The 129,677-nt window shown below is 37.6% G+C and overlaps 3 protein-coding genes and 1 long non-coding RNA gene across 4 annotated transcripts; 1 reads left to right on the forward strand and 3 right to left on the reverse strand.

Annotated features, from left to right (window-relative positions):
* Nucleotides 1-3,054: 3,054 nt before the first annotated feature.
* Nucleotides 3,055-7,266, reverse strand: LOC125235836. Its single transcript, XM_048142442.1, has 4 exons — nucleotides 7,129-7,266; nucleotides 5,373-5,474; nucleotides 4,990-5,115; nucleotides 3,055-3,356 (listed from the first exon to the last, which is right to left on the reverse strand). The coding sequence occupies exons 1-4, from the start codon at nucleotides 7,181-7,183 to the stop codon at nucleotides 3,277-3,279; spliced, it is 363 nt and encodes a 120-aa protein (XP_047998399.1). The 5' UTR covers nucleotides 7,184-7,266; the 3' UTR covers nucleotides 3,055-3,276.
* A 10,447-nt stretch (nucleotides 7,267-17,713) lies between these two features.
* Nucleotides 17,714-19,994, reverse strand: LOC125235837. The gene is made up of 4 exons (XR_007178138.1): nucleotides 19,366-19,994; nucleotides 19,205-19,288; nucleotides 18,223-18,417; nucleotides 17,714-17,753 (listed from the first exon to the last, which is right to left on the reverse strand). It is a non-coding gene; the product is annotated as an uncharacterized LOC125235837 (long non-coding RNA).
* Nucleotides 19,995-42,239: 22,245 nt separating this feature from the next.
* Nucleotides 42,240-45,029, reverse strand: LOC125235750. The gene is made up of 3 exons (XM_048142333.1): nucleotides 44,872-45,029; nucleotides 43,077-44,044; nucleotides 42,240-42,368 (listed from the first exon to the last, which is right to left on the reverse strand). The coding sequence occupies exons 1-3, from the start codon at nucleotides 45,008-45,010 to the stop codon at nucleotides 42,315-42,317; spliced, it is 1,161 nt and encodes a 386-aa protein (XP_047998290.1). The 5' UTR covers nucleotides 45,011-45,029; the 3' UTR covers nucleotides 42,240-42,314.
* A 2,379-nt stretch (nucleotides 45,030-47,408) lies between these two features.
* On the forward strand, nucleotides 47,409-115,497 carry LOC125236099 (paired box protein Pax-6-like). The gene is made up of 10 exons (XM_048142795.1): nucleotides 47,409-47,516; nucleotides 47,947-48,064; nucleotides 51,387-51,552; nucleotides 54,527-54,707; nucleotides 85,174-85,414; nucleotides 111,036-111,212; nucleotides 112,082-112,164; nucleotides 113,201-113,325; nucleotides 114,010-114,194; nucleotides 115,156-115,497. Exons 1-10 carry the CDS (start codon nucleotides 47,409-47,411, stop codon nucleotides 115,242-115,244), a joined length of 1,473 nt encoding a protein of 490 aa, XP_047998752.1. The 3' UTR covers nucleotides 115,245-115,497.
* Nucleotides 115,498-129,677: the final 14,180 nt, after the last annotated feature.

Genomic DNA, 129,677 nt, shown 5'->3' on the forward strand with positions numbered 1-129,677 from the left:
TTATAAAATAAAGGATCTTAACAGAATGTATGTTGACCAGTTTAAAAAAAATGCAGGAGTAAATACTCCTGCATTTTTTGGTATGGTCGTAGTCATAGAAAATATCATAATGTGACATTATTTCATATCGTCTAACTGATCGAATTTTTTTGACAATTTTTCAAACCAAATCGTACCCGATTCCTGGATAGAAAGTGTTGTTTAAATAATTTAAGGCACGAGCCACACAAATTGAGACTGAGTGCGGATTCTATACGTGATAATATTAACTGGGCGGTGAAGTCGGACTGAAGGGTCTTGACACTTTTAAATGAGAGACCTTGAAAATTATGGAGTTATTCCTAAATGCTTTATGTTTCAAGAATAGAAGAGCTAATTTTTATTTTTTTATCTGTTGTCTGATTCATCTACCTCAACATGACAATATTTTTCCTTTTTAACCCCCGACGCAAAAACGAAGGGGTGTTATAAGTTTGACGTGTCTGTCTGTCTGTCCGTCTGTCTGTCTGTCTGTCTGTCTGTCTGTCTGTCTGTGTGTGTGTCTGTCTGTGGCATCGTAGCTCCCGAACGGATGAACCGATTTTGTTTTAGTTTTTTTTGTCTGAAAGCTGAGTTAGTCGGGAGTGTTCTTAGCCATGTTTCATGAAAATCGGTCCACTATGTCGCGGTCGGGGGTTTTTTCAAAATTTTTTCATTCCTTATGGCTCCGAGATACGGCATTGCAATAAAATTGTGTTAAATGGCAACCATGATTGCCGATAAATGATAAAGAGGTAATATCAGGCCGACCCTTTCGCACTATTTGTAAGTGCGATAGGGCGGGCCAGCCTGATGTTTTATCGTTTATCGCGCGACCATGCTATCGGTACTTATTAGATAATGATCGTTTGTGAGAAATAGATATAAAACACATTTTAACTAATCAGAACCGTGACAAATTTTAGGGCGTTATCCAGGTATAGCTATTAGCTTTGGGTAAACCCCTAAACTCGAGTTATGTTGTACTGTTAACCCGGGGTTAACAGTTTAACCCCTATCTCTAGTGGCTAACCCTGGTTTGTGCAAGTGGCTCTTATGAATAAGGGGGCAAAACTTGGACTAAAATCTGAAAAAACTAAGACTGGTCTAATGATTAATTAATGTGACCATTATTCGACCAAAAAAACCTTTACTTTAAAGACAAAACTTTTGTTTCACACTGACATTAAATAAAATATCACTCAGATAGGTATACAAAAGTAGGTACTTATATAAAGGGTCAAACTAAGTCCGTTTTCACATTATCCGATCCGATATCGGATGTCAGAAGGATTTCAATGGCAACAATCCAAGATGGCGCCTATAATGTATGGGATATCGGTCCGACATCCGATATTGGATCGGATAATGTGAAAACGCACTAACGTATAAAGTAAAAAAACTGCTCGACTTGTTTGTAACATGATAAAATGCGCTGGGCCACCAACGCGGATTCTGAACACCTCTTTCTTTTCATCAAAGTGTAAATTAAGGAGCTTGTACGTGTTGCCTTTGACTCCACACACGCGACCCAAGGTCCAAAACAACAGTGTTTCCATGTCACAAATATAGAAAACCGTTGGTACAAAGACAAGACGTCGCTAAGGATCGAATAATAGGCTACTTGCCTCCTAGTCAAATCAGCTTCTTTTTAAGAACTGTCAAAACGAATTTGAACGACTCGCTAATATGGAATTAATAGATAGATAGATAGATAGAATACTCTTTATTGGCACACCTCAGCAAGAGATACAGAAAAAAGATACAGCGGAGACAAAACAAATGATTATAAATAGAGGCAGACAACAGGCGGTCTTATCGCTAAAGAGCGATCTCTACCAGACAACCTTAATATGAAATCGAATTGAGTGACGTCACGGTCAATTCAGTTACCTACTTTATATATTTATACCTGACTTATTAAATAGAAATTCAATTCAAAAATAACACCTGCCCGCAACACAAGCCTTCTTGAGCTTACCGTGGGACTCGGTCAATCTGTGTAAGAACGTCCTATAATATTTATTTATTTATTTTATTTATTTATCTGTTCACGTTTTTATTATAATTATCTGATGCTATATTTCGTGCAAGGTATAAAATATTTTAGTTTAAGAACAGTAAAGTTCCCTATTGGCATACACTCGTGTCGGAGGCCAAGACTGATTTTGGATCGCTTCACCAATAAGTAGTAGTAGTAGGTACAAAGACAAGAATATAAAATCTCATTAACTTCTCATGTATCAAGAATCGTACATCCAACTATGACGCACTACAGACTATGTTTATCGCACTTTTGAATAAAGAATGAAGATCCATAAGATGTCCACCTACGCGTATGAGCTGCGACCTTGGGATTGTGTATGTGTATGGTGGCAACATTCAACCGCCTTAGAGGGTTTTCACAATATCCGATCCGATATCGAATGTACAAAGGATGTCAAAGACCAATTTCAATGACGGGGCCTTTAAAATATGTGATATATCGGTCCTACATCTGATATCGGATCGGATAATGTGAAAAACAAGAATTTAAAGTTTAAAGAAGTTAAAATTAAGATGGCGATTTGGGAAGACATAAAACGAACTAATAAATGCAATAGTTTATTATTATTCAAACATATGATGGAAGTTTCAGTTTTATGTATTATTTATACATAACAACATCCTATATTATTTATCAGATAAACGTTTCACGTTCATAACCCACTTACATAATTTATATAAATATTTTATCGTCTGTAACGGTGGCTGTAACTCCCTGGAGCCGTCAGACTTCCGTCATTTTGATAAATCTAAGTGACAACGTGTTAAATAAAGTTGCGGACAAAGTACCAAGAATATGTATCCACAACCTTAACGTATAAGCAATAAAGTTGTGTATACATAATTTTGGCACGTTGTTGCGTCTAGATTTAAAACCTAAAGTGTACATAAAGAAGAATTATATTTAATCATAATTATATCTTTCTCACAAAATTTTAAGAAAATATGATGAGACAATTATCCAAGAACATTTCGAGAATATCGGAGAACCTTTTTTTGAAGTCGGTTAAAAACGGGTATCTAAATTCTAAACTTTACCCTAAATATTTTTATAAAATAAAAAGAAGATATTTTAAGCTAAAACATCAATAGTTTCTTTCTTTATCCATAAGTCAAGCCGGGGTCAATAAATGTGTGTTCAAAAATGTTTCATCCACATACTTTTGCTATAAAACTTTTTAATGAGAATCTTTATTCTGTCATACTTATTGGTCAACCTTGAATATCGTAATCTCCGTAAACGTATTGCGGTTCTTCTTTGATATATTCTGGCAAAATATGGAGAACTTGAGCTGAAAAAAATTGAATGTCTGATTATAAATACTCTAAAATAGCAATGTTGTAGGTATAGCAGGACATTTTCAAAATTTTCGTAACTTAATGGAAATTAAAACTATGGCAACGGAAATTACAATGCAACATTAATTACATTGTAATTTTTCCTCAGACACCCGTTGACCACGAACGCTGTAAAGTATTCGAAACGTCGGGATGAATTGTAAATTCATTATATGCGATATAATCCGTTTCCATAGTTTTACTTCATGAGTAACTATCGCGGTACCCGAAGACAATATTACTGGAAATTTTCATGAGAAAATTCTCATGAGAGTTACCATTGAAAACATTATCTTTAAGATTGAAATGTTGGTATTACGCAATGTTGTAACACACTGGCGTTTATTATCAACTCATTATGCCCGTTTCACCACGCAAAAATGACAGAAGTATGTACTTGTTATCTATGGTAATTGGCTTGAAGACTGAAACCCACTTTTTAACCGCCTTCCAAATCTCAAGGGAAGGGGTTCTCAATTCGTCTGTATTTTTTTTTATTTTTTTTAATGTTTGTTCCTCGATATCTCCGTCGTTACTGGACCGATTTTGAATTTTTTTTTGATTGAATGTATATGCATACAGATTGGTCCCATTTTTCTCAGAACCCAGTTCTGATGATGGGATCCTGGAGAAATCGAGAGAACTCCTCAAATCTGAAAGGCATACATATGGTGATTTTTGTGTTTTTAAAAGAACAGCATGCATTTACGTACGGAACAGTGACATTTCGTGCAGTGGAACTCCTGATGATGGTCAGAATGGAACTCCTCAAATCTGAACGGCACACTTATAATAGTGACTTTGGTATTTTTATAAGAACAGCATGCACTTACGTCCAGAACAGTGACATTTGGTGCAGTGGAACTGCTGATGATGGTCAGAACGGAACTCCTCAAATCTGAACGGCACACTTATAGTGACTTTGGTATTTTTATAAGAACAGCATGCACTTACGTCCAGAACAGTGACATTTGGTGCAGTGGAACTGCTGATGAAGAGTGAGCCGCCCCTGGTTAGAGTTCCGTTCTGATAATCATTCTCATCTGTAAGTAATTCAGAATCATCCAAATTTCAAAATTTGTTCATAAATGACGGAGATATCGTATAACAAACATTAAAAAATATACAGACGAATTGATAACATAATCCAACATTTGAAAGTATTTATCACCAGAACCCCAAAGGAAGGCGGTTTTTTTTTTCTTAAAAATTATTGAATGTAAAAGGCTCGAAGTTCAAATTGTCTACGGGCAGGCCTACGTCACTCGCTCGCGGTCGCGCGTTAAGTACCTACCCGCTAGCAGTTGCCTCGAGGTAACAAGTGGCCGAGAGGCGCCACGAGCCCGCCTGTGTGCCCGCGTTAGTAACTTATTAGTATTAGTTAAATAAATCGTAGGTATTTGTCGTTTTGCGGGCAAGTGAAAGATCTACTGATTTATAATAAATACGATTTGCACTCTTAATTTTAGAACTAAACGTGACAGTTGAAGAATTTTACTGACAACCCGTTTAGTCAGTAAAATTATAAGTGAAAGATCTGTTACTTATTGCTACGGGTTACGGGAATGAAAGTTGTGCTGTACTTACATTTAGGTACGCGTCGTGATCTAATAGGAGGGGGTGAACCAAACCCCACTCTCAATTTTGAATATTTGCCCGAATTTTCCTTTTTCTTGCTCTCTGCTATTTCAGGGTCTTCAGAAAACTGGATCCCTGAAAAAATATGTATAGGTATTATTATTGCAGGAACTAGTTCTAATACTTACACACTTTTAAATGAGTACTTAAATACTTTCTGTAAAAGCAAAGTATACTATTCATCATCCTCCTTGCATTTGCCACGGCTCATGGGAGTCTGGGGTCCGCTTTGACAACTAATCCCACGATTTGGGATGGTAAAGTACCTATACTAGTTAGTTAATTATAAATAATAGGCACCCGTAGAAATGAAAAGGTTAAATAATACTTGCCTGCCTCGTCTCTTCGTGGTCTCGGTTGAAAAGGGTTTATGTGGCCCTCAATTTGAGGGTCCATATCTCCTGGTTGTAAACAGATGCAGCGATTCACGTCAGCTAAAAATTTACATCATTAATTCATAATTATGTCATGTGTGGTAATGCAGCCAGTATTTTTGGAACTTTTGCACCGAGCACATGTCTTGGGAATTAATAGGAGCGTGTAGGTACCGTTAAAGTTTTTGGGCAAAGAATTTCATTTGGTCAGAAGACTGCCATAAATTGAATTAAGAATCTTGAGTTCTTTCTCCGAGGGACCGTCGTTTCTAATCTTGAATCTATGAATTTTGCATAAAATTAAAAAGAACTCACTTGGATACCTACAAAACGTAAATCTCTGATGGCTATTAAACAAATGAAAATTGCTGATATAGGGATTATTCAATAAATTATTTACAAATAAATGAAAATTGCTTCTTATAATATAAAACATCTTTTGTTTTGTTTTAAGAGATATCAATTACTTTTTTACTAAAGCGTACCAGCGTACTCCGCTTACCGGGCGAATGCGGTAAGCGGAGTACGCTGATTCGATTCCAGCTCGGAACACTGGAGGCCTTGGTCACTTTTTCTTTGTATATGACATTTATTTAATGTTTATAACATAATAGTAGTGTTACTACTTAAAAATACAAGTTAAAATATTGTAGTGAGGTCACAGTCATAGCAGCATCATACACTCACACATCTTAAACAGATAACCTTTACAGAACATTAGATTAACAATAAGATAATAAAGTATCAAGTATCAAGTACCAATTAACCTTTGAAATATGAGAACATAGTATCATGGAATAGATACCATGATAACTCCCACATAAATAGATAATTAGATAATATCCTACTATATAAACACGATGTATCTTCAGTCAAATATACAGAGTTCACCACAGTCTTGTCGTGTTACTTACCTCCGGTACTACCTACATTTCAATATTTTCTATGAAAATAATTTAATTTGTTCTTAGAGTACTTTTTTACGAATTTAAATAAATGAAAAATATAACTACGCGCTCCCGGGCATGCTCTACCTTCTTGCTCACGCTTATTCCATTATGCCTTCATTGGTATCAGTATATAAGAGGAAGTCTGAGAGTTGCACCGATAGTAGAAAAAGTAAGAGCGAATCGACTAGCATGGTATGGGCATGTGATGCGAAGGGATGAAAGTCGTGTGACGAGAAAGGTATTACGAATGAATGTTCGCTCTTACTTTGGAAACCCGAGAGGGAAACCGAGGGATGGGAGAGGAAAACCGAGGAAAAGGTGGATGGGCTGTGTGAAAGATGATACGAAACGGAAACAAGTGAATAATGAGATGACGGGTGATAGAGAGGTATGGAAGAGAAGGACATGCTTTTTTTTTTTGGGGGGGGAAATGCGTTCCGCATACCATTAGGGTGCGAGGGAGGACCCTAGTGGTTATGTGGGACTCCCGTATTGGCTAATGAGGCCACGGTATACCCACTAAAAACCCCCACATGCCACCTCGCCGCTTTGTTGGCGGGGTTACCGGAACACTTGCGCTCACAACGGCGACCCCGCCGGCGGCCCACGTGCAGCTTCTCCGCGGATGCCCAAAGGCCCTCCACAGTGAGTGCGCCGGATGTCAGGGCGCACCTTCCTCCTCGGAAGAGAAGGACATGCTGCGCCGACCCCAAATGATTGGGATAAGGGCAGGCGAATGATGATTGTGCCGTCATTAAACTTACCATATGAACCACAGTAACAAAACGCCAATATTACAAGAACGATAGCCAATCTCATTTTGACGATGGACTTTAATTATTGCACTGTCCTCAGCACTAAATTATATAATCTAAAGATGTTATTCAAACGATAGTGAAACTGTCAAACATAAAATTATGTTCAGTCGGGTCACTCACGCTAATAGTAAAAGCTAGGACGGAGCGTTAGCAGCGGAGCGCAATGATAGCGGTGCGCCGGACGAACGCTGGCGTTGCGCCCAGCGGACGCCGGCGGGAACTAACGAGCGCGGATTGCGAGCGGAACGCCAGCGTTCGTCCGGCGCACCGCTATCATTGCGCTCCGCTAACGCTACGCTATCAAAACGCTTTATGTATGGCGGAGGCTTAAATGCTCCAAATGCATAGGGGTTTACGTCTGTTAAAGCTTTCTCATGAATCGAAAATGTCGAGTAATTTTGTTTATTAGGGTGCTTTTTTTAACCAGAGACTTGCTTATGTGGATGTGTTTGATATCCACCAACCATGGCTATTGTTCCAAATAGCATAGCACCGGTGGCAACGAATCCTACACCGGGCAAACGACGCAACGGAGCCACGCTGTTACGTCATCGCCCAAATCAATTGTTAATTGTAAACTTTTATTGTTTTTTTTCATGTTCTTATTTACTATTTACTGTTCTTATTTAATTTAAGTTTCATGACGCATTGGATTTATATATAATGTAATTGAAATATGTTTTCAAATAGAATAGAATATTTAGAACGAGTAGGTACGTCCCAGGTAGCATTTATACGTCTTTATGACGTCCGTTTACGGTACTGCTCGACGTAAGAGACGTCATTTCTTGACGTCGGGGGGTCCCAGCAGATGACGTCAATTTGTCACAGCCTCAAGACGTCAGTTTACAGACCTAAGAGAGACGTCATATACCGACTTCATGGGGACGTCACTGGGACGTACATTAGGGCAGCCACTGACGTTGGAGTGACGTCATATACTAAGTTCATGAGGACGTTACACGGACGTACATATTAAGGCAGCCATGACGTTGGAGTGACGTCATATACTGACTTCATAGGGACGTTACTGACGTTGGAGAGACGTCATATACTAAGTTCATGAGGACGTTACACGGACGTACATATTAAGGCAGCCAAGACGTTGGAGTGACGTCATATACTGACTTCATAGGGACGTTACTAGGCCGTACATATTAGGGCAGCCACTGACGTTGGAGAGACGTCATATACTAAGTTCATGAGGACGTTACACGGACGTACATATTAAGGCAGCCAAGACGTTGGAGTGACGTCATATACTGACTTCATAGGGACGTTACTAGGCCGTACATATTAGGGCAGCCACTGACGTTGGAGAGACGTCATATACTAAGTTCATGAGGACGTTACACGGACGTACATATTAAGGCAGCCAAGACGTTGGAGTGACGTCATATACTGACTTCATAGGGACGTTACTAGGCCGTACATATTAGGGCAGCCACTGACGTTGGAGAGACGTCATATACTAAGTTCATGAGGACGTTACACGGACGTACATATTAGGGCAGCCACTGACGTCGGAGTGACGTCATATACTGAATTCATAGGGACGTTACTGGGCCGAAAATATTAGGGCGGCCGCTTTTTAACCTTTTGAACACCAGACGACGAAGAAATATGCCGTTGCCCTGATGTCACGCTATCGCATTTTTTGTTGAGCGCAATTGAACTTTGCGGAATCCCCGTAGGTGTCTATTACATTAACAAAGCTGACGTCCTTAGCCGTCGTTGGCGTCCACAGCACGATTTTCCGACGTAAGTCATAACCGTCTTTGGCGGTCAAAAGGTTAAGTAAGTTATGTTAAGAGCAAAAATGTGATTTGTTTTGGATACTAAATAAAACCAATGACTTTTTAAATTTGTTTTTATTACACTGTAAAAACCGAATTTACTCATACAAAGTACACAACATATGTTTAAACATAAACTAATTACTAACTACGAAAAAATCTGCCTAAATTACTGACTTTTGTGTGTATTAAGAACCTAGCTCTTGTCGGTAGCTTTTAAAAGTACATTGGGCCTGGATGTCTGTAGGATGTCTATTAATTATATTTGTCCTCTTAAGAGAACATTTAAGTACTTACTCGTAATCATATTTTTAATTTTTATTCAGTGTTAACAGACATGTATTAACCTCGAAAGTCCTGCGCTTTTGTAACACCTGTACTGTAGTCATATTTACCGGTTGTACTATACCAAGTACGAACCACGAATAGTGCATCAGACCGAGACAAATAGATGTCGTTATTACAGATTTATTTAATGTGAAGTCTTGTTGTCTTTGGGTGAATCAACTTTTTCTTGCTTTTTGCAAGAATTGCCCATACTTATTATTAGCTCTACTTTTGTGAGTTTTAACCTGGCCATCGTGAATAAAGATCCTTATTTTTATTTTACATTAAGGGAATAATAAAAAAAAAACATTTACAATTAAATCTATATGTGACTCAGTGGAAGAGACACTTTTTTCATACAAAAGTGAGGGACAGCAATGTCCACTGGGTCACTGCTATATAATATATAGCAGTATAAACTAATTACACTAAATACAAATTAAATTTTCTGACCACATGTAGTCGAAGTATGCGTAATTTTGCTGGCAAAGAAAAGTTGATTCACCCCTTTATATTTTTAGTAGACCGGCCAGCGAAAGAAATCTTCTAAGAATCGATTTTCGCTCATGTTGTTTCGGATATGGTGAATATGATATCGATGTATTCAGTGTAATGCCCTGAACACAAATATATAAGATGACAAGCGCGAAAGTGGTGGGAGTAGTTGCTGTGACGTCATAAATTCGGCAGTAACTGTGGATTGTACAATTTTTAAACGTATTCTAATAATTTGTTAGACCAAGTATTGAAAATGTTACAGTATGTCATATATTTGTGATCTACTCAAAGACCTTTCATTGGGGGCCCCACATGTTATGTTTAAAAGAAAAAAGTTTGTACTGTCGACTTTAGTCACAGCAACTACCCCAACCACTTTCGCGCTTGTCATCTCATATATTTGTGTTCAGGGCATTATACTGAATACCTCGATACTATATTCATCCATATCCGAGACGACATGAGCGAAAATCAATTGTTAGTGAGCGTCAGGACCCCTGGACCACTACAGATATTTGATGTTTAGTACATACTAAAATTTAGTACCTATTTGATACTATTTGGTACCTGAGTAGGTACATATATTTGGTACCTCCAGTGATATCGAAAAATCGAGCGAATAAAGTGGCCAGACATTCTGACGTCAGGATGTCTGGACCATTTTTGGTTTTACATAGTTCTAGACAACACTACTAATTGATATCTTAGTCAATATTTACTACCTATTTGGTACCTGTCAATATATTTTTTTCAAATTTTTTTGGCGTACCAGAAAAAAGTTATGATGGAATTTAAAGTTGAAAACTAGTGTAATTACACTAATTACTTTTATATTTCGTTCGACTATATTAATGCCACTAGTCAGTAGAGATGATGTGCGAGTGCCTAAAAATAAATTCCTATTTAAGTTGACGCGCAGGAGGGCAGGCGGATTTGCCTCTATTCTTTTGACTGGCGTTACATACTTCAACGGCACGGCCGGGCTCACAACTTTAAATTCCGTCATAACTTTTTTCTGATACGCCAAAAAAATTTGAAAAAAATATATTGACAGGTACCAAATAGGTAGTAAATATTGACTAAGATATCAATTAGTAGTGTTGTCTAGAACTATGTAAACCAAAAATGGTCCAGACATCCTGACGTCAGAATGTCTAAATAGTATCAAATAGGTCCAAGGTACCAAATAGTATCAAATAGGTACTAAATTTTAGTATGTACTAAACATCAAATATCTGTAGTGGTCCAGGGGTCCTAACGCTCACGATTTTTAGAAGACTTTTCTTTCGCTGACTGGTCTCCTAAAAATATAAAGACAACAAGACTTCACATCAAAAAAATCTGTAATAACGACATCTATTTGTCTCGGTCTGATGCACTATTCGTGGTTCGTACTTGGTATAGTACAACCGGCAGATATGACTTCAGTACAGGTGTTGCAAAAGCACAGGACTTTCGAGGTTAATACATGTCTGTTAAAACTGAATAAAGATAAAAATATGATTACGAGTAAGTACTTAAATGTTCTCCTAAGAGGACAAATATAATTAATAGACATCATCTAATTTAAAAAGAAGCTTAGGAAATATATTGGAACGGAACGCATTTTGTCAGTTTGATTTGATTGAAGTAACGAAGTCAAGTCATTCAAGTGACGCTGTTTACCCTCCTTTTTCGTTTGGCGCCTGTTGTGTCGTACGCGTCCTCCGTGATTGTGCTCTATGTGATTAATAATAACACCTATTCGTTTCATCGAAAACATGTACTCACATCATGTACATTATGTGGTATTTGATATTGAGTGGCCCAATGTTTTAACTCTGTTTTGAAATCATCTTCTTTTATAGACTTAACAGAATCTGAATCAGATAGTAAATGCTCATTATCACTAGTAATGATATGATTATCGTGAGAAATGTCATGTTCTATCAATAAACCGGAATTATTTCTAGATAGTCCGAGTTCTTAACCAGATGTACACTCCGGTCTGGCAGAAAGCATGAAACTTGGCATGTATATAGCTTATAGGTTTATAAGAAAATATGGAAGTAGAAACACGCTGAGGTGTCAATGTTTCCCCTCTTTCCCCCAACTTTTGTATCCCTGATTTCAGTTTTTTAATATTTCCATGAAAACCGTGAAAGCTATCATCACGATGTCTAGGAGAAGTATATTCTTCATAAAATTCTCTACAATATTGTCTATGGAAGTATAAAGCTAGAACTTATAATTTTCAAACTATGCTCATTTTCCCCTAACGATATTTCTCTTTGGTGACCTGAACGATAAGTAAGACTAGCGACTTTGCTCTTTTACCTGTGGCGATGTTGCTTCACAAAATTGTTCTTTGGGTCAAACTGATCCGGTTTTGCTCAATAGTTAAGAAATCGCACGTCACTACCCCCACAAAGACAAGGGGAAAGGGCCGGTTTCCTCGGTGAAAACTATGCATTACATCTTTTTGCTCTTAGCGACTAGGGCAAATCGTATATCATTTTCGTGTAATATAGGGACAAGTTAATCATTTCTGAAAAAATCGTTGCACCTTTTCATACAAAAATAACGATTTTATAGCAAAATAATGAATTTCGATGTATTTCAATAAGTATGGAAGTTATGGCATTTACAGTTACAATGCGGTAATTATCAACAAATAAAACATAGGACAGATTAGCCAATAACCCAGTTCTGATGATGGAATCGTGGAGAGGTCGAGGGAACTCCTCAAATATTAAAGGCATAAGATATAGTGATTTTTGTGTTTCTATAAGAACAGCATGCATTTACGTTGAGAACATTGACAAATCGTTATTTTTGTATGATAAGGTGCAACGATTTTTTTCAGAAATGATTAACTCGTCCTTATATTACACGAAAATGATATACGATTTGCCCTAGTCACTAAGAGCAAAAAGATGTAATGCATAGTTTTCACCGAGGATTACGGCCCTTTCCCCTTGTCTTTGTGGGGGTAGTGACGTGCGATTTCATGACTATTGAGCAAAATCGGATCAGTTTGACCCAAGGAACAATTTTGTGAAGCAACATCGCCACAGGTAAAAGAGCAAAGTCGCTAGTCTTGCTTATCGTTCAGGGCACCAAAGAGAAATATCGTTAGGGGAAAATGAGCATAGTTTGAATATTATAAGTTCTAGCTTTATACTTCCAAAGACAATATTGTGGAGAATTTTATGAAGAATATACTTCTCCTAGACATCGTGATGATAGCTTTCACGGTTTTCATGGAAATATTAAAAAACTGAAATCAGGGATACAAAAGTTGGGGGAAAGAGGGGAAACATTGACACCTCGGCGTGTTTCTACTTCCATATTTTCTTATAAACCTATAAGCTATATACATGCCAAGTTTCATGCTTTCTGCCAGCAGGGACTGTACTCTCATACTTATTAGCCGTTAAGAACTCGGACTAAGAACCTTGGAATACAATTTCAGATTGAGAATTATTATATGAAGTACATGGCAAATTAACTAAGGAAGAGGATGCACTTACAGTTGTAGTACTCTTTTTTAAATTTGAAATTACGTTTAACTGTGCTTCTTTGGCTCTTCTCAATAATTGACGTTGGCCAACTATGGCTTTTCTCGAATATTTTATTTTCTCTGCCATGTTTATTGTTGTTTATTAATCTTCTTCAATCTTTCGGGGGCATGTTTTAGCCAAATTTTAATGGAATCTTCTACGTCTTTAGCTGTAGACCCAGATGTAGTGGTGACAACTCCTTCTATAAAGATAAAGATATAATACATTTGTTAATGTTATAACATTACTACTGAATGGCAACCTAATAATTCAAATCAAGGATCCGGCAGACCCCGCCGACAGTGGCGAGGCGAGTTTGACTCCTTTCTAAAAGTACGGCCAGAGACTGCTCAAGATAGGGAACAATGGAAAAAGTGGGACGGGTCCTTTGCCCAGCAGTGGGACACTATAGGCTCGCAATAAAAAAAAATATAACTATTTATGCAAACTAATAAGTTTTTACTTCATCTCCAGATTCTCCAGCATACAGATTGCTTTTTTTACAACTAACCATATTGTACGAGGTAATTAGGTAGGTCATATTGAACAACTTTTTCTATGGGACGTGGACCAACCCCAAAATCCTAAAAAATTTACCACAAGTTATGAAACAGCCAACTTACCCACGATACAATCTCGCAGGCGCAGTTGGCAGAAAGGCTTTTTGTTCGATCTCTTTCCATAAAAGTTGTACTGTTGAGCCAGCTGGTCAGTGAAACAAAATTTCATTAGCCGAGACACTGCTCGCAATATCCCTGCCTCCAATAGTTCTCATGTATGAATCCTGTAACAAACAAAATAATGTATAATTGAAAAATAGCAAATAAAAATTATTGTTGGTCAGACTAATTTAGTACATACATACATATAATCACGCCTGTTTCCCAGAGGGGTAGGCAGATATCACGGATTTCCATTTACTACGATCCTGACAAACCACTAATTGAGTGAAGATTATAGCAATATGTGAAATACATTTTTTAGCCGAGTTTAGACGTGCAAGTTATAAGAGATGCAGATATTTGCCAGTTTTGCCACCCACTCTTACCTATAGTTGCATCTCAAAACTTGCAGCAATAACTTGCTGGTCTAAACTCAGCTTTACAAATGTTGTATTACTACTAAATAAATAAATAAATTGCACCCTCTTTTTCAAGATGTTCCTTCCTTCTTCCTATGAATGTAATAAGCTGTCTGAATGAGATAGCTTTGAAGCTACAAGGCCGCCTATTGGTGCAAATATTCTCCATTTATCTTTTTTCTGTAAATCTTATTATATGGTGTTCAATAAAGAGTTATTGTAGGTATTGTAACTTACCAAATTGTCATAATTTTCTTTTTTCTCTATTAATAATTCAGTTGTAGTTAATTCATCGGCATTTTGAATTGGGAATTTGAATTCCGGTTTTAGGCTACCTTTCGATGTGCCTGCATGTTTTAACAGACTTATTATTTGATCATTTTGAGTTTTGATACATGTCAACATTACAGCACTTTTGTTTGGTATCCTAAAAAATAAATATAAAATAAAAACAGTGTAAGTGCAAAGTGGTCAAATATATCGGAACAAGACTTGAGAGCGTGTACATTGGCCGCTGCGATATAGATACATGTTATGCCGACTGTACACACTCGCCGAGACAATAGTAGGGGGAAATTAGCTAAAATTACGGCATAATTAATGGAAGGTTTTTTTTTAATTGAAATATGTACGTTATAGACCGAAATTATTTTTCATCAACCCTCCCCACTCCTCCCTCCTCTGCGTCACCCCTCTACCCTTCCTTAAAGTGCCGAAAATGCGGTTTTTCTCGATTTCTGACAAAACTGTTGAAGATACAGAAAAAGCGCGTAGGAACGAAGTAATCCTTAATAAATTTACTACAAATCATTCATTAACACTTTGGTTCTAGCATTTATAGTTTACGCGTGATCCGTCACGAAAGTTGGTCCTTTGCTGCAATTTTCTTTAGTAAATGTTAAGTTTTCGCCCAAAATGCATACGAAATCGTCGAAATTTGTTTGATATAACTAAAATATTGTAACTCATGACTAAAATAAAATTAAGGGGAAAAAATCACTACCATGGGTGGAATTTCCAATATTTCTTGGAATTCCAGTAACTATTTAAGACGTAATATTTTCACGGTAGTAGTCGCTAGGAGTACCATTGATCTATATAGTATATCTATGACTGGGGATGAGCTTTTGGTAGCTGTTGGTAGAGCCCTGGAGTATCAATCCAGTAGCCGTGAGTTCAAGTCCCACCCATGGTAGTGATTTTTCCCCCTGAAATTCATTTTCAGTTTATAATATTTTAGTAATATTAAACAGATTTCGTAAGCAATTTGGAAGAAAACTTAACATTCACTGAAGAAAATTGCAGCAAAGGACCAACTTTCGTGATGGATCACGCGAAACCTATAAGTGCTAGAACCAAAGTGTCAATAAACGATTTGTAGTAAATTTATCAAGGATTACTTTCTTCCTACACGCTTTTTCTGTATCTACAACGGTTTTGTCAGAAATCGTGAAAAACCGCATTTTCGGCTATTTAAGGGGGTGAAGAGGGGTGACGCGGATGGGGAGGGTTGATGAAAAATAACTTCGGCCTGTAATGTACATATCCCAATCAAAAAAAATCTTCCATTAATTATGCCAACATTTTCATACATAACTTTCCAGAAGCAACGGACTACAACGCGAGATGGGCACGCCATTTCAGTCATCAATTCTAATATTATAAATGCGAAAGGAACTCAGTCTATCTGTTAGCATTTGACGGCCTCCTAGCCTACGCCTAGTTGGTAGTGCAACTGCTTACATAGCAGGAGATTCTGGGGTCGAACCCCGGTAAGGGCATATATTTGTGCGTTTATCACAGATATTTGTTCTTGAGTAATAGATGTTTCTATGTATACAGTATACCATTGGACAAAGCCTTAAATCCACATAGGGTTATTTCTCAGAAGTGCTCTAACGCCATTATTTTTTAATTCATAAAAAGATTTTTCCAATAACTGACACAACAACAATAATCATACTGTATTAGTAGTTATTTGTTATACAAGGGGGCAAAGTTGTATTTTAATGCCGAGTGTGGAATTGGAAAACGAGCAAGTGAAAGGATTCTATAGTTGAACCACGAGCGAAGCGAGTGGTTCGAGAATTGAACTTGCGAGTTTTTTAAAACACGAGTCAACCTATAAAGGTTCCTAGTTGACTACGGAACCCTAAAAAGTACTACATCATAGTCATCCTGTCACTGCAATGTCACAGTTTCGTTTTCTTTCAACCCCTTATTTGCCAAGAGTGGCACTGCAGCTTTAGTAGTTTCATGTGTTCTGCCTACCCCTTTATGGGATACAGGCGTGATTGTATGTATGTATGTATGTATGTATCATAGTCATATATAGTATATTACCTACCTGTTAATCCCTGAACTCTCGATGGCGTTGCTGCTGGCTCGTCGCTGCCGATATTCGACGGTTGTTCATATCGGCACCGGGGACTAACTTGGCGTGCAAAGGGAGTTAACCGTCCGTCGCCGTCTTCTGCCAAATCTGACAACATACAAATATAATAAGTTTTTGGCAAAAAAATATATTTTTGGTACAAGCTCTTATCGCTGCATGACTGCACTTTTCTTACGACAGACAACTAATACTCATCGAGACAATTCTAAGAAAAACCATTTTATGACGCTATGATCCTTGGAATTTACATACAGGTCGACCTAATATAAAAGCTTGTTACTATAAAAATAAAAGCGGAAATTTTTTAGTACCTACCTATTAATAAATAAAGATGAATCCAACAAAAAGTCATCCTTGCTGTTTACAGCAGCCTAGCAGGGAACACAGTAATGAACACCACACACACACATACATGATGATGAAAGTTAAAGCGCCGCATGGGTTAAAATATATAAACATGGATATCTTACCTTGCAGTCTGTTGTCACTGTTTGTCAAGATGGGAAGCTCATCTGCTACAGTCAGTAATGAGAGGGTTCCTGTTGGCAAAAAACATTTAATTTAATATGAATTATATTTACACCCCCAGGTTAGCAATTTATTTAAACTCTAAAGTTGGCCTTAGTATGTAATACATTATAATTTATAATTAGTATAATTACAGGGTTTGACAAAAATGACTATTCACTTGTAAGCCGTTAATCAGGTATTTTGCGTGCCTGAAGAATCTATTTTATTATAGGTCAAAGGTTACCTTGCCCAATTACCTTTTTAAATGTTATGCATTTTTATGAAGCCCTACCCAAATCTAAACTTTACCAGGTAAGAGTATAATATGTGTTTATCTATTATTTATTAATTATAATTTACTTACTTTCTGCTATTGCTTTCTGCGGTTTCTTGGGCAATGTTTGGCTGAGCTTGACGACTATCTGCACAAAACATAACCAGGGGCGGCTCACTCCGCGATCCTTTCGCCGCGCTACAAGTACATGCCGGCGGCCGCGAGTTCGCGGCCCATTCAGTGGCGACGACCTTCGCGCGGCGCAATAGAATTCAATGTCGTCTGCACGCGTGCGGTCCGTTTGTTACTGTAGGTAAGAATTTAGTATGGCGGCGTTTTGTGAACATCAAAGGAGTGAGCCTTCTGTACTTGTACTGTTATATATTCTGTGACATAACATATAATTTTTGAAATTAGGTACTTCGGAATTACATCATTAATATCAACTAAATTACTACATATTCATAACAGCACGGGAAGCATGGTCGCGCGATAGACGATAAAATAGCAGGCCGTCCCTATCACACTATTTGTAAGTGCGATAGGGACGGCCTGATATTTTATCGTCTATCGCGCGACCATGCTTCCCGTGCAGGTGTTTTGAATATAAAACCCACCTCCATAATCTCCTTCATTGTCAGCAGCTTGAAGTGGTTGTTTATTTCTTTTTCACTGTTCATCTTCGTCACTGCTGCTAGAAACATATCTTTTTTGCATTTTACGTTTAAGACTTGGTTCTGTTTCGGCTTCAGTCTGTAAGTCTGATGTATCCTCAACCAGTTTCAGTATTTTTTTTGCTTTCTCTAGGTCATCTTTAGGTACATGCAAATAAAAAAATACACACAATATGCAAAAATAATAAATTAACACAAAATAATGCATCCCCTAGTAAACAAGGTTATTAAGTAAACATATAGGATGGACTTGCATTAGTAGGAATAATCTGAAATTGTACGGTCAACCAATTTAATTAGTAGGTCACTTTGAATCTTTGCAGGATTCTTTAAAATGGAAACAGCTTTTACAACTTTTATGGAAGAAGCTTTTACACAGAAGGGGTCTACAGAAGAAAATCAATAATGATTAAAAAACAAATAATCGAAAAGGAAAATCTTTTATGTAGAATAATAAAACTTAAATAAATAAATATTATACGTTAGAATAGCTAGCTCAGTCTATTACTAAAAACAAACACAAATACCTAACTTTAGAGCATATGGGTGAGTCAGTGATTCTGGTACTAGAAGACCGGGTAAAGGGTAAATTTATTAATTAAAAAATGATAATTTATGTTGGGCTCCTTTTAAAAATACTAAAACGAGGCACGCCTTGGCCGAGGCAGACCTTGACCTTGGTGACATGTAACAGAATTTAGGGAGGTGGAAGCTGCAGCTACAGGAATGGAAGCTCTTCCATCCCAGTCGCCACAGCCTCCTGTCCACCGGTTCAGGCTCGGGAAGCATCAGCTCCGCGCTACCTTTGAACGTAACCTCCAAATCGAAGAACCCTGAAATAGGTTTTAAAAGAAACAATGACCCTGAGGCTTTTACCAACCCTTGGCGAGGGTTAAAATCATGGGCGTACAAATGTGAAACATACCCAACGCAGAAAAGAAGCCGGCTTGTAGTTCCGTGCATTCATGTCAATGGAAGGGGTCCTCAAGTCATTTTATGAAAATAATGTCTGAAAATAATGGACACAAGAATTAGCACTGAACGTATTACAACAAATTTTATTCGAAGATGGGAGAAAATACTTACGATTATACGAAATAGGTACTCGCGATTTCAAATTAGCATGGCTCGATCACTGGCCCTTAAAGAATTTCTCTCTATTCAATATGGCAGCCTCGTGGACCTTCGCCAATGACAAGTGTATTACATAGATATAAAAAAACACCGATGTGTGCATGGATTAGGCCTTCAAGTTGCACTGGAGGATAGCTGGAGCAGCAGTACAAAGCATGATGGCGGCCGGGACCACGAACTGCCGAGTGATGTCCGTAGAATTTGATATTCGCATCTCCTTGGCGTAAACCACTGGTTGTTCACTAATGATACGGTTCCGCCGTCTTTTTCAGTAAATTTTATCACCGAGTACATGTTTTCGCTTTTCCATGAAACGAATAGGTGTTATTATTAATCACATAGAGCACAATCACGGAGGACGCGTACGACACAACAGGCGCCAAACGAAAAAGGAGGGAAAAACAGTGTCACTTGAAGTGACATTTCGTTACTTCCAGGGAGAGTAGAGATAAGGAGGAAAGTCTGTCGAAGTAGAACAGTCGCAAAAATGACCGGCTGAGGCATTGTAATTGCAGTTATAAATCTCTCCGCTTGGAGCGCATGTCTCGCTCAATGATCAGCGATGTGAGATGACATTAGACGTTCTTTTCTATAGGCTGATTTCGTCAGACTGAGCAAGTCAAGGTAATAGTGCGCTGGCTTCGTACGCAGATGTTCTCGGGTTCGATTCTGACAGCGATCTTTTTAGGGTTCCGTAGTCAACTAGGAACCCTTATAGTTTCGCCATGTGTGTCTGTCTGTCGTCCGTCCGTCCGTCCGTCCGTCCGTCCGTCCGTCCGTCCGTCCGTCCGTCCGTCCGTCCGTCCGCGTATAATCTCAGTAACCGTTAGCACTAGAAAGCTGAAATTTGGTACCAATATGTATATCAATCACGCCAACAAAGTGCAAAAATAAAAAAATGGAAAAAAAATGTTTTATTAGGGTAACCCCCCTACATGTAAAGAGGGGGCTGATATTTTTTTCATTCCAACCCCAACGTGTGATATATTGTTGGATAGGTATTTAAAAATGAATAAGGGTTTACTACGATCGTTTTTAAATAATATTAATATTTTCGGAAATAATCGCTCTTAAAGGAAAAAAAAGTGCGTCCCCCCCCTCTAACTTTTGAACCATATGTTTAAAAAATATGAAAAAAATCACAAAAATAGAACTTTATAAAGACTTTCTAGGAAAATTGTTTTGAACTTGATAGGTTCAGTAGTTTTTGAGAAAAATACGGAAAACTACGGAACCCTACACTGAGCGTGGCCCGACACGGCCTCGGCCGGTTTTTACTTTTTGTTTTTTTTTATGCATTAATTTTCTTTTTTGTATTTTATTTGTGTTTATTTATTGTTTTATTCATAGAAATGTTAACTTAAGCCCTTTAAGATTCTTCGGTAATGTTGTAAGCCTTGCGAATGAAATTTCGAAAAGTTATAACAAAACAAAATATTTTTGGACATTAAAAAAATAAAATAATTCAAGAAAAAAAATAGTAGAAAAAAATAAAAAACCGGCCAAGAGCGTGTCGGGCCACGCTCAGTGTAGGGTTCCGTAGTTTTCCGTATTTTTCTCAAAAACTACTAAACCGATCAAGTGCAAAACTATTTTCCTAGAAAGTCTTTATAAAGTTCTACTTTTGTGATTTTTTTCATATTTTTTAAACATATGGTTCAAAAGTTAGAGGGGGGGGGACGCACTTTTTTTCCTTTAAGAGCGATTATTTCCGAAAATATTAATATTATCAAAAAACGATCGTAGTAAACCCTTATTCATTTTTAAATACCTATCCAACAATATATCACACGTTGGGGTTGGCATGAAAAAAATATCATCCCCCACTTTACATGTAGGGGGGTACCCTAAGAAAACATTTTTTTCCATTTTTTATTTTTGCATTTTGTTGGCGTGATTGATATACATATTGGTACCAAATTTCAGATTTCTAGTACTAACGGTTACTGAGATTATCCGCGGACGGACGGACGGACGGACGGACAGACAGACAGACATGGCGAAACTATAAGGGTTCCTAGTTGACTACGGAACCCTAAAAGGTCTCATCAGGATTTGAACCCGGGACCTCTTGTTCTGTAGGCGGGGTCACTACCGAGAAGGCAAAGAGATTGTCAAACTATCTTTTCTTTTATATGTGCACTTCTGATACTTAAGGCTGGGCGCACACGGAGGCGACAGTTGCACGGCGACATTTTTTGTCTCTGTCGTTACTACTTGCGTCCAAGACAGAGACAAAAAATGTCGCCGTGCAACTGTCGCCTCCGTGTGCGCCCAGCCTAAAGCTTTCGCTCCTTATATTTCTAATCTCCATAGTTACTTCAATCAAATCAAACTGACAAAATGCGTTTCGTTCCAATATATTTTCTAAGCTTCTTTTTAAAAAATGGCGTTTTTAAGTTTATTTTGATGTTATTGATTAAAAAACCTTTAATAATTTACCTTATAGATATTACTTCAAAGACTTATATTGACCGGGATATAGACCGTGATTACCTTTTTGATTTTTGTCGAGCTCCCGATATTTCGACGCAGTTGCATGCATCATGATCACGGAAAACATTGCATGCATCATGATCGGGGTTTTCCGTGATCATGATGCATGCAACTGCGTCGAAATATCGGGAGCTCGACAAAAATCAAAAAGGTAATCACGGTCTATATCCCGGTCAATATAAGTCTAATGAAAATAACCGTGAATCATTCAAAACTCTTATTACTTCAAAGTTACCTAAAAAGACTAAAATTTTTTTTTTACTTTATTAATGATTTACAACAAATGATTGACAAATTGATATCAAGAAACGAAACGCGTTATTTTTTTTAAGTCGCATCATGTCGCATCCATTGATAGAATAAGGTCGCATCAGTAGAAAAAGGCAAAAAAATTGAAAAATGTAGGCGCAAAGGGATAATAATTATCCCTTCGCGACAAGATTTGCTTGACCATCTATTTATCCGGAGTCCGAAAATCCGGATAATTCGCTGATTTTGCGATCCGTTTCTAAATCCGGATTTTAAAACCGAAATCCGGATTTTCGAATTTTTACTTTTACGTCGCAATTTCAACCGAAATAAAGGACACAAGTTATGTTTACTAGCAGAAACGTCTGCAATCGATGCCACTAAGCTTAGAATAAATTTAAAAGTGGAAAATGTGAGTTCAAGTCTCACCCAAGGCAGACATTTTCGACTTTTAAATTTATTCTAAGACAAGTGTTTATGTACGTGGAATCCAATGTATAAGCAACTGTAAATAAAAAAAAACATCCGTTTACACGTCATCAGATGTCTTGAGAATGCAGGCAAATTTAAGTTTAAATAGTATACGAAAAATGTCCATAAATACAGGGTGTAATGTGATTCCTGGTATCTATAATACTTATGTAAACCACTTTGTATACCATGGTTTGCAATAAATGCTTATATTATTAGTAGACGAACCAAACATCCTATTGTTAATGAATTATATTAAGTAGAATTACAATCATAACCACATAACAACACTGTCATCAAAGTTGGTTATATGTTAGAACTGATGCACTTCAATACATACTATAATTATGCTGTCAAAGTCGATTAGGCTAAGTTTGAACTGCGACCTCAACAAAACTTGTTCAATGTTAATGTAGAAATTTGACTAAATTGGCATGTTTATAAGATAAATGAATAATACTAAATGGCTTGCTGCCTTCATATTCGGAAACACTATTACTGTCGTAAAACATATTTTATAATATGCTTTTCATCACACTCTCTCGAAAACGGTGTTATTACATTATGATACTTAATGAACTATTTTACCGCCCTGGGGCGGTAAAGTGAATACCAGGGTGGGACCTTCCACGACCTGTCAAAAATTACAAGATGGCGGACGAATGTTCAAAATGTCAGCGTAGATATTTCAATACAATAGTTTAAAATTTGGTTATTACTTCGCGAGTGTGATGAAAAACGTTGTGTATATCACGGGCGGCTGAAGGCTTCACTTTCCGCCCTCAATCTTAATACACAATGTACGATTATTCAATGCGTATTGTTAATTACGGCAATATAGATAGATTGTGCAAAAATGACGTCTCAATAGTAAAATAACGGCAAAATACGAGAAATTGTCACGTTGGAAACGACAGGCTAAATATACACGATGTGTTAGTGTTACTCGTTTAAGTCCTGATTTAGTTTAAAACTGAGTGAAAGTCGTAATTCAATTCCTCACGTTGGAAACGACAGGCTAAATATACACGATGTGTTAGTGTTACTCGTTTAAGTCCTGATTTAGTTTAAAACTGAGTGAAAGTCGTAATTCAATTCCGCGCTCTTAACCACTTAAATCAATATTTTCCTGGTTCTGTTGTAATGCTGTGCCTAAGAACGTAGAATTGACTCTACACTTGACGCGCTAATATTTTTATGATTTCGTTGTTTACTGGATGTATATAATCCTGAATGTAAAAAAAAACTTTACCTCGTTAATAGAATGATTAACTGCCCACGTACGTAGCTTATATAATCAGTAAAAACCGGCCAAGAGCGTGTCGGGCCACGCTCAGTGTAGGGTTTCGTAGTTTTCCGTATTTTTCTCAAAAACTACTGAACCTATCAAGTTCAAAATAATTTTCCTAGAAAGTCTTTATAAAGTTCTACTTTTGTGATTTTTGTCATATTTTTTAAACATATGGTTCAAAAGTTAGAGGGGGGGGGGGGACGCACTTTTTTTTTCATTTAAGAGCGATTATTTCCGAAAATATTAATATTATCAAAAAACGATCTAAGTAAACCGTTATTCATTTTTGAATACCTATCCAACAATATATCACATGTTGGGGTTGGAATGAAAAAAATATCAGCCCCACTTTACATGTAGGTTCCCTAATAAAACATTTTTTTCATTTTTTATTTACTGTTTACTTCTTAAACTCTTGAATTTTGCTTTATTTACGGTGGTAACTAAAAAACCCTAAAAATCCGGATTTAATCCGGAATCCGGATTTTTCCTACAAATAATCCGAAAATCCGGATTTCCCAACATATAAGCGGATTTGCAATCGCTATTCACTATGATATGAATTAGTCTGAGTAAAGGAAAAGTATAAGATAACTAACTATAGTTTTGTGAAAGGTCTGTCTCATTTCAAATTTAGACAGAGAGAATATAGTCATACTAGTTATGAAAAAAAGCTGCACTTTGAAATGGAAGCAAGCCGCTTTGCATGGTGATAGTAGACATCAAAGTAAACGATTTTTTCCGAGGATATCGAAATTTCATCCTTTAGGAAGCCGAGCGTAGCGAGGTGTTTTATGAAAATGAAAAAAATATATTTTTTTATTGTATCGTCCGATTTTGACAAAACGTATCTCAAATTCGAACAATGCAAGCAGAGACAAGTTACCAAGTTTGACAAGTTAAAATCGAGAACGAAACGCAGCGATGACGGATTGTCTCAGAGCGTAAACGGAATGTCGCTGTCAGTGTCAAATCGATCAGTTGTCAATTTATCAGATAAACTTACTTCCGTGAGATAAACAACTCACTGCGTGTGAGTTTTCGGTTCTGGAAAAAGGTCTCTTATGAGGACATTATCGTCAGTGTGGAAGATTGTCTGGTGAAGAACAATGTAGGCAAGGAAGAGTTAGAGGCTATACGCCAGGATGTCTCGTCTTTGTTACGGAGAGCGAATTCCCCAAGAACAAATTTACCTAGGGATGAATTTGTCGCTTTAAAAAAATTGGATGAGGATCCGGACATAACTGTTCTTCGAGCTGACAAGGGTAATGCGGCCGTTGTACTTAATATTTCAGATTACAACGAGAAGATAAGGAATCTTTTGGCGGATACATCAACATACAAACATCTAAAGAGGGACCCAACTACGAAGATCCTGAAAACCACGACACGACACGACAAAGACTGCATTGAAATTGTCAAAAAGAGGTTGAGAGAGCAGAACATGTCTGAGAACTACGCCAAGTTGGTGGAACATTGCCTCACATCGGGCTACTTGCTATGGAACGGTGAATTCTCGTCGCCGACATCTTCATGGAGGATTTCAAGGAGAGAGCGCTCTCATTGGCTGCCGTCCAGCTGAAGATATATAAAAGATACGTAGATGACACTTTTACTATACTTCCTAAAAGTAATGTTTCAACTTTCTTAGACCATTTAAATTCTATCCATAGTAAAATACAATTTACTATGGAGTTGGAAAAAGAGTGTTCTCTTCCCTTCTTGGATGTTCTCATTTTGAGGAATCCTGATAATAGCTTAGGTCGCACTGTGTATAGAAAACCTACTCATACTGATAGGTACTTAAATGGCAAATCCTACCACCATCCCAGTCAACTAGCTACTGTAGGCAAATCTTTGTTTCAGAGAGCCCAAAGGATATGTGACGACCAGCATTTGGCAGCGGAGCTTCGACATGCCAGGCAGGCGCTGTTGGCGAACGAGCTCAAGATACCGCGTGTCAAGCAGAAGGCCCGCTTGAAGATCCCTACAGTCAAGCGCCGGCCTGCTATTCTGCCTTTTGTTAGAGGGGTCATGGATAGGATCAGCCACATCTTGAAACGGGCTTCTATTAAAACTTATTTCAAGCCTATGAAGAAGATGTCCCAATTCCTGAGGCCTGTGAAATGTCAAACTCCTCTATAAAATGCGGGAGTGTAAAGACTAGACTGTGAGTGCGGCCTGTCATATGTGGGACAGACGAAATGAAGTATTTCCACACGGGTGAAGGAATACATAGCGGATGTCAAGCACCATCGACAAAGGTCTGCAGTCTCTGAACATGTCATGGATAAAGTCAATCATGCTATAAAGTTTGACAAGCCTCTGGTTCTTGCTAAGGAGAAGCGATATATACCCAGAAATATCCTAACTTTAATAGAGAAGATGGCTTTACTTTACCACCGGCTTGGGATCCAGTAGTACATCTGATAATGGAACTAGCATGACGAAGGCTGTGAGGCATTTGTGTTGTATGGTGTTGGACATTTGCAGTTTGTTCTTTGTCAATTTTGTGTAGATTAATTGGTTAATTATTTTTTAACATAGTAATGGTAATTTTCTGAATATTGTATAACTAGCTTTATTAATAGTCTTTGAACCTGCCTTAGAAATCTATATTATTTATGGTCATGGTTCGTTAATATTTCTTGTATGTGGGTAGCTTTTGCACATTGTAATTTTTCTTCAGTCACCCGTTGACCACGAACGCTGTAAAGAGTTCGAAACGTCGGGATGTATTCTAAATTCATTATACGCGATTTAATACGTTTCCATAGTTTTATTTTATATTTTCGTATCACACTGAATAACTGCAAATAACGGTAGAAATAATGTACAATAATGTCGAGAAGTAAGTTTTTAATATTAAAGACAAATAAATTCATGATTATAAACTAAAAACCGAATCGAAATCGGATCAGTAGTTTTTAAGATACAAGTTGCCAAATTTGGCTTATTTTGTTTATATACATTTTTTAATTTTTTTCTTTTTTTTGTGAGATTTTTTCTTCTATTTTTTTTAAGTTACATCATCGATTTAAACTTCCGGTAGTTTAGATCGATGCGTTACATCAATAAATCTCTTTCAACTGACATACTTTTTGTCAAAATCAGATGATCCAATTAAAAAAAAATATTTTGTTTTTTGTAACAGACCTCGCTACGCTCGGCTTTCTAAGGGATGAAATTTTTATATCCTTGGACTAATAATACTATGTTTGACTTACACTAGTACTAGCACCCTAAAATAAAGGATGCCTATCCACTCAATTGCTGGTTTGCAACCGTTAATAGTGTCGATTTGCAACCCCAAATAGACGTCAGTGAAACGTCCATTTTTAACCGCCGCCCAAATCGCTCTTCTCTTTTCTCTCGGTTCCGTGACTAAAACGGTACATCCTGATAGTGACCCCAAAAAGACGACAGTAAAACGTCGTATTTGTGACCAAAAAGGTACGTCCTGGTAGTGACCCAAAATAGACGTTAGCGAAACGCCATGTTTCTAACCAAACAGGTACGTCCTGATAGTGACCCCAATTAGACGTTAGTGAAACGTCAACTTTGTGACTAAAATGGTACGTCCTGATAGTGACCGCAAATAGACGTCAGTAAAACGTCGTATTTATGACCAAAAAGGTACGTCCTGATAGTGACCCAAAGAGACGTCAGTAAAACGGCGTATTTGTGACCAAAAAGGTACGTCCTGAGAGTGATCCCAAAGATACGTCAGTGAAACGTCGTATTTGTGACCAAAAAGGTACGTCCTGATAGTGACCCCAATTACACGTCAGTAGAACGTCGTATTTGTGACCAAAAAGTCACGTCCTGATAGTGACCCCAAAGAGACGTCAGTAAAACGTCATATTTGTGACCAAAAAGGTACGTCCTGATAGTGACCCCAATTAGACGTCAGTAGAACGTCGTATTAGTGACCAAAAAGGTACATCCTGATAGTGACCCCAATGAGACGTCAGTAAAACGGCGTATTTGTGACCAAAAAGGTACGTCCTGATAGTGACCCCAATCACACGTCAGTAGAACGTCGTCTTTGTGACCAAAAAGGCACGTCCTGATAGTGACCCCAAAGAGACGTCAGTAAAACGTCATATTTGTGACCAAAAAGGTACGTCCTGATAGTGACCCCAATTAGACGTCAGTAGAACGTCGTATTAGTGACCAAAAAGGTACATCCTGATAGTGACCCCAATGAGACGTCAGTAAAACGGCGTATTTGTGACCAAAAAGGTACGTCCTGATAGTGACCCCAATTAGACGTCAGTAGAACGTCGTATTTGTGACCAAAAAGGTACGTCCTGATAGTTACCCCAAATAGACGTCAGTAGAACGTCGTATTAGTGACCAAAAAGGTACGTCCTGATAGTGACCCTAATGAGACGTCAGTAAAACGTCATATTTGTGACCAAAAAGGTACGTCCTGATAGTGACCCCAATTAGACGTCAGTAGAACGTTGTATTTGTGACCAAAAAGGTACGTCCTGATAGTGACCCCAATTACACGTCAGTAGAACGTCGTATTTGTGACCAAAAAGGTACGTCCTGATAGTGACCCCAATAAGACGTCAGTAAAACGTCGTATTTGTGACCAAAAAGGTACGTCCTGATAGTGACCCCAATGAGACGTCAGTAAAACGTCGTATTTGTGACCAAAAAGGCACGTCCTGATAGTGACCCCAAAGAGACGTCAGTAAAACGTCATATTTGTGACCAAAAAGGTACGTCCTGATAGTGACCCCAATTAGACGTCAGTAGAACGTCGTATTAGTGACCAAAAAGGTACGTCCTGATAGTGACCCCAAGGTACGTATAACTAAACTGATTGGTGGATATCAAAATTAATACATCTCTGGCAGACAAGCGCCCTTAAGCATGAATGACGCGACTGGACTTTACAAAAGATTTGTTGTTTTTTTCTGGCAGACAAGCGCCCTTAAGCATGAATGACGCGACTGGACTTTACAAAAGATTTGTTGTTTTTTTAACTTATATTTTAAATTATTCGTAGGAAATAACCTTTACGTTGGAACACCTCAACGAAACTCAACGAAAGGTGACAGCTTCCCAGACTTTTATACCCTAAGACTAGAAATTAGGCAAGGTTAATTACTTATTTACTAGGTAGACATAAAATCAAGGGAAGCTACCTTATTCCTCTCGATTTTAGAATTTTTGGTGATTTTCGACTTGAGAGCAAATAAAATGGGACACCAAAACCTTTAGAGCTTTGTCAACTCAAGTATACCTACTCGTATTTTTCTGGAAACTTTCGTATTTGTCATGCTAGTTCAAACAGTGTCAGTACGTCTCATGCTGAGACTGACTGAAACAGCATGACACGTTCGTACGTTTCCGTAAAAATACGAAGGAAAAGCTTTTCGCACTACATCTGTATAGGAACCCTAGGCCACTGTAGAACTATGTCATAGTGACGTTATAAATCAGATTGTAAGAAATCTCTTACTGTTTGTTATTTTGACATGGTTGTAGAGTGGCCCAGGGTTCCAATTGGTTGACTGTACATAATAATTATTAAATACGACTTCATCTATCCCATATTTAGCCAAGTATTTAATTTTCGCCTTATTATTAGAATACATTTGCTAAAAAGCGCTGGTAGCCTAGCGGTAGGAGCGTGAGACTTCTAATCCGGAGGTCGCGGGTTCGAACCCCGGCTCGTACCCTTGAGTTTTTCGGAACTGGTGTGCGAAATGTCATTTGATATTTGCCAGTCGCTTTTCGGTGAAGGAAAACATCGTGAGGAAACCGGGCTAATCCCAATAAGGCCTAGTTACCCTTCGGGTTGAAAGGTCAGATGGCAGTCGCTTTCGTAAAAAGAAAACTAGTGCCTACGCCAAATCTTGGGATTAGTTGTCGAAGCGGACCCCAGGCTCCCATGAGCCATGGCAATATGCCGAGATAACGCAAGGAGGGTGATGATGATGATAAGAATCCATTCTCTCTTTACCCTTTTCATTTCAGAAATTGTCAAAAGAGTCTCTACGTGTAGTCTTCGGTTCCGCGCACGTCTTGAAAGAACCGGAATACCCAATGGTTTCAGCGAGTAAAAATTGTTCTATGAAACTTATCTCATGGCTGAGGGTTGATTTACTATTTATTTGCACTAAAGTGTAATAGAAAGGATACAAGATGTCCCACTGAGTCACGTATTAACATGCACGACAGTTTACATACACAGTGGCTAATTTTGTTTTTTATTACTAAATATACGGACGTGTAGGGTACCTAATGTAGTTAATGAAATTACTATGCTAGCATGTAATAAATAAAATAAATAAATAAATAAATTCCTTTATTTCGAGTATACAAATTTTTATTTAAGTGTTATTATTAATAAAAGTTTAGTAAATAAATAAATAAATAAATTCCTTTATTTCGAGTAACAGTATGACTCATAGTATAATATTATGGTTAGTCTGCACTTAAGAACTATGTTAGTACTTATTTTATTTACATTAATACTAGATATACTAGGGCAATGTTTCTAGGAGCACGTAATTAGTGGGTAATACTGCGATATGTCGATATAATGCGTACGTACATACTTACCTAATGATGATACAGGCACTAAAATAGGTATGACTTAAATAATGTATCGGCCTTAAAAGTATTACGTAAGTAGATAATATTTGAACAGTCGTATATTTACGAATGTATAATTAAATAATTGACATCTTAAAATTATGAAATTATAATTAGGATAATAATAACAAAACAGAAACGTGCTATCGTGTATCGACATGTATGTAATCATTCAAACTATCTCTGTTTTGCCCAATGGTTGACTGATAGAGAATGCCTTAAGGGACTTAAGGCGTTAAGTCCGCCATTTGTACTGTTATCAGGTAATTTGTGCAACACACATTAAAATAATTAAGTAAGCGTGCGAAATAACCATACTACCAATGTGTTTTTATGCCCATTTTGCCAATTCCCAATTCCCAATGTAAGCAATATTCTCTTCAAAGGGAAATATCGATACTGAGGAAATGGCACATCACTAAATATGTATTATATAAATAACAGCGCCACCTGTATAAATATTAAGTGAACTAACTACAACTTCACATCCTTGATTGTTGCAAGACTTGCAAGTTTATAATCTCAGAATAGCGCCCTCTATGTTCTCACGTACAAAATAGTTGGCGTCCATGACGCCTCAGAGCGCCATCTGTTGTGGGGTAGTGAAAACGCGCTACAAACGGGAAGGATTAGGAAGTTTGTAAAAATATCAAAGATGTCGCTGTACACCAGTTCTCAAATAGTTGATAATGATAATTTACGCTATTTGGCGCGTGCTACAAATAACTCGAAGCAAAGACCTATATAACTTCGTAAAGACCGATAAAGTCTAAAAAAAAACGTACCCCAAAACCATACAGAAAAATTGGTTGTCTGTAAAGTCGGTTTACGGACGGTAGTTTGACGTGATAACGTCAAACATTAAAGTAGTACCTATAGACAGGGGCGGCTCACTCCGCGATTCTATCGCCGCGTTACAAAGTACATGCTGGCGGCCGCGAGTTCGCGGCCTAATCAGGGGTGGCGCGCGGCGCGTTTTCACGGAACTCACGTTCCCACTTTCTATTGTTACTTTACGTCGCGAGTTTTTTTAAGCTTCTTTTAAAGTGAATGGCTTTATAATGCTTAGTTAAATAAACATCATGAATAAAATATGACAATATTACACAGATCTACTATTGCTTAAGTCCCACGGAAAAGTTCAATAAGGCTTGTGATGTTGGGATTTCAACAATAATATATAAATACTGTACTGTACTATACCTAGAGGTGGCCTAGCGGTAAGAGCGTGCGACTTTTGATCCGGAGGTCGCGGGTTCGAACCCCGGCTCGTACCAATGAGTTTTCGGAACTTATGTGCGAAATGTCATTTGATATTTGCCAGTCGCTTTTCGGTGAAGGAAAACATCGTGAGGAAACCGGACTAATTCCAATAAGGCCTAGTTACCCTTCGGGTTGAAAGGTCAGATGGCAGTCGCTTTCGTAAAACTAGTGCCTACGCCAAAACTTGGGATTAGTTGTCAAAGCGGACCCCGGGCTCCCATGAACCGTGGCAAATGCCGGGATAACGCAAGGAAGATGATGATGACATGTAGGTACCCAAGTTTAATAATTCTAAATCTATAGTGACTTGGTGAGTTCAGACGGTATATGTTCTGTCAAAAAGTCGTGGTATAAATTGAAATAATTAATTTTCTTTTTATTTAACTTATTAAATGAGAACACGTTGATATTGAAAGCCATCTTTTTATTTCAAAATGGTCCATACACAAACCACTTTCACATGACTTACAACACTATTCACTTCACTTTATAAACATTAAATTTGACGAAAACAGTTCACGTGTATCTTTTGCGCTAGGCTAATCGAGTGGAAGGGAGATAGATGCAGCACGAACCGAACTGAGCCGATCGCTCGAGCCGATCATGCTTCTCTCTCGTTCGTGCCGCGCTCTCGCTTGCGGAACGGGACAATGACGTCATCTTTTTCGTGCATGCAGCCCGTAGTAATGAGTTATTAGACGTTATCACGTCAAAAGGTACGGTGAGCTAGATGGCGATACACCTTTGGGGTACGCTCGGCTAGATGGCGCTAATATTAATATTTGACATTTTAAAACATATCAAACTAAGAATATGGGCCAAATTGTCAAAACTGAGGTTCAAAAGTTTTAAGCTTGTGTCGAGAGATGGCAGTCTATGCACTGTGATTACACATTTTACTTTGACAGTCATTTTCTATAATACTCGATCCTCTTTGCTCGAAGTAACAACTCTTTGCTTATTCATTTATGCTTATACCAAGGATGATATAATCCTTGCTTATATCTATAGTGCTTATATCTAGGCTGAAAGGCCTAGCACATGATGGCCGCGGGAGTATGTCGCCGCGAGATAGATGACACGTCTTTGTCTAATTGTATTAATGACATAAGGACAGGTAGTCTATCTCGCGGCGACATACTCTCGCGGCCATCATGTGCTAGGCCTGCAAGGATGATATAATCCTTGCTTATATCTATAGTGCTTATATCTAGGCTGTAGGCCTAGCACATGATGGCCGCGGGAGTATGTCGCCGCGAGATAGATGACACGTCTTTGTCTAATTGTATTAATGACATAAGGACAGGTAGTCTATCTCGCGGCGACATACTCTCGCGGCCATCATGTGCTAGGCCTGCTGCTCAGTATCGTACCAAACTCGGTAAAAGTACAAAAAAGAGCCATTTCGTAAATTATTCGCTCTGAAGTCTGAACAAATTAAACTTTTCTGCTGTATAAATACCAGACAGAATAGTTAAGAGGTACCTACTTATGTAAAAAATAAAGCACTGAACTTTGCATAGTGACTTTTGAGGTCATAATAAACAACTTTTACTATGGGACCAATGCTGAAATCACAAAAAAAATTTAGCTCTTCCATAGAAATAAGCAGCATCATGACATTCGAAATGTATCAAACAGTAAAAAAGTTTTTTGCTACCTTTTTTATACCACTTCGGTGGCAAACAAGCATACAGTCCGCCTGATGGAAAGCGGTCACCGTAACCTATGGACGCCTTCAAATCACGAAGTGTCACATGCGCGTTGCCGACCCATTAGAAACCTACCTATTTCAGCATTGGCCCCATAATAAATCTTGTTCATTATGACCTCAAAATTCACTATGCAAAGTTTGCACGGTCCTATATTTCACCGTGTATAAATAATGGGTTGTAACATATTTATTGAAACATTTTAAATCATTTATTCACGTCACTCAACTTCATAACAAATAAATTAAATCTAACATTAATTAATATTAAGGAACTAACGATTGAACCCCGCTCCTTATCGTTTCCGGTGCAAAAGTACCTACCCATAAGACTAATTTTATTAATCTAAGGGTTATGGAAAATTTTTGCGCCAAAAATAATTCCTTTGTAGCAATTTTTGATTTTATATTTTTTTTATTATTTACTTCTTTTGGTAGTGTTTTAGATTATCACCACTGGTATCGCATTTCCTCTTTTCCGCACTTGTATCGTAATGTACTAAATTATTGCAAAGATAATTAGCCTCCAAAGATCAATACAAAGTGGTCTCGCCAGAAGATCAGCGCTGACCCCTGGGTCAGCATCTATGCTGAGGCGAGACCATTTCGTGGTAAACCCGTCATACATTTTTTAAATATTAATTGTAAAATTGATGTAATACTTATGTAGATAATTATGTGTTTACCATGAATAAACTATTGAATATTGAATCTCAATACGGTTTTTACACATATTTAATGGAACCCTAGAATTACGAAACAAAATACCCATGCCTACACAATTACCGCAGACAATAGCGAAACTATTTGCATATTAATTGCATCCAAGGAAGTGCACTCACTGCGTTTTTGTGCAACGCATGTTATACTAGTTATCACAAACTCTTATAAAATGTAACTGTTTTATTTTTATTTTTGTTCGAAATACAATACATGTAAGTAAGTTAGGTATTACAATTTCGCGTTGAACAATAATGTGAGGTTATAAGTACCTAATTCTATGTGCATCTGCAGGCCTAGCACATGATGGCCGCGAGAGTATGTCGCCGCGAGATAGACTACCTGTCCTTGCCCCGTAGCCGAATGGCATTTCTCCGACATGGTTGCAAAAGTTAGTTGCATGACTTTGGTACGTACACTTACATACATTATGTTAGATATTATCTGTTTGATAAGGAAATAAATACTATGAAATAATAATACGCTAAATGCACTGTTTTGAAATTACATAAGCATTCATCCTTACGTAAACTTATTTTCAAATAAAGAACGTTTTAATTATAAGTTATGATACTGAACAACTGATTGTAAGGCGCGTACTCACGGTGTATATTTTTTTTTTTTTTTTTTTTTTTTTATTATAAACTGGCCAGTGATTGACCTTAGTCGCACCTGATGGAAAGTGACGACAAGGCCGAGGTTGTAGCTCACTGGTTCAGTAACAGCCTATTCACTCTTGACTTGAATTCACCCAGATTGTATTCGCCCGGGAATACAGATGAGGGGAGCATGTTCCATTCCTTAGCAGTTCGCATTAGGAAAGAAGAGGCAAACCTCTTCGTGCGAATGAAAGGTAGGTCGACAACGTAAGGGTGAAACCGCTCCCCGCGCCTGGTTGTCCGGTGATGGAACGGGGAAGGAGGAACCAGGTCATGCAGTTCCTGTGCACACTCTCCAGAATGTATCCGGTAGAAGACGGACAAGGACGCAACTCGACGGCGATGCTCGAGGCTTTGTAATCCTGCCTTGCCTGCCGGAACGTCGCCAATGAGTCTTCGAGCTCGACGTTCTATTGAGTCCAAGGCTGCCAACTGGTATTTGGCAGAGCCGTCCCACAAGTGGCAGCAGTATTCCATACACGAGCGAACTTGCGCCTTGTATAAGGAGAGAAGTTGCTCCGACGAGAAATACCGCCTCACTTTAAAAAGGATGCCAAGTTTTTTTGCTGCAGTTTTAGCCTTGGACTCAATAGCAGAACCGAAGTTCAGGTTTGAGTTGAGCGTTAGCCCGAGTAACTCTAGGCGGTCCGTTACTGCCACGGATACATTCCGGAAAGTAGGAGCCAGGGTGAACTGACTCCGTTTGGCGGAGAAGAGACACGCCTGCGTTTTTGAGGCATTGAATTCGACTAAGTTGGCCTGGCCCCAATCGGATACAGCTTTCAGAGTCGAGTTCGTTTCCTCCAACATACCTTCTCTAAGGGATTGGGTTACACTGGCACTGGCCCGTGCATCGGACAAATATCTCACCGTGACTGTGCTGTCGTCTGCATACCCCAAGATACCGGGCTTGAGCAGATCATTGATATGCAGCAAGAAGAGAGTCGCGGAGAGAACTGACCCCTGAGGAACCCCGGCAGTAATCTCCATAAGATCGGACGAGCAGCCGTCAACGACTACTCGAATGGATCGGTTCCTCAGAAAATCAGTGATCCAAGCGCGCAGGCCAGGAGGGAGTCCGTATGCGGAAAGCTTGGCAATAAGGCTGTCATGCCAAACCCTATCGAAGGCCTTGGAAATGTCGAGGGACACAGCCAAAGCCTCACCATGCCTTTCGATGGCTTCACCCCAAAGGTGGGTGGCGTAAATCAGAAGGTCCCCGGTGGAGCGGTTACGACGAAACCCGTACTGCTGGTCACTGAGGAGATCGTTACCTTCGAGATACGCCAGAAGCTTGGTGTTCAATACACGCTCCATAATCTTACAGAGTATGGAGGTGATTGCGATGGGCCTATAATTCGATGGGTCGGCACGACTCCCTTTCTTAGGGACTGGTTGCACATTGGCAAGCTTCCACGTCTCGGGAACAAAACCCGTATTGAGAGAAAGCCTAAACAGGCGCGTCAAAACAGGTGACAACTCTGGGGCACATGTTTTGAGCACGATAGCTGGAATACCATCTGGGCCACTAGCTTTACTAGCACTAGCTTTTATATTTTCGGGTCACTCACGATTTTTTAAAGATTCATTTACGTGAGTGATTTTTATTATTTTTTTAAGGTTACCTTTGTTATTATATGTAAAATACATATCGACGTTAATGTTTAAAGTAAAAAAAATGGGAGTAATCATATTATTACATTTGTATTCCAAAATCCGAAATGATTAGAGTTATGCAAAACTAAGTTGGCAGAGATTTCGACAGCCCCGCCGGTGCAAATGTTTATTTAAACATCGAACTTGTATGAAATTATGACGTTTATTTAACCCTTCAGCAATTCCCGTCAACTTTGTACAATGCCACGTCAGCAAATTTTAATTGATCCTATTTTGTTACCAACATTTAGTAATATAATTCGACTTTCGTAAGATATATACAGGATAATTGTTATAATTAAGAAAATATAGATATTAGAGAACCTTAATGACGAAATAAAACTTAATAAAATCTCAATTCATCAACAAAATCTTGGTAACAAAATAGGAATTAATAAAAACAAATTTAACTTTTCCCTTAATTTTTGTACAAACTTTTCGCGAACTGCTGCCTTGTACAGGTGAGGATATTGAAATCGCTGGTAACTTAGTTTGATATGATATATGCGGTGCATAATAGTTATATAGTAATGATTTTTATTATTGATTTTTTTACATTTGGATAAAAATTGTCTAAATTTTAGAGCTCCTCGTTTCGAATTCTGAATTCTGAAAAAAATAACGTAATTAAGAGTTTTGAATGATTCACGGTTATTTTCATTAGACTTATATTGACCGGGGGTTATGGACCGTGATTACCTTTTTGATCTTTGTCGAGCTCCCGACTGCAAACTGCAACTGCTTCGAAATATCGGGAGCTCGCCAAAAATCAAAAAGGTCTAATCGGGTAATTTTCCATCGAATCCAAAGATTTCCTTTTCCTACCTCAGTCTTAATTCAACCTTGTCCTAAGCCTTAAGACGATACAGGAACGAAAATGATAAAATGGAAAGGAGCACCCCTTTTAATTTGGGAATTTTAGTTAAATATATTAATGTTATTAATTACATTTATCGAAAAAAAAAGTTGTCCATTAAGAACATCTCAGTTAAAAGATATTGCGAAAAAATCTATACAATCGAGGTTCCGCTCTCGACTGTTTCCTCCTTCAAAACTTAATCAATCGGAACGAAATTTGAGAATCTGAATAACAATTAAATAATCTGTGTCAGACCGTTTAGTTTTTTTGGCTAATTGTTACCAATCTTGAGTATCACACCTTTTTTTGCACCATAATGAAAAAGGCCGTTTTTTTGAAATTTTTGATTGGCTCTAGCGTATTTAAAAATAAAAATATCAAAAAAATTTAAACGGTCCAACACAGATAAAAATAATAATAATCTGTGTTGAAAAAATCATTGCTCTATCTTCAAAAACCAGAGAGGAAACAGTCAAGAGCGTTTGTATGGAGAATTGACCCCTCCTGTATCGTCTTAAGCTAAGTAAGAACCTGTAACAACGTTTCAATTTTGATATAAAGCTCCTGGATCTGGGTTGGATATTGGATAGCAAAACAAACGTGTTCTGTAAAAAATGCTATTTACCCTGCAATCTAAATATTAGTTTTCGTAACTTGGTCAAAGATTCGGCCTGTCAAAAATTTGGCCATTTATAAAGCTTCTCATTCTGCGGGGGCGTAGCACACTAGTGTGATAAACTTTGTCTCGTCGGTGCGTCCCTATCGTACTTACAAATAGAGCGAGAAGGACGGCCTGACGTGATAGGTTTTACCAAGCGACCGTGCTTGCCCGTCTGGTTGCTGTAAATTTCAACTCGAAACTTGTTCCGAAAAATACTTATCACGAAACATTACCATGGAATCTTAAAATGTTTTTTTAGTATCACAGTAGTTACTTAAATTACTTAAGCATTATTAACTAGTTTTAAACAAGTGCATTTCAACTGTGTCCTAAGCCTTGGCTAAGTAGAACCTGCAACAATACTTGTAAGCCTAACAAATCTGTCCCCTCCACTTGAGCGGCTAACAGGCTTACCCTTTGTTTCACTTGCCACTTAGCTACGCGCGTCGCTTCCTCTGAGCATTGCCGGTTGGGTTTTTTAAGGACACTGTAATATTGATATGTTTTGACAGGTCTTGTTTTTTGTTTCAAGTAAATAAATAAATAAATATTATAGGACATTCTTACACAGATTGACTGAGTCTCACGGTAAGCTCAAGAAGGCTTGTGTTATGGGTACTCAGACAACGATATCTATAATATACAAATACTTAAATACACAGAAAACATCCATGACTCGGGAACAAATATCTGTGCTCATCACACGAATAAATGCCCTTACCGGGATTCGAACCCGGACCGCGGCGTAGCAGGCAGGGTCACTATCGTTTATCACTACCGACTAGGCCAAACCAGTCGTCAAAAATAGTAACCTAATGAAAATATCAAACCATCAGGCCTTTGCCCAGTAGTGGGACACAGCACACAGCAGGCTCTGAATAAATAATATTCGTATGTAGGTGTAAGTAGGTATGAGTGGGTCGGTATCTTTATTCTCATTGTGTAAGTAATTAATGCATTTTCTTCGCCATTAATATTGTTAAAAATTAGAAATGATGAATTTCATTTAATAACGTTCTTGGCCACTTGTTTTTTTTTATTATTAAAGCTTGACTTAAAACTTGAATGACAGTCTGCCTATCAGCATGTCAGAAACATAAGCTTTAAATTCAAAAAGTTGTTACCTACATAAAACATTAAAACGGGTCACTCACGCATTTTAAAAGATTGTTCTTTATGGTGTTAAACATGGTGAACAATCTTTGACGCAAAACATGTTAGTGACCTGTTTTAACATAGGTACTTTTGGTTTATAAGAATATTAGTTAACTTTGTTACAACATTGTTATCTGTCAGCATATACGCAAATCATACGAATGAAACAACGAACAAAATAATTAACCGCATAACACAAAACTACTTATATACACATCCCGTTCCATTTCAAAAATGGAACAACAGAATTTGAATCCAAAAGCGCGCGAAAACAAATATATTCAACGCCTGGATTGGTTGAAAAAGAGCGGCGCTCACATGCCATTGGTCAAAGACAATGTTTGTGCGAATAGCGGTTTGTGCGGGGGAGTCTGGCCGAAATCCGACCGCAAATGTTGACAGATCCCTTACGAACTGGCCAGTGTAAACCCGACTTTATTTCTTTAACATAGGGTCTTTTGAATGTATAGCAGCTTGTGTGGATATGATGAAAAGTGTAAAGAGGACGGAAAGCGGGCAGTGGTGTAGTTAGTGTGAAATGAAAGACTAGAAACACTAATTAAATTGAGAGCCTATTAGGAATTAAAAGGCGTCGATGCTCGGGTTGTTTATTAAATTTTTTCAAGTGTCAATTTTTTTCAAATTATATTTTACCTACAATTAAGAGTCACTAATTTACATAACAGCGATTTAGACATCCCCGCCGAGGCAAGTATTTTTTTTTTTAATTCATGCTTCCAAAAAATGAAGACATAATATTTACTTAACCATTGTATGGACGGAGCTATCAAAGTCGCTGTCAACTTAGCATAGAATCGAAGTTCGAACAGACAAACATTTACTTACCTAAAATTTGATAAAGGTATGTATAGACATTTATCAGAATTTAATATTTAGTTTTTGCCAGTCAAGCGTTATTCCTACAGCTGATTAAAAAAAACTTAATTTACCTCCGACTTGCCTACAAATAGCCTGCAATAGGTATCAAGATATGTAGATACATACCTATATAATACGTACCTAAGTTTAAGTTTCATAGCACATGTTTAAAGTCACTGAAACTATTTGAAACATATTTTCATATAAATAAAACAATAATATTATGTACTTACTAAGTAGACGTGTATTTAATAAAATTAATATTTATTTTGAATGAGCTACAAATATGTTCCTAATGCAGTTAAAGATAAAAACGAAATGGTTGTTCTACTTTTAATACGAATTAATTTTCCCGTAATAAACCGAATAGGCTCTAACTAAATCCAAACGCACCGCCGATAAGAAACTTAAAGCGATAAATTAAATACCACCATCGTTACCAACCCCTTATTTTGCGAAATAATTTTATTATAATAGATAATTTAAAACTGGCCAAGTCGCCCCACCACTGGGGGGATAATATGAGGAATGGGCGGGGCATAAATTAAAACAGAAACACACATAAAAAGCCGTCTCTCTCGCACAAATGAGCAATCCTAAATGCAGTAAGCGGCTTACAATAGGAGTTGACACTCGGCGGTGTTGCGTGCTCTTTCATTCTCGCAGCATTGATGTATTTCTATTTCAGTCTGTCGCTGGGCCCTTTATATTTATAAAGGTATAGACCCAAAGCCCCACGTGAGATTGTGTTTTGTAATCAGTGAAGTGGTATCTTTGTACGGGAGCGCGCGATGCGGCCCGTTTGACAGTTGACGTTTTTTTGGCGCGAAGACGAAGGCACTAGACCTGTGAACTTTTAAAAAGTTGAAGTGATGGTGGAAGCCAGTTGAAGTCTGTTTCAGTTATTGCTTGTGCAATAACTTGGATTTTTATTTTAAGGAGTCAGTTTAGGTAAGCAATTTTGGTTCGAAAAGTGGCTAATTGATTAAAAATTTAATTAAAATTCATAGTCACAACTTAACTGTTTGTGACATTTGTGAGGTGATGGCCAACAAAAGTTTTTCTTTCAAATTGTCTAAAGGAAAATGGGAGAGTTCTGTCAATTTAGTAAAACTACTTTATTATTGCTATATGAAGCGTCATATAGATCTGTCATATAGGTAGACATATCTGTCATACCTATGTAAACATTTACATATTTCCAATTCAATAGTAGGTAAATTGACAAATAAGGCTACTACTAGTTTATGTAATAATAACTAAATACCTACCTAATTATAAACTTCTTGTTAGACCCCAAACATCTCAAGTTATTTAATTCGGGTCACTCACGAGAGAGAATCAAGTACTTAAATTAGTGTGCGTGACCCAATATTTTTATCTTAACTGTAATTAACAGAACAACATTTTCTCACCAACGAAAATTATTAATTTTAAATTAGTAAACTCTCATTATGTTAAAACTAACTGAATACTTACCGTTGTACCAATATCCAACATCGTCAAGTTGTTAACTAAACTAGTTTTGTAAGTATCTACGGCTCTAAAATTATAATGTAATCCATAGACACTATATAGAGGTATATGTACAAAGTTGGCAACTACCCTTAATGCGTTTTCACATTATCCGATCCGATATCGGATGTCGGACAGATATCCCATACATTACAGGCGCGATCTTGGATTTTTTCCATTGAAATCCTTCCGACATCCGACATATGATCGGATAATATGAAAACGGCGTTACTTGCAAGCTTTTTATATCGTTATAATAGTTATGTTGTGTTTCACATCGGTCTAATCGTAGAAACTTTAAATTCTGCCGGCGTATCATGCTTCAAATTTTATCACTTTTCTACGTGCATAAGACATTGTCACTCTCACACTGACATACTTGCCAAAGCGTGACGGATACTTTATCCACGTGGATAAATGATAAAATTGGAAGCATAATACGCCGGCTGGTAGTTTTTTGAAATTAAACAGTGTTTATAAAGTTTATATACGCACTTTTGAAGTAATAGTATAGAATCTATTCTTTTAGTTTTCGAGTGTTTGAAAAGCTTTACTTTAAATTTAGAAATAATATTACATTGGGAACTCTATTTATCAGAAATTATAGAAATTTGAAAAAATAATTCCTTGGGATTTGACTTTATTAAAAGAAAAACGGTTAAATTACAGTTTCAATTACTATTAAACAAATCAAGTTGTTAACTAGTAGTTGTAGTGCTTTCCGGCTGGGTCCCCATAAGCACGCGAGGTCTCTGTAAAATATAAAATTACATTCATATTTTATTTATCCTTATTTAAAATAAATAAATCATTTGCGACACGCAGGCATAAAATATACAATAATTACAGTACATTACGATACAATCGCGGAAAAGAGGAAGATAGGAATTACGAATTTACCAGACCTCTCTTTAAAAAAAACAGACTTCCTCTAGTATCCCAAATACTAGTACTTAAAGGTATGTATGAAAAATCCCTATTTAATAGTGATTTAATCAACAACTTACCTAATAAAAACATACCTCTAAAAACTAATAGTTGCACATATATCATGAATTACAAACCCTTCTCCCATTTAATTTCCACTAGCTTTCATATGACTAATATTTTAGGAAATATAAAACATTTTTTATTTACCTACACACTAAATGTGCTATTGCACGCAGATGGAGCGGGAGTATAGACAAAGCGTTCTCTCAAGAGATTTATGAAATGTCTAGTACCGTACATACCTTTTTTATGTCTATTTAGACATTTTTTTACATTGCGAATGTGATGAAAAACATTGTGCGTAAGAATATTTTAAACTCGTGTCTTTAAAACGCTCCGGAAAGTTATCGTGATACATATAACATACGCTCGTTTGCAAATATTTGACTTTCACCCCACGCTGCACAATGTACTGTTATATTTCTCCTAAAAATCGACTTGCCTACCTAATTTATTGTAAAATTACTTACACTCCATCTCTCTCTAGTAGTAGAAGGCGTAGCTTTCGTAGTTGTAGTAGTCTCAGTTGTTAATTCTTCAGTCATAGCGTCTTTACTTTCATCTTCATTTATATTTCTTAGTTCCATTTCAGCAACGCCCTTCTTCGCGTCTTCATCAATAACAGTCATTTCTCCTGCTAGATTTGTTGCATTTTCATCGTTGGTACTTAATTCACGATTATCAGGATTATCAGTACTATCAGCTAGTTCTTCTTTTATAGTTTCTCCATCATTTGCGCTTGATACATGTTCCGCATTATCCTTTGTTTCTTCGACAGTTGCCAACTGTTTTTCTTCGTCTTCACTGGATTGCAGGGCAGTTTGTTTTGTTACATTTTTATTTTTTGGACTTGTGCTGTTTTCGTCAGCTTCATTTATGTGGGAGCTTTGCTCTGTTGGATTTTCTATATATAGGAGCTTCGCACGGAAATGCACAGTAGTGGACGTATTTACTATATTAGCTTTTGTTATATGATTATTAACATGAGACGTATTTAACTTAGGCGTGTTTAAAATTTTATGCTGTTGAACCTTCATTGGTTTGCTTTTATTGTTAGTATTTTTATCAATTTTCATTGCTAATTTTACTCTTTGGCGAGTTTTTTGTGTTCGTGTTGTTTTAAGTTTAGCCGTGGCTTTTATGTCTGCCCACATTTTATCGTGTAACGCTTTGTTTTTCGATCTTATAAACGCCTCCCTGTCTTTGAGTTGATGTTCCACTAACGTATTTTTGAATTCTTCCAAAGACATGAAAGGGTGCGGAAATTTAGCTTCTAAAGGATTGTTTATATATATTGTTGAATTAATGTCTGGACCGCTGCGTGTAATAGCAATATTGTGAATTTTAATTCCATTTACGTTTTTCAGTTTTTTTAGATGTATCTCATATACCGAGTCATTTACAAAAAATCTTCTAGTTAAGTGTGGAGCTTTGAGATCTGTAGAATTAATGGTTAAATTATAAATATAAAAACAAGCGTTTTTTGTGTAAATAACTATGGATCATAGGTAATTTATGTAGTTAGCACTGGAACGAAAATGACTAGGCAGACACAACCTCAACAAAAAATTAAATGTAACACACATATAACAATTCACACATTCCATAGTGCAGATATAGTATTTTATGCAACTGGTGGTTAAAAGAGGTCAAAAAAGGTGAGTGGCGTGGGTAACAATTTGAGGCGAAGCCGAAAATTGTTAATAAAGACGCCACGAGAATTTTTTGACTCAGTTAAACACCGTTGCATACAATACTTTTTCTACGACCAAGCACTTATTTTGAAAGAAAATTATAAATCAACAAATACCTACTTTCAGTCATCTTAGTTATCTAGTGGACCGCCTACCATTTTGAATATGCAGTTTGAGTGCAAACATGAAAATAAAACTGTCTATGGTATGGTTCTTTGAAGCCTGGCCACTAAGACGAATCGAGCCGAGTTGAATCGAGTTCTCATACATTTGAATGCGATTCGACGCGTCGCCAATGAACGCAGCAGAAAACGAAGGAGTCTCGACTCTGCGAATTGGTTTGTTAAGTTGGTAGCAATGTATTTACTGAACTGTAACAGCTATATCGTGCTACTGCTACTAAATGTTTTCAGGGTATAGACTAGATAGACTTGTCCTGACATCTTTTATGTAGGGTTTTAAAGTTCTATGCACGACCTTGTAACTCACGAATAACAGTACGGGAGTAGAAAAAAAATATTACAGAATTTGACTGTATATTATTCTATTACACAGTGACTAGGAAACATACCAGTCCCATTTTTGATAGCACCTGAAACTATCTCATATAACTTCGTAATATTATCTCCCCACGCCAAATTTTCATCAGCTCGGCAACACTTCAACATTACAATTATTAAACAGAATTTATATACTAACGTTGATACCATTTTGATAAACAATTACAAATACCGGTCGCGAAGCAAAAGCGTTGATCACGGTCGAATGCATCGTTGCAATTTAATTTCTGATTAAATTTTACGTGGGTTAGAGTTCTAAGAAATACAGAGATTAGGGCCTTGTGCCTCATAGTTGCTAGATTTCCGTAACCTAACCACAAAATTAAATTTTTGAAAAAGATCCCGACAGCGACATAGTGGACCGATTTTCATGGAACATGAACATTCCCGACTAATTCAGCTTTCAATTAAAAAAACTGAATCTAAATCGGTTCGTCCGTTCGGGATCTACGATACCACAGACAGACACACACACAAACAGACAGACAGACAAATCGTCAAGCTTATAACACCCCGTCGTTTTTGCGTCGGGGGGGGGTTAATAAAAAAAAAATGCAGGCAAAAAGTTTATTATTGTAAACTTATTTATTTTATTTATTATAAACTGAAATAAATGTCATATACAAAGAAAATATCGTGGCATTGGACACTTGGAGATTGATGTCTTGGCCATATATTCTTTGTTCACATATAACATATATTTCAGTATAGTTAAAATAGTAGCGTGCCTACTAAAAAACACTAATTAAAATATTTTCTATGAAAATAATTTAATTTGTTCTTAGACTATACCTATTATTCCGTCAAACGGAATGATAGAAATTAGATTTGGCATCCATCATACTCATTGTCTATTTATTTAAGTAGCTTCAGATTTGGTAATTTTTATTGAACATTGATATCGACGAAGAACAGAGTATTTTATATTTATTACAATTCATCGTAGGCATACAGCTTGGCCAAAAATTAAAAAACCGGCCAAGAGCGTGTCGGGCCACGCTCAGTGTAGGGTTCCGTAGTTTTCAGTATTTTTCTCAAAAACTACTGAACCTATCAAGTTCAAAACAATTTTCCTAGAAAGTCTTTATAAAGTTCTACTTTTGTGATTTTTTTCATATTTTTTAAACATATGGTTCAAAAGTTAGAGGGGGGGACGCACTTTTTTTTTTCTTTAGGAGCGATTATTTCCGAAAATATTAATATTATCAAAAAACGATCTTAGTAAACCCTTATTCATTTTTAAATACCTATCCAACAATATATCACATGTTGGGGTTAGAATGAAAAAAAATATCAGCCCCCACTTTACATGTAGAGGGGGTACCCTAATAAAACATTTTTTTCCATTTTTTATTTTTGCACTTTGTTGGCGTGATTGATATACATATTGGTACCAAATTTCAGCTTTCTAGTGCTAACGGTTACTGAGATTATCCGCGGACGGACGGACGGACGGACGGACGGACGGACGGACGGACGGACGGACGGACGGACGGACGGACAGACAGACATGGCGAAACTATAAGGGTTCCTAGTTGACTACGGAACCCTAAAAATGCAACATCATAATGCCTAACCTAATACGAAATCGTTATGTACTAATACGAAAAAGACACTTATACTACCATGTATAATGTTTTATAGTGTAAATAATAGTACATTACGATACAACTGCGAAAAAAAGGAAGTTCGAAACGAGTGGCGATAAATTAAATTACGACCGAAGGGAGTGTTTTAAATCGACACGAGTTACGAATTTCCGCACGTGTGTCGTACGACGGTTTTCAGTACAGGGTGTAGCCGAATGGCACAAACGCTCACGACGGTTTTCTATCCCTATCGTCTTGCGTATTGGCAGATGAGCTACTGAGCCTCCGAAGTTTCGACCTGGCATATAATGAACCACTTCTCGCACTAGTGCTTAAAAAAACACCATCTGTACTGAAAACATCATTTAATATTTACTAGTCGTTTTTCGGTTAAGGACACCATCGGATTAATAAGAATCCAATCAGAACGCCTAGTTTCCTGTCTAAGTTTGAAGGTCAGTCAAAACGTATGCCTCCAATTCTGGATTAATTATCAACTCCCAAGAGTCATAACGGAAAACCGAGAAAAAGGAGCTTCGACAAGTTCGAGAAAGATGATTCACGTCTAGGGTTGCAAATAGAAAAAAAAAACAATTTTTTTTTCAGAATTATGAAAAAAACATGAAAAAAACCAAGCACCATATTTTTTTTTTCTGAATATGGTGTTTTTCAGATGAACAAATAATACGTCAATAACGGTTTTTCGTGATTTGTAACGTTTCAATAACAATAGCGTACATTTTAATTCGATAAACATTCCGTATGCAAAAGTTTATTGGGGAATCTCCGATGCGGCGTGGAGCTTGGAGAGGCGGTGGTGTTGTCAACAGTAAATAGCGACAACTATACGTATACTAACTACAGATTCTGTAAATGTTAGTTTTATAAAACCAGAAATTAAAGTTATTAAATTAAATTCCTTTAATAGTTAACATGTTCGTCATTCGTTCATGTTCGAGATGTGGTGCCGGCGAAGAATGCTCCGGATCTCATGGACTGAACGCCGTACAAACGTCTCTATTCTTGAGGAACTCGGCTCTCCACTATTTGCACCCAACGTGTGCTGGGTTTCTTCGGCCATCTGAGCAGGACCGCACCAGATAGTCTAGAGAAGCTCACAATCACGGGACGCATGGCAAGGAAGCGAAGAAGTGGAAGCACGCCCACACGTTGGGCAGACATACTAACGTCTGTGACAAATACCACTTTGCAGGCTAGCATGCACCAGGCCCAGGATCGAGTGGCGTGGAGTGTGGAGACAACTGGTGAAGAGTGTCCACATTCGTCACGTCCCTCAGCCATGAGGATACAACAAAGAAGAAGGAGGAACAGTTAACATAAAGTCTAAAAAATCGTATAAAAGTATTAACTATTTTCCAAATTTTGAGATTTCGTCCTTCAGAAAAAAAAACATACTCCAGAAACTGTTTTTTTTTTCACGGTTTTTTTTTCACCGTTTTTTTTTTGCAACCCCATTCATGTCTGTTGTTTGTGCAGGGCGGCACCATAGAAGAATACGGGGTATACACGATGCTGCCGGCGCAGCAGCTGCCCCCCATCAGCCCGTGGCCCCCCGACGGCGTGCTGGACCGCATGGACGACCTGGCGCACAAAGGTAAAGGTAATGGTGAATACACCCCTACTTTGCATTCGCTGCTAGGGTGTATACAGCGTGTATGTTCGATCTTACCTCAAACTTTAACCAGACCAAGGTCTTAGTGCTAAGAACTCATACAAGTAATTATAAGTTTGGTGTTAACTGCAATGTTTGCGTGCACCTGTTTGACATCTGGAAGACGCGGTACTAACTGACAGTTCTTACGTCAAGTCACGACGTTGAACAAAACTAAAGTACCAAATGTACATTATACATTGCGTGCTGAATTATCTTGTATGAAAAAATAAAAGTAGTATTTTTGAATTAAGTCAATTTGAAAATATGTCACGTAGAGCTTTTACTAATGACCCTTTAAGTATGTGGTATTATCAGAAATACACGCTGCAGATATGTCTGTCAGATCTTTTGAGGTATCTTTGTATAAAATTCCGGGACAGAGACGCGACTGTAGACACATTGGTATATAAAGAAAGCATAACGTGTTCACTGGTTACTCATTATACAGGTTGAAATAAAAAGGACTTACCACAGTATAATAAAGAGTACTATCGTACAGTATGGCCACTCCCGCTCCCCGCTGAAAGTGCCGCCCACCCCCTCTCGGTTACCTCACAGTTACTGCCTGTCAAAAACACGAAAAGTCGACCTGTCATATGTCACTCATACAAGCATAGTACGCGTTCACCTAGACGAGCTTAGAATGTGTGCTAGAAACGCGCCTCTTTCATATATTTGATCGCTTGTGTCCGAGGTGTGTTTTTACTATGGAACCTATGCCAAAATCGCGAAAAAAAATTTGGAAGTTCCATAGATAGAAATGAGTGGCATCATGACAGTCGGAATGTATGGAAATTACATTTTTTTTTGCGATTTCAGCTTTAGTTCCATAATATAGAAAAGTTGAGTCACTGCAAAGTTTGAACGGTCCTTTTTATTTCACCGTGTATAAAACAAAGCGTATAAGTAATATCACCTCGGCCCGGATTTGGAAGCTCAATTTTAAATTTGAAGCACACTAATTTGTCACTCGCAAAATTGTGGAAAACTGTAAAATTGTATTTTTTTATATTCGAGAGCGAGAACTCGAGAATCCCGTGGCATTGACTCCTCGATTTCAAAAACAATTAATTGCTCGTAGAGTATATACGAAATCGAGTGATCAAAGTTCAAAAAATCGGCCCCCGGGATCATAATAATCTACACAAGAGACATAAACCAAGATAGATCTGACAGAAACATCTATGCATATTATAATCCCTAGGAAAACTGTTGTAGAAGGAAGCACGCAAAAATATGAGAATTATTTACAACCTACATCTTTTTGCGGGATTCGCCGTGCAAATTATTATGATAAAGTACTTTTTCTGGTACGACACGTAAAGCTGAACATCCGAGCAAGACGGGGTTATAATAAATTCTTTTAATTTTATGAAATTTAGTATGTGATGACGAATCCCCTTCGTTCGAAATGTCAGCTTTTTTTTTGCGTTAGCCAGGGTAGACACACATTTGTTCCAAATTACAAAGTTTACTTTCCGATTCTAAAGAATAAATCAACCATGAAATCTATAATTATACAGTCTATTTACTACAAATTTGTATGTATACCTAAACATCTAGGCATATTGTATTATACTATTATATACAGTGTAAATGACAAAAACTGCAAGCTATATTCTAACTTTCAAATTGAAATTAATTAGAATTTAAATTGGACTTCGGTAGTTGAAATCATTTCGTGATAGGTACCTACCTACCCACATGAATACGAGTATACATAAATCCTCACAAAAAGTGCCATGAAGTTGCAGATCTATGGGACGCAAGACGCAACCCTGGCTAACGCAACATGGTGAAACACAAAGTCTCAAATCTTGCTTGTTTCCACAGGTTAAAGATATTGAGCCTAATCTTTTTTATATACCTATACGTAATTTAAAAGAATAAGGTATCCTCAAAACGGTTTCTACCTGTTGCAATTATACGAGTCACTCACAAATTTAATGACACGGGTCACTAACATTTTTTTAAATTAGAGACTTCTTTTAATTTCAACAATTTTCGATACATAACAAGGGGCATTTGACGCCCAGAGTCGCGACTTGGTTGAAATATAAGGTTAGCAATTTGTTAGTTAATTAACGTGAGTGACCATAGAGTTCTTATTAAAGTCAATCAGATTTTTTTTACATATTCCAAGATTTCAGACTTTGTTTAGGGTTGTGTATTCTAAACTTTAGGAACAGAAACTGCGACTTAGAATCATTTACTTTGTGTTTATCTAATCAAAATGATGATTTGAGATATGCAAAGCTCCGATTGTCGATAAAAGGGCTCCGCAAGCGAGTTTAATTACACTAAGATAAGGTATTTACAACAAAGACAACCTATTGTACAACAACGTAACGCACCTCGCATGCGAGTTCTCGCCTCGTCTACATGTATCTGTGACTACGACGCTTTAAGGGGCCCACAGGTTACTAGTCTACCGGACGATTCAGCCTGTCACTTTATCTTCACTGTTATTTTTTGCGATCTACTGACAGACTACTGAGACTACGCTACTGGTACTTTCTCCCATCCATTGATAGTCTGATATCGATCGAAGAACTAGTAATATGTGGGCCCATACTGCCCCTAGTTTTCTATCTGTTGGAGACAGCTAGAAAAACGTCGTGTGTCTTTGTAGTCCTTTGAGATATCAAGTATCAAGTCTCAGGTAGACTTTAGAACGCAAAAAGTAAAAGTAGCTTTTTTATAATTTTTTATGCATTTATATTGTTTATAAGTAGGTATGCAAGGTACAGCGGGGCAAATCCCGACTAGGGGGCAAATGTAACTGATCCATTTTTTCCATGTTTTACCACAGAATATATAATAGTACAAGTTTTACAGTGGTAGCATTATTAGAGTGTCCATCGGTTATATATGGTAGGCGTGTTCAGTGGATACATATAGAACTCAACATCATAGTGCAATAATGGAAAAAATTGATCAGATACATTTGCCCCCCAGTCGAGATTTGCCCCGCTGTACCTTAGTTCAAAAGAAACAATAATACATGCAAGTAATACAAACTAATGGTATCGGATCAAACGAAGTGAATAGTTTTGTATATTATGTACGGTACGCCCCATAGACAAAATTTAGTACGTTAAGGGATCTAATAAAACAGCCGTGCTAATCCAAATCTTGACAATACTACTTTCAAGTTTTGGGTTAGAACGGCAAATGTTCCTAATCGCATCTCACCTGCCTCTAGTGTAAGCAAAATTGGAACAGCTGATTAATTGGAGTAAGCAAGCTTATGGTGCGGCAGGTCACAGCGGTGTTAACCAGCTCGGCGGGGTGTTTGTAGGAGGCAGGCCGCTGCCGGACTCCACGAGGCAGAAGATCGTGGAACTAGCGCACTCGGGAGCCCGGCCCTGCGACATCAGCCGCATCCTGCAGGTCTCCAACGGCTGCGTGTCCAAGATACTCGGCAGGTCAGTTGCCCCCGGTGTTTGTAGGAGGCAGGACGCTGCCCTCCACGAGGCAGAAGGTCGTGGAACTAGCGCACTCAGGAGCCCGGCCCTGCGACATCAGACGCATCCTGCAGGTCTCCAACGGCTGCGTGTCCAAGATACTCGGCAGGTCAGTTGCCCCCGGTGTTTGTAGGAGGCAGGACGCTGCCCTCCACGAGGCAGAAGGTCGTGGAACTAGCGCACTCAGGAGCCCGGCCCTGCGACATCAGCCGCATCCTGCAGGTCTCCAACGGCAGCGTGTCCAAGATACTCGGCAGGTCAGTTGCCCCCGGTGTTTGTAGGAGGCAGGGCGTTGCCCTCCTCGAGGCAAATTATGGTGCTGGCCTATATTATATCTCAATACGTGCAACATCTGCATTGGTCATTAGGTACAAGGTAAAACTAAAAGTATTGGAGCAATTCAACACCAAACACCAAGCAGTGTCTTAATTTTTCAACATCAAAAATCTGCTCCTATTCATATCAGTCACTTCAAAACCGACAGACCAGGTAAGCTATTATGAAATATGATCTTTGTCTACTTTTTGTAAAACAGACATGTTTTCATTTTTTTTTTCATAACATTTTTTTCAACGACCTGTTGTCGATCATGAGAGTTTACAATTCTTGACGGCACACTTTAAAGCCTAATACTTGACGCATTGTAACACGCAAAATATATTATATTGGACTAAATACCGAAACGACAGTTATTTAGAAACTCAATTTCTGCAACTATCTATCCGCAACACAACACCCAACTATTCCAAAAATGCAGTTGAAACAAATACCTCCGTCTAACCGGTCGTGACCACACTCATAGCGCAGGCCGCACGCTGAAACCGCAGGCTTACCTATTACACGAGCCATTTACAGCCCCCGACAACGAAAACCCAGCCTAACTACCTCTTATCTAACAACTGACTACACTACCAACTCGATCTTAGAATACTAGAGCTAAAGCTCAATTTACACGGAGAAGGTACAAGCTTATTAAGAGTTTATGATAGTTAATATCGATTCGTCTCGAGTTGGTCGGACCGGACAACGTCAAGGTAACGTCGAAGGTTGGTTTTGGGTGACAGTAACTTGAAACGTTCTATTTTTGAAATGATTGGATGTCGATTAATTTTGTTGCGGTTACCGTTTCTGTTTTTTTGCCTCGTAGATGTTGTCTAGTTTCTCTCTATCATAAGTGTTTAAAAGTTGATTGAAACTTGATCGAAATGGACTATAGTTTTCAGTCAAGTGCCTAAGTTAATTCTATGAATGAAGAGAAGAATCAATATTTGGCTCAAAAGGATAATGATATTGAGACTGACTACACGCTGAAATCCGGCCATACATAATATGGTAAATCTTTTAATGGAAAGATAACTTTCAAGCAGGACCGTTTCCAAATAATTTGTGAATATCAATCTACAAATTAAAGGTATAAACATATCGTAACGTCAGTGGGTATAACAATGACACTTCATAATAACATTAAGGACACTTCCATTCGAGACAAAATTAGCTTAGTCAGACTTAGGGTCGGTTGCACCAAACCGTCGGTCACTGTTAAAGCGTTCTTTAAATTTTATTGTAAGGTACAGCGGGGCAAATCTCGACTGGGGGGGGGCAATTATAACTAATCCATTTTTTCCATTACAACACTATTATGTTGAGTTCTACATCTATCCACTGAACACGCCTACCATATATAACCGGTGTTAAACATGGAAAAAATGGACCGATGTACCTTATGTGAAGTTCCATAGACGTCTGCTGCGTGACGATGACGAGTCTGTCAAATGTGGTTGTTGCAACTGGCCCTAAGTAACTGAACAAAGTAGCCATATTCCCATTTTGAAGTTTAGGTGAAGACTTAACAGTAAAGTATTCGATTACCCCTTCCTCGAATATTCGCGAGCAGCATGGCGCGTGTCGGGTTACCGGTGACACCGGCGTTTGGTGTCAGCTGTCGACGAGTTGGGAAAGAAAACGGTTAAGAAAGTGGCCTGTAGGTGTGTTGAAATGGGACTGGCTGTTTGATACCGGAAACCATTCAACAACAACATACATCAACATACAATCACGCCTGTATCCCATAAAGGGGTAGGCAGAGCACATGAAACTACTAAAGCTTCAGGGCCACTCTTGGCAAATAAGGGGTTAAAAGAAAACAAAACTATGGCATTGCAGTGACAGATTGCCAGCCTCTCGCCTACACCACAATTTAACCCATATCCCATAGTCGCCTTCTACGACACCCACGGGAAGAAAGGGGGTGGTGAAATTCGTAACCCGTCACCACACAGGCCATTCAAATAACCAAAAAATTCTCAACTATGATCCAAAATTAGGGCGAATACTAAGATAAACCTTTTTTTATGCATATTTTATCTTTTATCTTCTGGACTATAACTGTACGTACATTACAGTTATGCAAGAGGTTTTATCGTATTGATGTCCTTTGTATAATCAAAATAAAGCTAATAACGTCAGGCCATTAATGTCGTAAAGTGTGCCAAGAAATTTACTCTAACATACATAGGTAATTTAAAACCCCACCCCACCTTTTTATATCATGTAAGGGTCAATTTTTCTTGCCTGCCCTCTAAAACCTCTGAAATTACAAATATCAACATACTCGATTAGTTTAATGATATTTCGACTAACAGTCATGTTAATAATCTCGGCAACTCTCAATCAGAGACATGCAGAATAAAAGCTCAGATTGGGTACTGAGAGTGAGAAACCAATGGTACTGAGTTCGAATCCCGGTAATTTATCGTACGATGAACACAGACATTTGTTCCTAAATGAGTCATGGTTGTTTTCCATGTATAAGTTTAGTATGTGTTTACCACTCATGTCTAGGTAGTACCTAGAATTCATGCTCAGTTTAAGGCTAGCTTGATATGAAGTTGTCTCCTAATATTTATTTACATATTAACCACATTTTAAACACCAGGTACTACGAGACCGGCTCCATCCGCCCCCGCGCCATCGGCGGCTCGAAGCCCCGCGTGGCCACCGCTGAAGTGGTCTCCAAGATCGCTCAATACAAGCGCGAGTGCCCCTCGATCTTCGCGTGGGAAATCAGGGACCGCCTTCTGAGTGAGGGGGTCTGCACGTCGGATAATATTCCTAGTGTGAGTACCTTGCTTTATCACTAGGCCAAAAGATCTGACAAACCTTGCCGTTTAGCATGACTTGCATTTTTCGCTGCTCCATATGTCAAGTGTGACTTAATATGGAGATGGTTCGAACCCAGAAAAGCAACCGATGAGGTGGTCTCCAATATCGCTCTGTACAAGCGCGAGTGCCCCTCGATCTTCGTGTGGGAAATCCGAGACCGCCTGCTGAGTGAGGGAGTCTGCACGTCGGATAATTTTCCTAGTGTGAGTACCTTGCATTATCTTTCACTAGACCTACAGGTTTATCAAACTATGTCGCTTAGCACGACTTGCATTTTTTGGCGGCTCCATATGTCAAGTGTGACTTAATATGGAGATGGCTCGAAATCCTGCGAAGCTACATACTGCTGAGATGGTCTCCAAGATCGCTCAGTACAAGCGCGAATTCCCCTCGATCTTCGCGTGGGAAATCCGGGACCGCCTGCTGAGTGAGGGAGTCTGCACGTCAGATAATATTCCTAGTATGAGTATGAGTACCTTGCCTTATGTTTCACTAGACCTAGGTTTATCAAACTATTTATGCCGCTTAGCATGACTCACATTTTTTCGCGGCTCCATATGTCAAGTGTGACAAGTATGGAAATGGTTCGAAACCCCGCGAAACTACAGCTGAGGTGGTCTCCAAGATCGCTCAGTACAAGCGCGATTGCCCCTCGATCTTCGCCTGGAAAATCAGGGACCACCTCTTCGGCGAGGGCGTCAGCACGTCGAACAATATTCTTAATGTGAGTACCTTGCTTAATCGTTCTCTAGGTAGACAGGTCTACTGAACCTTGTCGTTTAGCATGACTTGCATTTTTATGCACAAATTCTTTTCATGTGTCGTACGCTAATGTATTAGGTAATCGCAAGTCATGCTAAGCTGTTCTATTTATTGCTTATGTTTAATAGTTAAATACTGATGCATGCAGCATATTATAGATTAGGTTAGTTACTAAATACGTGTTTAACGCTCAAATATTCAATTATAGCTTTTACACAGCCAGTTTTACAATGTATTTTTAAACAAAACAACATACAGATTAAGCTTTTGTACTTTGTCACGCTAGTTCAAATTCAAACAGTGTCAGTACGTCTTATACTGAGACTGACTGAAATAGACACGTCGTACGTTTCCGTAAAAATTATAAAAAGTAAATTCTTTTCACACTACATCTGTAATACATTTTATCCTAAGACCTTCGAGGTAAAATCGTCAACCACTAAGATTTGAAACATCTTTCTACTTTCCAAATTTCTGATCCATAAACATTTTAAGTCATCCATACCTACTAATATTATAAATGGGAAAGTGTGTGTTTCTGTTTGTTTGTCCGTCTTTCACGGCAAAACGGAGACGGAGACGATTTTTTTAAATGGAGATAGTTGAAAGGCTGAAGTGACATAGGCTACTTTTTGTCTCTTTCTAACGCGAGCGAAGCCGCAGGCAAAAGCTAGTATCTTATATTTGCGTTTAAATCAAGCGTCCTGCGTGAAAATAAAGCTTACTCTGTGGTAAAAGACTAGACAGATAGTGGCCTCTGTAGCGACAACTGCTGTTAAATATTCAAAATTCAAAGATCTATAAAAAGTCTACGTACCTAGTTCCTTATTCCTCTTCTGAATGGTTCAAACTTCGCTAAGTATTCTGCGAGAAGCATAATTGAGCTTGAAATCTTAAGCAGTTTGTACTGCTCCGGAAAACTTGGAATTTTCCTTTCATATATATTATAATATATTGTATAGGTATATTTATAATCGCAAAAATTTCACCATACTGCAAGATAATAATTATTGTAAACCATAATAGCATACGTATTAATTCCATATTAAAGGCCATTAAAGACAGATTTATAATTTAACTTTTTTTTATAAATGGGCTTACTCTTGGCCACAGACTAGCCAAAGGCAAAGACGTAACCTACGATGGAGTGAGCTCGCCCAGAAGATGCCTGTTCACTCTTGGTTTGAAATTTTAACATTACGCAGTATGTTTTGAGTGGTTAGAAGATTTATTAACCTTTTTCTAACCTTTGATATACATTTTAACCAGATATGTTCTCAACACAGTGTCATAAAGCTAAAAATGTATTTTTATCCAACTCGAATCAACGTTAAAATCAAAAACACATTTCCCAGCGAAAATATTTTCGCAAAATCATCTTTAGCTCTCCCCTGTGTCTAAATCGCAAAACAGCGCTTCTACGGGGCGCCTTTGAAAAGTATGAAAATACTAAAGGGCGAGACGGGACAATAGCATACCTACCTATACTATTACATCGGGGCTATAACGCCTTATCTTTCCCTGGCACTATACGGTCCCCCTTTGTCCCCCTCGCCCCACCACTTCGTGGCAAAACAATATGACGTTATAACTTTTTTCTTCATTTTTCCCTTTTTTGAATACGGGGTCTCTCCCTTCTGGGACATCCTTTAGACATATCGTCTTCGAATGTAGAGGATGATGCTTTTATAATAATGCCGATGGATTTCTGTGATTTGTAACCGGCGTCATAAATATGATGCGGAAAATATACATGGGTTTATGTATATTTTTGCGAAGTGGAATTATACACCATACATACATAGGTACATTGCAAATAATTATACTTTTTGAGGTCCAATCGACCACAACCCGCAGTGAATGTGTTAACAATTTACCCTTAATTTAACTTCTCAAAAAAAGTCACATAATCGCACTATTTTTTTTTATGAAGCTACGATAAAATTGTCGTGATTTTCGTGAGCTGTCTTCTCCTATAATTAAAAACCCCTAAAACTCAACGCGGCATAAAAATACATCTCTGCACCATTAACGAAGCGTCACGGTCATTTCGGCGCAGCCCTTTCACAAACATCCCTGCAAATACTTAACATAAATTAATTAAGAAATCCGCGCCATCTCCCCCGCTTTCTCCAAGAAAAAACCAACGCATTAAGTAGGTAGGTACTCGCGAAAAACATAAAACCGAAACAGAGGGGCGAAACGGGACGGGCATATACCTTTTTTAATGAAAACGAAAGAGTTGGGAGGCTATCTCTTTTTTCGTCGCCGAAGGGGGAAGCAGGGCGATTTTGACACGGTATGAATAAAGAAAATATGAAGGCCTTTGTTACCGTAAAAATTCCTGTACAGGGGATAAAGTCTTTAAGTCATAAGCGGGGGAGATATGCCTTCTATATACCTGTCTATATAGGATCGTTTGATGTCTTCGTATTTATCGAGGTCTGGTTGATATTGTGTTTACGTAGGTACGCCATAAGAGGGTGCTTAAGGCTGAATATATTAACGTCAAGATATCGATTGGGAAGGTTAACCCGTCTCATTTTGTTAGCGTGAGGTGAGGCTCTGGTATCGGTTAATGTATGCGCGAGACGCGACTGATCATTGGATGTTACAGAATAGATGTGGTGACGTACTTAATGTGTAGGTCAGACGCATATTTAGGGCCCATTTAGACGGGACGAGAACTCGCATACGAGTTTTATTACATTGCGGTATTATAGGCTGTGCAAAATTGTATGGAACCACAATAGCACGCAATGTAACTAAAATCGCGTGCGAGTTTGCACGCCGTCTAAATAAAGCCTTAGTGTTCAACATAATTGTCTTTTTTGTAGGTATCTGAAACGTGATAGTATTTACGATAACTTAAGAATACGAATCAGGAAACTTAAGACCTTTACGATGAGATTTCTTTATGATATTTTCTTCAAAAGCAACACAGAAGACGCTAAATCACATCTTGCAATTGATTGTAGGACCAAGAAATATTTTTAAGTTTAAATATGTACTAGTAAATATTTTTTTTTTAGGAGGTACCGTATAGGTAAAAAAAATGAGTGCTACTAGTACAACCCTAAATAAAAACTTAATGTTTTAAAAATTGGACAACCGTTTGATAGCAATATTTCCTAAACATTATATTGGACCTAATAACACAGCGTCAAATCTATCGTTAAGCTTTTACAGTAACGACCCTTAACTAAAAAGCAGTAACGACATTCAACCCTGTTAAGCATTTAAACAATAAAACTCTAAATACCGTATTCGACAACCGAAACTGAATGTTAGCGCGATTGTAAAAAGTTTATTTTTTGCTGGGGCGAAATTTAGGGTAAGAGGGTCAATAGTGGAACAGTAGGGTCATATCGCATAGTGACATGCGTTCCCGTAGCAAATCACTTCCGGGCCACTAAATCCAGGCCAAATTAATGCATTTAGCACGCCGTCCCCCGGCTGGGGATGACAACTTTATTTCATTGTGTCGCGATATTTTCTTGTCACTTTTGTCGGTAACGAGCGGCGATGATTTTTTCCGATGTTATTTGCATTTATTGTGTGTGCATTTGTTTCAAATATATTTTTTCTTGGTATTAAATATTCATGTTCGCTTTTAAAGGGTAAAATAATACTTAAAGCGAATTCTGAAATCGATTTATAATAAAAGTTCGTAGAGCGTCCGAATTGATAATAATGAAGTATGCAATAAAGCTTGAACAATTGAGAATCGATTGATTTTATTTTTTGTTTTTTATGTTACCTACTTAATGTCTCTGTACAAAATAAATCGTGATTTAACAACTTTTTATTTAGTTGAAAATTCTCTGTTTGGCCCAAAGCTTAGCTGGTAGATAATGCCTTCTGGCGTTAAGTTCGCCTTTTGTACAGTTTTTACTGTGTAATAAAGTTTGAATAAATAAATAAAATTTACTTCTATTTCCAGAAAAATGAACTTGATTCTATATTTGTATAAAGAGTTCGTTTGTTTTGATAGTTTGACTTTGTACTAACTAAATATTGACCCTAGTCAGAAAATACCAAGCTTTTAAAGTTGGCCGTACATCAACATTGCAATAACCAAGCCAATAACCCTGCAACACTGCTTTAAAATATCATTATGGCTCATATCAGAGATTTAGATCTCGCAGGGGTAGCCGGCACTATATCGGCAGAAACAAATTGTAACAAAGGAGTCCGGTAAAGAAGATTATCGGAGATGACGCGTGGCAGACACGTGACGTGAGTGTGGCTCGTGATCGGCGCATCTACCCTATTCTTAGACCACCTATTTCGATGTAAACTCTTTTGAAATAATTTAGAGTTGGATTTCGTTTGTTAACGCACAGTTTCATAAAGTCAGGACGCTTACAAGCGAAATACCGTTGTTTCTTATTGGGCTAAAGTCAGTTTTCGTTTTTCAATACATGTTTGAAACGTTACTTAAAAATAAGAAGTGTTGGAGGGAAATTAATACCACAATTTGAAGGATTTAAGGCTTACATTGATGTTGAGTGTAATCGTAAGAGTAAATAAATACATAATTGCAAGTTCTGCAGACATGTGGTTTTAATGTTGGCCGTCACCAGCAAGAGTGCCTTTAGGGTATTTAAAGAGGTTTTTGTTTATTCCAAAGTGCATCTGCGTGTAGACTTGTAGAGTAACTAGTCTACATAAGAGCTGATATTTTTTAAAAGTGCTAGCTTTCGTTTTCATCTTGGCGACATGTTACATGAATAGTTATTTGTTATACAAGGGGGCAAAGTTGTATTTTAACGCCGAGTGTGGAATTGAAAAACGAGCAAGTGAAAGGATTCTATAGTTGAACCACGAGCGAAGCGAGTGGTTCGAGAATAGAATCCTGACTAGAGTTTTTTAACACACGAGAAGTAAAATACATTTGCGCCCGAGTGTAACACAAAACTTTTCCCCTCACTAGGTATATCGAGGAAACTACAACGCAAAAACTGCGTTTATCACTGCTTCCAGTAGTTTCACAGGTGGTAAATCATCTTTATTACTAGTACTAGATTCAACTACTTTTATCAATTTTGACTTTATTCAAAGTCAAATTACTTTACTCACTAGTGGATAAAATGCGTTTTTACTCACTGGTATTAAAGGACAAAACACGTGTTTCCGAGCTAGTGAGGGGAAAAATATTTTGTTGAAATGTGTTATTCCATGATAGAATTTTTTTTTGTGTAATAAAGTGTAAAGTAGGCTTATATACCTACTGAAGTTATGAAGTAGGTACAAATTAATGATTAACTGGCAACTGTTATCAGTAAAGTTTATTCATTGTTAAAATACCTATTTCAGTTGGAATTTCTAATAAGTTTTTATTAGAAATTCCAACTGAAATAGGTATTTTTGTCGGAAGTAAGAAATGTTAATAAGCAGATTTGATCACTGTCAAAATTCTAAACACTGAACCGTAGCCGTTAAAAAAGCAGCAAAATATTATTATAACAAACACTTCTTCTTCTTCATCGAACGAGTATCAGGGATGGAGAGTAACATAGGCTACCCAGGCTAACTAGGAAAGCCGCGGGAAAAAGCTAGTATTACATTTTTATGATTCTAAATGTAATATATCGAATCCAAATTTTAAAAGCACTAACAATCGTATCTACAAATCCCGAGCGTACATACAACGATTTTATCAGCGTAACATTTATCCCCGTCTCAGCTTCCCCAATATGTGATCATGTAATCTCACCCTCTCATAATCCACAACGAGTTAATTACAAGGTTTAGATCCAATAAACTGTGTCTCATATTCCCATTCCTATCAAAAACGACCAGTTTAATAAGACCTCGATTCTCGTAAAAACTGCGTTATACGCCGCCATTTCGCCATACGGCTGGTGCCCGCCATTTTGTAAGCATGATGAGTGCGTACCGTCCCCCTGTCTCCTCACGTGGGACGATGACGATACAATACCTCTTTACGTTTTATTAGCTGCCAGTTTGTTAATAAAGTCTGGATTGTCTATGGTTTATAAAATTAGAATTTGTTCGGAATTCAATTATTGTTGTGTGCTCTTGATATTTTATTTGAAACGAAGATTTATTTTTAGTAAATTGATTTCATTGTAATTTTATTAGCTCTTGAATATTATAAAGACATTCAGTCTTGTATTGATTATACTCGGAATTGTCTTTCTTTGAATTTTGTTTGTATAAGTCTATGTAGTGTTTCTCTCTAGCTAGGTACTAATTACCAAATACTTTTTAAAACATATTGTAAGACTGTATTCATGAAAATCATTGTAGAATAAGGTGCATCAGGGTAATTCCGAAAGTCGCATAAAAATCACCATTATTTCCATCATATCAAGATTCCCCTTTCGGAATTACCAGAGCATTTCTGTCATTCGGAATTACCATAATGCGCCTTATATACTTATTCCTCAGAGTATTGAATGTAAATTTGGTCACCTAGATTAAAAATCAATAAAATTATTGATTTGACCAACTTGGATCATACTGTATTACTTTAAATAATTTACTAAGTGTAGGTCATACAATATAGGATAAGGTATAATATGTGTTTTGTACAATAAAGAGTAGGTAACTAACTACAATAATATAATCACACTGAGCAACTGTTAATAAATACTCTTCCATAAAAAAAATATTTGTGGCCGTTAATGAGCTTTGAAATCTTCCTTAAGTACTCGTACAGTCATATTTTACTAACTTAAGTACATCAAGTACATGTAACATAAATCTATTGTACTTACACAATAAAGTGATTACTATTACTACATTTGTTAGCCGAGTTACTTTGGTCAGAATTGACACGTTATCTTTCGTCAATAACTTCTCCCTCACACATCCTCCGCCTTTCCATTCATACGTACACTTGTTAAACTCCAAAATCACGCTACAGTAACCTAAACCTGTCCATCATATCCCGTTCTCACAGAACCAAATAAAAAACAGCGCGATCGGCGTCTGCGCAGACCAAGCGCGATAAATCGCACTTCCAATAATATTTCTGCCCTCTTTTCACTTTCAACTATATCATTTGATCCTTATGGGTTAGTTTTGGTTGTATCTTTGAGAATAGTTTATGAAAGTGGCCACGTGCGCGCTAAGCTGGGTATTAAGCTGTAATAATGACCGTTAGTGAGATACGGGGGTATAGGCGGATGGACGATACCTTCAACAGGTTTATTGTTAGTTTTGTGCACCTGTGTGCTCTAAAAATGTATACAAAATGTCTGTAGTTCTAAAAATCTGTCTGGTACATACAGACTCGTCAGTCCCTTACTTGTACAAGTACTTCGCGTTTTTAACTCTCATAGAAATGCAAGAAAATTACAAATACAAAATCGGAAAAATTGGTCGGAGTCTTATGAGGATAGGAAGAGTAATATGAAAGAATCAGGATTTGAAAAAGCCATCCACTTCTTCGGAAATTTCTTCAATGAAGTATTACCTATTGGTTTTTCTTTGTACGTATCTAATATATACGGTAATAATACCTAAACATTGTCACTGACATTCTTAACAAAAATAAGTAATAAAATTTTGATCGGTTCTTATCATTATCAAGAATCCCGCTCTTCAAGTTCGGCTTACCATGTATTATAAACACAGCGCTTTCTGATTTTCAGGACAATTATAGTCTATTCTCCAAAAACGCATTCGTATCAGGGTGTTACCGACAGCACCCAGAAAAACATGTAAACCATAATACATATTTTATCCGCAACTGTTGGGTTTTGATAACGGAGCAGCCATTCCCAACTTCAACTAATGAATGCGAAGATGTGAGATATTTGTTTTGTTTTTATAATCTGTTTACTCTGTTATCATTAGTTTTTATAAATATACGTAAATGTAAGATATTTTATCCGCAAGAGTGCAAAGTAATTTCATACAAATTTTAACTTGATGTCATAAACTGGCTGTGGGTATTCACGTATAAATGATGATTTTAAATCAAAAATATTGTAAAATCACTTCTCGAACCACTCGCTACGCTCGTGGTTCAGTATTGGAATCTTTCGCTTGCTCGGGTGTCAATATTGACACGTGCGGTTAAACAACAACTTTGCCCCCTTGTAAAACAAATAACTATTTTCAAGCTGTCAAACTTTGTGTCAAAATCCAGAAAATACCTAGTAGTGTGTATTCCACGAAAGTTATTATGAAACGAGTCTAAAAGTGAGTCTCATAAAGCAACACTTGTGTTTTAATGCCTCTCATACCTACCTGTCGCATAAATAATCATTACTAAACCATATTCAAATTATTTCAAAACCTAACTGATCCCCACAGATGTCATATATACCATAGATCAAGCAAACGTATCTACTAGAGCCTGAGACATATTTAAAATTACAGGCAAGAATCAACTTCAGTACAAAATTTGACACGCTCGGCCCCTATACAAATATATGAATTTGTTTCTTCTATCTAAATTAAGTTCTGTGCTGATCCCAATAATCCGAACTTTCGTAGATTTGTGGCGCTCACGGGTACTAGGATCGTACACCCTACAGACCCTAACTTTATATCTAAATATTATACGAGTATTATGGTGCCTGTGCCTACACTTTGTATCTGAATATAATACCAAAGATATCAAACTACTCAATCTACATAACACTGCATAAACCACTGCTGAACTAACTAAATACATAATCTCAACATCTGACTACGGTCCTCGCGCTCCGTTGCACTTCAAACGCTAGGCCTTCTTTGATAATGGCGTCTCGAGAATTTCATTTTGTCTTGAGTTACCTAATTGTTAGTTTAGGTTGTGAGTGACATGCTGAAGGCTTTGAGGCTTGGGCTGAGATAACTGGCTAAATAGTATCAGAAGTTCTCGCTTGAAGATATGATACTCCTTAGACACTGGTCCCATCGCGAGCTAGTAAGCTATGAGCTATTGGTATTGGCTAAAAAAACGAACAAAAGATAATCACTCCCGTGCGAATAAAAGAGACACGGCGATTTTGATAGCTCACCGCTGGGCGAGTAACTATAAACATCGCCGTGTCTCTTTTATTTGCACGGTAGCGACTATCTTTTGTTCGTTTTTATAGCTGATAGCTCATAGCTTACTAGCTCGCGGTGGGAGCAGTGTCTTAGGCACTGGTGTCTTAGACCAGAGATGGGCATCAATCGATTGATTTTTTAGTTAACTAATCAATCGACTAAAAATATCAATCGTCATTATTCAATCGCGATTGATTTAGTTGCGATTAAATTAGTTGTGGGAATGTTCGACTAACAACTAAATTAGTTTTAGTTTCAATCGACTAAATTCCACGAATAAATCATTAAAACTACACAGTCGGCCGTTTTTGCATTTATATCTTATTTGTAACTACAAGTAGGTATGTATATAACATTGGAGGTACTCGTATGTTGTAACTATGTTGGTTTGGGTGGAATTTTGTGGATTATTTTGAAGTAGATATATTGGACCGATTGAGCTAAAATTACGTATACACGTTTAATTTGTAATGCTTGAATGACAATGCAATATTATAACGATATATCGGTAACGAAAAATAGCGAAAAACTGCAGTGTTCACAAGTAGCAAACAAAACAATTAAGTATGTTATTGCAATACTTTAAATTATACGATACTGAGTAAATCTTAGACATAGAAATTACCAGTATTTTGCTGTCTCTGTCGATAGTAAAACTCTTTTTAGTGGCACGTGGTGACAAAACATTGGGCTAAATGACTAATCCTACTTACCTGGAAATAATTTCATTTTGGTGCAAGGGCCGACGCATCTTCTAAAAATAAGACGTTCTATTGAATCAAACATCTGCATATTGTTTATCTATTATCTACGCGCACTATTTTGTTGTCATTAAAATATTTAAACCTCTTTGTAATGTAAAGAACTCTCAGCGTTAATTATTGTTCATCTTCCTTGCGGCATTCTACATTCAAATTTATATAATGGCAACAACGAATTTCACGATATTTGGTATATACTATACACCATGTTTTTATTGAATTCCGTTAATTTTAAGGGAAGGTTCCGTAGGTCAAATACAATGAATTGCTCTAAAAAACTAGCGACTTAACTCTTACGGTTGTAGAATTATTCAAAAAATAAATCAAACATTATTTTTTTTTGGAAATGTATTTAAACCAGTCAACCGGGTACTTTTATTGTGTTTTTTTAATGTTATTTTACTAATGCACAAACAAAGTACCCATTTTTTATTTACCCTTAGATAAGAGAAATATAATCCAATTTCAAAGTGACTGTAGTAGCAAAATAATAGTTAGAACACGGATCTAACTCCTTAGAAATGGTTAAAATATCTTAAGTAGGTAATACATGATGATATGTTTAAACATTCGTTAAGATGTCCTAATCAGTCTGTCAACATTAGTTGCGAGAAATAAGTCTAACTAATTAGTCGATTACAAAATTTAGTTGTCCGAAATCAATCGGCAACTAATTTAGTTGCAACTAAATTAGTCGCGCTCTATACAACTAAGATTGATCATTCGTGGTTTTCAATCGTCAGTCGCAATTAAATCTTGTAATTTTAATCGTTAATCGTTAGTCGATTACATTTTGCCCATCTCTGTCTTAGACACTACCGGCTATAAAAACGAACAAAAGATAATCACTTCCGTGTAAATATAAGAGGCACGGCGATGTTTATAGTTACTCGCCCAGCGTTGAGCTATCAAAATCGCCTTGTCTCTTTTATTCGCACGGGAGTGCTTATCTTTTGTTCGTTATAGCCTATAGATCATAGCTTACTAGCTCGCGATGGGACCAGTGCGAAAAACTAAGTCATGTGTATTAGGTAGGTATTCATATAAAAGAAGTATTAAAATAAATTATTACTAGTATTTAATTTCAACACTTTTAAAGCACATATCCCGTTAACTATAAAACTCCCGTGAGACTCATACATATTTAAAAATATTTTAAGCGGGTTACTCACGTATTAAGTCGATATAGCATTCGACATGTTTCGGTCCAATTTCGAGGACCTTTCTCAAGAGTAGCGACCGACCGAAATTGGACCGAAACATGTCGAATGCTATATCGACTTAATACGTGAGTAGCCCGCTTAAAATATTTTTAAATACATATCACCGTATGTACATTTTAGGACTTTTTAATTTATTGTACGGTCAGCCAAGAAAGTGGTTTACTTACCACTTTTCTAAGGTTGAAAAGTGGAAAGCCGCTTTTGTGGCTGCATGGCTGCTGCTGACATACATGTGCGAACAAGTTTTTTTTAGTAGTATGAATAGGTAGACGTTTGACCACGATCACACCTGATGGTAAGTGATGATGAATTCTCAATTCGCGTCGATTCAAAACACGCTAAACGTACGGGTTTTAATTTATATGGACCTGTATCGTAAATGTACTTACATACACCTCCGAAAATCACTTTAAATGCCCGAAACAGCATTAATCACCATCTAATCCATTTTGCGAGTTTCATTTGTTTTCCCCATTAGGACGCAAATAAGTGAAGTCTGCCGAGAATCCCGTTTAGCAAAGGGCCTGGTTAGAAAAAGTAGTAAGTCTCAAACCGGTGAGCGTAGGCAACGTGCAGACGATGCAACAAAACACAATTTTTTCACTATGACAATAATACAGAGGATAATAGTGAGAGTGAAAGACAAAAAGTGTAATGTAATCGTACCACAAATGTTTGTTAGCTTGGATAAGCAACTATGTAACCCCAACCAAACGTATGCCTCTTTGACGTAGGTAGGTACATACCATATATTTCAGTGAGGCACAGGATAAAATAACGTATACTTACCGAAAAAAACACTCTATACTTCATACGACTTATTCTGTACAACTGAATGTCTGTAAAACCTTTCAATCGAACAAAATGTCTGTAAAACTTTTCAACCTAAAAGGATAGTGAAATTCTTTCACTAATTTTCGAGAAAAATCACTTTTTTGGAAACTTTAAGTAACACAGAACTACATCTTTGATGTTTGCCTTTGAAATCCTTCCGACATCCGATATCGGATAATGTGAAAACGCACTAAAGCAAGTTTGAGGTATGTTTATCAATTTAATTTTGCTGTATTTTGTTATTTAATATCCTCAATCTTCAGTCCTACCTTTTCATGTACACTTGACAAAAATTCGGATTTTTTTTCTGAGAAGCAGAAACGTCTGCAATGAACTCAACGCCTCTGGATCCGGATGCTCTGACTTCAAGTCTCAGCCAAGGCAGTACTTTTCCACTTTTAAATACCAAAATTGGAATATAGCAGATCAGAGCAAAAAGCTTAGGCTGTTTTGGACTCCGCAACACCCCCTAGGGTGGCTCCCCTGGCATATGCTGTGCGTTTTACGGAGTTTTAATTTTAATCCACTCTGCATGCATATGCTATGCATGCAGCTATACAACGAGGGCTCTGTGCTGTCGAGCTACGCTAAAAAGGATTTTATATTGGTAGTATAAGGGGTTTTGAAGTGAATTTGTTTTGTGGTCTCGATCGTTTATCGGAAATTTGCGATGTTTGTACGATTTATTTGTCTTTTTTTAATGTTTATTATTTCATTCGTTTATTTGAAGTTTTTATAATAGTTATTTGTTATACAAGGGGGCAAAGTTGTATTTTAACGCCGAGTGTGGAATTGAAAAACGAGCATGTGAAAGGATTCTATAGTTGAACCACGAGCGAAGCGAGTGGTTCGAGAATAGAATCCTGAACTTGCGAGTTTTTCAACACACGAGAAGTAAAATACATTTGCACCCGAGTGTAACACAAAACTTTTCGCCTCACTATAGCGAGGAAACTACAACGCAAAAAAATGCGTTTATCACTGCTTCCAGTAGTTCCACAGGTGGTAAATCATCTTTTTTAGTAGATTCACCTACTTTTATCAATTTTAAAGCAGTTAATTTGATTATATTCAAGGTCAAATTACTTTACCCACTAGTGGATAAAATGCGTTTTTACCCGCTGGTATTAAAGGACAAAACACGTGTTTCCGAGCTAGTGAGGGGAAAATTCATTTAAAGGGTGTATCATTGCATACAGTCATTATCCTACTTTACTAGAATTTAGTTGCGAATTTTACAAATTCCATATGTATTTGGAGGATGTTTAATGCTATCGATTTCAATTTTTTTTTAATCATATGTGTAAAAATATCAAAAAAATATGTAGTTCTGTGCATTCAAAAAATACTTAAGTATAAAAAAATTAATACTAAAATGACAAAATGTTATTTATTAAGTTATTACTTCATTTTATTACCATTTTCTTTGTTATAGAAAAAATCTATTTAGGAGCGGAAAAAATCATAATAAAATATGCCTATATAAGTTAGTGAAGGGATAGGTATTTTTCCATTTTGTGTGTATTTGTGAATACATTAATTCTATTCTATTCTATTTTAGTTCCAAATTATTCAGCTGATCAGAGATAAACCTAGCTGTTGGTAATTTGATTGCAAACACCGTTACCAGCTACTAATGTCAGCACAAGAGATTTATTAGGCACGTCTGTAACAGGCAGCGAGTCTCAAATCGCCAATATGCAACGCACCGCGCCAGATGGTTCGTACCGAAAAGCAGTAGATACGATCTGCGCAAACGTCGTAAGCGCCATGGAAGTATAAGGCGCTTGTGACCTTTTATTTCAGATGGCCTTTTGGCCAGTCATTCGAGCCATTCATTACGCTATTTGCATTCCTAATTCCTGAACTATTCTGGTAACCGCAGGAATCTATTGATCTGTTTGATATTAGCCTTTGTCTTTATTTGTTGAGGTTATTTAGCTGACAACGTATAAACTTTAGTGGTTTTGTGTACACGTTAGATGGATTTTTTTCACAACGACTAACAAATAAATGCGCCAACTTTTAGCTTATGCAAAGCATGCAAACGTTTATAATCCTTGAAATCTTTAAGGTTACTTTGACACGGTATTGACGGTATGTACTCTTAAAGAGTACCAGTGTACTTGAGGTTTATGGCACAAGAACACAGGATATATTTTATTCACAAAGAAAATATTTTTTTTTATTTTCAAATACATGACCAATAAATAAATAAATATTAGTAGTTTCCATAGTTTTATTTCATTCACATGAGATAACAAAACAAAAAAACTACTTAAGTAATTACATGTTGTATCATATTGGGTACCTAGATCAGATGTTTTCTAAAACTCTGTAATGGTATGGTGTAAGCCTAGAGTAAAACTGATCCTCACTCTAATATACCCAGCTTACACATACACCCTATAGCCAAACGGGCGCGTACCGCCACGTATTTCCAAACATACTGCACAACGTATACGTCGATATTGCACGTAAATGTATACGTTCATATATGCTCGCTATGTACGCCGACCGGCGGCCGGCCGTGCCATATTAGTTACATGTACATAAATATGCCTACCGGGGTACTGTCGGGCCTTTCCGCAGGTTATATTGAAGCTGCCAACATAAGCACAGTGATCTAACTGTAACTAGGGTATTTGAATACTTGTCTACAACGATTTGTGTGAAAATATTTATTTTAAGTAAATACAGTCGAATATATTCGATTTCAAGTACCTGGGTTCCCTCATTCAGGGAGATGGCGAGATCGACAGAGCAGTTCAGCACAGGATTAATGCAGGATGGATGAAATGGCGACAGGTTACAGGCACAACCTGTGATCCCCGAATGCCTCTCAGGCTGAAGGGGAAAATTTATAAATCAGTTATCCGACCTGTCGTCCTGTATGGAAGTGAGTGCTGGGCCACCAAGACGAATGATGAGAGAAGACTGCATGTGAATGAAATGAGAATGTTGCGATGGATGTGTGGTGTGACAAGACTGGATAGGATTCGGAATGAGTATATAAGAGGAAGCCTGAAAGTAGCGCCAGTGACAGAGAAATTGAGAGGAAGTAGATTAGCATGGTATGGGCATGTAATGCGGAGGGATGAAAGCAATGTTATAAAACGAGTGGTAAATATGAAAGTGGATGGATACAATGGTAGTGGAAGGCCTAAGAAAAGATGGATGGAATGTGTGAACAACGATATGAGAGTGAAAGGTATTAGTATGGAAATGACGGCTGATAGAGAGAAATGGAGGAAGATGATCTGCTGCGCCGACCCCAAATAATGGGAAAAGGGCAAGGGAATGATGATGATGACAGTCGAATATATGTCCAAGGCATTTTTTGATGATTTTACTATACCTTCGAGTTCTTGTAATTTTTTACTCGTCTCTAATGAAGCCGAAACTCTCGAGTTATCTCGAGTTCCAGAAATCTCAAGCAGAAACCGTAGATTTCAGTAACAAGTTATGTTTCTTGTTGAAATAATTTAATTTCACGGTGACAGATCATATCCTCAACAATGTAAATTCATAGTTAGAATACATATCCCAATCTTTAAATCTATTTTAAATTGTAAATGCATTTAATGTATGAAATAAGCAATCTCAATCCTCGACATATTACTTGATATTATGAAATATTTTAGTTAAGCTCCCGTGGAATATCTACTTATTGTATAATGTATATTATTTAGTAAGAATCAAAAAATGGTTTGTATTTTGTCTTACTTACTATTGTTTGTTTTCTGGTTGATAAATTTATAGTACGATTAGGAAGTGTTTTTACCATTTAGTAAAAGAAATAAGAAGTAAACTTTCGGTAAACAAATTACCATAAAGATTAATCAAATTCGCCTTTCTTTTAATCAAATTAAAGGGCAACAAACTCGACTTTGAAAAAATACGACTTTCATATTTTGCAAGTATAAATATTATGTAAAAATATGGCATTAAGAATGAAACAACATGAATAATGGAAGAGTGGCGTTGCTACGCCGTAGACGCGTAGCAAAGGGTTACGATTTGGTGACAAAAAGCTTAAAAATCTATCTTTTGTCTGTTTCTTTGTATGTTTTTTCTTCTGTGACATAGACTTAGATTTTTAATTTCGTATTCTACACGTTAAAGAGTTACCCCCTTATTCATAAACGTTCACTAAAGTTATCAAGCCGATAAAGTTCGTTTGTCTCTTTCCGATGTATTGGTGTGATAGAAAGGGACAAACGAACTTTATCGGCTTGATAATTTTAGAGAACTTTTATGAAGAAGGATATAAGTTTGTATTGATTGTATTCAACACGTCATTCACTTGCCTTTATCCCATTAATATGAAGTCAACGGATCATGTCATACCTTTCCCTAGGTATATCTCTATCGCCCGTCATCTCATCTCATCACTCACCTGCGTTCGGTTCTTATCATCTCTTACACATCCCATCCACCTGTTTCTCAGCTTTCCCCCCTATTACTTCCCTCCACATTCATTCTAATAACAGTCACCTAATAACTCGTCTTAGTATAAGTTTAGTTTTCATTGTATTAGGTTTCAAGACAATAAATTATTATTATATTATTTCTATTTATCGCTTATGCTTTTTTTACTTGAGTATAAAAGTAAAATAAAAAAAAAACTTCAAAACAATATAATACATATTAATTAATTATTTCAGGATTCCTCTTGTATTACTCATTAATTATCCTACTCATCTTGTCACGCCACACATTCATCTTAATATTATCATCTCATCTACATTCAATCGCTTTTGATCCATCACCTTCAAGCCCAACACTCTGATCCGTAACATGGCGACAGGCCTTATGATGGTAAAAATTGTACACAATGAAATTTTATTAAGTATCAAAATATCAGATTTAGCTTTTTTTATACGACGTCGGTGGCAAAGAGGTATACGGCCCGCCTGATGGAAAACGGTCACCGCAACCTGCAACTCAAGGGGTGTCACATGCTCGTTGCCGACCCATTAAAAACTATTTTCAACTAACACTAGAAATAAGAACGACAAGTCATACTGATTCACCATGAACCGTGCCCTTACAATTCAATAAAAAATCAGTTAAAACCCCGATTTCACACATTACGGCGTCTATTTATCACATTTAAACACATCACACATCCGTATCTTCTCCACTCGGCATGAGTTATGACGTACTTACCCCACGACACGAGAAGCCCCCCAAATGACATGTCAATGCATTGTCACCTTTACGATTTACTGTGCCAATGTTTGACCAATGTCCTTATCTAACGCATTGAGGTTTAGTTTCGTCTCGCTCTATTGATATTTATTATAATTTTATGCGGCGTCCACACTCCACTGTTGCTTTTGTGTATTAAACGGTGTTCTTGTCCGTCCCGTTGTTCGAGGGACTGAATCTCTCTTAATTCCAAAACATCCTATGTCCCTATGCTGCTTATACAGAGTTAAGAGCGCTTTCAAAAAATCTGCTTGCTCGCATTTCGACGCCGGCGGCGCTGGCGTGCGCCTGTGTGCAGACGCACACTATAACCAGAAGCATAACGATTGTAGCCTGCGGTACAGACATAGCGTGCGATCCTCTTCGAACCAACCTTACGTGCGGCTAGAGCGAAAGGGATAGCATTCATGGTCGGTACCGCCACGCCGTCAGTAGCGTTGCGGACTAACCATTATTGATACTTGCGTAAAAACACCACCATATATATTACATATTTGCATACATGATTTCGTGTATAAATACTTGACCTTTTAGTTTAATTATTAAACTTATCACAGTTTTTTTTATTAAAACGTGTGTAGCCTTGGAAGAAATAAATTAAAAAACTTTTATAATATAATAAATTGTGTATATAATATTGTCTTCTGTCACCGCGATAGTTACTCATGAAATAAATTTATGGAATCAGATTATATCGCGTATAATGAATATAATCCGTTTTCTTAGTTTTATTTCATTTTGTATATGATATGTTTTCTAGGTTCTTTTCGGTGAAGGAAAACATCGTGAGGAAACCGGACTTATTCCAATAAGGTCTAGTTTACCCTTTGGGTTGAAAGGTCAGATGGCAGTCGCTATCGTAAAAACTAGTGCCTACGCCAAATCTTGGGATTAGTTGTCAAAGTGGACCGCAGGCTCCCATGAGCCGTGGCAAATGCCGGGATAACGCAAGGAAGATGATGATGTTTTCTAGGTACATATATATAATGGAACTAAGATCGGTTTTCTTTAATTTTAAGTAGTTTTTTTTTATTTAAAATGTGTTTTTAGGGTTTCGTAGTCAACTAGGAACCCTTATAGTTTCGCCATGTCTGTCTGTCTGTCCCTCCGTCCGTCCGTCCGTCCGCGGATAATCTCAGTGACCGTTAGAACTAGAGAGCTGAAATTTGGTACCAATATGTATATCAGTCACGCCGACAAAGTGCAAAAATAAAAAGTGGAAAAAATGTTTTATTAGGGTACCCTCCCTACACGTAAAGTAGGGAGTGATTTTTTTTTTCGTTTCAACCCTAACGTATGATTTATTGTTGGATAGGTATTTAAAAATGAATTACTGAAATCGTTTTTTGATAATACATGGGACCGAGAATTTGGGTCCACTTAAAGAGGTTTTCCACTTACCCAGGTTCCACTTATCCAGTTTCCACTGTATTAATATTTTCGGGAATAATCGCTCCTAAAGGAAAAAAAAAGTGTGTCTCCCCCCCCCTCTAACTTTTTAACCATATATTTAAAAAATATTTAAAAATCACAAAAGTAGAACTTTATAAACTTTCTAGGAAAACTGTTTTGAACTTGATAGGTTCTGTAGTTTTTGAAAAATATGGAAAACTACGGAAGAGCCGAGCGGCTATTTACCAACGCGGCTTTAAAAACCGGCCGAGAGCGTGTCGGGCCACGCTCAGTGTAGGCACTGAGCGTGACCCGACTCGCTCTCGGCCGGTTTTTAAATATTATGTTGTTTTAATTGCATGGAGCACAGGAAGGTCCACATCTATGTATTAGTTGTTTGTAAGGAAATACAACTCTACGCTACGCCTACCTGCTTTAGTTGACTGTTGACACACTGAGACAGTGGATGCGCCAGAGTATAAAAGAGTGATTACCATCTCTTGTCAAAGACCTTGTTGAGACGAATCAAACGAACCCAAAAACGAAGTGGTTTCAAGACCTGGTCGTGGAATACTCTTGACTACCTTCCAGCTTCATCATCAGATCCTGGGTACCATCTCTTGTCAAAGATCTTGTTGAGACGAATCAAACGAGCCCAAACACAGAAGAGTTTCAAGACCTGGTTGTTGAATACTCTTGACTACCTTCCGGCTTCACCATCAGATCCTGGGTACCATCTCTTGTCAAAGATCTTGTTGAGACGAACCAAACGAGCCCAAACACGGAGTGGTTTCAAGACCTGGTTGATGAATTCTCTTGACTACCTTCCAGCTTCATCATCAGATCCTGGGTACCATCTTTTGTCAAAGATCTTGTTGAGACGAACCAAACGAGCCCAAACACGAAATGGTTTCAAGACCTGGTTGATGAGAACTCATGACTACCTTCCGGCTTCATCATCAGATCCTGGGTACCATCACCTCTTGTCAAAGATCTTGTTGAGGCCAATCAAACGAGCCCAATCACGAAATGGTTTCAAGACCTGGTTGATGAGAACTCATGACTACCTTCCGGCTTCATCATCAGATCCTGGGTACCATCACCTCTTGTCAAAGATCTTGTTGAGGCGAATCAAACGAGCCCAAACACGAAATGGTTTCAAGACCTGGTTGATGAGAACTCATGACTACCATCTGACTTCATCATCAGATCCTGAGTACCATCTATTGTCAAAGATTTTGTTGAGACGAGTCAGTAACCTAAAATGATATTCAATAATAAATAATACTTACTAAAAATATTAGTCAAGTTAATTAGTTAGTTACCAAAGTCGTCAACCCAAGGATCAAAGTTTTCGGTCGCAGTATACATGCAACAGTACAGCCAAACACGCACACAAGTGCGGTTTTGGACACGGCGGGTGCCGCACACAATGACAAAATAACTTCGCGATCGTCGAGCCGCGTGCGGAGCGGACTAACATACGTCCTGCCTCTACAAGCTCTGCCGCGGTACTGACATCGCAAGCGCGCGTAACCGGTAATAAGGAGGCATTTTTAAAAAATCGTCAAAAATATTAAATTGCAATTAATAGAAAACTTTTGCATAAAATCTGTTTGAGTAAGCGTTGCAGATTATTTTTATATTAAAACTACTTCAAAAACACGTAAGTTTTCGAAGAAATTGACACTTATTCTGAGGTGATTTCTGAAACAAATTGGATTCATCATATCCTCATTTACTCTATTCTAAAGCCTTATAACAAAGAAGTAGTCTCAGAAGATTGTAGTACAGGATATACATAATACAAATTTACCACTTGAAGCATTCAAAACTATCCAAATTTTACAAATTAGACGGACTAAGTCAGCACTTTTCGCGGGTTTTCCTAAACATGCATCAGAAAAAAAATCATAATTAATTAAGTGAGTTAGTTTTTAAAAATCCAGTCTCACAACATGTAAGTTAAGAAGATGTCCTAATCGAATCCTGAACTTAATAAGTCTTTTAGATGACGGAAAGTGTAGCATTTTGCCGACTAAAACTATCAATTTTACATTATTACGACGTTTTCGTTGAATGCCCTCTTAATAACCGTCGCCAAAATCTGTTCCTGTCGGTGAGTAAGGTAGCCAGAACTCAATAAGGGTATGGGGTGTTAACTCGTGCATGTAACACATCTGGAATTGCAGGTGTCCTTAAGCTACGATTAGGAATAAGCAGTTGCGTTCAGGTGGGCTTTATTGCATGCTTGTTTACCACCGACTTAGTTTAAAATATTCTGTCTTGTTTCTCTGCTATTAGCAAAGTAAATTAAACTTTGATACGCATATAAACCATGGATGTTTTCTATGTAGGTATATAAGTATTTGTATATTATGTATATCGTTGGCTGAGTACCCACAACACAAGCCTTCTTGAGCTTACCGTGGGACTGACTCAATCTGTGTAAGAATGTCCTATAATATTTATGTTATTTTTATATTTATTTTATTTTTATTAAATATAAATAATATAATGTAAGAGCAACAACAGGTAGAAAAATATATTTTTTCTCATCAAACTTAATCACTTCACTTGAATATATAAATTATCAGTTGTTAACGATTACAATTGAAAATTAAATTTTCCCCTCACTAGCTCGGAAACACGTGTTTTGTCCTTTGCGGGTAAAAACGCGGGTATCCACTAGTGGGTAAAGTAATTTGACCTTGAATAAAGTCAAATTAACTGTTTTAAAATTGATTTGAAAATGAAAGTAGGTGAATCTAGTAATAAAGATGATTTACCACCGCATTTTTTGCGTTATAGTTTCCTCGCTATAGTGAGAGGAAAAGTTTTGTGTTACACTCGGGTGCAAATGTATTTTACTTCTCGTGTGTTAAAAAACTCGCAAGTTCAGGATTCTATTCTCGAACCACTCGCTTCGCTCGTGGTTCAACTATAGAATCCTTTCACTTGTTCGTTTTTCAATTCCACACTCGGCGTTAAAATACAACTTTGCCCCCTTGTATAACAAATAACTATTAATGATGTGGAATTTACAAATGGAATTCATCGTCACAGAGATATTATGTATAGCCCAGTTTTCTTTTAAAAATGTTAAATATCTGTTTAATTAAGAAATAAAGGACTAAAATAGCCAAACAAGGTTCATCATTAGTTTTTACATAGGTTCAATATGAACTTACAGTTTTTTCTGTGTTACAGAAACTATGAACACTAAATTCGCACAAAAAAGTCCAATAAGTGCGCTAGTTTTAAAATCGTATTTACTTTTTCATAAGTACCATAGATGTAGACTAGACACAACCTCAGTATACACTAAAATATAATTCCATTTAAATATATTATTTTTCCCTCTCAGCACGCGTCAAACCAGAATCAGCACAATACAAAAGTAGCAAAAGAAAAAATGTACTTAAAATAAAAACGGTTGAATGTCATTCACGACCACTCAAGCGTCGTCCCCGTGCCGTAATAACACTATTATTCTATTTTAATAATAATAATACACTATTATCGTCATTAAAGTAGAATTATTATTGACTGTGACCGCTTCGCGAAGTAAACACAATTGACTCTTGCCATTTGGGTGAGCTTCAAAGATGTAGGTATTTAATAGTGACCCTTCTTTATTGTACCAATATGGTGACTTTTGGTAAACAATGATGTATTGTTATTTAAATTAATATAAAGGTGAGTTCGATATTTTGCTTAGAAAGTAGAGGTTTAGCCATGCCATACCATAACATAGCCAACCTATCCCACAGATACAAAGTCCCTTCATCAAGTGCATTGTAGAATGTGAATGTGAAAAAAATGCAATGTGTTGTGCAATGTGAAAAAAAAATATTTAATTAGGTAAGTCATGTAAAATTTTGTGAATTTGTCATTCCACAATTTTTAGGAATATCATGGAAGTATTTATTGTATCTCAAGAACTGAATTTTCACTATTTTTATTTCCAATTTAATTACATTGGCCTATTTTAGACATTAGCTAGCTTTTAAGTTTAGTCTTAGTTTCTTATATAATTATGTAAATATGTTCATGTAAATAAAAAGTTAGAAGATCATGAGTAAAAAAAAAAAAAAAAAAATTACAGTTTCCGTGCAATCAAAATTTAAATATAGTTACTGAACTTACAATTTAAATTCGGACAATATAAAGTCACTACTAAAGTACATTCAAATAAACTAACTAGATACCCAAAGACCCTCAAAATCGTACAAATATAAAATAAATCAATAATCAATTTGACGCCAGCCGTTTGGTCCGAATTTTTCCCCGGATTTTATTATTCTGGCAACACATCTAGTGGAAAATCGCGTCCTGCCGGCTGAGGCGCGACGGCGGGAAAATCACACTTATTTATTATTTACAAATATAACAAGAATTGCTGTACGCCTCACCGGGTGTAACGGAATGGATATTTTCCAGTTTTTTTGTTCACTTGACTGCATTGTTAAGATTTGGGTAAAAATGGATATCGGCTGGTAAATCCAATAAAAGCAAACTTAACTAAGTGCTTTGTTTTGGCACCAAAGATTTTTTTCTTAGTTTTCATTGTTTTAGAAGTCAGTAAGTGTTTTAGTACTGTTTGGGATAAGGAAGATAGCGATGCCATAGCACAATATAAAAAAAACGCGTTTATATTAAACTACACGGCAGTTCATTGCTTTAACGTTGACAAAATATTCACAATTGATATTTAAATCGTCTTAACTACACAATAGGCACTAATACAGCACAAAATAAGTCTTAAAAGGGGACCAGCCCAGCAACACCTCCATCATTGAAAAGTCAACAATAAAATTAACGGTTAAATAAATCGCCATACATACAAGACACCGTCCACACCGCCTCCTTTTAATGAACCTTGTCCCAACAAAATCTCGATTCACACGATGAGAACTGCACCTAATAAATCGCTGCATATCATTTCACCCTCAAATGACTCTGAATACACTGTACACCTTAGTCTTACTCTAGGGGCAAGATACCGCCCCCCGCGGCTACCTACAATGTACCCCCGTATTGACAAACTGCCAAAGTCTCAATCAAACAATACTCTTTATTGACCTATTTCTTTGATTGCCAACAATAGTAAATCGACAATTAATATAATACTTTAAATTCCGTGGGAAAAGTGCGAATTAAGTGCAGTCTTGATTTCTTGTCTTGTTAGGTTTGGGCGGGGACCTTAAGGTGGTGTGGTAGGTACCCATTGTTTATTGAGTATTGAATGGTTGTGAATTTTAATATTATAATGGGATGAATGTCGTATTAATTTATTCAAATTGAATGTGCCACTATTTTCTAAATGAATTTATAGTTTTAGGAGAAATATTCCCCTTTTTTAAAGTCGGTAATTGATTTTCTTTTGATTTTACCCTCTTGAAATTTATTACATTACATAGGTGCAATCAATCATGCCTGTATTCCATAAAAGGGTAAGTATAAGTAGAGCACATGTAGTCACATGTAGTTAGTTAACTACTCAAGTTTCAGTGCCACTCTTGGCAAATAAGGGGTTGAAAGAAACTGTGACATTGCAGTGACAGGTTGCGATCCTCTTGCCTACGCCACTATTTAACCCATATCCAACAGTCGACTTCTACAATACCCACGGGAAGAAAGAGCATGGTGAAATTTTTTACCCGCCAAGTGCAAATTGAAATTTATTCTTGGTACTATACCTTGAGTAATTTATGTCTGAGAATATTAATTTTAAAATGGCACCTATTACCATATCACAATAGCATTGTCAACCTGCACATGCCAATCCAATCAGCAAAAAGGCACAAAAACAAAAGAATGATCATAGAAGTGGACCAGTTGTTCGCTGACAAGGCGCAAGTCAAGAGTCACCCAAAATATTGACTCCCGAAGTGCCGGCACAATACGCAGCGGGTCGCTTTATGCCCTCTGCACAATGCCGGCCTGTAATGTACTGCTTTTTATTTGCTGTATTGTAAGAGCGAACAGGAGTTCATTTTTACGGAAATCTAGGAATGCTGGGACTTCGTTTGATGGTTAAAGTTATGGTGTTATTTTGAAAATTTTTATTTAATAGATTTTCATAATTTCGGTTTAATTCTACCCGTTAATTGGTAAAATGACAATGAAACTTACGCAGTTTCATTTGCTTTACACTACCCTTTTTGAGAATACATATGCGTGATTTTAAAAACATAGTATCCAAAGAAGCGATAAGCTGTTTAATTACAGCTGCCGGCCTATCATGCTTCTAATTTTATTACTTATCCACGTGGATAAGACTTTTGTCACGCTTTGGCAAGTATGTCAGTGTGAGAGTGACAGATGTCTTATCCACGTGGATAAGTGATAAAATTGGAAGCATGGTACGCCGGCTGTGTGTAAACGGCTAAATCTACTGGTTTAAAATAATGTCTGCTTTAAATAGACAGCTTTTACATTTCTAATTTGTAATATTAACAAGACATTATATCCGTTTGGCTGTCATTGTCTATTAATTGCTGACTACTTAAAACATACTAAAATCTGGTTTTAAATCTGTATAAAAATTACTTGAATTTGAAACAATCAAATCGATACCAGACGCAGATCTAAACTAAACTATACCAAACTCCAAAACCAAGTCTTAAAAACGACTCAATGAATACAAACTGAAATCCATACTCCATATACTAATATTATAAATGGGAAAGTGTGTGTGTCTGTTTGTTTGTCCGTCCTTTACGGCAAAACGGAGCGACGAATTGTTGTGATTTTTTAAGTGGAGATAGTTGAAGGGATGGAGAGTGACATAGGGCTACTTTTTGTCTCTTTCTAACGCGAGCGAAGCCGCGGGCAAAAGCTAGTACTTAATAAACAAACGTCACCCAAACCGGCCATAATTATTTACTTCCATCATCCCGAGCAATACCTCCGACGGCGCACTTTGAATACAAAATAAATTACGTCAAAAACGTACCGTCAAACGCCGTAAAAAGTATGAAAGGTGCCCCTAAATACCGTGTGAGGTGAAGCGATAAAATTATCTTATATTTGCTCAAAGCCCGTGAAGGCAGGGCGCGAATACTTTTCAATAAGCTTAGCGATTTTTTTCGAGCCGTCTTGTAAAGTACGCGCAAATAAAGGGCGCGTATTGATCGAGTCGTGATTGCTAAGTTTTGTTAGTAAATATGGCGATATTTAATTTAGTTCGGATTTATGCAAGTGTTGGACTGGTGAGATGAAGCATGGACGTAATCAAATTTAAACGGTTTTAAGTTATATCTAGGGGCTTAGTAGATGAGAGGAGATTAACGAAGAAATTATATGAAAAAGATTGGAAGGGTCAGTTGGAAGTGGAAGACCTAGGCGAACTTTTCTCGACCAAATCGGGGAAATATTCCAAAACCGATGAGCATATATGAGGAACGTTATGAAAGAGCGTGAAGCGAAAGTCGTTTGTCAGGATCGTAGCATTTGCTCTCCGTGAAATCCTTGATATCTGCCTACCCCTCTGGGAAACAGGCGTGATTGCATGTATGTACGAGTATATGCGCACACGGGCGACATTGTTCACGCAACTTTTTTGTCTCTTGGATGTGTTTCTATGAAAAGTTGCCTCGCTACGTGGATGGGCGCACTTTCATACTAGCCCATAGTCCGATAGTGTGAGAGACAAAAGAGTTGCGGCGACAAAGTTACCATATGCATAGCCTTAGCCAAGGTGGCTATTGTATATTGACTAACGCAAACAAAATGAATCGAGGTTACAGGTGGTACGAAAACTAACTGGCGAATAGCGATTGTTATCAAGGCGGTTGTGGAAAACCAGAACACCAAATTCGATGGCAACTTTGATTTGAGGAGATCAATAGCAAGACTTGGGCTGGGTGTGGACTACTTTACGGTTTCTAGATTGTATTTCATAATGTAAATATATGTATACCTACCTATACACGATGAATAAAATAAATAAAACCACAGAATATATAATAGTACAAGTACAGAAGGCCCACAGCTTTGATGTTCACGAAATGCCGCCTTTTTAAATGCCTACAAAATTCTAACAAAGAAACGAGCCGCACGTGCGCAGCGTCGGATGATAGGGTTGCCTATGGTTTAAAACGAATTAATTCTCAGATAAAATGTTATAATATATTTTCGTCTTGGGTACTTTCTAGGTATATATACAGTATTTATATATTTTTGTTTAAGCCTTCAGCATCACAAGCCTTATTGAACTTTTCCGTGGGACTTAATCAATAAGATCTGTGTAAGATGGTCCTATTTTATTCATTATGTCTACTTAACTATGCATTATTAGCCATTCCACATGTGGAAATCGCATATGAACCTTAAAAAAAACTCGCGACGTAAAGTAACAATAGAAAGTGCGAACGTGCGTTCCGTGAGAACGCGCGACACCCCTGATTAGGCCGCGAACTCGCGGCCGCCAGCATGTACTTGTAGCGCGGCGATTCAATCGCGGAGTGAGCCGCCCCTGATAAAACCATGGCTACGCTAGGTAGTTATCATATTCGCTAGTCACGCATATTTAGTTGGGTACTGAAAATAAAAGCTCTTTGAAATACTTACTACTCGCGACAGTTAATGGGTATTGAAGAATGTTATGCCTTATTCAAACTTTACAGACCGATTCAAGGCGTAACGTCAGACGAAAAAACTCAGTTGACCTTATTAGGTACACAGGTTCAAATCCTATACATAATATATATTAATAAAATGTAACCATTAAAACTGAAAAAAAAAATGTTTATCCCTGTAGAAAAAAGTTCTAAAAAGATCATCGGAATCGCATACAGGTACTTAATCCTTTGACAATCCTTATAAAAGAACTAAAGTGCAATCAGTAGTAAATTTCCCAGCTACCGGTCTCAAAAACCGAATTACAGCCACCGAGCCTAATGCGCCGTGAACCAACCACAAAAACACTCAAAACGTATGAGCATGCACACATTGTTGGCTCCACATTGTCTATGTTCACTTCTTTATACATTTAATTCCTACATATAAACAAATTTAAGGGTTATTTACTAATTGGTGTAAGTACGGTCGTGGAAACAAGTCAATCCGGGCGTGTAATTCGAATTAAGCGACTGTTTACAGGACTGTACTTTGTGTGGAGTTTTTATTTTTTACAACCGGCCAGTGCGCGCGTTTTTCACACATGGCCAGTCTTCTGTGCGCATTCAAACCTCTTTTAAACATTAAAATTAATTCAATTTCGAAATCAATACTGCCCTATTTATTATTCATTGTTCTCTGCTATTTTGTAAATTACTCGATTGTTAATTGAAAGGCAATTGATAATAAATATTTAATTGGCGCCTCATGCTATCAAGCATGGTGCTTGCTTGTTAAAAATTTCCATTCCATCTGCGTGAAAATTTTATCGAGATTCAACCCTTTCTAGAAATTCTCAATTTTTCTACTCGAACGCGGCGGGGCAAACGTCCGTCCGTTTGTCGACTTTTAATTATTAGCTTGTTATAATTTTCTAATCGAACAAATCTTTCATGACTTCTATAAATTTTATTCGATCTCTAACAAGCTTAATAGCTGACTGATGTAACAACAACGTTCTTTTTAACTCCGACTTTTTAACTACACATAAAATACAACTATCATACGTTTCGACTTATTTGCAATCAAAAACTTTACAACTTAGTCAGTAGGTACTCTATCTGCGCATCATAATTACTAAAATCATTAATTAAAACTAAGGCTCGTATTTATTACGCACAATACCGCCAATAACAAACAAATAAAAAAAACTTTAAAACTGTCAACCATCGTCATAGACAACGAAGGAAAGCTTTTTTTAAGCCTCGTTCGAACGCGCTTTCTCGGTCCATCGGCCATCGCGTCAGCTGCCAGTCACCGCGCGCGGCGGACCACCGCGGCGCGGCTCGAGTTACCGTCTTCTATCGTGCCTTCCTACGTCTAACTTACGTTACACGTCCGTTTTGGCGCTGTCAGTTGGCGACATTTTTGAATTTCTGTATCCCTTGCGCTGGGTGGTCGAAACATGCTGCTATCAAAATTATTATCTTTAACCGGTTTGATAAGAGGAAACGTCGCCTCGGTGATGGTGCAGTTGAACCGATCTGATCGTGTCATTAATGTCATAATTAAGAAACTATGACAGAATTCTAAGATGCATTATGTTGTATTGAATTCGGTGGCAGCTTAGAAAATTAATTGATGCCAAACCTGGCATCTAAATTTTATTCTGTCAACAAAAGTGCCGGTCAAAAACCATACATTTTTTTTTAATTTGCCAAATGATATACTTAAATTTTACTTTTACTTATAAAATAGACTCAATTATATGTAGTGTTTTTATCATACTTTCTACCCAGTGTTTTATGGAAAATTCGGTTGAATGACATTTTAAAAATAAAATTCGTATTATTTTACCAGACATCAAGCAGACATCCAGCTAAAAAAATCACCCATATCTTAAAGCAACATCCTATTTTTTATGTCTCCACTTTTTTCTTTAGCGCATCTCATTCGGTCTCCGATTGAAATTAATAATCAATTTAAAGCACGCCTCTCTGATCTGATGTCGTCACGGCGCCCTTATCGACATCCGATACAAAGATCTCCGTGTCTTGTTCTACTAAGGATCTGTCACAAGGCAAATAAAATTAAAACTTATACCTGCACAAAAACAATTTGATTTGGAGCAAATAAAGTCCCTTTCATTAATCTTTCTTTTCAAGTAATCTTGAGCATGGTTAAGGATTAAGAAAATATTTACACTATTAGGTCGTATAAGTACGGAATTACGGATATATGTAGGTAACAAGAATATATGCCACATGAGGATAGCAACGAAGTTATAAATTGCTTGAGTGTACAGTGTCTTCAATACGAATTGCTGTCGTACAACATTAATTTTATTTCCGTTATCCTTTTTATCCTAATTTTAGCTTAAGTAGGGTAAAACGCATGCGATAAAGAATTGTTAGTTCTTTTTTTGCAACTTTGCATCAAAGCAACAAAACTGATTGTTGGTCATTTAAAGTACGCTTGAGAGCAATGAGTGGGTTAAATAGACACTACAATAATCTTAAAACGAACTGAATGGCAGTGACACTAACCGTGAATCATTCGAAATTAGTGTAATATTATACAGTTGTTCAAACTTTATTTCATTGCCCTTGGACATATTTTTTAAACACCATATTCAAAGTACATTTTTTCCCCAGGTCTCCTCTATCAACCGCGTGCTCCGAAACCTCGCCGCTCAGAAGGAGAAGACCAACTCCCAGCCTCCCCCCACTGACTGCAACACACCAGTGTATGAGCGGCTAAGACTGCTTGGCTCCCAGTCAAACTGGCCAAGAGCGCCCTGGCCAGCTCAGATAGATGCAAGAACCCCGCCGTATCAGCTGCACAGTTTGAGTCCTGGGCCGCAGATGTGCAATGGCGATATGGGGATGAAAAAAGGTTAGTGTAGTGTATCCAACTACCAGTTTTCTATAACAGGCAAGTGTACGAATGGTTAAGACTGCTTGTGTCTCAGTCGAACTGGCCGAGAGCGCCGTGGCCGGCTCAGATAGATGCAAGAACCCCGCCGTATTAGCTGCACAGTCTTAGTTCTGGGCCTCAGATGTGCAATGGAGAAATGGGGATAAAAAAAGGTTAGTGCTGAAGTAGAACCAACTCTCAGGTATTATAAGCACGAGTAAAGACATTTTTGTCGCAATGTGACCCCAGTCGATTTGCTTTTCTGCATTTTCGAATCAGATAGATGCGAGAACCCCGCCGTATCAGCTGCACAGTGAGTCCAGGGCCGCAGTGGTGATCTGATGTCCAGGGAGGAATACTGCTTAATTTGTAGTCTAACTGGCCCCATGAGCCGTGGCCGGACCAAAAAATTATGCTAAGACCGCACCACCATAGTTCATATCCTTAAATGTGCAAAAATTGCACGGTGGGGATAAACAAAAGTTTTGTGCCGTAGCCAAACTTACTGCCTACCTACTTGGGTTATCAAAATTTCAGCCTTAACTTAGTTTAATTCTATTGTAGGTACCTAAAAGCAGAATGTTACTTGTCTCGCCATCGACCGTCATCGTTTGGCGAGATATATACATACATACAGTCACGCCTGTATCCCATAAAGGGGTAGGCAGAGCACATGAAACTACTAAAGCTTCACTGCCACTCTTGGCAAATAAGGGGTTGAAAGAAAACGAAACTGTGGCATTGCAGTGAAAGGTTGCCAGCCTCTCGCCTACGCCACAATTTAACCCATATCCCACAGTCGCCTTCTACGACACCCACGGGAAGAAAGGGGGTGGTGAAATTCTTAACCCGTCACCACACAGGCTCGAGATATATAAAATTTATAAAAGGTACTTCATGTTTTTGGAATAATAAATTAAAAAAAAACTTAATGTAGCAAGAACCCTCTCAGTAGCTCGAGCAGTTTTCGCTGTTTGCACCGTAATATAACGGTAAGGCAACGATAGTCATCGATAACAGCTTTCCCTTTATCCTTCCTTATGCTCAGCGACTGCTACATATAGAAATAACAAGTACTTACCGATACGAACCACACGTGTAAACCCAACCAGCCACAAAATAACACGTGTAAACCAATAATCGGTTACATAGAACTATTCCTCACTTTCATCACTAACGTCTTAGTGCGTTTTCACATTATCCGATCCGATATCGGATGTCGGACCGATATCCCATATATTAAGCCGCCGTCTTTGATTTTTGCTTTTGAAATCTTTCCTTACATCCGATATCGGATCAAATAATGTGAAAACGGACTTAGGATGCACGATCGACTAAAAATACGTGAGTGAATGTGAGTTTAAATACATCAAATACATAGGATCCACATTCCAATAGGTCGACATTTGAGACTAATAAATCCTAATTTTTATTATAAATACATTTACAGTACATATGGGGCTATACTACCGCACTTTTGAGGTAATTAATAAGGATCTCATTACGCAAGTAAAACTACGTACGCGTGCAAAGAGGTAATTCGTAACTATAATGTCGATTTGAAACACTCCCTTCGGACGTGTTTCAATTTATCGCCACTCGATTCGAATTCTCATTTTTCAGCACTTGTAGCGTAATGTACTATTATTCTACTTAACCTAGCAACAATCAAAAACAATTACATAGTTTCAAATTACGGGTCATTTGATCGCATACACAAAACTACCTACTCCGCCACAAAATGGCGTCGCGTCCAAACGCTCAAAAACAACACGATCGTCGTCACGCCGTCTGCCGGCAACTTTTTTCACCAGCATTTTGATAGTCGATTTGCGGTCACCCCCACCACCCGGGGGAAGGGAGGAGGCTCGCACAGCACCGTCAAAAACATTACTCTGCCCATCCAGTTGGAAGATTTAATTTTCATTTTTATCTGAAACATCCCCCTTTGTAGCGGTTCTCTGTGTATCCAATTAGGTAGCTTTGAACATTTTTCTGGTCCCACACAAACTGCAATGGAGTTGTGGAATTTTTAATTTCGATACGGCTTCGGTAAACGTAATCTGATTATCTTGGAGATAACCTTGATCTTTCAAAGACCTTTGCATAAACTTCGATGTTAGGGTACCGTTACTTTACATCCGTTGTAGGATGCATGCATGCCATTGAAATTACAATATCTGGGCGACCGAGCTTCGCTCGGTTCTATTTTAATATATCACGTCTTTAGATAAAAAAAACTCTTATAAATACAAAAACAAAAAAAAAGACAAAAAACAAAAACTTAATTTCTGGCCGGGATTCGAAACCCTGACACCTACGATCTATCTGCGTACATTAGACCGACCTCGTACGACTGAGCTAAGCGGAATCGATGCGCGCACGGCGAAATTAACGACCATATTTTACATTTACTAACGCGAAAGAGAAACTCATGAAAACTCGAAAATTCGCGTTTTCCGGGATCTAAGGCTACGGCTAGATCGATTTTTCACCCCCGAAAACCCCTATATACATAACAAATTTCAGCGAAATCGTTAGAGCGGTTTCCGAGATCGTCGGTATATATAAATAAATAAATATACAAGAATTGCTCGTTTAAAAGTGTAAGATTTTAGTTTCCCTTGTCTATCAGTCAGTGTTTTAAACCATAAAAGGTATAGGCTTCTGCTGTTTAGTAAAGATGAGCTCTTACGATCACTAAGATGTGGGTCAGTTCTTTAACGTTTGTGTACGATTTCGCTTGTCATTATACTAAATACTAATGATTTATTTTTACGTTTGAAAAATCTGTAATTATAATAACAATGGAACCATTTAACATAATTATAATAGCCTACCTTTCACAATATGAAAGACTTATATCCCCATAGATACTTAATTCGCAAAATTGTTTCGACTTTTAAGACTATACAGGAGGGGTCAATTCTCCATACAAACGCTCTCGACTATTTCCTCCCTGGTTTTTGAAGATAGAGCACATTTTTTTTCAACACAGATTATTATTATTTTTATCTGTGTTGGACCGTTTTGATTTTTTTGATGTTCTTATTTTTAAAGACGCTAGAGCCCATCGAAAATTTCCAAAAACGGCCTTAATGATTATGGCGCAAAAAAGGTGTGGTATTCAAATTTGGTAACAATTAGTTAAAAAAAACTAAACGGTCCGACACAGATTATTTCATTGTTATTTAGATTCTCAAATTTCGTTACGATTGAATAAGTTTTGAAGGAGGAAACAGTCGAGAGCGGAACCGCGATATAAAAGATTTTTTCGCAATATCTTTTAACTGGGTAAAAACCCAGAACACACCCAGAACACTGAATGGATACATTTTTTTTTTTCGATAAATCTAGTTAATAACACTAGTATATTTAACTAAAATTCCCAAATTTAAATGGGGGCTCCTTTCCATTTTAGCATTTTCGCTCCTGTAGCGTTTTAAGACCTAATTGAAAGTGAAGAAGGCTGACCGTGAAAATACCTTGCCTCATAAGTGTTTTTCCCAACGAAAGCAAGCACTCAAGTGCTAAACGCGGCTCGAAGCTCAACGCTACTTACGTGTGCACTGTGCAGTCTACTCTCAGATTTCTATGACGCGAAACGAAAACGAAATGCCGCGAAAGGTAGTCTGGCTCTGTCGCGCCAATACGCAGGAGCGATAGAGATAGATATCTACGAGCGTTTCGTTCCGTGAGCGTTTATGCATTCGGCTACGCACTCTGGTCAATTAATGATATCATCTTTTTCTTATTTTTGAAAAGATAGAATAGCATATAATAATAATAAATAATTATGGAAGTATGAAAGCGCCAATAGCATGGCTCGACGCGACGTCTATTATACTTATACCGATAAAACTATTGGAGATGCTATGCGCCATATTACAAAGCTTAAATACTAGCAAGCCCAGAAGCCCACGCAGAAATAGGTACGGAAGCGGAATTTCATGAAAATTATTATCTTCATACTATTGAACTGTCATCGACTCATCCTCTTGACAATAGTCATATATTACCAGGCTATAATGATGAATTCCAATAATAAAATATCTGCCAAAATTTTCACAAACCGTCTCCATACGTCGAAATCATTTTGACGGACGTCTATCATGTGGCATATTGCAAGTTTTGTAAGTGAGGTAGCAAATAATGATGAACTTTCAATCATATAATACCCGAAACCTTCACGCACATGGTCGTTAAGCATCCAACTCTCCGTGAAAGCGGTAACACGGCGGCGGGTATGACGCCAGTCTTGACATCTATGACGTCATATTAGGAACGTGATGCGGCAAGTAATGATGAACTTTCAATCATATAATACCCGAAACCTTCACGCACATGGTCGTTAAGCATCCAACTCTCCGTGAAAGCGGCAACACGGCGGCGGGCATGACGCCAGTCGACGTTTATGACATTTATGCACGGCATATTGGAAAATTGCAAATAATGATGAATGTTCATATAATATTTTTTTTCTACTCGTCGACTGTAATCTGTCAATTAGGACACCACAGACTAAACTATAAGTGCTAACTTTTCAGTGTTGGATACTCTATGGCAGTTCCGACTCAACTATAATAATCTCATTATAGTTTTATAGTTAACTGTAATAATTTCAAAAATAGAACTTCATACAATTTCTATACTAATTTGCGATACCTGGCAAATTTGTCGGCATCTGAAACACATTTTTTTTTATCTGTCGCGTTATCGGCCAATCAGAGACGGTTATTACAAACAATTGGTTGCTAGGTAATTCGATGTTGATACAACAGTGAACGACGCTATTAACATTAATTTTAACTTGCATGAATGATGATATTTCCGTCCATTGATGATGAACATCATCATCTTCATCACTCGTAGAAAAAGTATTGTATACAATAGTGATATAATTAAGCTTTTCACTCTCGTACCGTACTTTTAGGCCACTCAGCAAAGCTTCGTGGCCTAAACATGGTACTCGACTGAAAAGCTTTGTATTATATCACGATTGTATAAAATACTATTATATTATTGTACTACTCGTAAATTGCGCATTACCTATCTAATATGTATGTACCTACCTAACTATGGCATTTGGCTTTAAGTAGTCATCACTCAGTTTTGACAAGATTATCCATCTACCAACTATCACTATCACTAGCATTAATATGCATTGATGCGTCAACCATCTAGCTCTATGTAGTGTAGGTGCCTACTCTCAGATTTGGTTTGCGCAACTCGACGTACCTAATAAAATTGTTCTTGAAGGATTACTCTTACTAACCCAATTCTACCATGACCGGAAACAAATGGTTTTGGCAGGGTTTGGGTTAAAAAGATTGCAGTATTGACTCGCTGGTAACCATTTGTAAACTTGACCAACGACCACCGTTGTGACACGACCGCTCTCGAGGCTGTGCTTTGTAACAATAGTAACAGCTCGATCACACTTGAACGAAAATTCTTACTCCGTTCTTAAGTATTTCGCTTGAAAACAGCTTGTCAGACTTATCAAGAGCCAACTAGGCCCCAATTTCTGCAGTCATCATCATCATCCTCCTTGCGTTATCCCGGCATTCGCCGCGGCTCATGGGAGCCTGGGGTCCACTTTGACAACTAATCCCAAGATTTTGGCATAGGCACTAGTTTTACGAAAGCGACTGCCATCTGACCTTCCAACCCGAAGGGTGACTAGGCCTTATTGGAATTAGTCCGGTTTCCTCACGATGTTTTCCTTCACCAAAAAGCGATATTTGCCAGTCGCTTTTTGGTGAAGGGAAACATCGTGAGGAAATGACATTTCGCACATAAGTTCCGAAAAACTCATTGGTACGAGCTGGGGTTCGAACCAGCGACCTCCGGATCGAAAGTCGCACGCTCTTACCGCTAGGCCACCAGCGCTTATTTTTGCCTAATTTCTGCAGTATTAGTCAATATTGTAGTAGTAACCGTTTGTATATTTGGCCAGCAACCAGCATTGTGTCACGACCGCACTCGCCCGAGGCTCCGCTTTGTAACAACAGTACCAGCTCGATTAGGGGCGCTTTGTGGCCTGTGAGAGAATCGTAAAATGGCTTAATTAGGTTACCGCTGTTTTGGAATTCGAAATGCAGCATTGGGAAAATGTATATGTCTACTAGTGTGTGCGTAAATGTATACTAGTTAGTATTTAAGTGCAATCGTAAATTTAATAATTCGAAATTTCCCGTTCTGTACGCGTGGTCACCTGCGCGTTCGACATTTTATATGATCTCCAACTTGTTGTCGTTGAAAGGTTTCTTTTTTAGTTCGAATACGTCTACCGTTTGACCACGATCACACCTGATGGTAGGTGATGATGCGGTCTAAGGTGGAGCACGCTTACCTATGAGATACCTGTTTACTCTTTAAAGAGACCTTGTACTCATGCGGAAACACAGACTCAGGCAGGGCATTCCACTCTTTGGCGGTTCGCAAAAGAAATGTTGAAGCAAAACGCTTAGTCCGTACTTTCGGAATATTAACACTTCGATTGTCTGCTGGTCCTATGGTGAAATGGGGACGGAGGAACAAAATTGTACAGTTCCTCAGCACACTCTCCGAAATGTATGTGAATGCTTTATAGTTATTTATTTACTTAATCTTTTTTGCACAAAATCCCTTATAATAAATACAAACAACATTTTCTGACATTTAAGTATGAGGCATAAATGTCATTATGTCAGTGATTGTTTCGGCATGAAGTTAGATTTATATTCTATAACGTCACTACATCACTGACACTTTTAATACCCAAAATCTATAAAATATCGGTTTCTTATTTCAAATAGGTACCTACTACACCTACTAAGACAATCATTTATTGTGCCAAATTCGATATGAGTCTAGTTGCCGATCGATCTGACTGAAACTACACAGTACCTAACTAGGCAGTAATAAGGATTAATAATAAAAACCTAAATCTTGCTCAGACTTATCTGAAAGCCACAACTATAGGTCCTACGTAACCTACTCATGAAATTTTAATGCCACGATTCATATCCAACCGATCATAACAGTAACACTACTAGAACTGACACCCCTTCAAAAAGAAAATCTCCAAAATATGCAACTATTTATTCAACTAAACGTTAAGGGTGCGTCTAAGCTCCAGTTAAGGGTCCTGCAGCGATAGCGGCGGAACTAATTTTATTTTCGTCCCCTCGGAGGGTCCGCTCGTTATTTTAATGTTAATTTATTTATGCGTGTTTAAGAGTGTCCGGAACATTCCGGACTGTTATATTTTTTTATTTGAGTGGGTATTGCCTGTGCTTTGCTTTTAAGACGGATTTTGGCTTAATAATTCAATTGTGTTATGAAGATCTTTTAGCTTTAAAAATCGTATCTGTACAACACTTGCTAGCGATAAAGACGGGCAATTTCAAAAAGTCTGAAGGGGTAGAAGTTTTTGAGTATTTTCAATACCTAACCAAGGTGTTGTAAATAGCATAAAAATTACCTACTTATAACCTTAAGATTCTTAAGAAACATCTCTACATGGGGCAAAACTGCCGTGAGAATTTCTAAAGTTGCTTGATTTCTAGAAAAAATACATTTATTTAAAGGTACTGTTACACGGGCAACACAACTGCCAGCAATTCACATACCATTGCCGCGTTTGCTCCATAGTTAGTTGGTGCGTATTGAACAAACTCGGCAATGGTATGTAAATTGCTGGCAATTGTGTTGCCCGTGTAACAGCACCGTAACTACCAATATTATATGTTAAGATGAACAAAGTCCGCAAACACTCAAGGTTAATGTAAAACCGAAGTCTCTTTCAGCAGAACGGCAGGTCAAAAGACAGAATAAATCCATTACAACCAAACCTATACGAACTCGTGAATCTGGTGATAAATGTCACAAGAAAGGGACCACAATATTCAGAATAACCTACCTTGTCGTCGTCAAAATCGCTTGCGCTTCGCAGCTAGCTTTCGCTATCGCTCTTCTCTAGTGGCGCGACGAAGCTAAACTGCGTTTCACTTGAATGTTCCAAAATTCAGTTGTTGTTAATTTTTAGACAAAATATACATTTTACAAAAAAGTTGTCAGTGCAAGAAATAATGCTCATTAAATTCCCAAATGACTTTTTTTGATATCATGCACCATTATCACGCTACTGCTTGTTAAACTTTAACAAAATTCAGAAACTAAACAAGTAATAAAAATATCTATGTTCTCCCTCGTATGTCATTAAGTATAAGTACTGTATTATATCGAACTTCAACAAGCTAATGCATGAATAATATAAACTCATACCTTTTTTTTTAATTTACTGAGGATTAATTCTTTTATAGACACTGCTTTCCTAACTCTAACACTTTTCTCAAAAATGAAGAAAACCCGTAAACCGCGACCTATTTCATGCTAAAAGGTGTTGCGGTGGCAGGGGACGCTAGTGTGCGCAAAGCACCATACCCTAAGGTACCATACTGCATTCAAGTTTAGCTGGATTTAATTTGTTTTTATTTCCCATACATTCGAACACGACCGAGCGATAGAGAGGTAACTACGGTCTACGACACTGAGCGTCAACTATTGCACTCTTGGCTACTAGTCAAAAGGCGAAGGATGACCGTCTGGCGAGCCCAGATAAGAAAGAAAAATGTCGCAAGATATATAACCGCGGGGCGTTCTATGGGGTCCTGGTGCACTAAATTAGTGAGATGTATGGCGCGTTGAATATTTATTTATTGGGTCTGAGTTATTGTCTTAAGTATTGTGTGTGGTGTGAAATGGAGTGTTAGGATATCTTATATTACGCTATGGCTTGGGGATATTAGGTGGCTTGGTGACTCCCTGTATTGTAATTTTGAATATACTTGTTGATGATTATTTGAAGGGTTTATTTTCTTGACATTTCGTCTTTTTAAAGTTCGGTAGTTAGCAAGAGTAGAGACATTTGGAATATATCGTTAGGTATATCCCGAGTTACGGAAAATACAAACGTAGACATGCAGTAGTTTATCGGGACAAGTTTTGATTTTGTATTTAGCCACATTCTATCCAAAAGTTATTAAAATTAGTAAAAAATCGTACTCCAACGAAAAAAAACTAGAGTAAAATACAAAATCGCCTCAGTTATGAAAAGTAGTACCAGGAACCGCTGCGCTCTTCGAATCACAATCGGATAAGATTTGAATACGACCAAGTAACAGGTTTATAAAAAGTGAATAAAATTGGCATGAAATACTAACTTTAGTTATTTTCCCCTCACTAACTCGGAAACACGTGTTTTGTCCTTTAATACCAGCGGGTAAAAACGCATTTTATCCACTAGTGGGTAAAGTAATTTGACCTTGAATAAAGTCAAATTAACTGCTTTAAAATTGATAAAAGTAGATGAATCTAGTAATAAAGCTGATTTACCACCTGTGGAACTACTGGAAGCAAGTGATAAACGCATTTTTTGCGTTGTAGTTTCCTCGCTATAGTGAGGGGAAAAGTTTTATTTTTTTGTTACACTCGGGTAAAAATTTAAATGTATTTTACTTCTCGTGTATTAAAAAATACTCAAGTTCAGGATTCTATTCATTGTACTCGTATTTAAATTATACAATTATACTCTCGAAAATAACGTAGGTTTTATGTAGACATGGTTCAACTATAGAATCCTTTCACTTGCTCGTTTTTCAATTCCACATTCCCCTCACTAGCTCGGAAACACGTGTTTTGTCCTTCAATACCAGCGGGTAAGAACGCATTTTATTCACTGGTGGGTAAAGTAATTTGACCTTGAATAAAGTCAAATTAACTGCTTTAAAATTGATAAAAGCAGGTGAATCTAGTAATAAAGATGATTTACCACCTGTGGAACTACTGGAAGCAGTGATAAACGCATTTTTTGCGTTGTAGTTTTCTCGCTATAGTGAGTGGAAAAGTTTTGTGTTACACTCGGGTGCAATAGTTATTTGTTTTACAAGGGGGCAAAGTAGTTGTTTAACCGCACGTGCCAATATTGATACCCGAGCAAGCGAAAGATTCCAATATTAAACCGCGAGCGTAGCGAGTGGTTCAAAAAGTGGAATCATGAGCGTTGCGAGGGTTTCAAGGCACGAAGGTTAAACAAACTTTGCCACCGAGTGAAACACAAAATTTTTCACCACACCAACACGAACAAAATACTGACTATAAAACATCAAACTAAATCAAATCCATCGATTTATTCAATATTTATGATTCAAAATCATCATTTATAGATAAATTCTACCAGCCCCTCTAGCACAACTTGCCTTGTCGCGTGCGAGTCCATACTTGAAGTCGCGCTTGATGTATGGACTCGCGCGCGACAAGGCAAGTTGTGCTAAAGGGTCAGCTAGCTTAAGGTATCAAGTTAAAATTTCTATGAAATTACTTTGCACTCTTGTGGATAAAATGCAATTTTGCTATCTGTTTTCAAATAGCAAAGTAAGCCTTTACCCGTTGGTGTGGTAAAAATGTATTTTACTTCTCGTGTGTTAAAATACAACTTTGCCCCTTTGTATAACAAATAACTATTGCAAATAGGTACCTACGTAGGACATGCATATAGAAAATAAATTAACAAACTCCCTACATAGATAAAACGGAAAAGATCACAAACGTCCATAATGCCCGACACCTTTTATATCCGTCTAAAACAAAACCTAACCCTTTATGCCCAAACGGCAAGACAACCAAAATAGAAGGGTATACACACACATAACCGAACACACAGTACAGCACATCAAAGGGGCAGGCAGCCATATACTCGATAGCTATGTGTCTGTTAGGTATTTTGATTCGGAATTATGGTTGGGTAGATGGATTTAAATTTTGTTTGATGAGCGGGAGTTTCATTTCGATTGACAGAGGTTTGCTCAATTTGTTAGGGCTTTTTGATACCACTGAAATGCACGTGCAATCTGATAGGCTAATCCTGCGTTTTAGAGACAAAAAGCAATAGTTTCAAAAAAGCCATTCAATAGTTTCAATCTAAGTAACAAAATAAAATTATTTGATTGAAGTAGATTAGGTATACTTACGTTAGAATAACACCCACAAATAGTAATGAAATACAACTTTTTACCTACTAAATATTTAAATAAGCACTTTTTAAAGCCCTCAATATTTTATGAGGTTTCAGAATATTAACTTTGTATGGCCTACATAATAAAAAAAAACGTCATTTATCGTCGCAAATAATTTTAAGGTACAATTACTTAAGTATTTATTTCTATCATGCAACTAAGAGTAAGCTACGCTATGATACAGTACAATCATGTCTATATTCTATATTAGCTATGATCACAACTTTGAGGACTAAAATAACTAAGTAACTACCAACAGTTAAATACTAGGTGCGACAATAGGCAATAGGTGTGACAATCGGATATTATTTATTTTATTAACTTAGAATTTTCATCTAAGACCAAACAAGTGTCTTATTCGTTAGATACAGATAAATGATTTATTTAACGAAAAAAATTACATTACAAGATTGCGTTTTTGTACATAAATATGAGAATTTCCATCATGAAGATCGTCATTAAATTAAAAACAGGGATAACAGGAATAATATTAATAAATCATCATATTGTATCACCCAATAATCATTTTACAAAATTAACACAATGATATAGATATATTAGATATAATACTTTTTATTACCATTGGCACAACAATCGATTATAGGTAAAAGTAGCCAGCAGGCAGTCTTATCCCTAAAGACCATTTCTAGACAACCTTTGATATACCTACAATAACTACCGCTAGTAGATTCTCGTATCGTTGTTATAAGTAAAGTATACCTACAAATACACCATTTATGTCCTACACCCCAACCAAACCACCAAAACGGCAACAGATCAATTACATGACAGACACACCCAGTATAAATGCAGTATGAACGGGATACTGTAATCTACGTATACTTTACTAGTTGAAGTTGGTGTAACTGCCTATTTGGCGACCCTGTGTACAGAGGGGCAAATGGCAATTAAACAACCTCGGTTTGACAATAAACTACAATTGAATGTAGAGTTACATTTTGTCAGCTAGCATTAAGTAAAACTATTGAAAATATTTCAATAAAAAATAACCGGCATGAATTAGAGAAGATCAGAACTTAGTTAATAATCTAAAATTGTATCTATGTTTCAAATTATCGGATAAATATACTCGTATGTAGGTTGATCGGCGGCAGTGATTCATCAAGCATATCCTTAACATTCAAATGAAATTATTTCGCAAATTTGTTTGTGAGAAAATGCTTGCTTATTTTTTTATCAAAAAAATCTTTACACATAAAAAAATAAGTATTTTAGTAAGTACGCCTTAGCTGCAGCAAGTAGTAATAACTCATAATTATTAACAAATAAGTACTTATTTAATATTTTCCATTCAACCTGCTAAACTTGCCAACCGACGACATAACTAAAATGTTAACCGGTACAATTTCAGGCTTCCTAATTTACCTAAACAGTCTAGACTAACCATCCATAAGCGGCATGTAACAGCATTTCCAGCCCGAGCGGCCACAAAGGGCGCCAATAACGCATGAAACACGATTATAAAACATGAAAACGCCGGTAAAGGGTTCCAAACCCCTGTCTACAGCTTTGTGCAATTATACATGTGTTAATTTGCGGCGTTTGATGAGTACTTACCCTGGTGTTCGTATTCGACGTGTTTTGGTGACAACTGCAGACATAACCCATCTAGATAGCGTCGCTTTAAAACAGTAACTAAAGCCTGTCGATCATGAAACATGATTATAAAACATTGAAAACGCCGGTAAAGGGTTCCAAACCCCTGTCTATCTACAGCTTTGTGCAATTAAAATTATACATGTGTTAATTTGCTGCGTTTAATAAAAAAATAGCCTTGCTGCCCGTATTCGATGTGTTTTGGTGACAACTGTAGTAACGAAAGTGTTACCAACGTTCCAAGAGTTCCAATTTTAACCTACTCGTATCTGTCTATGTATAAAGGTCAAACGATTTTATCACTAGAAAAAATTAAAGATTTTTTTTATTTTCTTCGAGGCAATAAACATTGGCGATTGGCGGCTACATTTTTTCAATTTGCAGCTCTTTTCTTGTGACGGAAATGGCTTGATAGAATAGACTTTAGTTCAAATAGAAAAAAAGAATCTTTAAAATAAAATATTAATGGCTAAAGTAAGTATGTTGCTACCTATTATTTTTGGTCATTCACTCAATTCAATTAGGTATTAGATAGTTAACAAAATCTACATGGATTGTGGGAATATTCAACAGAATATTTTAAGTGTTACGTGAAAAATAGCCAATAATAGAGGGTTTACCAACTACCATTTCCGAGTAATTTAAATTATACGCAGTAGTAATTCAGGGTATTTGCGGGCTAATAGTTATTCAAAAAATATTGCATCATTTCTCCTCATGTGATTTATTTATTATATTTAAAGGTATGTACCTATTTCTTTAAACAATCACAATTACTTACTAGATTCTAATGTGAGGTATTACATGCAACTGTTTTTATTTTTACAATTGGCGAATCTTTGGTTTTATGGAAGAGAGTTGAAGTCGCATATCAGTCAACCAAAATTCATACGGAGCCCCCAGAGAGGATTTTCGGAGCCCTAGGGCTCCGCAGAGCACACTGCGTATGGCTGTTGTAGATGATACGCGTCATGCGCATCCTATTGGGCATTTGAATCTATTTCGAATTACGGTATAAACAAACAGTCTAAACATTAAAAAAAACTAAATTCATAAACAATACAGAGAATGAAAAACTCTATAATGATCATTTAAACGTTTTTTGCGGAAACAGCCACAGATTAGTCCATTTGAATAGCAGTCCGCCAGAATACAGCCGTGGCTATAACAAGTATGTGTTGTTTACCGCGTGGGAGGAACCGGGGCGGCACTAACGCGACTCCGCCCAAACCCGTTTTTTATCTGTGTCTATGGGATCGATGATATTTGTTCATCATTTTTGTCTGTGGCTGCGGTTTTAATTGAATATTGGTGAAAATGAGAACGGCGTTTTAGGATGTTCCAATTAATATTTTTGAGCCACACAAGTTTTTAAAAGGGGTAATTTATTTGATGGATTTTATTTTTTTAGTTTAGCGGTGAAAATACGGTTGCTTTTGTTCGTAAAAATATGTTTAATAAAACTATTTAAGCTTAACACTGATTTACGGGACGGATAAACGGGATTTAATATATCGCGTATAACTTTTTGAAAAGAAGAAAGAAAGAAAAAGTCATTTATTCAGTACAGCACACATACACAGGACAAGAAAGTGAAATACAAAAAAATAAGAAAGAGATAATTTTAACACATAAATAAATGAAATGAAAAATAATATAAATAAATTATATTACAATAATAATATTAATTGTTTACATATATTTATATTAATAAATTATAAAAAACCGGCCAAGAGCGTGTCGGGCCACGCTCAGTGTAGGGTTCCGTAGTTTTCCGTAGTTTTCTCAAAAACTACTGAACCTATCAAGTTCAAAACAATTTTCCTAGAAAGTCTTTATAAAGTTCTGCTTTTGTGATTTTTTTCATATTTTTTAAACATATGGTTCAAAAGTTAGAGGGGGGGGACGCACTTTTTTTTCCTTTAGGAGCGATTATTTCCGAAAATATTAATATTATCAAAAAACGATCTTAGTAAACCCTTATTCATTTTTAAATACCTATCCAACAATATATCACACGTTGGGGTTGGAATGAAAAAAAATATCAGCCCCCACTTTACATGTAGGGGGGGTACCCTAATAAAACATTTTTTTCCATTTTTTATTTTTGCACTTTGTTGGCCTGATTGATATACATATTGGTACCAAATTTCAGCTTTCTAGTGCTTACGGTTACTGAGATTATCCGCGGACGGACGGACGGACGGACGGACGGACGGACGGACGGACGGACGGACAGACAGACATGGCGAAACTATAAGGGTTCCTAGTTGACTACGGAACCCTAAAAAGGGGATTAAGTCCTGTTTGCAATATTAAGTAGGTGGGTATTATTTAAGCTTATTTAATAAACTTTAAAAAGCTGAGTTTTGAAGTTAATCGACACATATTTACTTAGATTAATATCTTTATTGAAATTACTATATTAATCCCTAACCTCTTATTTGATGTATAAACCATATTCTAACTAATCATTATTATATCAGACCCCTTTAAGCGTACTGCGTACATTGAAACGCAATTCCGTTTTGATTACTTATCTGTGAAAATGAACATTAAACACATTGAGTATGCACCCTCTCGTCTCGGTTACCTGCGTATCCCTGCCCATAGACAAAATGTCTTATCTGTGGTGGAACTCGGACTGAAACGCAACCTTTTTAAACGCAGGCATTCTTCAAAATGGCGGACACGTGTCCGGAATCGTAATTCTTATCGTTTTTCATAAATGCCGTTTGAATTTCAGTGTCTGTTTAATAAAATTATGGAATTATGAAAGCACACCGGTGAACTTGTAAATATTCGTAACTCATTTGAATTTTATTCAATATATCTAAGTGAACTTTTATCATTCATTCTATATTTAGTACATATACTCGTATACTGTTCTACTTCGGAAATTAGTAGGAAAATTAATTTGATTTTATTTTATTATTTCAGATTCATTGTTTTTATTTGTGTTTTATTAACATCAATATTACTTAGTTATACCATAATAAAATAGAAAAATAGCAATGGGCGATTAACGGCTGAAATGATGATGATGATGAACAAAATGGAAAAAGGTTTCTGTGAGACATTTGGGTTTATGACTCTGGTCTTGTATTGGAAGTTAAAATAATGTCTATAAATTAAACACGTGATGATTATTTGACACTGACAGCTACATCGTCTTTTCTTATTTATCAAACCAAGAACATTATAAGTATCTACGCAATACAAAAGGCAAAATTTTTAATTAAAATTCCGTACATTCGTTAATATTTCCATAAATGCAGCGGTATTGGAGATGTCTCTGGGGAGAACGTGTCACGGCGATGACATTTTCACGATAAGGCTGGCGTTGGTACCGCCATCTTAGTTGAAAGGAGAAAATAATGTAGCGTTGGAAGTTCCAAATGTGTAGGTATATAAAGAATAAAAACAGAAATATTTGATGTATTTGGTTACTTTTAGCTTATTTTTATTGTCACTGTTCAAAAGACATGAAGCGCAACTCAGTTTTTTTTCATTTATTAAATCTTTATTGCATAATAAAATAAGGTAAAAAGGACAGACTTATATGCTATGTTTCTCTCGCTCTAAAGTATATCACACCCCAATCCATTGCCTAAATAAATAAAATAAACAAACTAATATAATCACACGCTTCACAATTTACCTGTCATTTCAAGCATTTATAAGAAATTAAATTTATTTCACATTCACACCCCACGTTGGGCGCCACTTTTCGAAGAGTCCAAATTTGTGTGTAAAACAGCATCGAGCCATGGATACCTACAAATCCTCCGTATAACGTTGTCCCATAATGATACAGCCAATTTCAAGCTTTTGTACTAAATTAACTCCAACACGGCGTGGCCCCACGTTCGGGCGCCACTTTTAGCAATATCCATGTTTAACCACCGACGTTGCGATTTTTCCCGCAACTGTTTATTAGTCAGTTATCTGTTGTCATCCCAGTAGACATAAATAGTGACACGTCCATTATCAGATACGGATCTACACATCATTACGTCGCCTTCGTGTAGCATTAATGTTTCGCCTCTGACAGATGGGCCCCTGATACAAATCATATTTTACCCCCAGTCATACATTTTCATAGAATTTTATGCCCTATGCCGACGCGATAGACATCGTCTGATGTGAGACTTCAAATTGTGTATTAAGTTGTCAAATATGTTGGTATGAAATTGGCGGTGTTACAACTTTTGGGATGAGTTAGGAATACAAATTGGTTTTAAGATCTTTCTGTTTTAGAACGCGTACATACCTGTTGTTATTTGACTATGTTGCAATTACATACATGTATTGTTAATACTTTAATTATAAAAATGTAGATCTTCTGTGTCTAGGGAATGAATCAAGTGAATAAAAAAATATATTTATTTACCAACACAGCACGAAATGGAAATATACGAAATCTTAGTAAGTAAAATTATAGATGTGTGTGTAGTAAAATGGATGAGACTCCGCGAATCGCCAGTTTCCTATTCTACATTTTCTCAAACGAGTAGAGATGATTTTATAGATAGCATTTTCAAAAGCAATTTCATATACACGATGTAACATATATAATAATTTTAACAGCGTATTCCTCATCATATTAGAAGAGTAAAATGTCATACAAACTTTTCTGGATTTCGCCTACTTTCAGAGTTGTAGGCATTAAATAATTTTTAAGAAAAAAAAACCGCCGCCTTTGGGGTTCTGAAGAAAGCTACTTGCGAATGTTGGATTATGTAGAAATGTGTAGGTATTTTTTAAAGCTGCTTTTAATACTTTAATTATTTGATGGCAACACATTTGTCATTTGATATTTGCCAGTCGCTTTTTGATGAAGGAAAACATCGTGAGGAAACCGGACTAATCCTAATAGGGTCTAGTTACCCTCCGGGTTGGAAGGTCAGATGGCAGTCGCTTTCGTAAAACTAGTGCCTACGCCAAATCTTGGGATTAGTTGTCAAAGCGGACCCCAGGCTCCCATGAGCTGTGGCAAATGCCGGGATAACGCAAGGAGGATGATGATGATTTGATGGCAACACAAATGAATATACGTATACCATTAAGGTTTGAGGAGTTTCCTCAATTCCTCATGAATCCGATTATAAGAAATCGAAGCTTGACAAAATTTGACTTGAAAACTCAATATTCTTAACAAACATAACTAAATAAATGTCACTGTTCTGAACTTAAATGCATGCTATTCTTATAAAAATACCAAAGTCACTATAAGTGTGCCGTTCAGATTTAAGGAGTTCCGTTCTGATCTTCATCAGCAGTTCCACTGCACCAAATGTCACTGTTCTGGACGTAAGTGCATGCTGTTCTTATAAAAATACTAAAGTCAGTATAAGTGTGCCGTTCAGATTTAAGGAGTTCCGTTCTGACCATCATCAGCAGTTCCACTGCACCAAATGTCACTGTTCCGTACGTAAATGCATGCTGTTCCTTAAAAAACACAAAAATCACCATATGTGTGCCTTTCAGATTTGAGGAGTTCCCTCGATTTCTCGTCCATATTAATAAATAAGTCGCGCTAGACGTAGGTAAATGGACACGCCACGCGCAAGATCGCAATCTGTGCTAGACCGCCAGTACCAGTTCATCTTCAAAATATGTCCTACTTAAGTCTGTTTTAAATGTTTGTCCATTACAAAACTTATTACTTAAATAAACATTCCAGAGTTACTAGATAAAAATGCTTAGCAAACAAACACCATTTTATTGACAGACACCTCTATTTTCTTGGTATTCTGCCTCTGCCGCTGTATTCCGCTCACAATTTTATTTACTTTGATATTCCGTTTTCTTGGACAAATGCCCATACTTTCAATGCCAATTCTTGTAAAAAAACTAGGTTAGTCGTTTAGTTTTTGTTCTTCGTGCCTGAACTTAACCAATTGATAAAGCTGGGAGAAGATTTTTACCCGAGAGAAGCAACTATAAGTACATAACTGTATAACCACAAAATTAAATATATTGATTTAAACTAACACGATCTTCACTCATATTATTAAATTAAAACGGGACTTAATCGCGTAAAACTTACGTTTTATATTTAACCCGACGTTTCGGACATGACATTACGTCCGTGGTCCGTAAGTTTTACGCGATTAAGTCCCGTTTTAATTTAATAATATCACAAAATTAAAATTTTGAAAAACCCCCGACGTAGTGGACCGGTTTTCATGAAACATGGCTAAGAACACTCCGACTAAAAAAATACATATACGATAGGTACCTACATATTCTGATTTTGTAATGTGAATTAAGCACTAATCTGTTACAAGAGTCTGAAAAATTATAAATAATATTGGTAGAATCATAAGAAAGTAAGAGTGTCGAATTAAAACTATGTCGTTGTTGAATTAGAATATTCGGATTTGATCGAAATCACACGAATACAATTTTATTTTAGTTTTAACATGTTTCACATATTTTAATTTGTATTCGTATATTGCTGTATGAGCCATGATGCTTGAAATAAAAAATAAATAGAAATTGAATTAGAATATTCAGATTTGATTTAAATCACATGAATAAAATTTTGTGTGTACCTAATTTACCTATATTACCTAAAACTCAATTATTATAATTAAGATCCGACGACGACGGCGACGACGATTATAATTAAGAGACGACCGGTCTGGCCTAGCGTGTAGTGACCCTGCCTGCTAAGCCGCGGTCCCGGGTTCGAATCCCGGTAAGGGCATTTATTTGTGTGATGAGCACAGATATTTGTTCCTGAGTCATGGATGTTTTCTATGTCTATAAGTTTGTATATTATATATGGACGTAGTTACGCAATAACGTTCCAATCCACATGAAATTGTCATTAAGTTTTAGACCTTGTATGGAAAACAAAAGTCTTTCATTTCAATGACAATTTCAGATGGATTGGACGTTATTGCGTAACTACGTCCATATATCGTTGTCTGAATACCCACAACACAAGCCTTATTGAGCTTACCGTGGGACTCGATCAATCTGTGTAAGAACGCTCTATAATATTTATTTATTTTATTTTATTTAAGATTAAGAAGCGCTGGTAGCCTAGCGGTATAAGTACGTGTGACTTTCGTTCCGGAGGTCGCGGGTTCGAACCCCGGCTCGCACCAATGAGTTTTTCGGAATTTATGTGCGAAATGTTATTTGATATTTGCCAGTCGCTTTTCGGTGAAGGAAAACATCTTGAGGAAACCGGACTAATTCCAATAAGGTCTAGTTTACCCTTCGGGTTGGAAGGTCAGATGGCAGTCGCTTTTGCAAAAAAAAAAAACTAGTGCCTACGCCAAATCTTGGAATTAGTTCTCAAAGCGGACCCCAGGCTCCCATGAGCCGTGGCAAATACCGGGATAATGCAAGGAGGATGATTTTATTTAAGATTATCGCTATAGCTATTTCCTGCCAAACTTACCTAACACAATACTCTCAAACCATTCTAGATATTCCAAAACCATTCCATTATTGAGCCATACATTTTTAGCGTGGCGGGGTTACGTGGTAGGCCCCGTTATCGTCAGTTTCCACATGAACGCGCTTTACGCCCTCCCCCCGCCGCCTCGCCCCGCGCCGGAGACAAGTACCACGGAATCTTGACACTTTAACTTAATTTATTTGCCGAGAATTTGCGGTTCTGTAGATTAAAAATCGCGACGGTTGTTTAGAAATGAATTTATGTTGAGTTATGATTTGTCGGCGAAGTTGTGAATAGGCAAGTTTGTACAGTTGTAGGGAAATTATTTGTGTCTGAGGGGAGTATAATATAATTTGGAGTAAGTTGGTAGTTAATTTATTTAACAGTGCTGAAACTACATTGTGACAGCGTAAGTTATAATTTGATATGTATTGTTCTCCATTCTGTTGTAAAAAAAAATGATAATATGAATTAATGATGATGATGATGATGATGACGTCAAGGACCCAGATTCATGAAAACGTATGAGAATTTATAATGTGTGAGCTGCATCAATAATCAATGTCAAATCAAGATCAGTATTCAAAACACTAATAGTCTAATACCGTTGCTGAAACTACGTGGTCAAATATACCTACTATGTATTAACGGACGTAACGTAAGAAATTCGTAGAAATTAAAGAGTAGCAACAAGGTAACCAGCAATCGAAGGACCAAGCGTAGCATTATGTTACATAAACTTTAATATATACATACCCCCGTGTGGTGACGGGTTAAGAATTTCACCACCCCCTTTCTTCCCGTGGGTGTCGTAGAAGTCGACTGTGGGATATGGGTTAAATTGTGGCGTAGGCGAGAGGATGGCAACCTGTCACTGCAATGTCACAGTTTCGTTTTCTTTCAACCCCTTATTTGCCAAGAGTGGCACTGAAACTTGAGTAGTTTCATGTGCTCTGCCTACCCCTTCATGGGATACAGGCGTGATTGTATGTTGTATGTTGTTGTTTATGTACATATTTAAACAGTTCCTAAATTAAACCATAGACCAAGTTATTTCTGTGGTTAAGGACAAATTATCAATAATCTCCGCGGTGCCACCCCTGTGGGTCTCACCGAAACACAAGGATTATGGCGACGGAACAACGCCCGGTTTGCTGCGGCTATGCGGTCGGATACTATGTTTATGGGCACAACTTGCCCATTAAGTTATATTATGGTAAGATATATTTTGTGCAATGCGAATTTAGACACACGGGCCTCAAAAGGCCATTTATGCGATCAAATAGTTTGCAGCCTAACAGCCGTGGATCTCAAATCTCGAATAGCTACTAGGTATACCTAGTGTCCTTTGACACTGCAGACCTTTTGTCAATAGGTAGGGCATATTTGTAAACTTTTTGCTGTACAAAAAAACACATCCTACTTAATACCTAATGAATTTATTCATTGAGGAATCTCTTCCAGTTAATCTTTGGTATGCTTATAGGAGCAGCTCTGCTCTATATAGTTTCAACTTAATCATTCATGTAATTGTGTTTCTTATGTGAATAAGACTTTTTTGACAAGCGCATACGAAAAGTTAAACTATAATTTGATAATTTTTTTATAAGAATTGATAACAACGCCGAATAGTTAAAAATTTTGCGACTCACAAAATCGTCGCAAGTCCCATTATTTTACACCATATGAATATTTACCTACCTACTTGTATTGATAAGTAATAGTAAAGTTATTATCGTTATTCTGTTGCCAACTCCTTCAAGTTTTTTAGCGTGAACTTGATAAAACCAGTCTGTGATCCATAAAAGCGCGCAGCCTTCCTTTTAGTTTCTTTCTTTGCTCACACCTATCTACGTAACGTAACTACGTAGACGTGCTACGCAACTATGTCTACGTTAGGTAAGTATCCACTTTTTACGTGTTTTAAAACGTATATGGTCTATATAGGTCCTAGTGCTTTTTGGCACCAAGTTCTAGATTTTTAAGGGCTTCAAAAAGAAATAACTTGCTCATTTTGTAGACCGGTAGGCATACTAAAAATCTTTAAATTGATATATCGCAAAGAAAACTTGACAATCATGCCCGAAGAATAATTGTCCAAATATTAAATTCACATTTGTCACTAATCGATGGAATCAGGCGTTACTTTGCAGAAATCCATGTTAATCAAAAACTAGAGCATTCTTTTGCTAATCCGCGAATAGCGACTGCGACTTGTCACTGTACAAAACACACGGAGATGTAGTTACCTTATAACCGTGAACAGATCCGTTTATATATTCGTCAATCTAACATTCAATGATACAAGAGCGATAGAGACAAACAGATTTCATGAACTAACGACCAACAACTTTGTAGGTAAACCCCCAGCCGGCCTAGCCGAAATGATAATCGACATCGATCGAAACGCAGTCTGACCCTGTCGCGCCAATACGGAAGAGCGACAGAGATACTAGCTTCCATAACGATAATATCGTAAGCGTTTGTGCATTGGGGTAAATATTAGGTACCCAGATATCGTAACAGTGTAATGGGTTTGTAGCTGATTCTGCCGACGCGAAACTTCTAGATTTACAGACCTGCGGCTGATAAAACCGAACTCGTATAAATTTAAACTGTTATCGACTTTGTTTGTAGGAATTAATTATTACTTGCGACTTTGGAACTTTCCACTTTGATGATTTAGCGGTCGGTAGGTATTATGATAACGAATTAGGCTGGTTTTGTCGATTATTTTAGTTAAAAGTACGTGTTTCTAATATATTTTTGGTTTTAGTTTTAGTAGGTATAGGTAATAGGTATTATCTCAACAATGAACTTTAACAAACTTTGGCAATCGAAAGAAAAAAAATTAAAAAGATAGACATTAGACACACCTGGCTACGAAGCTATGACATAATAATTTAAAAAAAAAACCGTCGCCTTTCGGGTTCTGGTGAAAGCTACTTGCGAATGTTGGATTATGTAGAAATGTGTAAGTATTTTTTAAAACTGCTTTTAATGCTTTAATTATTAGATGGCAACACAAATGAATATACGTATAACGTTAAGGTTTGAGGAGTTTCCTCAATTCCTCATGAATCAGATTACATTATAAGAAATCGAAGCTTGACAAACTTTGACTTGAAAACTCAATATGCTTAACAAACATAACTAAATAAATGTCACTGTTTTGGACTTAAATGCATGCTTTTCTTCCAAAAATACCAAAGTCACTATGAGTGTGCCGTTCAGATTTGAGGAGTTCGGTTCTGACTATCATCAGCAGTTCCACTACACCAAATGTCACTGTTCTGGACGTAAGTGCATGCTGTTCTTATAAAAATACCAAAGTCACTATAAGGTGAAATACCCCATAATGGACGGTGATGCCATTATGGACAAAAAAACACAAATCCTTAAAAATAAGTATCTAAAATTAGTTTCTAAAAACTGACGGCAATGTACCATAAACTAGAGTTGTGGAGCTGTTTAATTTTGAAGTTTCAATTAATTCGGTTATTTCTGAAGGATTTGGCGGCAAGGTAAAATTCACCAGTTTACTGAAAAAAATATCAAGACGAATTCTTAGTAATGTTGCTAAGAGAGTTGAGTTCATGTATAAAATAATAAAAAAATAATACTCGGTGAAAACTTGAATGAGTTTTACTTACTGCATTAAGTTTGTTGCTCCAAAGATATAAAGAAATAGCCTTATTTTGCGAGTGTCCATTACTGGAACCGAAAAACTGCGTACCTCCTATGATGGACAAGGAACAATTTACAAGAAACAATCCTATGTTAAAATAACCCAAACTAATTTTATTTATGGTACATGAAATTGACTTATTCGGTATCAGTTGGCTTTAAAAGTAAAATTTTAAACTTATTTCACTGTCCATAATGGGGGATCCATTACTGGAGAACTGCCGTCCATAATTGGAGAAAAAACACCTAGTTTTAATTTGTTGACTATGAAGAAACCAATAGGAGTATCTATTCTGCAATAGGCTTGAAATGTAAAAGAAGGATAGGACATTCAAGATTTAACACGCTTAGCGGTAGAATTTGTACATTTATCAGTGAAATATCAAAAACAGGCGAAATTTTTTCTTAAACTGTCCATGATTGGGTTCGTTACCTTAAGCGTGCCGTTCAGATTTGAGGAGTTCGGTTCTGACCATCATCAGCAGTTCCACTGTACCAAATATGTCACTGTTCTAGACGTAAGCGCATGCTGTTCTTATAAAAATGGCAAAGTCACTATAAGCGTGCCGTTCAGATTTGAGGAGTTTAGGTTCTGGCCATCATCAGCAGTTCCACTGCACCAAATGTCACTGTTCTGGACGAAAGTGCATGCTGTTCTTATTAAAATACCAAAGTCACTATAAGCGTGCCGTTCAGATTTGAGGAGTTCGGTTCTGGCCATCATCAGCAGTTCCACTGCACCAAATGTCACTGTTCCGTACCTAAATGCAAGCTGTTCCTTTAAAAACACAAAAATCAGCATATGTATGCCTTTCAGATTCGAGGAGTTCCCTCGATTTCTCCAGGATTCTGAGACTGGGTTCTGAGAAAAATGGGACCAATCTGTATGCATATACATTCAATCAAAAAAAAATTTTCAAAATCGGTCCAGAAACGACGGAGATATCGAGGAACAAACATTAAAAAAAAAAACATACAGACGACTTGATAACCGTCCTTCTTGAGAGATGAGGCGACGGTTAAAAACAGTTTAATTAGTACTATTTGAAGCAGAACACTAACCAACTGCTGAACCCTAGAGTAAATCGCACGCCGTCTGGCATTAACTTGAGAAAATGGACCATGCCGCTATGACCCGATGGCTCACAGTAATGAGGCTGGATCTATTCCAGTCCTGAATTTAAATGTCATCTAGGTTTTTCAGCGTATAATATTATTACAAGCCTACATTGCGTCCCACTGCTGGGCAAAGACCTCCCCCTTTGATTTCCACTCGTCCCGTTTCTGGGCGATCTCTGGCCAGTTGTTAAGATATACGTCCAGGTCATCCCGCCATCTCCGCCTGGGCCTGCCCGATCCTCGTCCGTCTTGCGGCATCCATACTGTGGCTACTTTAGCCCACCTCTGTGGATGCATACGGCAAACATGGCCTGCCCAGTCCCATTTCAGCTTGGCGGTCTTGACCCCAACATCAATAATGCGTTTTTTTTAGTGTATAATATACATACATACATACAATACATACAATCACGCCTGTATCCCGTAACGGGGTAGGCAGAGCACATGAAACTACTAAAGCTTCAGTGCCACTCTTGGCAAAATAAGGGGTTGAAAAAAAACGAAACTGTGGCATTGCAGTGACAGGTTGCCAGCCTCTCGCCTACGCCACAATTTAACCCAAATCCCGTAGTCGCCTTCTACGACACTCACGGGAAGAAAGGGGGTGGTGAAATTCTTAACCCAATCACCACACAGGCATAATATATTTAAGGCAGGTGTATAATATATTTTCATAAAACCATTTATCTTTCTCCAGGAGAAGAGCCACTTGAAGGTCTAGAAGGCCTCCACTCCGACGAGACAGGGTCCGGAGACAACTCCAACGCGGGCTCAAGCGGCGCCGACGACGACGCGGCGCGACTGCGGCTCAAACGCAAGCTGCAGAGGAACCGCACCAGTTTCACTAACGAACAGATCGACAGCTTGGAACGCGGTAAATATATTCATTGAGTAATAAATAAAGCAAGCTACATTATTGACCTGTCTAAGCTAAGGCGCCAAGTAGCAGCAACCTCTTAACTTATTGACTCGAGACACTTGAGCGGTGCTAATAGGTAATGCGTCAGCTTCACCAATGAGCACATTGACATCATAGAGCGCGGTAATTTTAGAACACATTTACTTACTCTAAACGTGTTATAGAATCACCTCTTAAATGTCTAGTGTCTAACAGACTTATCTGCAAGCAACTAGCAAGATAGGGTTTCTAAAAGGCATCCACCCCGATGAGACAGGGTCAGAGGTGCAGAGGAAGCTTCACTAACGAGCAGATTGATAGCTTGGAGCGCGGTAAATATTCGTAGCATCTTCAGTAGGAAAAGCAAGTCATTGCTCAGTCTCCAGTCTCCAGGCAGCAAGGCAGAACAGTACCAGGGATAAGAGTAGATCTACCTAGATAAACCTATAAGTTATAGATTCGAGGCGCTGGAGTGGCTCAACTGCGGCTCAAACGCAAGCTGCAGAGGAACCGCACACCAGCTTTTGGACTAAGTGCGTTTTCACATTATCCGATCCGATATCGGACGTCGGACCGATATCCCATACATTACAGACGCCATCTAGGATTTTTTCTATTGAAATCCTTCCAACATCCGATATCGGATCGGATAATGTGAAAACGGTCTAAGAGCCCAGAGCCGCCAGAACGAGCAGATAGTAATTTTGCAGTAGGTATATCACACTATACCTACATTCTAAAGGTGTTATCCTATGACCTATCCATAAAATACTCGTAGAACTGTAAGCTGTAAACTTGCAGAAAGTAAACGATAGATCTTTGATTGATGAACTCCCTTATTTCAGAGTTCGAGCGGACACATTACCCGGACGTCTTCGCCCGGGAGCGACTTGCGGCCAAGATCGGCCTCCCAGAGGCTAGGATACAGGTGAGAAGGCTTCTTGTACATTACATCTCCTGCATTTTTACTAAATTAATTTGGCCTAGTAGCTCTCTAAATTTAAAGTACACTTTGATGCCAAAATTATCTGTGGGCACGGTAGTGCCCCCACCAAGACGAGCCAAGCGAAGCGCAAGGTACTTACATATTTGTTATCATTTGTATTTTTACGATGTACGAACGAAAGTAACAAAACACAAGCGCGAATGATAACAAAATGTGAGTTTGAATTTGGCAGGCCACAAGAAAGTTGCCCTGGGTTCGACTCCCAATAATAAAAGTGATGTAAAGGCACTATATAGTCACAAATTTACTTAGTCACATTTTTTTCCTAACTACTTACGATCTAGTTTGAAACTCTTGTTTCCTATATGTTTCTCAACTTCTAAGATCTATTTTTTTGTATTTTTCATAAAATTACTTTGTATTATAAAAAACGAGGAGTAATCTAATTTACCGAAGGAAATAAATAATATAGTTATTCGAAAATTAAATCTTTGGATAGAACTAAATCTCTTTTCCTCGTGAGAGCAAATTAAGTGCCCACCTATACCAAATAAGAAACAAAAATTAAATAGATTATTCCTCATTTCAAAAGGGCGGATCTGTGACAGTCGGAGACTAACTTATTTGAAGCGTTAAAAATTAACAAACACATTTAAATTAAAAGATAATTATTTAAGATATCATTCAAGACTTCGACGATCTTTAGGGTTATCAGAAGTTCCTGTTGCTTTTCACGTGAAAATTGAAGTCAATCTGTCAATCGGTTCTAGTTCCATTACATTCACCATTTGTCTTAGAAATTTTACAATTGATACATATCTAATCATACATACGAACTTAAAACTTTCTTCTGTTTCTAAGATTAAGACCTCAAAAATATTAAATGTTGAAAAGCCACCAGTTAGAATTGTTTAAGTGCCAAAAAGAGCATTACATTGAGTACTTTCTCTGGTAACCCTACGGGATCCGCCCTACTATAAGCGCCGCGCGCGCCCTGTTAACGTAACCCGACGTTAAGGTGTGGTTCTCGAATCGGCGCGCGAAGTGGCGACGCGAGGAGAAGATCCGCGCGCAGCGCCGCAGCCCCGAGTGCTACCCGCCGCAGCCGCAGTACGCGCCGCCCGTCAACATCGACAGCTACAGGTACTAACTTAACCTATATACTCGTAACCTTAAGATCAGTACGAGTCCCATCAACATCGACAGCTGCAGGTACTAACTTAATCTATAGTAGGTATAACCTGTAATATTTGCCCGTCAACATCGACAGCTACAGCTTACTGACTACACTAACTTGACCTACCATAACCTGTGACATACGCGCACAGCTCCACTCGTCAACGGCGTCAACATCGACAGCTACAAGTATAACCTGACCTGACTATAGTGACTCACTAACATAAACTGTATAACCTGTAAGATCCGCGCGCAGCGCCGCCTGTCAACATCGACACTGCAGGTATGTTGCAAGATCATATGGAGTAAGAAAAACATAAGCCATAAGAAATCCTAAATATCTTTACCCAGCCACAGTGTTTTGCGTGGTGCGCGGCCCGTCATTATTTTACTTGCTTTGTCAAACTTTCCATGAAAAATTGCAGTGTCCTGTTAGCGATATTACTTAATGAAGATTGTGTGAACTAATAGATAAACCAATCCATTTCTCTATAGGTAATCCCGTCTTTGCTAAAGAGCTAATGGCTACCATTTTTTCACAAAAACGGGCAGCCTGAATAATATTGCATTTCACGAGTCATTTTTATACCCAACGTCATAATTATTGAAACTTCGCCGAACGTTCACTAACTTAAATGATTATTTCCTCAGTCCGCTTACCCCAATGGGCTACGGACCGACGCCCATGCCCGAGCCAGCTCCGGTGCCCGTCTGCGAACCGGACCCTGAGCTCTGCAAGGGCGGGTTCCTGGGCTACCCGCGCTACGAGCTCGGATACCGACAACCACCGCATTACGTCAACCACCCGTACCAGCACGAGCCATCGCCCACACCAGGTATTAACCTACTCAGTACTCATTATGCCCTAGTACCTACTTACAGGTAATCATCAAAGATCTGAATGCTCTATAGGTATCTATCGTCTCTAATAGGGCTTTAAATATGAGTGGCAATCTCTAATAGTGTCGGAGGACAAGATCCCCTTTTAGTAATTTACTACTACCGCCATCCGCCGTACTACTAACGCCATCTCTAGTAGCTAGTCTACAGACTATATTGTCCGCGAGCCAGACCCGGAGCTCTGAAAGGGCGGGTTCCTGGGCTACCCGCGGTAAGAGCTTGAGTACCTACCGACAACCACCGTATTACGTCAACCACCTCGCCCACACCAGGTATTAATAAGGAGAAGAATAAGGAGATTTCCTGATCATTATATGTCCTAGTAGTAGTATCTTCAAAGATCTGAACTCGCTAGGTATCTTTAGCACCGGCTCAATGTTTTCAAAAGATGACTGGGGGTGTCTTATAGTGTCGGGAGACTAAGATCCCCTGTGAGTACAGATGTAGTGCGAAAAGAATTGCCTTCGTTTTGTTACGGAAACGTACGAAGGTGTCATGCTATTTCAGTCAGTCTCAGACATTGACTGAACTGGCAACCCTTTTCGCACTAAGTACATCTGTAGTTCAGTCTACGTAGTTGTGTACTACTAACGCCATCTAGTGCGTTTGTATTGTTTGATAAATCATACAACTGGCGACCTCTAGCGAAACTTTCGCTGCGAAAGTAGATGTTATCTAGCTTCTTTCAATAGATGGCGTGACGAGACTTATACAAATGCCACGATTATCTCTTAGTCGTCCGTTTTCATCAGCCTTTCTTTTTTTACGTTTATTTGATAGGTATTTATCCAAAAATATGAAGAATAACTGTCTTATGAATACAAATCACGATAAAGCAGGCTATATCCAACGTATAGTGACCTAAGTACTGATAATTATATCTTTTTTTTTTTTCAGAACTAGGCGGTCTCCTAGGCGCCGGAGTATCCGTGCCGCTGGCCGTGCCGGGACAAGAGTCGCAGCAATACTGGTCGCGCCTGCAGTGACCCTGGTGGAACTAACTTAGCCCGACTACAACAAGCATTTTATAAGCTCTGCACTCCTTTACTTCCTTTATCCTCGACTTTTTACGCGGTTTATAGCTTTTAGATCAAAAATTCATCGGAGACATGTAATTTCTAAATATTTCAAGTTACAGATATCATGAATACGTCATTGAGTAGTGGGTGGCCGCCATGAGCACAAACTTGGAGGTCACTGCGTAAAATGAAAAAAAATCTTGCACATTCGAGTTAAAAGGCCGATAACTGAGATAATGAAATAATTTCCCGTCTCTCCTACTATCCTGACTGCAAGCCCTACACTCCCAACCCTATCTACTGGGTGCTCTGGTGTCTTGGACAGGCTGCGGGGGCCTACGGCGGGGCAGCAGGGGTTGCTGCGCAATGAGCCGGTTTGCAAACGTACTCTGTCTGATTCTGCATTCGAGTCTTAGGGCCCATTTAGACGGTACGAGAATTCGCATACGAGTTTTATTACATTGCGGTATTTGATGGCTGTGCAAAATTGCATGTACCCTCAACAGCCAGCAATGTTACTAAAATCGCATGCGAGTTCGCACGCCGTCTAAATCAGGCCTAGTCGGTGAGATGTGACGCAGACATATCGAACGACTCGCTGCCTCTTAGGCTCAATCATCAGAGTCACGTGAGCCTACAGCGCTATTACGTATCAAAATCTCCTCCCCCTGTAGTCTCCCCTTCCTAGTCCTTGCAGCAGGATCTGCTGGCTGGAGTTACCCCCTGAATCTGAATCTGAATCGATAACTGAGATAATGAAATAGTACCTACATTACGATACAATACAAGTGCGCAAAATAAGAAGTTCAAAATGAGTGGCGATAAATTAAAACTCGACCGAAAGAAGTTACGGATTTCCTTTTCGCATCTGCATCGTACTATGTTTTTCAGTACAGATGGTCTTCTGAAGTATCGACTTGACAAAAATGAAACACCTCACTAGTGCGCTATAACTATTTTCAGTACAGATGGTGTTTTTTAGGCACTAGTGCGAGAAGTGGTTCATTATATGCCAGGTCGAAACTTCGGAGGGCCATCTGTACTGAAAAACGTCGTACGATACACGTGCGAAAATGAAATTCGTAACTCGTGTCGATTTAAAGCACTCCCTTCGGTCGTGTTTCATTTATCGCCACTCGTTTCGAACTTCGTTTTTTACGCACTCGTATCGTAACTATTTCAAAACTTATCAAAAAAACTGTTCAAAGTATGGATTATTGGTACTAATATTAAATCACTTTTGACAAAGTTATATACGTGTGAAATGAATCTTTGATTTAAACCTTCTAGAAGTCGTTTAAAATTATGAATGTGTAAAAGGGGTGCAGAGTAGATTCCATTCAAAGAATTTGCTATTTCCGAAGCGAAGTGTAATCATAAGATTTTAACGTTTCGGTTTCTAGGTCAAATTAAATCTGTGACAAATATTTTGTCTTGAAAATGTCTCCCAGTATCTACAGTTGGTGACATAGTAATTTTATGAGAAAAATTCAGGGTAGTTTAAGTACCCGATTTGGACCTACCACTTAATTGACGATACTTAAGAAATGTATGTAGGTACCTACCTACCTAATGATTAGCTATGCAAGTTGGTTTGAACTAACCATGGGCCGAATATGGACTTTGCCGAATACGAATATTCGGCCGAACATTCGGTTCAGATCTTACTGAACCGAACATTCGGCCGAATATTCGGTTACGCCATATTTTTAAAGAGGATGTTCATTAAAACTATTAAATGATTTATAATGGTTACATAATATGTTACTACAACGATGTTCTATAAGATTTAGTGGATAACTAAAACATAGTTAAAACAACTCTGAAGTTAGAACTCTTCTCAACTCTTAAACTACGGTTTTCTAACTTTTTTACAAAACAATTGTATTTATATTTTGACGCATAGGTAATTATCTCTTTTTAGTAGTTCCTTAGAAAGCTACTAAAATAGGAGCTTATTATCCAATGGAAGACGTAAGATCGTCATTAGTACTGTTATTTACTTTGTTTATTCGGTAAATATTCGGCAATGCAACCGAATTATTCGGCCGAATACGAACATTGAAAAACCGAATATACCGAATACCGAATATTAACCGAATATTCGGCCCATCTCTAGTTTGAACCATAGAGGAATAAGAAAGGGAAGAGTTGTAACACCATACATCAGTAAATGCGGGTTATTTGTATAGGCATAATTAAGTGACATCTAGCGACAATCACGCGTCAATTACGCGTCAAATAGCGTGAATTATCAGTACCACTACCCGATACTAGGTGGCAACAGTGTCTCTTCTGCCTAAAATTTAATATTAGAACAGTTTTCAACTTATATTACAAGCATAAGGAATTAAAAACAGAATACTGATTAATACTATTGTAGTATTAGCTAAAAATTGGTGAGCATTAGACTCTTCGTTCGTCGCGGCATCTATTGACAAGTAGCAGTACTGATAATTTACGCTAGTTAACGCGTGATTGTCGCTAGATGTCACTTAACTATGCCTATACAAATAACCCGCATTTACTGATGTATGGAGTTACAACTCTTCCCTTACTTATTCCTCTATACCATACTTCGTTTCTTTTAAGATTAGAATTATCTGTCAAACGGGTAAACAAAGAAGCAGTGGTCGTAGACCTTCCTTCTTCGATTTCGGCCGATACCACTGATTTCTTGGAACTTATAATACTATGTACATAAGTTCCAAGAAATCAGTGGTATCGGCCGAAATCGTGAAGAAGGTCTACGACCACTGCTTCTTTGTTTACCCGTTTGACAGATAATTCTAATCTTAAAAGAAACGAAGTATAATGATTAGCTATGCAAGTTGGTTTGAACTAACTATCAGTGAAACAATGCAAAAAGCCACCGTAAATTCATGTCAGTTAAGTGGTAGGGCAAAACATTACCAATCAGATAGACATAATAGTACATTACATCAGAGGCCGGGAAAATGAGGATTTCGTTTTCACGCCGAGGCATGTATAGTGCTTTTCTCAAACATACAATGAAATAAAAAAAAATGCTCTAAAGGACAATATTTTATAAAAAAAAAGTTACTTTGCAGGCCTAGGCCTAAAAAATAATATGAAATCCCTTTACAGTCCTCTCGAGTTGTTGCGCCCAAAAAGCGATACTTCCCAGCCCATTTTAAGGAACGTAAAGACAATATTTCATTGCATGTTTGAGAAAAAATATTGAACTACTGAATCCTCATCGTTGCTGTTGACTCTGGTAGACCTAAGAGGCATATCCCGAAGAATGAATACCTACCTAATATTAAAGTTAACGTCTTCTAAAACGCCTGTATTTTCGAACTTGTTTGAAAAAAGAAAAAACAAATTGATTTACACTAATTTCAATTCGCTGGTATCATTTCTTCTTACCCACTGTAAAATGACTTTGTGAATAAACCAAAGTAGATTATCCATAAAAGGTCTGTTCCTACTAATTTTATTTTAATATAGAATGAGAATAGTTCGAACCCCGGCTCGTACCAATGAGTTTTTCGGAACTTATGTGCGAAATGTCATTTGATATTTGTCAGTCGCTATTCGGTGAAGGAAAACATCATGAGGAAACCGGGCTAATCCCAATAAGGCCTAGTACCCTTCGGGTTGGGCAGTCGCTTTCGTAAAACTGGTGCCTACGCCAAATCTTGGGATTAGTTGCCAAAGCGGACCCCAGGCTCCCATGAGCCGTGGAAATATGCCGGTATAACGCAAGGAGCATGACGACAGAATGAGAATAGTTGACATTTCTATATGTGGTATTTCACATCAAAAGATACCTTACATAATTGTCTCAAGGTTCATTCTGATTTTTAAAACCGCTGGTGTCTAATACACCAGCATAATCATTGTTTTGTCTCCGCTGTATCTTTTTTCTGTATCTCTTGCTGAGGTGTGCCAATAAAAAGAGTATTCTATCTATCTATCTATCTATCTACACCACCAGAAATTGCCACTAAATTATACGTGGACATAAAAATAGTAGGAACAAACCAATAACTGTATTATTTATGCACAACTGCAAGAATAAACATATCCAGTAGTCATGCCACAAATATGGAAGAGCACAAACCTGGGCTCAAACTAATTTATTCAGATTTACCTGTCAGTAAAGCATGTAATATTTAATGATTATTTTAAATAGACAATTGTTAATTAACTTTTTGTTCTAAATACATATAAAATTATATTACACAATTATAATGAAATCAAATGTATTAATTAAACCAATATGGCAGGGTTCGTTTTTATGCGATAGGAGGTAAACGAACAGACGGGTCGCCTGATGGTAAGCGATCACTGCCGCCTATGGACACCCTAAACATCAGAAGGGTTGGAAGTGCGTTGTCGGCCTTGAAGATATGTGTACGCTCTTTCTCCTTTATTTGGTAAATAAAGTACGCTGATATAACTGACAAGTGTCTATTTACAAATAATCAATTAATCATGTTACATAAATTACTTGAACAATTCGTGGTAAATGTTAATAGTTAAAATTTATTTTTTATGCTAAACACAAAGTAGATAGGTTAGGTAAGATATATATAGTAGTAACTATGGGCTTGCCTTGCGGCCTTGTATATTTGTTGTATATGTCGCTAACATAAAATAGTATTTAGGCAAAATCCAAAAAATATTACATATAATTTATACGACAACTTTATGTCTGCGGAAACTGAAATTGTGAATTAAATAATCTATCATTTCCGATAACTTTTCTGAAATGAATCTTGTAAAATTGCAATATGGTCTATATTTGAAAGATATGACTAAAATAACTTCTGCAATAATGTATTTAATAAGTGCCCTAAGAATAAAACAATTGTATGCATTCCCATTTTAAAACATACATAACATTATTGTAACAAATTTAGGTATATTTTAACATGGAAAGCTGCATATCCATTATTTAGATAGGGCAGGGATCTCAAAGGGAAAGCTAAGAAGTAGAATTTACACAATGATGATTCAATTCTGATTTTTTTAAATGAAACTGCTGTCATAATGTTTTAATTTTGAAACAGGTGCATATCGTGTTCTTCACGAAGACGCCCGCCTTGACTCTTAATGTCATTTATTTTAAGGTTATTATTGACAAATCTGCAAGTCATCGTGAATGACACGAATTGTACATTTACAGACACCAATTTAAATGCTAGGCCAGTGTAGAACCTTTTCTCAGTATAACCAAAGTAACTTTTATGGCAAACGAGCGGCGGTGTTAATACGTCAGGGTTCTAGAATGGCCTAGGAGAATGGGATGACCGTACCTTACCTGTCCACATCACGCACATATTTTAACCGACGAAGTCATTTCGCAAGGTGGGATTTATAAGTCATAGGACAAAATATCCCGTGTAGATTTTTACAAAAGACAGGGCTTTTAACCGTAAGTTGTAAATATTTTCTTTAATGTTCGTTACATAATTGTGAGTCTCTTTTACAAAATAATGTAATTTGTATCACAAATCATTCTGTAGTATGCCTGTTTCAAACGTACCATATACCTACTGATCATTTCTAGCCTTTCCAATGATAAAAAGTTTATAAATGATCATATAAACTAGTTGCAAGAAGCCTTAGAAGCGCAATGTTGCATATCAACACAATGTGTTGTGATATTTTGCATGCTGGATAAAACTTCTTGATAACATTGTTACTGTGTAATAATGTAATTTCAAGTACTTACAACTAGCATTAAACTTGAACTATTTAGTGTACTCATTTCAAAATACTGTGTTTATGTAATAGCTTTGACAAGGTTATATTTTACTGTACCTCAAGCAAATATTTGCATTTTTAAGGCTGGGTACTGTGACACTGTACTTTCTTAGGTAACAACTAAGCTCAAAACATATAATATGTACCATGTGCCCAGGCACAAAAATCTTTAGTAACGCCTCAGTGTTTGAGGGATTCATTTCGAATTTATTATATTAAAGTTAAGGTGTAAACATATTAATATGAACTTCTTTTGTGAGTAAGAATTGTGTCGGTACGTTTTATTAACAGCATTATGTATGTATATTACATTTTTGGATCAAAATCTTGACTTCTTATTTCTACTTCTTCATCTAAGGCGACTGGGGCAGTGATACTTTTCTTCTTGACCGTATACAGTTTAGTAGCTTAAAAAGTAGTACCAAAATTATTTCCACATCGTGCGTGCCACTAACTTACAAGCGTAACTTTCCGAAAACATGCATTTTCGTATCACAATAAATAAAACATATCCTTTCAACAATTCCTAAAGTTTCAAAGTTGAAAATTGCATCAATGGCATTAACAATCTCAGAAACACACTAACTACTTAGTGATGTAAAACAATACTACGAATTGTAGAAACACTTATAATTTGAATTGCCTATGCACTAACCTTTTAACTAACACCTTAATTCTAACAATTTGTACGTTTTTCGTATATATAAGACTAGAATCCGAAATCATAACACGTCATCCAAAATATTATCTATATCACTAATAAGATCTCTCTCAATGTTGTCGGAATTGGAGTTCTTTTGACAACTGGCGACTACGTCAGGGACATTCTTGATTAGGCCTAAGTCGTAGTCAGATATGGTGACTTCGCAATCGTCCGCGTCGTCACTCAGATCCACCACATCTACGAGCTCTGCCGTTTTACTATTGTCTTCATCACAAGATAAATCTACGTTTGTGCAGTCTGATATATCGATACTTACTATTTGTACTTCTGTGTCAGAGTCGTCATTCTTACTAGCTACTGGCTCTTTGGCCTCACTATTACTACTCCTATTTCTAATTAGTCTAGGTTTCGAGGTGGTTTCTGCTAGTTTTATTTTTTGAACTCATGGCAGTTGTCTACCAGTTCGTTCTCTTGGACTTCGTAGACGTCGCTCTGTTCGGAGAAGGTTCGTTTCCTGCTGGTGTCGCCACTATCGCTGAGCCTCTGTTCCGGTTTAGATTGCGCTGGGGGCGCGTTATGATCTACTTTTTTGTAAACTATAGAATTACTTCTAACGACCTTGATTATTTTGTCGCCACTAGTCGTGACAGATTCTTGCGTAGACAATTTCCTCTTTCTGAGATTGAGCGTGATGGGAGCGCTGTGGACGATAGCATCGCTTTTTTTCCTAGCTCGGATCTCCTCCAGGGAGAGTATTTTGAAGTCGAGCGAGCTGCGGCGCTCGGTGGCCTGTTTACCTGCGATCTCGTCGAGCGAGAGCCGGTCGTACTTAGTGGAGAGGTTGGTGCGGACGATCTTGCGATCTTTAGGCGGGTCTGGGGGGAGGTTCTCGTAGCTGTAGTAGGCGGCCGCCTCCGCTTGAATACGCTCGAGAAGTAACAGTTCCTGGGACTGCTTGTCTTGCGGGGGCGAGGATCCCGCCTTGGTGGGCGTGGAGGAGGGCGCGCTCTCGTTATCGGACTCTGCAAGAACACACAACGACTCAGTCGAATGCTTAACAACGATCAACGATTTTCGTAATTAGTTTTGAGCCCGCGCTCTCGTTCGACCAAGTTGAGTTGTGTGTTCTCGCCGGTTCGATCTGAAAGTGATCGGGGGTACTCAAAAATAATTACAAAAATCATATTATGAAACTTTTTTATTTACTCGTCGGTATATTAAACACAATTTGATTAAACGAAGCCAAAGTACACGTTCCGACACGAATTTCGTTCGGTCCGAAAGTTTATTAGCTTAAAAGAAAGGTCTCAACACACGCGTCACTAATTAAACATATTTTGAAATTCTTATACAAAGTAAGACTAAGATTAACATAACAACAACCCCTGAATGCGAACGTCGCCGTCGGCTGCAGCCGGGGCGCTTCTACCCTCACACAGTACAATCGGTATAAAAACACCAAGCACGCCGAGCCCCGCCGCCCGGGCCGGTTCTCTACACCCAACACTCTGTATCTGCCTCTCTGTCGCTCATATATTGCAAGAAAGAGAGAAAGGAAGATGACAACGATGTCGAATGATGGGCCTCCGACCAGCAGCGGCGGCTCGACGCTAACACTTCACGGGACGATTCCACTTAACGTGAAATTTTACATTTAACAGAAAAAACTTTAACATTCCAACAATTAAACTAGTGATAATTAGCCCGGAGGACCATAAAAACTATTCCTACTTGAAGTCATCGAAATAGCTGCGTTCAGGAAAATAAACCTTTTAAATCGCCCCTCGTTATACATAACACAACAAATTAACTTATAAATATTTTTATTGGCAAACACGGTTCTCTTTCACTAGACCATTTTTTTTTGTAGAAAATAAGAACGTTCAATTTTTTTTCCGTCTCCACGTCTTAAACTATCCCCCACCAATAGAGATTATTTATTTTATATTACTTTTAATATTGATAATTATAGTTTTATATATAAATAATGACTAGGCGCACCGTGGACCATAGACAAATTATTTTAACAGTACCTATTTCATTTGTCGCGACATTTTGCTATTTTTTTTTGTAATAAATATAGGAACTTTACTCTCAGTGCAAAAATATAAAAAATAACATTACCGAGAAGTTTCCAGCAAATGATAAGTCTAAATGTGATACGTACCGCGATGCTACGATAACATACGGGAGTAATCAGAGCGCTGCCGACAGTACGGGACACTACGCTACACGCTCAACCTTGTTAGCTGTCGTTACATGTTACCCTCCTAAATTGGTAATACGTTCTTAAGCACAATAATTTTGTTATAGAATAGAGAGCACAGCAAAATAATCTGTTCCTAAGTTTCAGTCGGCAATTATGGAACTGTGCTATCTATGTGATGTATATCTAGTTTTTTATTATTTATTAGCTCTATCTAATGCTCTCGGTGCACGAGTACAAGGTACCGGCGCACGCGGCATTAACATCCTAAATGCTAACATACAAACGATTTTAAAGGCATAAAGCTTTTTTTTTTCATTTTTCCTTTGCCTATATATATCAGTTACAATATTCGTGTATATATATTTTTATTTGTATTTTTATATATTATTTATCCTATTTATTATGTACTGTTCTATTATAGACAAAGATTATTAAACATCTATTTAAAAACCCTACGCCGGCGATGCGTGTCCGCGTCCGCGGCACCGCCTGCGATATTACTATGCGATAAATGAAAAAGCGAGAGATATCCATGTATGAATCTAATCAGCTAAGATATGAAAGTGGTTATATTCCCTAATGTATTGCACATACAAAAATACCGACTCTGCTTTCCTCCATCGCCGTCTTACAAGTCGGCCAGAGAGCCATAAATAAATCTTTCTCTGAGATTAATACTCATATATTTTATGATCGATGGTACACAAATAGAACTAAGCATTGTCTACGCAAGAGAACAAACAAAACGACGCCTCAGTCGGCAGCTCGACGTAAACCTAAATAAAACATCTCGTTAATATAACTTGGAGCCAGTCCCGCGCTCACGCGCGCCACTCGCTCCAACTATCTCTACATCAATAAATACTATATTAATTGACTACTGAAGAAAAAATCTAAATACATTTTTACCTTCAATCAAACAGACATTTAGTTAATAATTTTCCACAAACTGGGAAAGCAAACGAAATAAAAAGTATTCTCTTCACAAGACGGCTACTAAACCAAATCAAAAAACCGCGTCCTGTAAAATATTCAAAACCATTCCCAGTTTGTTACTAGCCGGGGTAGTCTGGTCGTGTGACTACCCGCCGAAATACCGTCAATAAAGTTCTCTTTCCGCCGGTTTCACCTACTGTGCATACGTTTACCCCAAACTAGCTATGGCATTATACTTTGGGAAATTTTATGACATTTATTATTTTATTTGCTCGGTATAACCGACGAAAAGAGACGTGTGTTCTCGACGTGTAGTGTTGGCACTTGTAGTTTGTAGTTTCTAGTTTAGTTCCGCGACGGCCATGGCTCGGTCGTACATTCTCGAAGCGTAATTTTCGCCATTTCTCGACATTCCAAAGACAGAATCTAAACCGACCATAGTGCCACACAGCACTGAGCTTCTTCCTAAAGCACAGTGATTCGTTATAGTTAAATAAGTGAGTGAACTTTCGAAACTATCTAGTAATTTCATTCTTATCCTACACTGTATTAGAGTTTCCAATTTGAGTTACATTTTATAGCGTACAAAAAGTTCGGTAAATATTATTATATTATTCACAATTGTAGCTAAACAAAGCGATTATTGAAAACTCTAGTGCGTTTATAACAATCATGAATCCAAGGGACCATCGTGTCCGCCACTAAACTGATCGGAAACGTCGACAATGTGTAACAATAGACTAAAGTGAATCCATTAGAGACGTGGCGACGTTTTCGATAAGATTAAATATTAACAACAGCGCCGTTTGAGCCCCGCCATTCGATTTGAGAGGTACTTTAGATGTGTAACTGATGTGCTATAGTTGCTACATTACATTGCCGGTCAACTTGATAGCTATTCGCATTTCTAACAAGTATACTAACAGGATTTCAATAGACCGGTACTTTAATCAAATTAATTACGTGTGTCTAGTCTAGTGACATAATACTGCGTAGAATAACACATTTTGTATATGTATACATAATATAAAGTACAACATAGACTTATAATTCTATTCTTAGGTAGATATTATTGATAACTTTCTATTTACGGACTATTTAATTACATCATTGGTAATGTTTAAATAAGAATACTGTAACAACTATATCCGACGACAGTTACACCCGTATACTAACACAAAACAGAAATTACTTAAAGGATCTAGCTAACCTTTATCATACAACCATTTTATTTTGGTCTTATTTATATAAAAAATCACATTACTAAGACTAAGTTTCAATAAACGAATCGACCGCTTTTATTTCAAATTCACGTTAGGCGGAGGTACACTGTAAAAAAAATTGTTACCTCCTGACCCTGCGATCTATTTCATTTAATACAAAATTAACTACAAACGAAAATGATAAGTCCAAACAATTAATGGACTACTTTTCATTTCTTAACCATTTTCAGTAATATTACGCCATCAATTTAACATCAAATCTACCTGATCCAGTAAGCAATTTCCATTGTTAGCATTAACAAGACACAGTTATAACAAAACACTACAACCCTCAAAGTTTTCAAATCAATAGGAAGACCAATTCGCTCCATACAAAATACAACCTTCAGCTAATTTTGCTTTACAAGTAATTTTACTACTTAATTACATTCAGGGCAAATCTGATGCCTTTAAATGGCGTAGAATTTAATCATAACTGTATCAAAATATCCCAATAGACACGAAACCGAGCGATTAAAAAGGACTATTACATGTTAAGACATCGAAATACGTATCATCTTAAAATGTAATTTTTACTCTTTAAAATCAGTATTACTGAGCGATACGACTATTTTTATCGATTTTCTAATTCCGCTAGGTTACTGTATGACTTATTAAGTTATTATTGCTTGAGCGTCAAAACCAATAGTTCTAGTTCATTCAGTTATTTGCGTGCTAATTATGTTAGCACTAGAAATTTCTTTCACAAGTAAAAGTGAAATACTTTTAAATTTAAACGCATATTTTGGCATTAATTTTGAAGTTGAGGTAGTTTGACTAGGTTTACATTTAATATCAACTACCAAAGCCAAGCTCTATACTTATCGTTTCATAATAATGACGAAGCGATTTCACAAATAAATTTATTTTTCACATGCATTTCACAACTCTAAAACATATTTCGAATGGACGCTCAGATAAACTAGCGGAATCACAAGCGATCGTTTCTTTAATAGTCCGATGATACCGCTCAGCAACTCCATTCGGCTCAGGGTTAATCCCTGACGTGCCTCTCAAATCGGTGGGTCGGTAGGATGGACCTGTCTCGAGTAGAGTCGCATACCTTCCTCGAAGTTGACGACGAGCTGGTCCTGGTTGAGGTAGGGGTTGGGCGCGTCGTGCACGTGCGCGTGTGCGTGCGCGTGCGCGTGTGCGTGCGCGTGCGGGTGCACGCCCGTGCGGCACGCCGCCCACCAGCCGCCGCAGCGGCAGCTCGGAGGCGCCGCCCCGTCGCTGCAGACGCGGGCAGCGCGTCCAGGATCGCAGGGTCAGGACTACTGCAAGAGCAGATGTATCGATAAAATTTACCTTTTACACACTTTGTCACAGATCATCTTTCATACGTTGCTCCTGAGCGCAAGCGAGCATTACCTTCAGGTTTTACCTGGCACGGTGGAGACGACTTGTAACGACACCTTCAGGTGTTTTTGGTATTCAAAACTCGCAAAAGTCGTTCAGACATGATGATCAAATAGACCACACATACACAATAAAACAATTTTAGAACTTTTCGCGTGCTGACAATCCTTTTAAAATAAACTTTGAAAACGTCACAAAACTGTCTTTGATAAGTTATTCCGGGCAAGCATGACTAAGTAACATAGATCCGAGTAGAAAACATCTAAGTTGTCAAATCAGGTTATTAAACAAACTCCCAGCCCCATTGGAGAGTCTAGCCTTATATCACAGCAATAGAAAGTCAAGCAAGCATCTATCTCGTGGAATTACCTGTGGCGCTGTTGCTGCCAGAAAGAGGAACGGGCGCAGGCGCAGCCGCGCCCACGCTCATCGGCGGCGCCGGCTCCACGGTCTCCGACACCGGACACACCCTGCCCCTGCAATCACAAACCACCATGTTTACACCCGCCCAGTATGATTTTTACATATCGATACTAAATCCGATCTCCATCATCCGATTTCTTTCCGTCATTGATGATGATGATTCGAATAGGACGCAGTGCCGAAACCGCTCTGAATTGGATGGTCTTTTTGAGGTTAAACTTCTAATGCGATTTCAACTGACAGCATTAAACCTTCAGCGTTGCCAACTCGAATTATGAAAATCAACACCATAGCCGCCGGTCCCAAGTAACACTGTCGGATTTGCGAAATGACTACTTTCCAGCAGAGCCAATCAAAGTTTTGCAAAACAGGTTTTTGCTCTATAAAATTGTCAAATTATGATATTAAGTTATAAAATTTAGGAATAGTTACTATTTTTAGATACTCTTAAGATGCCTTACTATTAAAAATAAGAAAATACTTGAGGAAACCTCAGAAATAGTACAACCGACATTCTTGCCAGAAGTTATAAAACGATTTTGTCGGATGTGTCTTTTATACTACTTTTGTTTGGACATGGTTCATATAAAATGGTCATGTGTCACTAACACTCTTTTATTGGACAATAGGTAATAATATGGGTCGCATGTGTCATTTACGACTAAATTACCTATGTTGTGCATTTTCTTCTATAGTGGTGAAATACGACAGCTAGATGTTGTGGTTTGTGTGTTAGAGTGTGTAGGAGCTCGCGAAGTCGTGCAGTTTATCCATACAATATTGTTGGTAGTGGCACAAACGACCGCGTCGCCCTACCCGCGCTCCCGCTAACATTGTTACAACGCGACATCCGACATTGTAAACTAGAATGCTGTGTGTAAGATCACGACGTTCTTGTGACACTATTATTTCGGAAAATAGAAGAAATGTAAAATTCTGAAAATGTCATATTACCCTAAATTTGGATGTTTTTAAGATCAAACAATGCAATAAAATGAAAATGACGATTTTGTATGATCCGACGGTAATTACTTGGGACCGTCGATTACGAAGTTTCACTTTTTCTTTGGTGTTAATGCTCTAGTGTCGCCAACTCGAATTCGGAAAAACAACACATTACCAAGTTTCACTTCTTCCGCGCGGAGAGGATTCCACACACTATTTTATTTTAACTAGAGACTATGCTAGTTCATTATTTTCTTTTTCTTATTATTAATACATAGCCAATCTGACCTGATTGAAAGCAAGTCGCAACTAGCGATCGTCAGCCTGCCTGCTATTTCCTCAGAGTGTGCGCGTAAAGGGGTACATAATGCTTCCTTAGTTCCTAAAAAAATCTCAGTTCCATACTAACATGGACTCGTTATTTTCTACACAAGTTTAGAAATAAAAATAAAAATATAAATGTCGAAATCCAACTCACAGCAATGGGCTGCTTTCGGCACAGGAAGCTGGCGCGGGAGCAATGCCATCGAGTCTGAGCATCCGGGTTCTTGTGCATGAATGGGCAATGCTTCTTGCGGCAACCGCCTGGCTGCAGTTTCTCCCAGTAGCAAGGGATCTGCTTGCGGTTTTTCTTACTTTATTACATAATTTTATTATTGTAGGTACTTATATTCTAACGCATTTATAACTCCCTTTTGGGGGTTCCTTAGAATAATGAAATAGGATGTCACTATCCGATGAGCTACGAAACAACTGACGCTATTTATTTACTTTGATTATTCGGTTAATATTCGGCAACATAACCAAACTATTCGGCCAAATACAAACATTGAAAAACTTGCGGAATATGCCAAATACCGAATATT

Source organism: Leguminivora glycinivorella, chromosome 18 (assembly GCF_023078275.1).
Source record: "Leguminivora glycinivorella isolate SPB_JAAS2020 chromosome 18, LegGlyc_1.1, whole genome shotgun sequence".
Classification (NCBI taxonomy): Eukaryota; Metazoa; Arthropoda; class Insecta; order Lepidoptera; family Tortricidae; genus Leguminivora; species Leguminivora glycinivorella.

Coding starts and splice junctions, on each gene's coding strand:
- LOC125235836 (XM_048142442.1), bottom strand. CDS start 7,183: ATGAGATTGGCTATCGTTCTTGTAATATTGGCGTTTTGTTACTGTGGT. Junction 5,475..7,128: donor TTGTTACTGTGGTTCATATG/GTAAGTTTAATG, acceptor GTAAATTTTTAG/CTGACGTGAATCGCTGCATC. Junction 3,357..4,989: donor ATCACGACGCGTACCTAAAT/GTAAGTACAGCA, acceptor AATTTTTTTCAG/CTCAAGTTCTCCATATTTTG.
- LOC125235750 (XM_048142333.1), bottom strand. CDS start 45,010: ATGGTATCAACGTTAGTATATAAATTCTGTTTAATAATTGTAATGTTG. Junction 44,045..44,871: donor TGCTATCAAAAATGGGACTG/GTATGTTTCCTA, acceptor TTAATTCTACAG/ATCTCAAAGCTCCACACTTA. Junction 42,369..43,076: donor CTACTAGAGAGAGATGGAGT/GTAAGTAATTTT, acceptor TATATTTTACAG/AGACCTCGCGTGCTTATGGG.
- LOC125236099 (XM_048142795.1), top strand. CDS start 47,409: ATGTGGTGCCGGCGAAGAATGCTCCGGATCTCATGGACTGAACGCCGT. Junction 47,517..47,946: donor TTGCACCCAACGTGTGCTGG/GTTTCTTCGGCC, acceptor TTGTTTGTGCAG/GGCGGCACCATAGAAGAATA. Junction 51,553..54,526: donor GTGTCCAAGATACTCGGCAG/GTCAGTTGCCCC, acceptor TTTAAACACCAG/GTACTACGAGACCGGCTCCA.